Source organism: Leucoraja erinacea, chromosome 1 (assembly GCF_028641065.1).
Source record: "Leucoraja erinacea ecotype New England chromosome 1, Leri_hhj_1, whole genome shotgun sequence".
Classification (NCBI taxonomy): Eukaryota; Metazoa; Chordata; class Chondrichthyes; order Rajiformes; family Rajidae; genus Leucoraja; species Leucoraja erinaceus.
The window spans coordinates 10,725,645-10,849,384 of NC_073377.1; the positions used below are offsets into that span (position 1 = coordinate 10,725,645).

Here is a 123,740-nt window from a genome sequence, read left to right on the forward strand (position 1 = left end):
ACAAAACACACAATAAACACAAATTAACATCCACCCCAGTGAGTTCACCAGGCACCTCCTCACTGTGCTGGAGGCAAAAGGTTAACATTTCCCTGTCTCTTCCCTCCTTATTCTCCCTCTGCGCTGAGGCGATCCAGGCTTCCGATGTTGTTACCCCACCGGGCGATGGTAAGTCAATCCCGCGGCTCAACCGAGCTCCGCCAATGGGCCGGTTCAGCTCAGCGGCCCAGGGTGGTCGAAGCTGCCGAAGATGCCGCCCTCCAGTCCAGCGGACGCAGCTGTGGCCGCGAGAGCTCCGTAAAAACAGGTCACCAACCTGTGACCTGCGAGCTCCCGACGATGTCATCCACTGGCCCGCGGCCCGGGCCCCGGATTCTGGTCGCCGCCGCCGGAACGCCGCCTCAGCCCCGAGTTGGGCCGCCGCCACCGGAACGCCGGAACGCTGCCGCAGCTCCCGAATTCAGCCCGCCTTGCGTTGGTAAGTCCTGGCTGGCTCTGCTTCCGGAGCCTCGAGGTCAGTCGCAGTTGGAGGCCTCAGCCATTAGGCCTCAGCACAGACAGAGGCAGAGAAGGGGGATACGACAAAAAGAGTCGCATTCCCCCGAAGGAAGAGACAAAAAAAAACATGTTTCAGCCCCCCCACCCCACCCCCACACATAACACAACCTAATAAACTAAAATTTTACTAAGACAAAAAAAAACAACAAAAAAAGTAAAAACAGACGGACTGCATGCGAGCCGCAGCTGTTCAACAGCGCCACCACTTCCGGAGATCATCTTTATAGAAACATAGAAGCATAGAAATTAGGTGCAGGAGTAGGCCATTCGGCCCTTCGAGCCTGCACCGCCATTCAATATGATCATGGCTGATGCCTTATGGCATTTAATCTAGCTATAAGGAAGATAGGAAGTGTTTTCCAAAAATGTGTTTTCCTAAAAAAAAAAATAGTTTTTTCTAAAATCAATATACAGCGTAGACAGGAAGTGGTCAAGATGAGACTTTTAGTTATATAGATATTGCATGGATGAGTGCACTGAAGGACCTTTCAGTGCTCTATAATTCTTTGACTCTAACCAATTAAACTGGAGCAATTCAAAAGGCCAAAAGGACACAAGTGCTGTAGTAACTCAGCGGGTCAAGCCATATCTCTGGGGAAAATTGATAGGTCAAGAGCCTTCTTCAGACTGGGGACCAGCTAACTACCCAATCTTTAAAAGCATTTAGGAAAGGCAATAAATGTTGGCGTTGCCCATTATGCTCACTCCCCACAAATGAACAAAACCACGCTATTTTTCAAGCTTCGTAGATTTGAAAGATTCAATAACTTTATTAGAAGTTGATGATTCAACTGTTTAATTCAGGCATCTATCTTCAGTTTCTTCACTTTTAGAGATACAAGATTCAAAGATTCAAGATTCAAAGATTCAATTTTAATTGTCATTGTCAGTGTACAGCACAGAGACAACGAAATGCATTTAGCATCTCCCTTGAAGAGCGACATAGCAAACTGGTGATTGGCAGTCACCGAGGTACCTACAGCAAAGAAGCTGTTCCTCGACCTGCTGGTTCGGCAACGGAGAGACCTGTAGCGCCTCCCGGATGGTAGGTACACTAGCACAATCCTACACACTAGGGACAAGTTAACCAAGGACAATTAACCATTAGGAGCTGTCCCACTGCGGCAACCTAATCCCCGAGTTCAGAAGAGTTTCCCTCGACTCATACTAGCAGCATGGTCGACACGAGGTCCTAGGAAGTCTTTGTAACTCTCCTTCATGCTCGAGAGTAGTCTCCGCATACTCGGGGCCTCAGCTAGGTCGCTGCGTATTTTTCAACATGGTGAAAAATGCCCGCGAGTAAAAAAAGGTCGCCATGGAAAAAAATCGATATTTTATTACTCGTAGGTTTAGTCGAGGTAGGTCGTTGTTGGTCGGCATGTTATTCGTAGGTAATTGAAGGTAGTCATAGATAGTCTTCAACATAGTCAAAGGGAGGTCGAAGGAGATCGAAGGAGGTCGTCTTCACTCTCCACTATTCGGTGTCCAATTTTCCCTAAGCTAGTCGAAGCTAGTCTTCCACATAGTCGAAGCTAGTCTTCCACATAGTCGAAGGAGGTCTTCCACATAGTCGAAGGAGGTCTTCCACATATTCAAAGGAGGTCTTCAACATTTAAACTCTCCTCCTAAACTCTTCTGAACTTGCCAATTAGGTCGCCGCAGTGGGACAGCCCCTTGAGGAGTATGAGAGGAAACCGGAGCACCCGGTAAACTTACTCGGTCACAAGTAGAATGTACAAATTCTGTGCAGAAGCACTCGTAATCAGGATCAAACTCGGATCTCTGGTGCTGTACTGCAGCAACTCTACTGCTGCACCACTGTGCCATGCCACATAAGACTATATTCACATTGTTCCTATGAAATAAGAATAGTTTAAAGGCAGCTTCTCCTTTTCTCTTATGAACTATTCCAGATCCAAATTCTAATTCTTCTCATTTCAAACCACTGCCAGATTTACAATTCAAGAGATTCCCAAATTTCACATGTCCTGTAATTTATTTCCCAGTTTTCCACTGCCTTCTCCAAACACTACCTATTTGTGAAACCCAACTTTGGCACCCTCAAGCCCCCAATGACCCAATTCCTTTTTCTTATGCCAATGCTAACAAATATTGTTTTCTATTTCTCATTATACTAGCATCTTAATGTTTCTCCACACCCCCAAAATTCACCCTTTAACAGATAATGCATTAAAAAATATATAACCCTGGTATAGCCCTCAGGGTGGCACAATGATGCAGCTGTAGAACTGCTGCCTCAAAGCATCAGAAACCTAGGTTTTGATTACATAGAAATCATAGAAAAGCTAGGTGCAATGAGTACAAGCCATTCGGCCCTGGAGATGCCTACAATTTTGGTCGCCATTATAGATATGATCATGACTGAGGAGATTTACTAGAATCCAACTCAGTAAGTTACCATCCCTACCTTCTCTATTCTCTGGACCAGAAGGTTAAGGGGGGACCTGATAGAGGTCTTTAAAATGATGAAGGGATAGACATTTAACTCCCTTGAGAATAGGGAAGATTCAAACAAGAGGACATGACTTCAGCCAGAAGTTTAGGGGTAATATGAGGGGGGAACTGGCCGGTGTGGAAAAGCTCCCACCAGGTTCATTGTTTAAAAATAAATTGGATAGGCATATGGAGAATTTATGGTACGACAGGCATGGGACTAAGGGGAAAAAAAAAAAATTTGTTCATGGACTTGTAGGGCCGAGATGGCCTGTTTCCGTGCTAATTGTTAAATATGGTTATTTATTCGGCCCTTCGAGCCTCTTGGGCTGATCATCCAACTAAACCCATCCCTACCTTCTCCCTACGTATCCCTTAAGCCACTGGGCCCCCTAGTTATAGCCAATGGACTTTTTGTGGCAGAGAATTCTTCCCACTCCCTGTGATTTTCATCTTGGTCCTAAAAAGACTTCCCTCGTATCCTTAAACTGTGCCCCTTAGTTCTGGACTTAATCTTCCTGCATCTAGTCTGTCCAACCCCTTAAGAATTTTGTAAGTTTCTATAAGAAATGCATTACGAATGCAGGTGCTGTCTCTGTGGAATTTATACATTCTCCCTGTGACCACGTGGGCTTGTTCTGGGTGCTCCGGTTTCTCCCCACATTCCAAAGACGTGCTGGTTTGTAGGTTAATTGGTTTCTGTAAATTGCCCCTAGTATGTAGGATGCAAAAGTGGGATAACCAAAGAGCTAGTCTGTGGGTCAGTGTGGGCCGAATGGTCTATATCTATGCTGTATCTCTAAACTAAAAATAAAACATTATTGCATTTTTACCATTATTGCATTAAGACCATTCTTACTCATTATGGTTCAAAGCTTTAGTTATAAGTCATGAATGAATGAGCTGTAGTTGGTCGCAATGTTGGAGTGTAGCTTCTGATACTATCCAGTGACTTCTTGTGGGAATGCTATGCATGTATGTCTGATGATTATACACTATAGTTGGAATTGGTGCTTCATCTAGCCAAATGGGCTACGACCATACAATTTCTTGCTTCATACGGGGATCTGAAGTACTGCTACCAAGCATCCAGATGTATCTCTCTAATATTTAGTAGGGTTTAAATTTTACGGGGTTAAATAGTCTGCTGCCGTAACTCTGTTTAGAGACTGGCGGACGCCCAGTAAAATAACTGAAAAGAAACAGATTTTAAGAAAAGGATAATTTCTTCAACAACATTTTAAATGCCAACTCCTTTATGTGTGAGCGTGTTATGGACACACTTAGAGGCACTTAGTTGCATTCTTTCAGTTAATTGCACAAAATACCATCTGTATAATTTTTTTAAAAAGTATGGTTATTTGTGAACTGATATCATTTTTGGCGCAACAGTTTGTAACAAATCCATTATTAAAAAGGATATAAATACAGATTAAACTGTCATAAAAATGCCAGAACGTGCCAAAAATAGCATACAATCAAACAATAGGAGATGCTAACACTCAAAGTACAAGTACTGCTTTGTACTGACATTTCCGGCTGACAAATAGCTATGGCCATAATAAAGTACCTTTTAGCAAGAAACATTTTGATGGATACGTTTCAAAGTTATAAAATATTTAGGAACAAAATAGTAACCAAATATTTTGTACATTTGGAAATAGAAAGGATTATTAACGAGCAGTGAGATTTTTCACTTTCCCCAAAAAGTAATTTAAGAAGGTTTCTCTCTTCTTGAAATTCTTCTCAAGAGATTAATATCAACAAAATAAAAACATGGCATGCAGTGACATCACCACAAAATCAGAACCCTCTTATTCATTTTCTGGCATAGGTAAAGTCATCATTTTATATTGTTTCCTTTTTCCACTCCAGAGCTTTTCTTGTGGCAGCAATAAACTCACGAGAAATGTTAGAATAATAAAGACGTAACATTAATTTACATTGGAATTACCAATGCTCGTTTCAGCATACCAAAGAAAAGCAATGACAATATCTTTGGGTTATGTTCGCGATTTATGCTGGTAATGCTGGAACTCAAACACGAGGCCCTACATGCTGAATGAAAATATATATAAATATATAACAATTTTCTTCTGTGTTACAGGGACAGGTTCGTTCAAAATTTCCATACGGACTCTAATCATTCAATTGTAGTGCACCTTCGCCACTTGCCATATTGCAGTGTGCTGATAACATGCATGGCATAAGAATGCATATTTGGCGGCACAGTAACGATATCAGCATCAGCGACCCGGGTTAAATCCTTACGATGGGTGCTGTTTGTTCTCCCTGTGACTGCGTGGGCTTTCTCTGGGCACTTCAGTTTCCTCCCACGTACCAAAGACATGCAGTTTTGTGGGTTAATTGGCTTCTATAAATTGTGTCAAATAGAACTAGTGTCCGAGTGACTGCTGGTTAGCATGGACTCTGTGGGCCGAAGAGTCTGTTTCCACTCTATCTCTTTAAACTAACCCTGCTAAAAAGGTGCCCTTTTGATTCAGCTTGGCCTTCCCAAAGACGTGTCCCTGCACAAAACCTACAGCCTACTCAATCCACTTGCATCAGTTACAGGAATCACCACTGATTTACGAAAGATTATTTAGAGGAATTGTGCAGTATATTTTTTCAGCAAAAGGTAGCAGATGTTAGATGCAAACATACACTTTGCGCATCAAATATTGTAGGTTTGTCTTTAGTCCTACCAGGCCAACAGCATGAAAAGGGGAAGCGAGGCCCCAAGGTAAATGAGGTCCTTGCCAGAAGAGGCCAAAGGGAAGGATTCTGTCCAACAGGACTACCTTCAACACTATTTATATGTTCATCTATATACAAATATGACAAAAGACTAAGAATGCCCAAGGAAACAGATACTGAAATCTGCTACCTGCTTCAGGTAGACTTCTATGTACAGAGCTGTGCCCGGCTCACTCTATTGTGGCAGTGAAGGTCTCAATGGCCATCAATTACTTTGTTTCTGATCATTAAAAGAAACTGCTGTAGACATCAGCCATGAGTCAAGTTTGCAGTACAACTTTGCATTTGGGAACGTAGAGGTTAGCTAGGTAATAGAAAACATAAACTTTGCTCCCCATAGGCAGAGTTATACATGGAAACAGGCCCTACTCTTCAATTCGTCCATGATAACAGAGGTGTCTTCCTGAGGTGGTCAAATTTGCCTCCATTTGGTCCATAACCCGCACGTGAAATCTAGGGTGAGAGCTAATTGAATACAACAGACTTGAAGGTACGAAATAAATGGATATTTTTCATAAACAGGCCTATAACAAGTGGAGGGAACCACAGGGATAAGTGCTACATCCATTGTGGTTCATTATTTAAATTAACAATTTGGGTGAGAATGTTAGTGGCATTATTTGCATGTTTGTGGCTGACACTAAAATTAGGGGCAAAGTGGACAGTGAAGAAAGTTATGTAAGATTACAACAGGGTCATGATCAGCTGGGCCAATGTATGGCAGATTTATTTTCACTTAAATATGAGCTATTCCATTTTGGTAAGACAAACCAGGGTAGCACTTACATAATAAATTGTAGAGCCCAGGGGGTTAGCTGTAGAACAGGGAAACCTCGAGGTGCAGGAATATTGTCCCTTGACAGTGGTGGCACAAGGACACAGGGTGTGAAGAAGGTACAGTATTTAACATGTTTGCCTTCAACGGTCAGCGTAATTAATATAGGAGGTAGGACAGTTGTAATTTTACAGTTGTACACGATGTTGGTAAGGCAGCATTTGGAGTAGACACATACGGCATGGAGATAGGCCCTTCGGCCCAACTTGCCCAGGCCGACCAAGCTGTCTCATCTTCACGTCCCACCTGCCAGCATTTGGCCCATATCCCTCTGAACCTTTCCTGTCCATGTAGCTGTCCAATTGTCTTCTAAATGTTGTAGTAGTATCTGACTCAATTACCTCCTCTGGCAACTCATTACATATATTCACCATCTTATAAAAACATATAAAATTCTTAAAGGATTGGACAGGCAAGATGCAGGAAAAATGTTCCCGATGTTGGGGGAGTCCAGAACCAGGGGTCACAGTTTAAGAATAAGGGCAGGCCATTTAGGACTGAGATGAGGAAAAACCATTTTCACCCAGGGAGTTGTGAATCTGTGGAATTCTCTGCCACCGAAGGCAGTGGAGGCCAATTCACTGAATGTTTTCAAGAGGGAGTTAGATTTAGCTCTTAGTGCTAAAGGAATCAAGGAATATGGGGAAAAAGCAGGAATGGGATATTGAATTTAGATGATCAGCTATGATCGAACGGCCAAATGGCCTAGTCCTGCACCTATGTTTCTATCCTCTGGCAAAAAGATGCCCCTCAGATTCCTATTAAATCCTTCCCCTCTCAGCTTAAACCTATTTTCCCTGGGTAAAATTCCCTCATCCCCAGAGGGAAATTGGTTTGCCGACAGTCACAACTCACAAGGTACACAAAAACTTGAAATTAAAAGTGAAAACAAGAAGAAAAAGACAAGCGACTGTTGACTGGCTGCCATGGGCACAGCGCCTTCACCGGAACAAATGTACAAACAAACAAACAAGCAGACTTATCCCCTGGGCAGAGGATTCTAAACTAGAGTGTCCCTGCCCCGCACACCGGGTCCCACTTTGTTCTCACACCGTCCCTCACGGCTGTCCCTCCAAGCCGGGTCCACATTGTCTTCCCCTCCCCCCTCACGCTCATCGACCACAAGGCCCCACTGCTGCCGATGCTCCCGCTGCTGCCGCGGGCTCCCCGGGACATCTTATACCCTATAAGATGTCCCGTTTGTACATTTGTTCCGGTGAAGGCGCTGTGCAGCCAGACAACAGTCGCTTGTCTTTTTCTTCTTGTTTTCACTTTTAATTTCAAGTTTTTGTGTACTTTGTTCCCGATGTTTGGGAAGTCCAGAACAAGGGGTCACAGTTTAAGGATAAGGGGGAAATCTTTTAGGACCGAGATGAGGAAAACATTTTTCACATAGAGAGTGGTGAATCTCTGGAATTCTCTCCCGCAGAAGGTAGTTGAGGCCAGTTCATTGGCTATATTTAAGAGGGAGTTAGATGTGGCCCTTGTGGCTAAAGGGATCAGGGAGTATGGAGAGAAGGCAGGTACAGGATACTGAGTTGGATGATCAGCCATGATCATATTAAATGGCAGTGCAGGCTCGAAGGGCCGAATGGCCTACTCCAGCACCTATTTTCTATGTTTCTATACCCCTCGTTCTCCTGTGCCCCAAGGAATAAAGTCCTAGCCTGCCCAAACTCTGCCATAGCTCAGGCTCTCAAGTCTTGGCAAAATCCTCGTCAACCTTCTCTGCACTCTTTTCAGCTTCACAATTTCTTCCAAAAAGCAGGGTGGACAAAACTGAACATGATACCCCAAATGCGGCCTCACAAATCTTTTGTACAACTATTGCATAATATCCCAACTTTTTTACTCAATATCCTGTTGATGAAGGCAATGTGTTGAAAGACGTCTTGACCAATCCAAAAAACAACCTTCCACCATCACCCTCTCCTTCCATGAAGCCAATTTGCTAACCAGTCAGCTAATTCTCCCTGAATCCCATACAATCTAACGTTCTAGAGCAGCCTACCATGCGGAACCTTATCAAATGCCTTGCTGAAATCCATATAAACAATGTCTACAGCTCAGCCCTCATCAACCTTTTTGGTTACATCTTCAAAACCTCACATTTGCGAGATATAATGTCCCATACAAAATCATGCTGTCTATCCCTAATAAGCCTCTGAATAACCAAATGAATATACATCTTATTCCTCACTGGTCTATAGTTTCCTGACTTTCCTTGCAGCCGTTCTTAAATAGAGGCACAGCATTAGCCATCCTCAAATTTGCTTGCAATTTCTTTTCTAGCTTCCCAGTGTTCTTGGATATATCTGATCAGACCCTGGAGATTTGTCTACCTTCATACGCCTTAGGACTTTCAGCACCTCCACGACCATAACACTGACTGTCCTGAAGACACTTCCATGGACTATCTCAAGTTCTGAGTCTTCATGTCTTTCTCCACAGTAAAAAAAAAATATGCATTGAGGAATTCTCCCATCTCCTGAAATTCCACAGAGATGACCACTTTGGTTTCCGAAGGTGCCCTATTCTCTCTCTCGTTACCCTCTTTCCCTTAATGTGCATAAAATCGCTTGGTTTTCATTAATATTACCTGCCAGAGCTAACTCTTATCCCAGTTTTGCCCTCCTGATTTTAGAAACATAGAAACATAGAACATAGAAAGTAGGTGCGAGAGCAGACCACCAGGTCCATCGAGCCCGCACCGCCATTCGCTCATGGCTGAACACTAAACAGACACACTTACCCACAAACAGTAGACACAAGACACAGAACACAAGACACTACCCTCCCCTTTATACCGCTAAACCCCTCTCCACCCCAAGAACCTCGTGATCTCCTGGGGGAGGCAAAAAACCGGATAAAAACCCAGGTCCAATTCGGGAAAAAAAACCGGGAAATTCCTCTCCGACCCCAATCTAGGCGATCGACACTTGTCCAGGAGATCACTCAGGTCTTACTATACTAAACTTACTATATTTTCTTCTCAAGTATGCTTCTCAGTTCTCCAAACTCCTCCAGGTTTACACAATTCCAGCTGCCTATATCTGTCCCATGCCTCCTTCTCGTCATCCAAGCTTCCATACACAATCTGACTTACCTTTCACTCTAACATGCATGCCCTGAACTCTAGTCATCACACCTTTAAAGCACCCCTCTTTCCAGACGTTCCTTTGCCTGCAAACAACCAACTCCAAACACATTGGGCAAGTTCCTGTCTAATACCATCAACATTGATCTTGACCCAATTCAAAATTTTAACTTATGGGCCTGCCCTGTCTTTATCCATCCTATGTTAACCAAGAGACCCGGGTTCAATCCAGACTATGGGTGCTGTCTGCACGGAGTTTGGACGTACTCCCCGAGACCACTTGGGTTTTCTCTGAGATCTTCAGTTTCCTCCCACACTCGAAAGACACACAGATTTGTAGGTTAATTGGCTTGGTATAAATGTAAAATTGTCCCTAACGTGTGTTAATGTGTGTGGATTGCTGGTCAGTGCAGGCTTGGTGGGCCGAATGGCCTGTTTCTGTGCTGTATCTCTCAACTAAACTAAATAAATAAGGCGAATCGCAACAATCTTTATCCTCACGTAGGTAAGTCTGAAACTAGAGGGCATAGGTTTAATGTGCGAGGTGAAAGGTTTTAAAATAAAATGACGGGGAAACCTTTTCCCACAGAGGGCGTGTGTATGTGAAACAAGCTGTCAGAAGATGTGATAAAAGCAGTTACAATTACAACATTGAAAATACACCTGGACAGGTACATGGATAGGAAGAGTTTGGAGAAATATAGGCCAAGCACAGGTAAGTAAATCTCACTCGGTTAGGCAGCTTGGTCAGTGTGGATAAGTTGGGCAGATGGGCCAGTTTATCTGCTGCATATGTAGCTCTTTAGCTTCTCCCATCCATGTATGAGTACAAATATCTTTAAAATGTTATAATTGTGTCCACCTCTACCACTTCCTCTGCAAAAAGCGTGATAGAATACTTTCCTTTTGCTGAAAAGGATGCAACATCAGCGACTCTCATTTTGACAGCATCCATGACAAGTGACTGTGAATAATCTAAAGCAATATTCCTTCCTTCAATTACACAGTACCATAGTGAGAGTATGTAACATCTCCAAAATGCTTTACAGCATATTTTCAGGGCTTCTTCAATGTTACTTCCTGAACCTACAACTTCCACTACCTAGAATGACAAGGATAGCAAGTATATGTGAAGATCATAAAATCCCCACCAAGATACACAGCATCCTGAATTGGAAATCATTTCCTGTTTTTTTGGAAAGGTGAAGAGTCTAAAAATAAGACATGCCATATTAAACACTGGAACTCCATATCTAACATAATTATGGCAGTATATTAACCTTATGGAATAGAACAGCGAACATAAAAATGTACAACACAGGAAGAAGCCTTTCGGCCCATAGTGTCCATACCAAACATAATGCCAAGATAACTAGACTGATCTAGCTACACATGATTCATATCGCTCTATTCCCAACATTTCCACGTGCCTATCTAAACGCTTCTGAAACTCCACTTTCATATCTGAATCCACCACCACCTCTGGCAATGCATTCCAGGCACCCATCACATTCTTCACAAAAACCTTGCCCCATCCATCTCCTTTAAACTTTGCCCCTCTCTTCTAACGCATCTCTCTATCTTTTAACATTTCCATCCTGGGAAAAAGGGTTCTGACTGTCTACCCTGTCTATGCCACTCATAGTTTTATATACTTCTATTAAGTCTCCCCTTAACCTCCGGCATTCTAGAGAAAACAAACCAAGTTCATCCAACCTCTCCTCCTAACTAATCTCCTCTAATTCTGGTAAACCGAGATAACTAATTATCAGCTTACCAAAGGAAATTGGAGATTCGTGTTCACCATGCCAGCAACACCATAAACTGCAAATTAATTAAAATTAAAGAAGGGTGGAGTTCTATTTTTATTTGTGTACATTTGCAACGTGCAATGTCATAAATATTACATCTCATCATACGTTTAAACAAAAGTGAGAAAAATAAAGAATTTATTAAATTTGTTTCATATATCTTAAAGAACTGTACAGCATTACACTATCAATTGAGGATGATAAAGCAGATTTGGTAAAGGAGTTGCAGTAGAATTAGATATTGAGCAGGTCCATGGATAAATGTTCCATTCTTTGCAGGCGCCTTCTTGATACAAATCTTCAAATTTCTGTAATGCATAAAATGTAATGATTTCACTGTTTAAGTTGGAATGTATTATGTAACTTAATAGTATACGAAGAAATATAATGTTCTAAATCCTCAAAATATCTGTCTGTATCAATGGTGACCAATGGGAAGGATGCATCTACCCTGCAATTTCTTGCTGTTCCCATGGCCTGTTTGATCATCTTCCACTTGGTCTAACTGCTTGCTATGTTCGATACTCCAGCATTGGGTTTGCCAACAGTGATCACCAGGTAAATCTGAATTCCTCGAATTGAGTGGCGGCGGACGTCATCCATCAGTACATATGGGAACTGAAAGGAGCACTATGAAGTACTCCTATTAAGCAAAAAGAAGAAAACTTACCACAGTAAATCTCTGGTACCGTGGCAGGTTTTAGTGGGGCTGGATGGATTGATTGATTTTCCAGACTATTGGGTGTTATTTCTTGTAATACCACAACTCTCTTTAAATTCATTTTTTAAATATTACACAGTATGATAGATAGATTCTTGATTAGTACAGGTATCAGAGGTTATGGGGAGAAGGCAGGAAAATGGGGTTAGAAGGGAGAGATAGGTCAGCCATGATTAAATAGCGGAGTAGACATGATGGGCCAAATAGCCTAATTCTATGCCTATTCCTTATGACCATATGATAAGTTTTCCAGTGAACTAGGTCAATTGAATGGGAGCAGTGGAACCAAGGTCTTAGCAATTTCAAGGGATTTGCAGGATCCGGGGCACAACAGGTGAAAGCTTGTGGAAAAGTGAAAAAGCTTGCGGAGTGAATATCTTCTAATTTATGAGCAAACATAAAGGGCGATTAAAAAGAGATGAGGGACTGGGTATCCCTCAGGGTATGTTTCGCCTCCTGATTCCCCTAGGCCTTATATATAGAATATACAAATTACAAACATTGTGGAATAAATTCCATTAGCCTGGTGAACTGCTCCAACCGTGCAAGAGTTTCAACATCATGCATAACCAACTTACTTAAATGACACCCTCTTGATCCATCTAGTCATTCCCTCTGCCACCAGCACACAGTGACTGCAGGGTGTACCTTCTCCAAGCTGCACTGCCAATACTCAACCAGGCTGATTTGATTGCACCTCCCAAATTTGTGACCTCTACCATCCAGAAGGACGAGGACACAAGGCACAGATCTCAAAAATGAAATATTAAAACAAAACTCGACAAGTCTGTTCTGAGGCTAATAACTCATGCAAAATAGTATATGACAAAATAATCTTTGATGGTCTGCATTAATTAATTAGTGGAATGACAATTGGCTAGTCAAGTAAGGCCTTTGATAGAGTATTACGTATATACATAAGAATCAGCTCTTCAAGATAGGATGTGAAGAGAGATCCCTGTACACAAACAGCAACCGTGCAATCCAAATCAACAGACGAGAAATAGAAGTCCTTCTAACCAAATGTGGAGTCAATGGGGCGGCACAGTAGCGCAGCGGTAGAGTTGGAGGGCCAGAGACCCGGGTTCGATCACGTCTACGGTTGCTGGCTGTACGGAGTTCTCTCTGTGACCGTGTGGGTTTTCGTCGAGATTCTTCGGTTTCCCCCCACACTCCAAAGACATGGAGATTTGCAGGTTAATTGGCTTGGTATGTGTAAATTGTCCACGGTATGTGTAGGATAGTGTTAATGTGCGGGGATCTTTGGTTGGTGCGGATTCGGTGGGCTGAAGGGCCTGTTTCCACGCTGTATCTCTAAACAAAAAGTATGGCTATCCTCTGTTCCGTTCTACTGAGCCATTTTACCAAACTCATCAAGAAAAATAAGGTGGTAAGATGGGTTGGCAGTGTTGGCACACAGAAGGAAGCATCCCTGAAAATGGATAACTTCATCATCTTCTGCTTCAACCCAATGTTGATCCGCAGACTGATGAGCATCTGCCCATATGAGCTGGCCTTGGGGGGGGTGGGGGGGGCAGGAAAAACTGTAGCAAAAGCTAAGCATGTTCTTTAGCAAATGGAACCTGTTGATCCTTGATTCGGTTTGGTTAACTGAATGTGTTGAGCATAACCAGAGGGGCCAGAGCATGCACCAATAACAGGGTAGAGGGCACAGCTAAATAGAAATAGAAACTAGGAACGTAGAAACATGAAAAATAACTTGTTCCTCAACTGTGAGATGGTGTGGTTATCTCTGATATAACAGTGTCCTTGGGTCAATTCTTGCCCTGCTGCAGTCACCTGTGCCTACTTCAACTTTGTCTAGAGATCCAAGATAGATATGGAAATCCCATACATCATGATGTGCGGTGGTTCTACCTGTACCTGATGTTGCAAGGCATGATGTCTCAGAATGTTCCATTCATTTGGACTATGCAATATCACCAACCCATTGCAGAGGAATTTGTGATGAACACCTCTGATAATGATGTCACTCTAATGTCCTGTGGGGAAAGTTGACAATGGATCCTTCTCTGTATATACAGGTACTTTGCTTAGTTATCCCAAAAAGTGCTGATCCTATACTTCCTTGGCTTGTAGAAAAAGTAGGTTTTACCAAAAAATATAAACAAAAGCAACAAAAATTGTCAGATTGTTTGAAAATTTACCACATGCAAGAAACTGCAGATTTAAAATCTCGAGCAAAAATCATAGTGCTGGACCAGTCTGAAGAAAGGACAATTCACAGAACATTGTCCATTCCCTTTGCTGCTTGACCCTCTGAGTTCTAGAACTTTGTGCTTAATAATTTAGCAACTTGCCAAGTGATCCAGCCTACTGTTTAAATCATTCGATTTGTTAACATTCAGTTTGCCACTGCAACTCCAAAACATCATTGGCACTTGACCCATGAGGGCACTGAATGTATCTTGACCCTTTGCCAACAAGAATGGATGTGCAGTTTAAACCTCAGGTAATTCTTGGTCCAACGTGTTTATGGTGGAAGAATTGGTGTTGCAATAACATTTTGTTACTGATATGTATTAAGGCCCTTGGTGCCATGTATTAAAGCATTACTTTATCCTAGATGGAAATTATCTGATAAACGCGACATAATATTACTTGCTTTGATACTTTTCTAGATATCTACATATTAGCATGAACTATTCTATTCTTCCAGAGATGTGAATGATGATAAATCATGAGATGCAAAACTCTGCTTTGGATCTTATGACTGATTGGTATTTCCGGCAATGAGGAAGTTATTCAAGTTAGTTGCTCAAGGGCATTTCCTTGAAGAATTCCTGCAGTATTGTCCTGGGATTTGGATCATTGACTTCCAATAACCACAGCTATTTTTATAGGGTATATAATTTAAACTACTGGATATTTATCATTTGATATCCTTGTTGTCAAGGATGGTAACTATTACTTCTGTTAGTATTTGTGCCCATTTCTAAGCTTGAGCTGCAGTCAGGAACCAAGTGTTTCTGGAAGATGGCAAACTGAGTTTTGATGAATAGATATCAAATGATTGCTTTACGATTACTTATTTATGACTAATTGAGAGGAGGTTGATGGCTGTTAATATTTTAGTTTAGTTTGTAAACTAACCAACTTTTTAAAATGTGATTATTTGCAAAGAAAAAGGTTTGATAGAAATCTTAATACCTCAGAGTCAAAAACAGGGTATCAATACTGACAAGATAGTAAATAATGTTCTTTAACATTGGCAAGAAAATAAGTTGCAGAACTTGAAAAATAGCTCTGTTCTGCTGAAACCAATTTAACCTGGAGTAGAGCAATCGTGTGCATATTTTAAGTGTTTTAGTGCCCAACAAGAAATTAATCTATTCCTTTTTCAGCAAGAATTTTGGTCTCTTGAAACTTTTATGCTGCCAAAAATCTCTCTGAAATGTCATCAACAGTGTAGCAACATACAAAATTGGATGCATGTTTACTCAAAGAGCAATGAGGTTTGGCTAACCCTTTTCCCCCTGAAACTGTCCCAAACAAACCACATACTCAAAATTAATTCCTTATCCTCACTAAGATTTATCTTGCTCTAAAAGTTATTCCATTATCATGTATCTCTACTCTGTAAATGGCTTGATGGTAAACATGTATTGTCTTTCCGCTGACTGGATTGCATGCAATAAAAGCTTTTCACTGTACCTCGGTACACGTGACGATAAAGTAAATTGAACCGAAGGTTTGTGACCTCTATCACTATTCAGCCGAACGCACTATGGGAACTTCACTCGCCCCCCCTGCAGGAACTATACATCAGGAGGTGCAATTCCAGAGCCAATAAAATCATGGGAGACCCCTTCCACCCCTGCAACGGACTGTTCCAGCTGCTACGGTCAGGCAAACGCCTCTGTTGCCATGCTGTGAGAACGGAGAGGTTGAGAAAGTTTCTTCCCAGAGGCCATTTGGACTGTAAATTCCTATCTCACCAGGGACTAACTTTACTGAATGTTTTTCCTTCTGCCCACAATATTCAATATGTAAAATATGTGATTCTGTTTGTAGTTTGTTTGGTTGTTTGTTTGTTTGTCTTTTTGCACAGTCCGCGAGCATTGCCACTTTTCATTTCACTGCACATCTTGTATGTGTATGTGACGAACAAACTTGACTTGACTCAAAGACAATATTACAAATGCTCCTTAATTGTTTTACCCACAGTGGTTTGGGTCACAGTCACTCTCAGAATCTTGGTCAAAGGATCAATCCAGGTTGCTGCTGCTGATGATGATCATTGCCACAACTCACAGTTTGTTGCTGCTCTGCCGCATTAGGAAGTCACTCCATATTAGATTCACAATCACACAGCACAGAAAAAGGCCCTTTGTCCCAACTGACGATCAGGATGCCCCATCTAAGCTGGTCCCATTTGCTCGTGTTTGGCCCACATCTTCTATACTATTATTAAAACCCTCATCGTGACCACTTCCGGTTTGCATTTTTTTTAAATTTGTGCAAAAATGGTACCCTTTATTGATAGGATTTTTTTTTTTGCCACCTTACTCCCGTTCTCCTACTCCAGCCCACCAAGTTTTGTTCCGATCAGTGGAATAATACAAAGGTTATGAAGGATTAAAAAATTGTGAGATCAGCAGATTGGTCTTCTCGCCTGTCAGTCACCATGAAGGTCACGCCCCCTTCCGGCACCCGCTGGAGAATAAAGCCCCAGAGGCGGGGCTGAGTCCGCAAGTAGTCCTGATTGAGTCCGCAAGAGTGGAGTCGGAAAAGCCGGCTGTGGAGTCGGAAAAGCCGGCCATGTGGAGTTGTAAAAGTTGTTTGATGTCGGAAAAGCCGGCTGTGTGGAGTCGGGTAAGCCGCTGTGTGGGGTCGGGTAAGCCGCTGTGTGGGGTCGGGTAAACCGCTGTGTGGTTGGGAGGTGCTGAGTAGAGTCCCTCCACCCCCCCTCCCCCACACCCATCCCCTTCCCCCCTCCTCCCCACACCCACACCCCCCATCTTTAACCCTCCCCTGATCCTCCCACCCCCCCCCCCACACCACCCCAGTTCACTTGCCAACCGATCTGATTCTTGCTGTAATATATGATAACTACAGTGCCCTCCATAATGTTTGTGATAAAGCCACATAATTTATTTATTTGTCTCCGTACTTCACAATTTGAGATTTGTAATAGAAACAAATCACATGTGGTTAAAGTGCACATTGTCAGATTTTAATAAAGGCCATTTTTATACATTTTGGTTTCATCATTGGTTGTACAGTTTTATTCTTGTTTCTCAGTCTCATAATGGCTTCATTGACTTTCATTGGCACAACTTTGGTCCTCATGTTGGCAAACAGCAATATAAGTTTCCAAAGGTGATAGAAAGACTGGAGGAAAGACTAGGTGCTGGGAACTCTCTTATACCTGCATTAAGGAGGCAATTAAACACACCTGTGAAGCCAGGTGTACCAAATATTATGGTGCCCTGAAATGGGGGGACTATGTATAAACACAGCTGTAATTTATACATGGTGAAACAAAATGTATAAAAATTGCCTTTAATAAAATCGGACAATGTGCAGTTTTAACACATGTGATTTTTTCTATTACAATTCAAAAATTCTGGAGTATAGAGGCAAATAAATAAATGACGGGTCTTTGTCTCAAAGAATATGGAGGGAATGTATGTTCACAGTCTACGAGACCACCTATCCAAGAAAAAAATACTTTGGTTTTGACACATTTCTGTGTGGAATTTTGAAGTAAGACATTTTTAAATGCGTCACTGACCTCTACTGAAGACACAACATTATTGCAGTTTAAAATGTTCACAAAACTCATGGACAAATATTTCATTTAAAAAAGTTTCCAGTTTTTAAAATGAGTAAGGAGTAAAAAGAAGGAATTTCCTTCCGAAGAAGGGTCCCGTTCTGAAATGTCACCTATCCATGTACTCCAGAAATGATGCCTGGCCCACTGCGTTACTCCAGCACTTTGTGTATTTTTTTTAAAATCAGCATCTGCAGCTCTTTGTTTCTACAAGGCCCAATGTAAGCTTGACGAACAACACCTCATCTTGCATCAGTTTGAGGAGGGGCCCAAACTCGAAACATCACCTGTCCGTGTTCTCCAGAGATGCTCCCTGATCTGCTGAGTTACTCCAGCATTTTTAGTCTTTTTTTGCAAACCAGCATCTGCAGTTCCTTGTTATAACTTTTTGCATTTGGGCTCATTGCAGCCAGCTTGGTTGTTATATAATTCAACATAAAACACAGAACAGCACAGGAACAGGCTCTTCGACCCATAATGACTGCGCTGAACATGATGCCAAGACCAAATCTCATCTGCCTGTGCATGATCCTCATCCATTCTCTGCATATCCGTATGCCTACCCAAAACTCTCTTAATCTGCCTCAAACACCACCCCCAGCAGCGCGTTCCAGGCACTCACACTCTGTGCAAAAATATTTGTTCTGTACATCTCCTTTAAATTCGGATTAAACTCCATCTGCCATTTCTGTAGTTGATCTCTTTCCCACTGCAGCTTCTGACAGCCTTTCTCACAGTCTGCAACTCCTCAAATGTTGGTGTTGCGTTATACATACGCACATTATATACATAAACATACACACATATCTATATATAAAACGTATGAACATACACACATATCCAGGGCTCGAAATAAATGGTTACCCAGGTGCCACTGACCACTCAAAGTGCGGCCGAGCAACCTAAACCGCTAGTCATTTTGCCCGGCTTGGCAACTTAGTTTATACCGAAGATAGACACAAAAAACAGGAGTAACTCCACGGATCCGGCAGCATCTCTGGAGAAAAGGAACGTGACGTTTTGTGTCGGCGACGGTTGTGGGAAAGATCCTAAGTGTGGTGTGACGGAGGGTCGGAGCGAATGACGGGCCTCGCCCAGCCGCAGTGGCGACAGCTCCATGTCCTCCCGCTCCCCTCCCCGCCCGGCCTGATAACGCTATAGGATTTTTGCTGATAGTGGCCGCTGCTGCCACTCCGCCAACGGTTCTTTCAAAACAAACCCTTGGAGGAGGGAGGTGTCGGTCAGAGGCGGAAGTAGAGTTAGGGGGGGGGGACTGAGGATAGAGCGCGGTGATTGGAGGAGAGAGACGTACCAAAACACTCTCGGCAGACCTGTACCGCAGCCAGGACCGATCCCGGTCTCCGGCGCTGCAATCGCTGCTGAACCGCCACTGGACCATCCCCGTCCCCACCCGAGAGCCCCCCCCCCCCCGTGGGTGGCCAGAGACGTTGGGAGTCAGACGGGCGCGGTGCCCCCAGGCCCACAGCCAGCGCAAGCAGCGCTGCTCAACTCTGCCTGTCCCTGTCTGGATTGAGACAGGGCTGTAGGCGAGACCAGAGATTATAGAGGAGCTCCTCTAGTATCTTTGGGCGAGACATGCAGCTGAGCTGAAATTACCGTTCACAGAAGCCTCCGAAGCCTCCCGCGTGTGTGTGTGTGCGCACATGCACAATCACACACGGTCTGTCTGCGGTCCCCTCCATATTTTGATTGCGATTCCCGTGCCTGACAGGTGTTGTCCGAGGAGTGCTGGCCTTCCTTCCCACATCCTCTGCCCCTTCCTCTCTCTCTCTCTCTCTCTCTCTCTCTCTCTCTCTCTCTCTCGTACGCCCCCCCCCCCTATCTATTCATCCTGCACCGATCTCCCTATTCACCTCGTATTGATTTTCCTGCCACTCCCCATCAATCCTACACTGGTCCCCCAATTCATCCTGTACTGACCCCCCTTTCCATCCATCCTGCACTGCTCCCTCCATCCATCCTTCACAGATCCCCCCATTCAACCCCACTGACATCCCCATGCTCTCCCCTCATAATTTTACCTACTCCAACCAACACGCACTAATTCCCCTGCCTCAATCCATCCAATCCGCACCAATTGCCTTCTCAAGGTTTATCCAGGTTTTACTTCTACAGTCAGTCATACACATCACAAATCTGGTCAGGAGATATTTCAGTTGAAATTTTAATGTTAATTCTGAAGAGGGAATGATGGAAAAAGCATTTATCACCAATTTAAAAAAAAATTGTTGCTTACAAACTAGGTATCTTCATTGCCACATACATCTAATCTGAATGTCTGGTAATGTGGCGTCTTGACAACATATAAATATATTACCAAAAGAACATTTGCTGCATTTATGTCCTTTGGCCATCTTTTGTCAGTTAGTGTAATGTTTAACCTGTCAGATGGGTATAGTCAGTTTTAACAGCTATTATCATAAAATGCCTTTAGAAAATTCCTTGCAACCTGTATATTTTGTTGTGGATAAATTATGTGGGAAGCGAGAGTGTTTCTGTACCAATAGCAATGACGACCCATGCTATGGCCATGTCATGATAATTTTCGGTCCTTCACAGAAAACATGCTTGCATCAATCTGTAGTGTGCATGGTTAAGCATATATGTTATCATGGTCCAGGATTTATTGAGACAGGTTGATCATACGCTGAATAATCCAACCACATTTTTGTTTGGAAGTGGAAAGAAATAATAAAAATTGTATTAACTGCAATGTGTAAAAAGAGTTGAGATACCGTATTATAATTTTGCTGCATGTCATTGTGGTATATATCATGGCTTGATTGGTGAATATGTTAGTTTGTGACTTTATTTGAAGCAGAAATATGTGAATGCTACATTGAGCATAATTCCGACTAGTAACTACGCACTTCGTCCGAGCACGCGTCATGCAAGCCATCTTAAATGACCACCTAAACTTTCATTTGGCAACCTAAGCTCCCAAGGTTGCCCAGCTGGCAACAGGGAAAAAAAGTTAAGCAAGAGCCCTGATATCTATATATAAAACATATATATAAAACATATGAACATAAATATACACACATATATATATATATATATATATATATATATATATATATATATACACATACATATATGCACACACATATATATACACAAACACACATATATATATACACACACACATACATATACACACATACGTATATACACACAGGTAGATAGATAGATAGATATATAGATAGAGATAGATAGATATATAGATAGATAGATACACACACATATATATATATATATATATATATATATATATATACACATACATATATATATATATACACACACACACACATATATATATATATACACACATACACATACACACACACACATAGACATATATATATATATATATATATATATATATATATATATATATATATATATATATCTATATAGATATCTATATATCTATATATCTATATATCTATATCTATATCTATATCTAGATATATAGATATAGACAGAGCCGGCATCTCCAAAATCAGTACCCAGTTCATGCTTTTTCCCCCATATCCCTTGATTCTGTTAAGAGCTAAATCTAACTCTAACTCTCCCTTGAAATCGTTGGATGATTAAGATCTACTTTATGGTAAATGACTGCACATCCGATTGACATTTGAAACACGAATTACGTGGTATGAACAGGATGCTGATTCACAATGAATGCAATGTGAATGGTGAATGCTCTTTAATGCCATGAAGGATTAATTAACAGTTACTTTAGTAAAGCTACGTGTTGACTCAAACATCAAAAGCAGAATTTTAAATTAATTTGTTGCACAAATCCATTTAGCCTTACCTGCATTTCATTTTTGCTATCCAAGTAATTTATGGTCCTGAAAAATAGAAAGGTTTTGGATGAGAGAAACCAGCCTCAAAAAAGTACAATGTTAGAATGGGTAAATGAACATCTGTCACATGTTTTATTCATAATACCTCAGTGGTGTTAATTCTGGATCACACTTTTCTCATTGCTGCACAATTTTGGGTGTTCAACTTGCTCGTTACTGAGGAGCCAATGTAAACTGTTCCTTGGCCATGAAATGACAGGCAAGTTGGCTTTGAAACTATACTGTGCAAACTATACCATAGACCAGGAGTCTGCTCCGACATTCGATCTTGGCTGATCTATTATTCCCACTCGACCCCATTTCCTGCCTTCTCGCCGTAACCCTTGACACCCTTATTAATCAAGAATCTATCAATTTCTGCTCTCAAAACTTTGAGGATTATAGGAAATAATACAACTACTTTTATATTTTCATGAGTGCATGTTCCTGCAGTAATAAACTTGTATCATTGTGAAACCTTTGATCCCATGGATGGATTGTCAAATGGTCAACCATGCTTCTCCTGACTCAGGGAATTGTTTCAATTCTTTACGAATGGGAGAATGCATACAAGATAGATGATAACTTTTGTGTTAAAAAAAAACCCTGAGCAATGTAAATTTATTAAGTTTATTAATTCATGTTTAGAATAAATGAATATATAGGCTCCTGATTTTAGTGCCTGTGCACGTGTGTCTATATAAGTGTGCATGTGTGTATATTAGGTTATAGAGTTGAAGCCTACAATCACATTGCTGGTGTCAGACAGATTGTGAGAAGAGTGCCCTGTGTGACACAGTGCAAGGGAACGCAATTGTCCAGAGGAAGTGCAGTAGGTCTGGTGCTTCCGTGATCAATAGATACAAATCTAAGAGGTAAAAGGGGTGTGATGGTGTAGGAGAAGCACACGGCAGTAGAGCAGATGATAATCGGGGCATCGGGCATCAGTCAATGGCACTCTAAGGAATAGATGTTGTTAATGCATCCAATCATGGACATAAACATCTGCTGACATTCAGACAGAGCAGATTGTGGTTGAAAGAGACGGACCTGGAGAGAAATGCTCGTAGTCCACCATTCCAAAAACTGTGTTTTGAAATCATGGTTTAATCACTGTTTACATCCTTTCAAACACCAGATTTCCCAAAGCCTAAGAAACCAATCTGCATATGATTAAAATAAAATGACATTTAAACGATCTCCCTTTCAATAAGATTATGGGCGATTCTCTACCTCACCCCTATATTTCTATGTGATCTACATATTCTTCAATTCCCTATATATTGACATTGATTTCAGCATTGAATATACTCAATGGATACCTTTTGAAAGTCAGAATAGACTTTAAATTTCTATTTTACATGTCTAGTAAAAAGAATCACCACAGGCTACATAAGATCATGAATCGTTAACCCCACGCCTCTAGTTCTGAAATTGTATCTTTCTCAGGATTGTGTCTCACCTTGTCTCCTGCTTTCTTCCAGCACACGTTGTCTATGAGGATCCCTTCTTGTTCACTTGATCCTAATATTCCCAAATACAACTTCACTTTGAGACATATTGTAATCAGTTCTCTCTTTTCAAATATTTTTCTGCTTCTTCTTTTCATCATCAACTTCACCTGAATGGTGGCCGATTAGGAAAAGGGGAGATGCAACGAGACCTGGGTGTCATGGTACACCAGTCATTGAAAGTCGGCATGCAGGTGCAGCAGGCATTGAAGAAAGCGAATGGTATGTTGGCATTCATAGCAAAAGGATTTGAGTATAGGAGCAGGGACGTTCTACTGCAGCTGTACATGGTCTTGGTGAGACCACACCTGGAGTATTGCGTACAGTTTTGGTCTCCTAATCTGAGGAAGGACATTCTTGCCATAGAGGGAGTACAGAGAAGGTTCACCAGACTGATTCCTGGGATGTCAGGACTTCCATATGAAGAAAGACTGGATAGACTCGGCTTGTACTCGCTAGAATTTAGAAGATTGAGGGGGGGGATCTTATAGAAACTTACAAAATTCTTAAGGGGTTGGACAGGCTAGATGCAGGAAGATTGTTCCCAATGTTGGGGAAGTCCAGAACAAAGGGTCACAGTTTAAGGATAAAGGGGAAATCTTTTAGGACTGAGATGAGAATTTTTTTTTACACAGAGAGTGGTGAATCTCTGGAATTCTCTGCCACAGAATGTAGTTGAGGCCAGTTCATTGGCTATGGGGTTAGATGTGGGCCTTGTGGCTAAAGGGATCAGGGGGTATGGAGAGAAAGCAGGTACAGGATACTGAGTTGGATGATCAGCCATGATCATATTGAATGGCGGTGCAGGCTCGAAGGGCCGAATGGCCTACTCCTGCACCTATTTTCCATGTTTCTATGTTTCACCTTTGAATTACAAATAGTCACTTCATCTACAATCTCCTTTTTCCTTCCAAAGTTCTTGAATGTGTTACAACATCCTAATGGGCCTGTCCCACTTAGGCAAATTTTTGGGTGACTGTCATAGTCGCGGCAGGTCGCCGAAAAATTGGCGACTGAACCCCCCAAAGGACAATGTCTACGACAATGTCTACAACAACCTGCCACCTAGTCGACGTCCAGCTATGGCATGCTACCGACAACCGGCGACCCTTTAGGATGTCCGCCTATGACCACACCTACATCCACCCACGACAAGCTACGACAAGGTAAGACAATTCAGTCGTCGGTACCTGTCGCTGGTTGACGTAGGTGGCCGACAATGGAATTCACCGAAGTCAGCACCAGCGACAACCTACGTCACCCGACGATAGCCTACGTCAACCTGGCGGCAACCTATGACAGCACCTACGTCTGGAGAAGACAAGCTACGATCATTGGCGTCAAGCCCACTGTCGCCAAAACGTTTTGAACATTTCAAAATCCAGCAGCAACCAGAAAAACGCTACGACTCATTGGGCGACTTGAGGAGACTACTAACAACCATATATGCGTTACCCTGCGACCATGTGGCAATAGCCTAGTCGTCTGTAGTCGCCTAAATAATCGCTTAAGTTGGACAGGGGCATAACTTCATGCCAATCTTTCCAGAATTATATGCTTAAATCTCTCAGATTTAGCTACCAACCAGCCTCTTCTAACTTGGCCCCGTTTTAAAATTATTGGTATACACTCCCTGTCTAAGTAGATCTTTGATAATCTATTCTGATATTTTTCCATGCTGTGTCAAATTGTATTTTATTATACCCTTGTATCTATTTCAGTTCATTAGTCTAGCTTTATAAATTCAGTTTGTTGTTATAGTCCCACATGTGTTTCAGACCAATGCAACTGTGGTTGATACCTAAAACCTTTTTGAGAGGAAGATGGTTCATAAAAAGAGTCCTATTTGGAATAACTGCAAATTAAGTAAAATCTCAGCCAACTGCAGTTACGTTAAAAAATGCACTGCCATTGTCATAACAGTGGAAAACTAACACTAATCTCAAGCATTTCTCCAGCATTTTTGTGTACCTTCGATTTTCCTGCATCTGCAGTTCCATCTTGAACACTAATCTCAATACTGATTAATAGCAAAAAAATTGTCAAAGGACATGGAATTAAATCTAATCTTTAAATTTTAGCAATATGGCATAATGGCTGGGTTACAAATAATTTGGCATTATGTGGTATCTAAACTAATGTTCTTAAATGTTTTTATGACTTTGCACCTGTCATATAACTCAAGAGGAATTGAAAAAAAAGATACTTGCTCATTAGGAGATTTGAAATGCTGATGGGAGTCCTCGAGACAGATGTCTGTGGTGAAGATGGTGTTGAAGGACAAGATAGCATGGTTCTGTAGTTCGAAGAGTCCCAAGATCCTCCTCTGTGACTCAAAGTACCAGATGATAGATAACCTGAAAGTCCGATCTGCTGCACTGGTGTTGAGTGAGCTGAAGCCCTTTTTCAGAAAAAAAAGAAAAACACAAAAATGAAGGCAAATGTTAACTGTAAAATGTCAACATTTCTTAGAAAGTGCATCCACAATGGGCCTATCTGGCTTTCACATGTTTTTAATAATAGCAATATACTTGTAAAAAATATAGGTTTGTTTTATCTCCAAGCCAAGGTTATTTGTTGAAATTGGTCTTTGCCAATTGTGGGAAATGGTACCCGCCTGCATGTTCCTTTCCATTGAAATGAGATCATATCAAGTAAAATGGCCTGCCAGTATCATCTTGTAAATATTTCCATTTAAATCTCTGTGAGTTTTGCATCTGTAGGGCCGAATGACCTACTCCTTGAAGGGCCGAATGGCCTACTCCTGCACCTATTTTCTATGTTTCTATGTAAGACCCCCTCCCATGTCATTGAACCTTCTAATTTAGATGGAGACACAGGTGATTGCAGATGATGGAATCTTGAGCAAAAAACAATGTGCTGGAGGAACATGGCAGATCAGGCAGCATCTGTGGAGGGAAATGAACACATGAAGTTTCGGGTCAAAACCCTTCTTCAAGCTGGACCACGGTTAGGATTTTCTGTCAACCCAAATGTACCTATTCCTTTTCTCCAGAAATGCTGCCTGACCGCTGAGTTACTCCAGCTTTTTGGGGTCTATCTTCATTTTAAACCAGCATCTGCAGTTCCTTCTTGCACATGTCGACTGCCCATTTCCCTCCCCAATGCTGACACAAGTAACTGCAGATGCTGGTTTACAAAACAACTCTCCAGGAACTCTTGATTATTTAGCCACCTTCTCTGGAGAACATGGATACATGATGTTTTAAGCTGTGACTTTCCTTCAGACCGAATGTGGTAGAAAGCTGGAAGAGAGGAGGGGCAGGATAAAGCCTGGCGAGTAATAGGTGGATAGAGGTGAAGAGGGGGTTTGATAGGCAGATGGTTCAACAAAGGGAAAAGATAGAGTCATAGAGTGATACAGCATGGAAATAGGTCCTTCGGCCCAACTTTCCCACACTGGGCAACATGTCCCAGCTACACTCGTCCCATCTGCCTGTGCTTGGTCCATAACCCTCCAAACCTGTCCTATCCATGTACCTGTCTATTTCTTAAACATTGGGACAGCCTCAACTGCCTCCTCTGGCACCTTGTTCCATACACCCACCACCCTTTGTGGGAAAAAGTTACCCCTCCTATTAAATCTTTTCCCCTTCACCTTGAACCTATGTCCTCTGGTCCTCGATTCCCCTACTGGGCAAGTGACTCTGCATCTCAGATGAAAACACAAAAGGTCTGAGATAAGAATAGAAGAGGTGAGAATTGAAAAGCCAGAGGAAAGCATATGTGGAAGGGGAGGGGAGGGGAAAGGAGGGAAATGTTGCGAGTCCAAGTGAGGCACGGGGAAAGGGGGAAGGTTAAATTGAGGGAGTATAACACCAGGCTGATTCCTGGGGTGTCAGGACTTTCATATGACAAAAGACTGGATAGACTCGGCTTGTACTCGTTAGAATTTAGAAGATTGAGGGGGGATCTTATAGAAACTTACAAAACTCTTAAGGGGTTGGACAGGCTAGATGCAGGAAGATTGTTCCCGATGTTGGGGAAGTCCCAAACAAGGGGTCACAGTTTAAGGATAAGGGGGAAGTCTATTAGGACCGAGATGAGAAAAACATTTTTCACACAGAGAGTGATGAATCTCTGGAATTCTCTACCACAGAAGGTAGTTGAGGCCAGTTCATTGGCTATATTTAAGATGTGGCCCTTGTGGCTAAGGGGATCAGGGGGTATGGAGAGAAGGCAGGTTCGGGATACTGAGTTGGATGATCAGCCATGATCATATTGAATGGCGGTGCAGGCTCGAAGAGCCGAATGGCCTACTCCTGCACCTATTTTCTATGTTTCTATGATTGGTTGTGTTAGTTACCTAAAATTGGAAAATTCAATGTTCATACCGTTAGCTTGCAACAGAATACGAGGTGCATTCCTCCAGTTTGCACATGGACTCACTCTGGCAATAGGGGAGGTCCAGGACACAAAAGTCAGTATGGGAAGGGGAGTTAACATGGTTGGCAACCAGGAGATCACGCAGGCTTTGGTGAACTAATCAAAAGAGTTTGGCAAAAAAGTATTTTTCCCCTTCACAATGCTGCCTGACCCACTGAGTTCCACCAACTGCTCTCCTTACTTTACATGCCAAAATATATCCAACCCAAGCAAAACAGCCAGATCACCAATTCCCCATACCCTTTGTTTACATCCTTTCTGCTATTAAATGGGCACTTCAATTTCCATGCGGAAATTACATAAGCATGGGAAATAAATCAACGTTGTGTGAACTTCAGCAATTGTTCTTGAGACCCCTCCCCCTTCCCATATAACCATAATAACAATTACAGCACGGAAACAGGCCATCTCGACCCTTCTAGTCCGTGCCAAACACATAATCTCCCCTAGTCCCATATACCTGCGCTCAGACCATAACCCTCCATTCCCTTCCCATCCATATAACTATCCAATTTATTTTTAAATGATAAAAACGAACCTGCCTCCACCACCTTCACTGGAAGCTCATTCCACACAGCTACCACTCTGAGTAAAGAAGTTCCCCCTCATGTTACCCCTAAACTTCAGTCCCTTAATTCTCATGTCATGTCCCCTTGTTTGAATCTTCCCTACTCTCAGTGGGAAAAGCTTTTCCACGTCAACTCTGTCTATCCCTCTCATCATTTTAAAAACCTTTATCAAGTCCCCCCTTAACCTTCTGCGCTCCAAAGAATAAAGCCCTAACTTGTTCAACCTTTCTCTGTAACTTAGTTGCTGAAACACAGGCAACATTCTAGTAAATCTCCTCTGTACTCTCTCTATTTTGTTGACATCCTTCCTATAATTAGGCGACCAAAATTGTACACCATCCTCCAGAATTGGCCTCACCAATGCCTTGTACAATTTTAACATTACATCCCAACTTCTATACTCAATGCTCTGATTTATAAAGGCCAGCACACCAAAAGCTTTCTTTACCACCCTATCTACATGAGATTCCACTTTCAGGGAACTGTGCACAGTTATTCCCAGATCCCTCTGTTCACCTACATTCTTCAATTCCCTACCATCTACCATGTACGTCCTATTTTGATTTGTCCTGCCAAGATGTAGCACCTCACACTTATCAGCATTAAACTCCATCTGCCATCTTTCAGCCCACTCTTCCAACTGGCATAAATCTCTCTGTAGACTTTGAAACTCTACTTCATTACCCGCAACCCCACCTATCTTAGTATCATCTGCATACTTACTAATCCAATTTACCACACATCATCCAGATCATTGATGTACATGACAAAAACAACAGTGGACCCAACACAGATCCCTGTGGCACCCCACTCGTCACTGGCCTCCAACCTGACAAACAACCATCCACCATTACTCTCTGGCATCTCCCATTCAGCCACTGTTGAATCCATCTTGCTACTCCACCATTAATACCCAACCATTGAACCTTCTTAACCAACCTTCCATGAGGAACCTTGTCAAAGGCCTTACTGAAGTCCATATACACAACATCCACTGCTTTACCCTCATCAATTTCCCGAGTAACATCTTCAAAAAATTCAAGAAGATTAGTTAAACATGACCTTCCAGGCACAAATCCATGTTGACTGTTCCTAATCAGACCCTGTTTATCCAGATGCTTATATATATTATCTCTAAGTATTCTTTCCATTAATTTGCCCACCACTGACGTCAAACTAACAGGTCTATAATTGCTAGGGTCACTGACGTCAAACTAACAGGTCTGTAATTGCTATGTTAATTGCACGCTAATGCTTCCCCCAGAAGCATTAGCCTGAATCGTTTAGTATCTCAGGACACATTTAAACGAACCCTTCCAAAACTGCAAATAACAGTGTAAATGGGGCAGAATCTGACAATTCATTAGAATGGCCATGGAAATACCTATCACTGCTCAGAGAAGGAAGAATTCTCTCACAGTCTGAAGACGCATTTAATAGACAATAGGTGCAGTAGGCCATTTGGCCCTTCGAGCCAGCACCGCCATTCAATGTGATCATGGCTGATCATCTCCAATCAGTACCCCGTTCCTGCCTTCCCCCCATATCCCCTGACTCCACTATCTTTAAGAGCCCTATCTAACTCTCTCTTGAAAGTATCCAGAGAACCGGCCTCCACCGCCCTCTGAGGTGGAGAATTCCACAGACTCACAACTCTCTGTGAGAAAAGGTGTTTCCTCATCTCTGTTCTAAATGGCTTACCCTTTATTCTTTAACTGTGGCCCCTGGTTCTGGATGCCCCCAACATCAGGATCATGTTTCCTGCCTCTAGCATGTCCAAACCCTTAACAATTTTATATTTTTCAATTAGATCCCTTCTCATCCTTCTAACCTCCAGAGTGTACAAGCCCAGCCACTCCATTCTCTCAGCATATGACAGTCCCGCCATAGAGTTGCTGCTTTACAGCGCTTGCAGTGCCAGAGACATGGGTTCGAACCCGACTAGGGGTGCTGTCTGTACAGAGTTTCTACGTTCTCTCTGTAACCGTGTGAGTGTTCGCCAAGATCTTTGGCTTCCTCCCACACTCCAGGCGTACAGATTTGTAGGTTAATTGGCTTGGCATAAGTGTAAATTGGCCCTAGTAGTTTGTAGGATAGTGTTAATGTGCGGATATCGCTGGGCGGTGCGGCCCCCCGATGCAGCCTGTTTCTGCGCTGTATCTCGAAACTAAACTAAAAATTACAAAACATTGATCTAGTGTTAGACTATGATAACAAACCAAGTCCGAGAAGTAAAAGAAAATTGTAAGTGCAAAAGGGTAAGGTGGCAGAAGAATGGAAGGCATTACTTGTAACTCCAGAATCCCAAATAAATTTGATCCTTCAGCGGTGCTGAAATATTTTCCAACAGGTTACATTCACCAAATGTTCAATTTCACTGCAGCTCATCACTCTCGTACCAATCGTGTGACATTAATGTTTTCCATCACTCCAGTTTATACTTGGCAGAATTTATACTGTAAATGCTACTTTAGTTATGTAAAAAAAAAACCCGCAAGCAAGATGTCACAGCTTACATAAATCATGACTAACACATACTTATTTAAGATTAGATAACTTCTGGCGAATCTGTCAAAGAAAATAATGCCTGTTGAATTAATAGTGGTACGTATTTCTTCAAAATCAAAACAATCATTTAAGACCAGACAAAAATGGATCACATGCATGCTCAGAAATTTTATAAGCAGCTTATCAGTCCAACTCCATATATGTTTTTTTTGCACGTACCTAAAAGATCCTAGTTTGCCAGCTACCCTCTGAGGCACGGTACCTAGAACAAACAGTAACATTTCATTTTTATGAACAACCTATTTACACATAAAATGTCATACAAGCAGTACCTATTCTGGTAGCTACATATAATGGGTTCATACTTAGATAGATCCACAACAAGAATAAATGTACTACTAAAGGGAGCAGGAAAATGGCAACTATTAGAAATTATATCTATTGATTAGCTAAGTGCAAATGCAGTTTCTATACAGTTGTCAGCACAAGGAAAAAATAGGGTACAGGAACAAAATATGTGAAACTTTCTCAAAAGCGAGTACAAAATGGAGTCTACACTCCAAAAGATTTGATCTAAGACAAATAAAGTGCTTAACTAAACAAGCCATTCCTTACTAATTACAAAAGGAACTATTAAACTCAGCAATACCTATGGGATATTAAATGCCCTATAGAACACTTTGTAAAGAAAGATTGGGACCTCAGAGCACTAAAGCATAAATATTTTTCTTCTTCTGATGAGCTGTGGCTTAATTGACAAGCTCTGTACTTAATGAACATCCATAACTCTTATTGAGAAGGTAGTAATGAACAGCTTTCTTGATGGATTGCAGCTCACCAGCTGGAGGTACAACAGCAATTCTGCCGAGTGATGAGGTTCACATTTTCAACCGAGTTAGGATGCTGTACGACAAGGCAGAATGCCTACAAATATCGGTGTTTTTATGCACTTACTGACCATCTAGATAGAGGGCATGGGTGCAGAGGTTCTCAAGTGTTGCGGTCACTTTTGTAGGCAGTACTGACTGCCACATTGCATAGGTAATGGGGGGAAATAAATGAATAGCCTCCAGCACTGGGTGGATTGTGAACCAGTATAGCTTCCATGCTCTATGACTTCAGGGCTGATAACTCTCACGCTTTGAGAGTGACACTCACGCATTTCAGCCAATTCTCACGCCCTCACGCTGAAGCCAGAATTCTCACGCTGTCTTCAGTCCCTGCACATGCAGTTTGTCTCTTTGCACCACGACAGCGATCTGCACGGATTGGGGAAGCGCGTCGGTCCCGGGAAGCGGGTGTCAGCGCTTTTGTGCGCCGTCTGCGAGCGCTGCGCTTCTGGCTGCTGCGGCAACCTCGCTCCCTCCCTCCCTCCTGCCCTTCAACTCACACGGTAGCGCCAATGCCGCCAATCCACGCTACACCGTGCCCGCCATTGGGCGGCCGGGGAAAGAGAGGGAGGGGAGAAAAAGAGAGAGAGAAAGAAAAAAGGGAGGGATGGAGGCAAAGAGAGACAGGGGGAGGGAATGTAGAAAGGGGATGAAGGAAGGGAAGGAGAAAGGGGAGAAAGAGGATGCGTGAGGAAAAAGAGGAAGGGTGAGGAAAGGGTGGGAGGGAAGGAAAGAAGGATGGGGGGAGGAAAGAGGGAGGAGGGAGGAAGGGGAGGAAAGAGGGAGGGAGGGTAGGATGGAGGGGGGGGGAGGACAGGTGTGTGTGTGTGTGTCTGTTTCCCTGTGTGTGTCTCCTTGTGTGTGTGTGTGCCTCCCTGTGTGTGTCTCCGTGTGTGTGTGTGTGTCTCCCCGTGTGTGTGTGTGTCTCCCTGTGTCTGTGTGTGTGTGTGTCTCCCCGTGTGTGTGTGTCTCGCTGTGTCCCCTGTGTGTGTGTGTGCATCTGTGTCTTCCTGTGTGTGTGTGTGTGTCCCCCTGTGTGTGTGTTTGTGTGTGTGTGTGTGTGTGTGTGTGTCTCCCTGTGTGTGTCTGTGTGTCTCCCCGTGTGTGTGTGTGTGTCTCCCCGTGTGTGTCTGTCTGTCTCCCCGTGTGTGTCTGTCTGTCTCCCTGTGTGTGTCTGTCTCCGTGTGTGTGTGTGTGTGTGTGTGTGTGTGTGTGTGTGTGTGTCTTCCTTTGTGTATCCCTGTGTGTCTGTTGTCACATCCTGGCCTTAGACAGGGCTGCCAGCTCTCACGCTTTGAGCGTGAGAGTCACGCATTTCAGCCAATTCTCACGCTGATGACAGAATTCTCACGCTGTCTTCAGTCCCTGCAGTTTGTCTTTTTGCGCCATATCACAACGATCTGTGCGGTCTGGGGAAGCGCGTCAGTTGGCGGCTGTGAGTGACGTTGCATCTCTCTCTTCTCTTCTTTCTTGGTTGGATGTGCAGTCGCTGACAACATGAAGCAACCGGAGATAAAACTAACCAGGTGAATCAGTTGTAAAACATGGGGGGGACCACAATGAGGCCAAACATCAAGGACAGGGTTCGGCAACCTACGGCACACGGGCTGAATCCGGCCCGTAACCCGAAAGCCCACGTTTTTTTACAATTTGTTTTTGCAGGGTCGGGGCAGGCGAGCCGACCTGAGAACTGCAGCCAGTCCCTGGTACGCGAGCTGATCTGGGAACGGCAGCCACTCCCTGGGCACGCAGAATGCCAACTTGATCATATTGGACAAATTGGGCCAGCCATGTACATGTTGTATAACTCTGACTCTATGAAGATCTGAATGGGCTTAGAATGACCATTTAAGCAAAATTGCCCTCACTTTCCCCATTTTGATTCTTGAGATTAATATCCCTTTGCTCTGTTACAGCGTTAAAGTACTTATGAGGTTGAGTCAGGAAAGGGAACATGTTATTTCTTTTTAGTTTGCTTTAATCTGTTAGTTGATTGTTTGTTGAGTGCCATCTTAAATTTTTGTCCAAACAATTGGAACTTGCATAAAATGTTTGCATTATTAGCAGGACTGCCAACTCTCACACAGAGCGTGAGACTCACGCATTTCACAAAATTCTCGTGCTCTCACGCTGATCACAAAATTTCTCACACTCAAATATCTGCGGGTGCTGAAAGTTCAAAATAAAGCAAAAATTGTTTTAGATGCGAGTAAAAACCATGAGGGAAATATCAGGTGAATGCATAGTCTTTTTCCCAGGATATGTGATTCAAGCACCAGAGGGGATTGATTTAAAGCAGGGCTATCTAACTACAGGCCTGTGGGATGATTTGGGGGGGAAAAAAAGTAGTTTAGTTTCTCCCATGCTGATGGTGTGATAGGTGAGACACGGCGACGGTGGTCCCAGCACCAACCCCTCTCCTCCTTCCCCCCTGAGGCACGGCACACACCTCCCACACTCACCTCCGGCGGCTCTATGTCCGTCGACCGCTCTGTCTACACCCCATGGAGTTTTAACCCTGGCCCGGAGCCAAGAGTTGGTGCCGCCTCCAGAGCCTACTATGAGAGGGGGAACACCCCCTCCCCCCCTCGGTCGATACGCTCCCTTGCTCACTCTCACTCTCAACTCTCACCCAATGTTGGCAGCCCTGTGACTTTGTGACGCCACTTTCAGGGAACCATTTCACATAGATAACTACTTTGGTTTCTGAGGTACACAAAAAAGCTGGAGAAACTCAGCGGTTGCAGCAGCATCTATGGAGCTGAAGGGCTCTACTCTCTCTCTCTCTCTTCTCTTTCACTTAATGTAATGTAAAATCTCTCTGGATTCTCTTCAGTATTATCTGCCAGAGCTATCTCTTGCCCCCTTTTTCGCACTCCAGATTTGCTCAGGTCTGTCCTAGAGTGGAAAGCCTCATCTTAAGAGCTGATGCAGTGGAGACGGAGACATGAAGAGTAAGGGTTGACATCCTTGCAAGAGGCAAGGTGGGAATAGGTGTAGGCAAGGTAACTGTGGGAGTCAGTAGACATAGGAGTCACCAGACAACACTGGTGTACAGATAAATTTGGATTTGCTCATGTTTGAAACACTGAAAGCTAGTGTGCAGCACAAAAACTAATTAGGAAGATTGTACAGGGAATTGTCTACTGAAGTGGGAAATGTAAAAAATCTGCAGATACTAAAAAAATGAAATCAAATGTTGCAGATTGGGTGGGAATTTATGCTAAAATCATACTGAATGGCAAACAGGAACTCAATTGTTTCATCCTACTCATTTCTTATATTGTACTATACCTCCAAACTTGGTACTGGCTGCAAGTTACACAATTTACCCCGCACCCCCATTTTTAAATCAATTTAGACCAAAAAGCAATGAGCCTGTACCGCTGTACCATCCTCCAATTCGCATTCTCTGATTTCTGTCATTAAGCCAATTTTTAATCCCCACTCCAACTCACAAAATTTTATTCAACTGGCCTCAGTTTTGCACTTTTATGTGGGCCTGCCAAACACCTAATGAAACCCTTATGGCCAATATCAAGTGTGTTCCTTTCATCAGCTGTTACTAGTTATTTTTTTTTAACAAAATCAGGATAATCAAGCATGACTTGCCTTTAATAGATGCAGTTTGATTCTCCCATATTAATTCATTTTTCTCAATTACAATTGGTAACGATGGATTTTTAACTAGTGATATCCAACCTCGTGATTTTTTTTCTTTACACAGTGATTCTCATTTGATTAATTCACTCAATTGAATCTAATGCCCTTTTTAGTTTACTTGTTATCCCTGTTATCAGGCAGCTCTGGCTTTAATCCCCAACCCCTTTCTCCGTTTGGGAAAGTATCTTTTAGTTGGGATTACTCTGGCCAGATGCCCTCCCATCTGGCAAAATATTGTTCTTCTCCAATTAAGGAGTTCTACTTTAAATTGATCCTTGTTCATTTCCAAAAGACAATCCATTTGGCCAACCTTATTAGGCAGAAGAAGATTCAACAATGTCACTGTGTGTGTGTGTGTGTGTGTGTGTGTGTGTGTGTGTGTGTGTGTGTGTGTGTGTGTGTGTGTGTGTGTGTGTGTGTGTGTGTGTGTGTGTGTGTGTGTGTGTGTGTGTGTGTGTGTGTGTGTGTGTGTGTGTATGTATGTATGTATTCCTTGAAATTCCATTTCAAGCTGGGTGCAAGGCCACCAAAATCGTGCAGTTTCTTACAACTTCAAGCAGGGTGCAAGGCCACCAAATTCGAGTGCAGTTTCATACTATTTCAAGCAGTGTGATAGGCTACTAAAGACAGCGAGTCATGACATCTCCCTCCTCCATCTAGCAGAGACTGAGCCACGCCCACACTTCTGGGTTTTATAGTCCCTCCTGCCCTTCCCACCAGAAGGGGCATGGCCTTCATGGCGTGATTGACAGGAGAAAGAATCTCAACATTTTTTAAACACTAATAACTCTTTTATTTTTCATCGATGGGAAAAATCCTCGGCACCTGATGAGCGGAAGGGGTCTCTGAGTACGATGGCTAAAAATCACAGCCGTACGTGGTAACGTTTTTTTCTAAAATCAATATAAAGCGCTAACAGGAAGTGGTCAAGATTAGACTTTTAATTATATAGAAGGCAAGTCAACTTTAATTAGGCAAGGCAATTTTAATTAGGCAAGGCAATTTTAATTAGGCAAGGCAACTTTAATTAGGCAAGGCAACTTTAATTAGGCAAGGCAACTTTAATTAGGCAAGGCAACTTTAATTAGGCAAGGCAACTTTAATTAGGCAAGGCAACTTTAATTAGGCAAGGCAACTTTAATTAGGCAAGGCAGCTTTGGCAGTTCCAAAGCTTAGGCAACACAGCTTTGGTATTTCCAAACCTTAGGCAACACAGCTTTAGCATTTCCAAACCAAAGACAACACAGCTTCAGCATTTCCAAACCAAAGGCAACACAGCTTTAGCATTTCCAAACCAAAGGCAACACAGCTTTAGCATTTCCAAACTATATTTTCAAACGACATTAAGGGCACTGACAGGTCAGTGAAACCACTCACAGTTTAGTAGACGTTCAGTGTTATTCACAGCTCAGACTGAGAGACATGACCCTCTCGCTCCCCCATCTTGCAGAGACTGACTGAACACTTCCGGGTTTTATAGTCCCTCCGGAAAGGGCGTGGCCTTCAGGAGAGAGAATCTCAACATTTTTTAAACACTAATAACTTTTATTTTTCACCGATGGGTAAAATCATCTTGTCCTGCGCAGCGGAGGGGGACTATAAATATAGATAGATATATAGATAGACAGATATATAGATATAGATAGATATATAGATATTTATAGAGATACTAGACTAAGTGGGACCCGTTGGGTCCCAGCATCACACAGGAGGGCTGGTCATCCAACGCAATATTCCACCTCTCCACCAATTCTAATATTGGTGGCCAGTTGCGGGGGGGGGGGCTTTCTGGAGTGCTAGTATGGGTGTTGTGGGCTGAAGGGACTGGTTTCCAGAGGGCTAGTATGCAAATTGTGCGCCAAATGGATTCTTGGGCTGGCGTCTCAGTCAATCAAGCCTGTTGTGCTAGCAACTCACTCACGGCTGGTGGGCTGGTAGTTGACTCACGGCTAATCCTTGAAATTCTATTTCAAGCAAGGTATAAGGCCAACAAATTCAAGTGCAGTTTCTTACCACTTCTAGCAGGGTGCAAGGCCACCAAATTCAAGTGCAGTTTCATACCATTTGAAGTAGTGTGCAAAGCCACTAAAGACAGCGAGTCGTGGCCTCTCCCTCCTCCATCTTGCAGAGACTGAGCCACACCCACATTTCCGGGTTTTATAACCCCTCCCCCCCCACCGGAAAAGGTGTGGCTTTCATGGAATGATTGACAGGAGAGAGATTCTCAACATTTTAAACTGATAACACTTTTATTTTTCATTGATGGGAAGAATTCTCTGCACCTGCTCATCGGAGGGGGACTGAGTAAGATGGCCAAAAATCACAGCCGTAAGTGGTAGCGTTTTATCTAAAATCAATATACAGTGCAAACAGGAAGTAAGTGCATTTACAGTAGTGCCTTTTAACATCCAGCCAAAGCACCCAAGCCACCATTTGCAGTAAGTAATGTCTTTCAACTTCAAACCACACCCAAACCACCATTTGCAGTAAGTAGTGCCTTTCAACTTCAAGCCAAAGCAACCAAGCCGCCATTTGCAGTAAGTAGTGTCTTTCAACTTCATGCCACACCCAAGCTACCATTTGCAGTAAGTAGTGCCTTTCAACTTCATGCCACCATTTGCAGTAAGTAGTGCCTTTCAACTTCATGCTAATGCACCCATGCCTCCCATTTGCAGTAAGTAGTGCCTTTCAACTTCAAGCCACACCCAAGCCATCATTTGCAGGAAGTAGTGCCTTTCAACTTCAAGTCATAGCTCCCAAGCCACCATTTGCAGTAATTAGTGCCTTTCAACTTCAAGCCAAAGCAACCAAGCCACCATTTGCAAAAGGAGTGCCTTTCAACTTCAAGCCAAAGCAACCAAGCCACCACTTGCAGTAATAGTGCCTTTCAACTTCAAGCCAATGCACCCAAGCCAGCATTTGCAATAAGTAATGTATTTTACCTTCAAGCCATTGCATCCGCCACCATTTGCAGTAAGTGGTGTATTTCAACTTCAAACCACACCCAAGCCACCATTTGCAGTAAGTAGTGCCTTTCAACTTCAAGCCAAAGCTCCCAAAGGAGGGAGGGAGGGAGGAAGGCTTTCTGGAGTGCAAGTATGAACCATTTTAGAACCAATAGACATTTTTTTCTGCAAGCTTTAGAACCAATAGACATTTGTTTGCAAGCTTTAGAACCAATAGCCATTTTTTTTGCAAGCTTTAGAACCAATAGACATTTTTTTGCAAGCTTTAGAACTAATAGACATTTTTTTTGCAAGCTTTAGAACCAATAGACATTTTTTCAAGCTTTAGAACCAATAGACTTTCTTTGCAAGCTTTAGAACCAATAGACATTTTTTGCAAGCTTTAGAACCAATAGACATTTTTTGCAAGCTTTAGAACCAATAGACATTTTTTGCAAGCTTTAGAACCAATAGACATTTTTTGCAAGCTTTAGAACCAATAGAGACATTTTTTGCAAGCTTTAGAGTCAATAGAAATTTTTTGCAAGCTTTAGAACCAATAAACACATTCTGCAAGCATTTTAGAACCACTAAGGGCACTTACATTTGAGTAGACATGTGTTCAGTGTTATTCACAGCTCAGAGAAACGTGACCCTCTGCCTTCCTCCATCTTGAAGAGACTGTGTGGCACACCACTTCCTGGTTTTATAGTCCCTCCCCCCTACCACCAGCGGGGGCAGCAGAGAGAATGGGAAATTTTGTAAAAACATTAATATCTCTGTCATTTTTAATCAACGGGAAAAATCCTTGGCACACCTGCGGCGGAGGGGGGCTCTGAGCAAGGTGGCCAAAAATGACGGCCGTAGGTGGCGGCGTTATCTCGGAAATTGCAGCACAGATGGGCAAAACCGGTCAAGAACAGACTTTTAGTAATATAGATATGTATGTGTGTGTATATATATATATATATATATATATATATATATATATGTGTGTGTGTGTGTGTGTGTGTGTGTGTGTGTGTGTGTGTGTGTGTGTGTGTGTGTGTGTGTGTGTGTGTGTGTGTGTGTGTGTGTGTGTGTGTGTGTGTGTGTGTGTGTGTGTAGTAAGGCCCTTGAGAAATTAATTCAGGTTTTTTGACAGAAACTTTGATGGAAACTGGAGCCCAAAAAAGGCTCTGGATGATGGTAAAATGCAACATCCAAGATAATGCACGACAAAGAGTTGAGGAAAATAACAATCATTATCTAATCAAATGACAGAAGAAACTATGGGAGCTAAATGGCTTAGCGCTGTTCCAATGTTCATCCTTAATTAATAGAATATCTTAACTTATTCAAACAGATGTTACTAGACATGCTAAACTCTTAACAAAACTACCAAAAAGTAGGAAAAATAAATTAGTCCCTGTCATTTTAAAAACAAATAGTGTTTGGAGGCATCCAGTTTAGTTGTTTGCTCAAACTCCAATTTATCAAAATTCAAGCAGGTTAGATCCGTGTGGTGAATAAAATAATTTTCTCACGTCCAATTAGTCTTGCTGGATTTTTGAAAAAATCTGAAACCCATACCACATATGTCGCATTCTTTATTTTAGTGCTGTTCCATGGAAATAAACAATTCCTTTGATTTTCTGAAACTAATCCCTGGACTAGGAGATCAAAGGAATAGCTAAATTTCAATAATTTCAAGTAATAAAGATGAGATAGTACTTTATTTGGGAACTTTATAATGAGTGTCTCTTCCTATTAATGCCTTTACTCTTAGAATTGTGTTTAAAAGATTGTGGACCTAGGAGTCAAGTCTGAAATTTAAAAAGAGGCCTCTTGAATAGGAGTTGCCATTTAACGAAACTCTTCCAACCTTAAAGCATCCCGTCTTCAATATCTGCATCAAATGAAGATTTAAACAAAATCTGGTACAGGTTTATCTTTGAAAATATGCAGTGATACTTTAATTACGTTTCTATGTGAGTGGCTGACAAGAAATTAATTTTATACACAATCAGGAAGGCTCTGGGTTATACAAAAAATTTAATTGTTAGGCCTTTAAATATGCCCTGCAGTTCTCAAGTATTTACTTACTCAGGGTGCATGTACAGTAAAGGGTGGCTATGAATCCAATGGAGAAGCAGGAAACTGTGCATCAGGAACAAACTTCAAAAGATGACATTTGATCCTCTCAGCTAAAACATTGATTTTGATGATGAATAACATTAATCACAGCCTGCCAACCTAAGAAAGATCCACTTATTACTACTATTCGCTTCCTGCTCAATAACCATTTCTCATTTAATGTCAGAGTGTTTTGTAACATGGTGTCAGGAGAACAACCTCTGCTGCAGTGTCAGAAAAATTAAGGAGCCAGTCATAGACTTCAGGGAGCAGGGCACCGTGCATGCCCCAGTCTGCCTCAATGGTGCTTAAATGGGGATACTTGATAGCTTCAGATTCGTAGGTGTAAACTTCACCATCAATTTTCCCTGGCACAACGACATTTGCGTCAAGGCCATGGAAACTTACCATCACCCCTACTTCATAGAAACATAGAAACATAGAAATTAGGTGCAGGAGTAGGCCATTCGGCCCTTCGAGCCTGCACCGCCATTTAATATGATCATGGCTGATCATCCAACTCAGTATCCCGTACCTGCCTTTTCTCCATACCCTCTGATCCCCTTGGCCACAAGGGCCACATCTAACTCCCTCTTAAATATAGCCAATGAACTGGCCTCAACTACCCTCTGTGGCAGAGAGTTCCAGAGATTCACCACTCTCTGTGTGAAAAAAGTTCTCCTCATCTCGGTTTTAAAGGATTTCCCCCTTATCCTTAAGCTGTGACCCCTTGTCCTGGACTTCCCCAACATCGGAAACAATCTTCCTGCATCTAGCCTGTCCAACCCTTTAAGAATTTTGTAAGTTTCTATAAGATCCCCTCTCAATCTCCTAAACTCTAGAGAGTATAAACCAAGTCTATCCAGTCTTTCTTCATAAGACAGTCCTGACATCCCAGGAATCAGTCTGGTGAACCTTCTCTGCACTCCCTCTATGGCAATAATGTCCTTCCTCAGATTTGGAGACCAAAACTGCACGCAATACTCCAGGTGTGGTCTCACCAAGACCCTATACAACTGCAGTAGAACCTCCCTGCTCCTATACTCAAATCCTCTTGCTATGAAAGCCAACATGCCATTCGCTTTCTTTACTGCCTGCTGCACCTGCATGCCTACCTTCAATGACTGGTGTACCATGACACCCAGGTCTCGCTGCATCTCCCCCTTTCCCAATCGGCCACCGTTTAGATAATAATCTGCTTTCCCGTTTTTTGACACCAAAATGGATAACCTCACATTTATCCACATTAAACTGCATCTGCCAAACATTTGCCCACTCACCCAGCCTATCCAAGTCACCTTGCAGTCTCCTAGCATCCTCCTCACACCTAACACTGCCCCCCAGCTTAGTGTCATCCGCAAACTTGGAGATATTGCCTTCAATTCCCTCATCCAGATCATTAATATATATTGTAAATAGCTGGGGTCCCAGTACTGAGCCTTGCGGTACCCCACTAGTCACTGCCTGCCATTGTGAAAAGGACCCGTTTACTCCTACTCTTTGCTTCCTGTTTGCCAGCCAGTTCTCTATCCACATCAATACTGAACCCCCAATGCCATGTGCTTTAAGTTTGTATACTATACAGAGAACTGAAGAAATTTAGGATATTTCAGATGACTTAGTGTAGGTATGTTACAAAACCTACCTGAATCGTCATTAGGAATCTGCCCTCAGCCATGTCGGCGATTTTGGCGCTGTTTGGAGGGGGCGGGTTTAAAACGCGATTTTTACTAGGCTGTACTAATCGCACATGTTCAGCCTAGTAAATCATTAACGAAAAATCGCTGCAAGACCCGGTCGCAAAAGGTATTATTAGTTTTATAGGCCTCGATAATATAGTTATAATAGTTTTAAAATTACTCTCTGATTCCGCAACCTCTCGCAGCCCCAGGGTTTTATAAAGCAAACAATTAAAGGTATGTACCTTATTTTTACATTAAATGGGGCATATATATAACCCTATATATCAAGTTATCTATAGCGAGTAGTTTATTTTGGGCTTTTTATATCCCGCAGTATTTTTCTCGGCATTTGAGGGCACTAATCCAGCGCTATGTCAACATTCTAAACCAGCGCGCGTTCACATGAACCCACTAGAAAGCCGATTTAAATGGGCATTTATTTACAGCAATTGAACACTAAATTCCTTCCATTTGGCCTATAAATTAATGTAAATTAGATATAAAAATCATGTTATATTGTGAATTATTTGTGAATAATCTTTGGACACTTAGGCTATTTAAAAATGTTAATCTTTCCTTAAGAAATGGGCGTTTGACTATCCAAGATCACAGCTTTTTTGTAATGTCCATTGAAAATCAATAGGGAACAAGATGCTAATTTCCGAGTATGAAAATGGTCATAACTTTTTTAATACTTGAGATATGAAAGTGAATTTGGTGTCAAATTAAACTTATTGTTATGCTTTATCTGATGGGATAAATTGCAGACTTGATTTTTTAAATCTCAAAATTTTGTAACATTGCTACTTAGTGATTTATTTAGATGTGCCATAAAAAGCATTCGATCCGGCTACAACGCACCTTGGGTTCAGCCCAAGACCACAAAGAAATTGCAGAAAGACATGGATTCAACTAGTAGATCACTCAAACCAGCCTTCCTGCAATTTAATCCATTTACACTTCACAATGCCTCAGGAGAGCAGCTAATTCTTTTCCTTTTCCCTTTGAGAATAGGGAAGATTCAAACAAGAGGACTTGACTTCAGAATTAAGGGACAGAAGTTTAGGGGTAATATGAGGGGGAACTTCTTTACTCAGAGAGTGGTAGCGGTGTGGAATGAGCTTCCAGTGGAAGTGGTGGAGGCAGGTTCATTGGTATCATTTAAAAATAAATTGGATAGGCGTATGGATGAGAAGGGAATGGAGGGTTATGGTATGAGTGCAGGCAGGTGGGACTAAGGGGAAAAAAAAATTTGTTCGGCACGGACTTGTAGGACCGAGATGGCCTGTTTCCGTGCTGTAATTGTTATATGGTTATATGGTTATATGGTAATATAATCAAGGATTGCTCACACACTTGGCCTTACATTTCCTCACCTCTCCTGTCAGGAAAAATTTGCTAAAGCTTGAAAATACCGCCAGATTCAAGAACAGCCTTTTTCCCTGTTGCTACCAGATGCTCAAACAGGACTCTCACTGGAATATATTCCCAATCTCCTGAACTACCTTGTTGCAGACCGTACACTTTTTTTAACCTGCACTTTGTCTGTATCTGGACGACCATGTTCTGCACTCTATTCCCTTTCTCTTTTTGCGCTACCTGTAGAACTCATGCAATGGTTTGTTTGTCCTCGTGCACGGTTTGATTTGTCTGGATTGCACACAAAACAAAGATTTCCACTGTGTCTCAGTGTAGGTGACAATAATAAACCAATAATTCCATCTATTATCCTTGACCTTATTTATCAAGTGCATTTGTGGAAATTTATCAAAAGCCTTCAGAAAATTCAAATACCATATTCATAGGGTCTCCCTTATCAATTCCACTGATTATATCCTCAAAGAACCCTAGTACATTAGTAAAACCAGGGCTCAAAATTAGCGGTTGCCCGGTTGTCAATGGCAAACTAAAAGCCATGCTATTTTGCCCGGCTTGGCAAGCACCCGGGACACCTCACGTTTAATTCTGAGCGTGCCCCATCTCTATCTTTCTCTCTCTCTCTGTCACTCTCCGTCTCCGCCCGCTGTCCGTGTCTCGGGTCTCCGCCCGCTCCTCATCCGCTGGCACGGCCGGCCTCCTTACACATGCGCACAACCATGGCCTGCACCAAAGATCCTATAGCGAGGATCTTTGGCCAGCACATCACCGCCCTGCACATGCGCACTGCAACTGGTCGGCACGGCCACTTTCTCCCTCCCTTTGCATGGTGGGAAATCTGGCTGTGATTGCTGTCCACTCGCCGCAACCGCTGAAAACCATCGCCAAGCCTGCGCTTGGTCTCACTGAGGTTGATCATACGCTGAATAATCCAACCAGAATTTTATTTGGAAGTGGAAAGAAATAATAGAAGTTGCATTCTTTGCAACGTGCTAAAGGAGATGAGATACTGTATTGTAATTTTGCTGCATGTCGTTGTGGTATATATCATGTCTTGGTTGGTGAATATGTTTAGTTTGTGACTTTATTTGAAGCAGAAATAATATGTGAATGCTTCATTGACCATAATTCCGATTGGTAACTACGCACTTCGTCCGAGCACATTATCTCACGTGTCATGCAAGCCATCTTAAATGACCACCTAAACTGTCATTTGGCAACCTAAAAAGCTGCCTAGGTTGCCCGGCTGGCAACAGGGAAAAAAGGTTAAGCGAGAGCCCTGAAAACATGATTTTCCTTTCATAAATTAATTGGCAAGAGAGACTGATTACTGCTGCCTTCCTCCAATCATTCCCCCGTCTTCTGGCATGCACTCAAATGTTTTCGATAGTATCATCAAGGCCGAGCACTGATAATGTAATATGACGGTTCCCTGTGGTTTCAGTTACTATCATTAATGTTAGTGCCCTGGGCTAAATATTTCCAAGCGGTTCTGCTCTGCATAGCTAACCAGTAATGTAAATTTTAAAACAACAGTTTATGAGTTGACTTTGGCAGTCAGGCTCTCCATGTCCATGAAGCCCACTGCCTAGGAATACACAAGGAAGAACCATTTCAGCAAGCAATCAGAGTCTTGTTCGTGCCGGTGGAGCAGAGAAACGGGAAACCTAAATTAACTGACTCGTGACTACACAATTATTATCCTTGGAAAGCTCTAGTCTGTTGCAATGCATTACCTTTAAGGTTCACTTTGTATACCTTTAAATTCAAATGAAGTTAGCAATCAACTCAAATCTCCTTGAACTTAACCTAAGTTTATATTTTTTTAAAGTGCCACTTACCCATTCTTCCATCCTTGGGGGGACTTAATAATGACAATCTGGGTGGACCCATAGATGAATCAGACTGTATACATGGCAAAAAGATCAAAAGTAAGGGAAATGCAGAAATGTAATAAATTGTTCTTCCTCAAAACAAAATCATAATTGCCCTTGAAAACAACAGCTCAAGGCAGTAATTAGAATCGAGGTCTATTTGTTTTAAGTTTTTCAACCAAAGATCTCAAATTAATATAAATATAATGGAAAAACACAGTAAACATGGGTAAATGAAGTGGAAAGGGAAATCACACTGTCCCTATTACTTCCTTAGCAGATGCTAGTCCTCAAATCTAAATTCTTCAACACTGCTACTAAACTAAAGAGAAACTATACACAATTTTAATTATATTCAGCACACATTTTTCATGATACGCATCATTATATATCTTCTATATGGAAATCCTATGATTGCCTTTACCCTGCCATTTACAAGAAACAGATTCCAAAATGAGAACTGTGTAGGAAGGAACTGCAGGTGCTGGTTTATATCGAAGATAGACACATAATGCTGGAGTAATTCAGCGGGACAGAAAGCATCTCTGGATAGAAGGAACGGGTGACATTTCCGGTCGAGACCTATTCCTTCTATCAAGAGTTGCTGTCTGTTCCACTAAGTTACTGCAGCATTTTGTGTCCATCTCCAAAACTAGAAGGCCACGTTCATGGTACAAATGGTATTGCATCCCATGTTCCAGACTATCTCTTGTGCACACTTACCTTCCCTGAAGAACTTGGTCTTCCATCAATCTCCATCTTGTGAGCCCTGAGAGGGAAAATATATTTAGCTGTTTTACTACATGATTTAATGCATGTTTTACTACATGCATTAAAGAATGAGATCTCATTGTCAAAGGAAACCGCCAAAATTCAAATTCTAACAGTATTTAACAACAAAATGTTTATCAACAATAATGGGCTGCATCACATCGCGACAAAGCGGAAAGTCACCCGGCCCTGACGGCTTCACTGTAGAATATTACAAAGGTTTCTCTGCTCTCCTCGCACCAGTCCTGAGAGATATGTACAATGGGGCGTTTTTACATCGTCGCCTACCGCCCACCTTGTCGTGGGCTACTATCTCCCTAATTCTTAAAAAGGAGAAAGATCCCCTGCTTTGTAGTAGCTATAGACCAATTTCACTCCTGAATGTGGATCTCAAAATCCTCTCTAAAGCCCTTGCGCTCAGTCTTCAACGAGTGATGCCCTCTATTATCTCGTTAGACCAAACAGGGTTCATACCAGGCCGACAGTCTTCCCACAATACTAGGCGTCTCCTTAACATCATCCATTCACCGAGTAGTGAGACCCCGGAGATAGTGGTCTCCCTCGACACTGAAAAAGCTTTTGACAGGGTCGAGTGGAGGTACCTATATGAGGCGATGGACAGGTTTGGCCTCGGTAACAGTTTTATTCTTTGGGTCAGTCTATTATACTCGTCCCCGGTGGCCTCAGTACAAACAAATGACACACTGTCGCCCCACTTCCCCCTTCAGAGAGGTACCAGACAGGGTTGCCCGTTATCACCACTTCTGTTTGTTGTCGCGATAGAGCCCTTGGCGGTCTGGTTACGCTCAGAGAAGGGCTTTAACGGTATTACACGGTTCGACACAACTCATAAAGTCTCATTGTATGTGGATGACCTGCTCCTGTACATCTCGAACCCAGTCAGCTCTCTCCCTGTGATTACGAATATTTTAGAATGGTTTGGCGCCTATTCTGGTTATAAACGTAACTACCAAAAGAGTGAGCTATTACCGATTAACTCATTGGCTAAGCAGCTCCCTCGCTCTTTAACCTCATTCAAATGGGCAGAGGACGGGTTTCGCTACCTCGGCGTCTTTATCACAACACCCTTATCTGATATGTTCCGCACAAACTTTCTGCCTCTGGTTGAGAAAGCTGAAAGAGATTTTGACCGCTGGTCAGTTTTACCGCTATCCCTCGTGGGCCGGATAAATCAGGTCAAGATGGTCGTCCTACCCAAATTCCTGTATCTTTTCCAGCACGTCCCTATACTTATCACTAAATCTTTTTTTGATAAATTAGAAAGGACAATATCTAAAATTTATGGAGTAGCAAACCGGCTAGAATCCGAAAGGCGATACTGCAGTCTCCTAAGAGTGACGGCGGTTTGGCACTTCCTGACTTTAGGCGATACTATTGGGCAGCTAACTTGCAAAAACTCCTGTATTGGATGAATGATGATTGCGACCACCTACCGACCTGGGTACACATCGAAAAGGCGAGTTCACATCTCCCGTTGCGGTCTGTCCTATGCTCCCAACTCCCCCTTCCTATAACATCTGTGGGTGCTGGCCCAATTGTGTCCCTCTCGCTCAAGATATGGAGTCAACTCTGGAAATACATCTTTAAACCTTCAAGTACAGACCACGCATTCAAAACCAGGCATAACAACGGTATTAGTAGTATCAAATACCTATACAAGGGTGGCATCTTTTCGTCTTTTGCGGAGCTCTCGTCCAACTATAGCCTCCCAAACTCCCACCTTTTTCGTTTTTTCCAGATTAGGGATTTTGTGAAGAAGACATTCCCCCATTTCCCAAATCGCCCCCCTGAAACCCTGACCGATACCATCTTAGCTCTAGATCCCAACCGGAAGAAATGCATCTCTGTTTTGTATAACTTGTTAGGGTCGGTTATATTGAAACCTCATACCTCATTAAAAGCTGCGTGGGAGGGTGAGCTGAATACGAAACTAACAGACCAGCAATGGGACTCTGCCTTGGACTTGACCCATTCTTCCTCCATATGTGCCCGTCATGGCCTAATCCAATGCAAAGTCCTTCACAAAGTCCACTACACAAATGCAAGATTATCTAGAATTTACCCCGCTGTTAGGGACACCTGCAACAGATGTAATCAATCTCCTGCCAACCATAGCCATATGTTTTGGTCTTGCCCTAAGCTAGCAGCCTTTTGGAGGAGTGCTTTCGACTTGATAAGCAGAGCCTACGGCCAGACTATTCCTCCAAACCCACTGTCAGCCATTTTCGGTACCCCTCCCAACACCAACCTCTCTGTTGCGGTGAAACGGGTTCTAGCTTTTACAACCTTGTTAGCCCGGAGACTGATCTTGCTTAACTGGAGGCTCACCTGTCCCCCGACACACACCCGCTGGATTAAGGAGGTGCTTTACAATTTAAAGCTTGAAAAACTTAGGTTCTCTCTCAAAGGCTCTACCAAGACATTCCTAGATACATGGAACCCTTTCTTGGAACTTGTTAACTCTCTCAACTTGTCCCCGGACTCGGAAGAGGACGGAGTGCTCTCCACCATTGTTCTGCTCTACTGCTTACTGTTATTAGTGACCCCCTTTTTTTTTCTTTTTAATACTTTTTGTTTAGTTTATCTTACCATATTTGTGTGGATGTGTATGTATGTGAGTGTTGTTTGTCCCCATTTGGTTCCGACCTGATTCGGGTGGGTTGAAGGTGGGTAAGGTTAAGGGCTTTGAGGGTCGCTTACATACTGTTGCACAATTATGCCTTGACTGTCACTGTCTGTTATCATTGTATGTATGCAAACTGCTGTGAAATTCAAATAAAAAGATTTAAATCAACAATAATGGGCTATTTTAATCAGGGGCTGTGTTGCAAAGTCAACATTTATTCTGTCTCCCTGAATACCCATAAACACAGTAGATTTTCACTGGGCATTTAATGAGGGAAGCACATTGGCACAGCAGTAACGTTGCTGCATTATTGTGTCAGAAACCTGGGTTCGATCCTGACTACAGATGCCATCTGCACGGAGTTCGTACGTTCTCCCTGTGTCGTGGGTTTTCTCCGGGTGCCCCTGTTTCCTCCCACACTCCAAAAACATACAGGTTTGTAGGTCAATTGGCTTTGGTAAAATTGGAAAGTGTCCCACGTATGTATGATAGACAATTGGTGCAGGAGTAGGCCATTCGGCTCTTCGAGCCAGCACCGCCATTCAATGCGATCATGGCTGATCATACACAATCAGTACCCTGTTCCTGCCTTCTCCCCATATAACGTCTGACTCGGCTATTTTTAAGATAGTGCTATTGTACGTGGTGATCATTAGTCGGCGGGGACTCAGTGGGCCGAAGGGCCAGTTTCCGCACTGATTAACCCCATTTCCATTTCTCACATGGTTACATGTATGACAGTTAAGAACAAGAAACTTTCTTCCTTGAAAGACACCAGTCACCATTCAACAGAAATATTTTTTAAAGTTAACTTAATTTTCCCCACACGTGGATTTGAACACAGGATACCAGATCAAGTATCCAGTCCCTGGAACATCAGTCTGGTAAATTAACCATTGTAAAATCCTATCTCTGAATATTTATGCATTTGAATGTTGTTAAAAATAATTTCAATGTAAATGTTTTACTTTCCATTCCAAAATTATTTAGTGGGTTCCCTTTGCAGTCTAGTTATTTATTTCCATTAAAGCCCACCAGCCTAAACATTCAGGTGGGTTGTTTTTTTCTTCCTTTTTATCTACATGCGAAAATCAATTTCTCCCACAGTGGAATGCGATTGTGGTGGTTTTCAGGTTGAATCATGCTATTACAGAAATACAACTAAATATTTGCGATCATGAATCATAAAATTTGTATCTGCATATTTCCAGTACAAGTCACAAACCTAATGGCATCATTCCCAGAGCAACTGTGGAATCAGTTCATGATTGCTGTCTGACTTTGTGAAACCTCAGCTCAAATGGAAAAGTGATTACTCAAATACATTCCTTTGGAACTCTCAAACATTCCAACATTGTTCCTACCTCCCCTTCACCCACCACCTTCAGCCAACTCCACCTTGCTAACAATGTTAAATTCACATGATCGCAATCTGATGACTTCCCCCTTTCTCTCTCATCAGGCAATATTCTAACTTCTATCTTGACCACTAGTCCCGATTGTATACCTGATATATAATATATCATATGTCCTGCCGCTCAAAACATCATCCCCAGTCCTGACCTATCTCCTGGATTTTATTGTTATTTTCTTTAAAATGGAGTGCTCATTCAGTAACGTTCATACCCCGGCCTTCAAGCACTTATGGATTTTTAAAAACACAGGCCCATGACCTAAATAATCATCAGACGGCTGCATGATGACCTGCTGGTAAAGATTTAGCATCCGCACAATTGCTCAGGATGCTTGGTGCTACTGAAAGGACATGTATGTTTCACATTGCAGGCCGCACCATGGTAGACTGCACAACATAAAATTGCGGGTCTATTCCAGGCATGGATCTGGGGGTATATCTGGTCCAGTTATGGTGGGATAAAAGGCACAGCATCAGTGGTCAAGTTGGGTTAGAGCATGTTAAAGGCTGATCTTGGCTTGGAGAACAGCAAGGGTCATCTGACTGGGAACCTAGAGAGTGAAGAGCGATTAAGGCCACCATTTTAAGATAACATACATTTCAGTGGAGGATGGTCTTGACAGTGGAACGGAAGAATACATCGCTGATTTCAAGGAAGGTGCTAAAAAGTAATCAAAATAATTATTTTAACATTTGAAGATACATTATGCATTGTCATTTTTCAGAATAAAACCAGTATACAAAATATAACCATATAACAATTATAGCACGGAAACAGGCCATCTCGGCCCTTCTAGTCCGTGCCGAACACTTATTCTCACATAGTCCCATCTACCTGCACTCAGACCATAACCCTCCATTCCTTTCCTGTCCATATACCTATCCAATTTATTTTAAATGATAAAATCGAACCTGCCTCCACCACTTCCACTGGAAGCTCATTTCACACAACTACCACTCTCTGAGTAAAGAAGTCCCCCCTCATGTTACCCCTAAACTTCTGTCCCTTAATTCTCAAATCATATATGTACAGAATAAATTAATAAATGTCATAATTAATACAAATTAATATTTTCTTATTAAATAACCCTGTTTCTTGCCAGTAAAAATAAATGATTCTTTCATTTTTACACAAAAGGGAAATTATATTGATGTCTTGGTTTATTAAAACTAGTCTCCACAATGAGATGAAGAATAATTACTTAATATTGCAATTCCAGTTACCCGAGAAATGTTTTCTTACATATACATTTAGCTTTGGCCCAATTATAACCAAAACATCAAACTCGATTTAATAGTTCAGAAATGGACATTTTCCAGTTTCTCCTGCTCAACTCATCCTAAAGTCTGCGGCTCATTTCCCATGTTAAAATAAAAAAGTGTTCTGAAATAATGCATGATTCACTCCATACTTTGTTAACACTGGCTCAATTGGTAGCACTCTCACTTCAGAGCCCAAGGAGTATGTGTTTAATTTCATCTAATGTTTATATTTAAAGAAATAACAGAATATAACCATAATATTCAACTAATGAGATTGTAACCATCTATGCTTGACATGCAATGGCATTAACCACCTTCAACAACATCCTGGAGGGCAACCAGAAACTCAATGGGAACAAGCACTTAGATACAGTAGCTACAAGGACAGATCAATGCAGTGTACCCTGCAATACTCACTGCCTGCTTCTCCGTGGATTGTCACCTTGACGTGCTGGAGAAGCTTCTATGGTCCTGAGATCCTGAGAGCAATGCCGTCTGGAGCTATGCTCCTGGTAGGGTCATCCATGGCGGTAAAGTCGAGGGGGAAGTCTCTGACAAAGAGCAATCCAACCAAGACCTCAACGATGGAACAGGCGGAGGATGATGACTGACTTTAGTGGAGCTGGGAAGGTGGACGAAGGCTGCAGCAGAAAAGCGTCCCTGGTCGTCTTCGATGCCATGCCACTGGATCCTGGCCCAGATCTGTCAGGGACCGTGTGGTTGCTGTCTGTGCACCAGTCTCCTCACGTTAAACAAAGTCACGCACAGGCGTCCTCCATGAGTGGACAGTCATAGTGACCGCCGATGATGACTCACTGCCTGATTTTTAAAAGCCTTTAAACCATTTGTGAGGCTCTAATTGGGAATGCAATGGCATAATATCCAACTGCCTGGATGAGTGTTGATCCAACACACATCATTTTTCAGCCTGCTTGAAGGCACCTCATCCACACAATAAACATTTAAGGGCCTGTCCCACGAGTATGCGACTCCATGCGGCAAGCGCAACCTAACGTGGTCGATTGAGCCGCACGGCCTCGCAGGCCCGGTCCCACTTCGCTCGCCGGAGCCGTATGGAGTTGTGTGGCGCTGGTCCCGATGTCGCGCAGGGCTCCGAAAAACTGACCAGGTTCAAAAATTCCGCACGGGAGCGGCCTGCCGGCCCTCAGCCACCTCGACGCCGTACGCACCACCTCGACGGGCATACACAGCATCTCAACGGCGTACGCACGTCTTGACGCCGTACGTCACACGCGAACTTCCAGCGAACTTCGCTCGAACTTCATGTCACTCACTCGACCTCCGCGTGGCCCCCGCTTCTGGATTGGTCGCGCTCGCCGCATGCAGGCGCATGCTGGTGGGACTGGCCCTGTACGGGGATCACTCGACCTCCGCGCGGCCCCCGCTTCCTGTTTGGTCGTGCTTGCCGCATCCAGGTCACATGCTCGTGGGACAGGCCCTTAATTCCCTCCACAGGCCCTTAATTCCATGTACTATGCATGTCATCTAAACGAAAGGACGCTACTGTGTTTCTGTTAAACTAGATGTTATGCATATGTGCTTTCTTATCTTCAAAAGTAGTATTAATTGTGGGTCTGTGAAATGTTGTTGAAGCTGACTTTTCAAATTGCTGGAGTGCATTTTGTAGATCATACACAATCTATGTGACAATTAAATACTCTTGACTCTTTTGAACTGTATTCTATTGGGCAACTGGAGTGTATTCCATCACAATCCTGATTTGCCTTGAAGATCGTGGAAAGGTTTCAGGAGTCAGGAGATGAATCATTCTATGTTGAAAATGTAATGATTCTGGCAATTACAGGGTTGATTCATTTGGCATCAAGACTGGAAAATGTTGGAGTGAGAAATGCACTTAAAGAACACCCAGTAGTATTAGGGAAAATATAAAAACCACTGTGTAACGTGTCTTAATCCAAGCCAACATGCAATAAATTATGAAGATTTGTTGGATAATGGGATTTTGGAAATTGTGCAACTTGATTATAAGTCAAAAATCACACACAATTCATGTGGTAACAGCCAGGTCTCAGGATCAAAAACGTATTTGTAAATTGAAAACAGGGAACTTTAAAACCGAGAGCAAGCATCAATGGTTGTACAAACTGAAGAGTGGTACTGTCTACAATGATAAGGAAAACTGAGTCAGGTGAATAATGCATAATCAATCTAATACTTTCCATTTTGGTCAATAAAAATAGCGTGCAAGCTTGCATCCAGTTGGGTATTTCCAATTTTAGGAAGGAAGAGGGCAGTGCATTGAACACACAAATGATAGAGCATCATCTGCTTTGCACAGCGCCAATGTTAGAGTTTAGATTTTCTGATTGGCAACCATCATATGTATTCAATCTTCTTGAAATTAATTTGAGGACCATAACTCAGTTGTGTACTTAATGATAAAGATGGTTGAAAGCGTCAAGTAAAAGTCATATCATATATTGTCATATCATATCATATATAGTCTTTTCTTTGACAAAAGCTTTTCACTGTACCTTAGTAGACATGACAGTAATAAACAACTCTTTGTAAACTTACCAGAAGAAAGAAGTGACCAATATTAAATCTATTATGAAACTTATTAATACCGTATAGTTCTCGTGAGATTTAAAAATAAAATATAATTTTGGTACAAGGTGGGAACCAAATTCTTTCACAATAGTGAACCTGCAGTACAAACAGGTCATTGTGCAGTATATAGATCAGTAATAATATTAGAAGGGTCTGGAGTCGAAACAGAAATCAGGTCATTCGGCCCTGAGCCTCTCCGCCATTTATGATCATGCCTGTCCAACGCAGTATCCCGTACCTGCTTCCAGCATTTTGTGTCCCCTATCCCATCTAACTCCCTCTTACATATAGATGGTGCCAAAGTAAAGAGGGTTGAAAGCACCACTCTGTGTGAAAAAAGTTCTCCTCATCTCGGTTTTAAAGGATTTCCCCCTTATCCTTATGTGACCCCTTGTCCTGGACTTCCCCAACATATATTCTTTCATCTAGCCTATAAGAATTTTGTCATATCCCCTCTCAATCTCCTATCTAGAGAGTATAAACCAAGTTCTTATTTAAGACAGTCCTGACAAAATCAGTCTGGTGAACACTGTCTCTGCACTCCCTCTAGGCAATAATGTCCTTCCTCAGATGACCAAAACTACGCAATACTCCAGGTGTGGTCTCACCAAGACCCTTGTAAACCTTGCTCCTACCAAATCCTCTTGCTATGAAAGCCAACATGCCATTCGACCACCTGCATGCCTACCTTCAATCTATTATGAACCCAGGTCTCGCTGCATCTCCCCCTTTCCCATCGGCCACGATATAATTCTCGTTTTTGACCAAAAATGGATTTTAAAAATCTGCCAAACATTTGCCCACTCACCCAGCCTTTCCAAGTCACCTTGCAGTCTCCTACAACACCTAACACTGGTAGGATCCGCAAACTTGGAGATTTGCTTCAATTCCCTCACACATTATTATATTGAAATAGCTGGGGTGTCAGCCTGACCCCAAAGTCACAGGTCAGTTGTGCAGTTCTCTACCACATCAATGCCCCAATGCACTGCTTTAAGTTTGTATACTAATCTCTTATATTACCTTCTGTAAGTCCAGATATATTAGTGGGAAAAATTCTATAAGATTCGTGGGGATTTCACCATTTTCTAAATGTGCTGCTATCTATCCATCTTTAATAACCGCAATCTTGGTGATTCGATCCTAACTACATGTGCTGCCTGTGCGGAGCTTGGATGTTCTCTTCCCTGTAAGTGTGTGGCTTTTTTTCCATGTGTTCACCAGTTCATTAGTGATAGGAGCAGAATTAGGCCAGTGGGCCCATCAAGTCTACTCTGCCATTCAATCGTGGCTGATGGGTTGAATCTGCCATTCAATCATGGCTGAAACATGTTCCCGATGTTGGGGGAGTCCAGAACCAGGGGCCACAGTTTAAGGATAAGGAGTAAGCCATTTAGAATGGAGACAAGGAAACACTTTTTCTCACAGAATGGTGAGTTTGTGGAATTCTCTGCCTCAGAGGGTGGTGAAGGCAGGTTCTCTGGGTGCTTTCAAGAGAGAGCTAGATAGGGCTCTTAAAAATAGCGGAGTCAGGGGATAAGGAGAGAGGCAGGAACGAGGTACTGATTGCGGATGATCAGCCATGATCACATTGATTGATAGATGTAATTTATTGCCACACAACCAGGGTCGGTGGAATTTTGGGTTTTTGTGGAATTGAATGGCGGTGCTGGCTCGAAGGGCTGAATGGCCTACTCCTGCACCTACTGTCTATTTTCCCTCTTAGCCCCATTAGAGTCAGTCATAGAGTGATACAGTGGGAAAAAGGCCCTTTGGCCCAACTCGCCCACACCGGCCAACAATGTCCCAGCTACCCTAGTCCCACTTGCCTGCGCTTGGTCCCTAACCCTCCAAACCTGTCCTATCCATGTACCTATCCACCTGTTTCTTAAACGATGGGATAGTCCCAGACTCAACTACCTCCTCTGGCAGCTTGTTCCATACACCCACCGCCCTTGGTGTGAAAAAGTCACCCCTCGGATTCCTATTAAATCTTTTCCCCTTCACCTTGAACTATGTCCTCTGGTCCTCGATTCCCCTGCTCTGGGTGAAAGACTCCGTGCATCTACCCGATCTATTCCTCTCATGATTTTGTACACCTCTATAAGATTTCCCCTCATTCTCCTACGCTCCATGGAATAGAGACGCAGCCTACTTAACCTCTCCCGATACATCACACCCTCTAGTCCTGGCAACAACCTCGTAAATCTTTTCTGAACTCTTTCAAGCTTGACAATTTATTTGCTATAACATGGTGTCCAGAACTGAACACAATATTCTAAATGCAGTCTCACCAACGTCTTATACAATTGTAATAAGTTCACACAGAGAGTGGTGAATCTCTGGAACTCTCTGCCACAGAGCGTAGTTGAGGCCAGTTCATTGGCTATATTTAAAAGGGAGTTAGATGTGGCCCTTGGGCTAAGGGGATCAGGGGGTATGGAGAGAAGGCAGGTATGGGATACTGAGTTGGATGATCAGCCATGATCATATTGAATGGCGGTGCAGGCTCGAAGGGCCGAATGGCCTCTACTCCTGCACCTAATTTCTATGTTTCTATGTTTCTATGTAACATGTCCTCCCAACTTCTATAATCCTGCCTTCTCCCCATAACCCCTGACACCCGTACAAATCAAGAACCTATCTATCTCTGCCATAAAAATATCCATTGACTTGGCCTCCCCAGCCTTCTGTGGCAATGAATTCCACAGTGTTCTGGTTTCCTCACACATTCCAAAGACATGCAAGTTTGTAGGTTTTTACATACTTGGCTAATAAATGAATTACAATTATAATCTCTAAAACTATATCAAGGTGTAATGGTTAGGATTCAAAGAAAGCTTGTATTGATTGTTCATGCTTTTAGATCATTGAACTATAGAGACAATAACTGTAATTGGACCAAGGAAGTTAAATGATTTTCACATAAATATGAAAATGCTCAACGTGGTATCTGCAATGTAAGTTTTCAGTGACCCTCAAAGATACCCAACAAAACCAATGTTCTTTTTGCTATCTGGTTGCACTGCAGAGGAGACATAAGTCTGGGCATTACCCTTATACAACCAAACACACTGTTTTTATAGTATTTGCGGATATAATCCAAGTTTTAAAACTTCAAATGAATCTACCGGATAAAAGCAGAAATAGTTTATGGGAAGCAGGAATATAATTATGAGCTCAGGAAGTCATAAAAAAGTTAACTGAAAATGCAAAAACTTCTGAAACAGTCGACTCCAATGCAAAAATATTCGAGTTTAACAAGTAATGGTATATGTGTTTGAGCCAGGACTGGCAGGGATAAAGAATTGAATAACAAGAAATTTGGAAAGACTGAATGTTTTTCTATTCTCATTTTCAGTTATTTTTTTTTAAGCTCCAACAGAAATGCCATTCAAATTTAAATCACAGCTGCAAAATTCATTTGCTGCCCAAATGCACAGAAAATAATAATTCATATCATAAGGCACTGAAAGCTGATTTTCCCCCAATCCACCTCCATCCAGAATGGATTATTTTAAAAACAAGTAATCACATTTCAAACAGGTTATCTCTGCTTCAAGGTCAAGCGGCAATAAGGTTAAAACAAGTAGTTAAAGTTAGTCAGGAGGTAGTGATTAGGTAAAACTTAGTCTGGATTGTAAAAGCTTGATAATTATAGAAGGAAGAAAATAATAAAATACATTCATTTATAGTCTTGCGAAAAGAAAGGTTCCAAGTAAAATGGTATACAAATGCCCTTGATTTCAATGGTGCGTAAGTAAGTGGAAGAAATATGAATATGGTACAATTGCAGTTAAGAATATTTGCATGTATGTAGCGTCATGCGACAAAGTAACTCAGAAAGAAAACAAAAACTTAATAAAGTGCACTTCATGACTGCATTTTGCAATGTAATCTACAAGCCAGATGCTTACTTGTATCTTGTCTCTATGCCAAGAAGGATAAGAAAGCTAGTGTTAGAGTGGCATAGTTTGCCCTACATATTATTGTTTCTACGGAGCTTTTAAAATGGCCAACACAGGGGTAATGATGGTTTATCCCACAACATGCAGAAACATTGGTTTAGTGCCTTCTTGGTAGAAGAATTGAAGGATACAAAAGGAGCAGCATCTCCAATGATCATTAAGATTTTGATTGACAATTAGGTTGCCCAAACATTTACGGTGTCATTAAAGGGGCTACACAACACAACATATTAACACTGTGCTCTTGCTCCCCCTCCCCCTATTCGTAACAAGGACAGAGTCCCCCTTGTCCTCACCTTCCATCCCATCAGCTGTCGCATACAGCATATAATCCTCCAACATTTTCTCACCTCCAACTGGATCCCACTACTGACCACATCTTCCCATCTCTACCCTTTTCTGCTTCCCTGGTCAACTCGTCCCATCCCACCCAACACACCACCTCCCCTGGTACTTTCCCCTGCAACCGCAGGAGACGCAACACCTGTCCCTTTAATCCCCCGTCGACTCTATCCAAGGACGCCAACACTCTTTTCAAATGAGGAAGAGGTTCACTTGCACCTCCTCCAACCTCATCTTCTGCATCCGCTGTTCCACGTGTCAACTCCTGTACATCGGCGAGACCAAGCGCAGGCTCGGCGATTGTTTCGCTGAACACCTACACCACACAGTCCGTCTTAACCTACCTGATCTCCCAGTTGCTCGGCACTTTAAGTCCTCCTCCCATTCCCACATTGATCTTTCTGTTCTGGGCGTTCTCCACTGTCAGAGTGAGGCACATGCAAATTGGAGGAACAGCACCTCATATTTCGCTTGGGTAGCTTACACCCCAGCGGTATGAACATTGACTTCTCCAACTTCAAATACCCGTTGCTTTTCCTCTCTCTCCATTCCCTCTCCCTTCCCAGTTCTCCCACCCGTCTCACTGTCTCCGACTATATTCTATCTCTGTCCCGACCACTCCCCTGACTTCAGTCTGAAGAAGGGTGTTGACCCGAAACGTCACCCATTCCTTCTCTCCAGAAATGCTGCCGGTCCCGCTGAGTTACACCAGCATTTTGTGTCCACCTAAACAACATAATGCTGGTTAACACTGCAATTAACAACCTCAACAAACAGCATTAAACATGTGGTTAGAAAGAATTTCAAGTGCTACTTGCAACCATGCTCAGATTTCATCGTTGACTTCCTTCTGAAGACAGACCGATACCCCGTGCCCCACATCCAGGACTTCAATGCCCATTTGGCAGGGGCTTCTATTTTCTCTAAAGTGGATTTGGTTCGGGGCTATAACCAGATCCCGGTCCACCCGGAGGATGTGCCCAAGACGGCAATCATTACGCCGTTTGGGCTGTATGAGTTTGTGCGGATGCCGTTCGGCCTTAAGAATGCACCGCAGGCATTTCAACGGTTATTGGACGGGGTGTGTCGTGGTCTCGAGTTTGCGTTCGTCTACCTCGACGGCATCCTGGTGGCCTGCCGCTCGCGGCAGGAGCACTGTGCCCACCTCCGGCAGCTCTGTCAGCGGCTCAGCGAGCATGGTTTGGCTGTCAACCTCGCCAAGTGCCGGTTTGGGGTGACCACCATCGACTTCCTCGGCTACCGCGTAACTTCACAAGGCGCGGTTCCCCTGCCGGACAGGGTCGACACCATCTGCCGGATTCCCCTTCCATACACGGTGCGCAACCTGAAGGAGTTCGTCAGCATGGTGGCCTTTTATCACCATTTCGTGCCATCATACATCTTGTGGCCGCTGTATCATCTTCTGGTGGGTAGGCGTAAGGACGTTGAATGGACCAACAAGGCGGTGGCGGCATTTGACGGTATGAAGGAGGCCCTTGTTCGGGCTGCGCTGCTGGTGCACCCACAGGAAGATGCCCCCACTGCTCTCAAGGTGGAAGTCTCGGAGTCGGCGGTTGGTGCTGTGCTGGAACAACCGACGGACGGGGGTTGGTGACCCCTGGCCTTCTTCAGCCGGCACCTCAACCACACCCAAATGAAGTACAGCGTAATCGACCGCGAGCTCCTGGCTCTGTACCTCGCGGTGCGCCACTTCCGCTACTTCCTAGACGGCCGCCCATTTATGCTTACACGGACCACAAGCCGCTCACGTTCGCCCTGGCAAAGGTTTCCGACCCCTGGTCAGCACGGCAGCTGGCGTACATCTCAGAGTACACCACCTCCATCCGCTTCATCGAGGTGAAGAAGAACCGGGGGGCCAACATGTTGTCCCGCCCCGCCGTCTATGCCGTTTTCGAGGTGGCTCCCGGCATTGAGTATTCTGCCCTGGCGGAGGCTCAGTTCACAGACGGTGAGATGCCCGCCTACCAATCTGCCATCTCCAGCCTGCAGCTTGTGGATGTCCCTCTCAGCACTGGAGGAACAATACTGTGCGATGTGTCGTCCGGTCAACCGCGCCCCATCGTCCCTGCCGCCGGAGGGTTCTTGACGTGATCCACGGGCTGGCTCACCCATCCATCTGGGCGACGACGGCACTTGTGGCTGCTCGATTCATGTGACACGGTCTGCGCAAGCAGGTTGGCCACTGGGCCCACACCTGCATTCAGTGCCAGACGGCAAGAATCCAGCGCCATGTCCGGGCGCGCCTCCAGGAGTTCGGTATACCACGCCGGTGGTTCGACCACCTCCACGTGGACATTGTGGGGCCTCTCCCGCCGTCCCGGGGCATCACCCACCTCCTCACGATGGTGGACCGCTTCACACGGTGGCCGGAGGCCATAACACTGGCCGATACTTGCACTCGTGCATTGTCCGCGCACTGGTTTGCTCGCTTTGGGGTGCTGGTGGACATCTTCTTGGACCGGGAGCCATAGTTCACCTTTGAGCTGTGGTTGGCCATGGCTCACCTGTTGGCTTTAACATTTGCCCAGCCTCGGCCACGAGGTCGCCCCTCTTCGCGGCTCCCTCCACCTGTGCCTCCGCAGGCCCCTCTGTAGGCCGACTTCCGTATGCGGTCCGGTCGGGTGCGCTTCGTGCCTCCTGTTCTGGAGAGGGGGGTCCTGTGGCGGGTCCCAAGGGTCAGGCCATTCCACTATCGAACCCCTCGGCACGAGAATGGACTAGTTCGGGGGCGGCCCTTAACTACAGGGATAAAGGGCAGGGGTTTAGGCGCGATTGTTCTCTTGCAGACCCGACTGGATAAGAGAACAACGCCTAATAAAAGTCCTCCCGAAATACCTGGCACCTGGCCTTCATTTCAGGCTTATCGCCGCGCCACAATCAATTCATAGAAAACGTATGTCAGTAACTCATGGAGTATTTTATTTTTGACTGATTATTTTAGTCTTGTAAGTCCTGTTTCAGCCTCTAGGTGGTATTATGCAGACATACAGGGTCAGTACTGCACAGTGCCCCCAGCAGCTAAAACTAAGAACAATGTTGCATTTATTTGTGCTGATGTAAAGGCACTGCTGAAAAACACGCACGGAGCTCATTGCACAAGTCAATCAAGAAAGTAAACCTATTAAGTAGACAAACTTGCAGGATTAATATAACATTTGTAATAAATTGCAACTACAGAGCCCTCCATAATGTGTGGGACAAAGACCCATCATTTATTTATTTTCCTCTGTACTCCATAATTTGAGATTTGCAAAAATCACATGTGGTTAAAGTGCACAGTGTCAGATGTTAATAAAGTCCATTTTTATACATTTTGGTTTCACCATGTAGAAATTACAGCTGTGCTTATACATAGTCCTTCCATTTCAGGGCACCATAATGTTTGGGACACAGCAATGTCATGCAAATGAAAGTAGTCATGTTTAGTATTTTGTTGCATATCCTTTGCATGCAATGACTGCTTGAAGTCTGCGATTCATGGACATCACCAGTTGCTGGGTGTCTTCTCTGATGGTACTCTGCCAGGCCTGTATTGCAGCCATCTTTAGCTTATGCATGTTTTGGGGGGCAGTCCCCTTCAGTTTTCTCTTCAGCATATAAAATGCATGCCCAATAGACAATGGGTGCAGGAGGAGGCCATTCGGCCCTTCGAGTCAGCACCGCCATTCAATGTGATCATGGCTGATCAACCCCAATCAGTACCCCGTTCCTGCCTTCTTCCCATAACCCCTAACTCTGCTATCTTTACGAGCCCTATCTAGCTCTCTCCAGAGATCCGGCCTCCACCGGTCATGAGGCAGAGAATTCCACAGACTCACAATTCTCTGTGGGAAGAAGTGTTTCCATGTCTCCGTTCTAAATGGCTTACCACTTATTCTTAAACTGTTGTCCCTGGTTCTGGAATCCCCCAACATCGGGAACATGTTTCCTGCCTCTAGCGTGTCCAAACCCTTAATAATCTTATATGTTTCAATAAGATTCCCTCTCATCCTTCTAAACTCCAGAGTATACAAGCCGAGCCGCTCCATTCCCTCAGCATATGACAGTCCCACCATCCCAAGAATTAACCTTATAAACCTACGCTGTACTCTCTCAATTGCAAGAATGTTCTTCCTCAAATTAAGGGACCAAAACTGCACTCAATACTCCAGGTGTAGTCTCACTAGGGTCCTATATAACTGCAGAAGAACCTCTTTGCTCCTATACTCAAATCCTCTTGTTATGAAGGCCAACATGCCATTCGCTTTCTTCACTGCCTGCTGTACCTGCATGCTAACTTTCATTGACTGATGAACAAGGACCCCCATATCCCAATTGGGTTCTGATCGGGTGATTAACTTGGTCACTCAAGAATGGACTCTTTTGAAAAACTCTTGTTGCTTTAGCAGTATGTTTGGGATCACTGTCTTGTGTAGAATGAAGTGCCACCCAATGAGTTTTGAGACTAAACTGTATAAAAATGGCCATTATTAAAATCTGACAATGAGCACTTTAACCACAAGTGATTGTTTCTATTACAAATTTTAAATTGTTAAGTACAGGGGCAAATAAATAAATGATGGGTCTCTATCCCAAACATTATGGAGGGCACTGTAAGTTAATCTTCATCTCATCTGCCCACAAGACCTTTTTCCAGACTGTGTTTGCTCTTTTACGTACATCTTGGCAAACTGTAACCTGGCCATCCCTTTTTTGCGGCTAACCAGTGGTTTGGATCTTGCAGTGTAGCCTCTGTATTTCTGTTCATGAAATATTTTGCAGACAGTGGTCATTAACAAATCCACACTCGAATAGTGTTTCTGATGTCGGACAGGTGTTTGTTTGTTTTTTAAATTATAGAGAGAATTCTTCTGTCATCAGCTGTGGAGGTCTTCTTTGGCCTGCCAGTCCCTTTACGATTAGTAAGGTCACGAGTGCTCTCTTTCATCTTAATGATGTTCCAAACAGTTGATTTTGGTAAGCCTAAGGTTTGGCTGATATCGGTAACAGTTTATGTTTCTTTTTTCTCAGTATAATAAGGCCTTCTTTGACTTTCATTGGCACAACTTTGGTCCTCATATTGATAAACAGCAATAAAAGTTTCCAAAGGTGATGGAAAGACTGGAGGAAAGACTAGGTGCTGAGAGCTCTCTTATACTGCATTAAGGAGCCAATTAAACACATCTGAGCAATTACAAACACCTGTAAAGCCATGTGTCCCAAACATTATGGTGCCCTGAACTGGGGGGGGGACTATATATATATATATATAAACACACCTACTTGGTGAAACCAAAATGTCTAAACATGGCCTTTATTAAAATCTGACGATGTGCAATTTAACCACATGTGATTTTTTTCTATTACATATCTTAAATCGTGGAGTACAGAGGCAAATAAATATATGGGTCTTTGCCCCAAACATTATTGAGGACACTGTAAAACTTGTACTAAAACTAGCACTTTGTAACTACTGCAAACATTTAATAAATGCAGATAGTGGACATGGTTTTGTATTTTCATCGCTACTGCAGATTGCAGAAACTTACACATAATATTTATTAATATTTTTTCTACATTAAAAATTTCTCTAAAAGCATCACTTTGGTGTGTTTTTTTTGTTTGACACAATGACCCAAATTCTTAAAAGGACATAAATTGCTGGAGTAACTCAGCAGATCAGGCAGCATCCCTGGAGAACATAGCTAGGTGACAACTTGGGTCTGGATCCTTTTTCAGACTGAAGTCAGATAGAATCGGAAGAAAGGTCCCGACCTGAAACATCATCTATCCATGTTATGCAGGGATGCTGCTTGCTGTGCGGAGTTACTCCCAGTACTTTGTTTCTTTGTTTGTAAACCAGAATCTGCAGTTCCTTGTTTCTGCGACCCAAATTCTTATGCACACTGATTTTGGATAAACAGAATAATCTAACCCCGTAAAAAAAAGCAGAATATTTTGTTGGGTTGCTCTACAAAATTAGAGAAGAACATACTTGAAAGAAAGTCCCTTGATCCGGAAGGGGTAGACAACCGTGATGTTTGCTGTCTGTGACCAGAAAGAAAGACGTTATTAATACTCATCTCCATTCCCTACTATTGTATTTTACAAATAAGCATATTCAATTAAGTAACCCAAAAGACATTTCTGAAAGTTCCACGGGATTCTCCTAGAATGGCAAAATAACTTACTGTGTATAAATTTGGTCCTTTAAATACCCTTTTGAAATTTATCTCTGATGAATGGCTCAAGTCATGAACCTGCCCCTCAGAATTCTTCACTTCAGAACCACCACCACCCCCCACCCCACACTTAAACCAGTGAGAAAGGGTTGTAAGTTACCCAAGCGAGATACAAGGTGCTGTTCCTTCAGTTTGCACATGGCTTCACTCCGGTAATGAAGTAAGCTCAGCACAGAAATGGCAGTATGGAAATGAGGAGTTAAAACGGTTCGCAACCGGGATATCCAGTCGGCCTTGGCAGACCAAGAGCAAGTTTTTGGCAAAATGGCCATTGAGTCTTGGACTTGTCGATGCCCAGGAGGCCACATCAGGAACATGGGATGGAGTAGATAAGGTTAGAGGAGGTGCACGTGAAGCTCTGTCTCACTCAGAAAAACTGCTGGGGTCCGTGGATGGAGGTGAGGAAGGTTGTATTGGGGCAAGTGTCATGTCTTTTGCTGTTTTCAGGGTTAAGTATTGGGGAAGGGATGGTTTGGATGAGTGAACCAAGAAGTTGCTGACAAAGTGGTCTCCGCGGAAGGCGGAATGGGGTGTGGTGGGGTGGTAGATGTGACTGGCGATGGGATCGTGTTGGAGGTAAAGAAATGTCAGAGATAATGCGTTGGGTGCAGAGGCTGGTAGGTGAAAGGTGAGGACCAGAGGAAGTCTATCCTTGTTCCATCTGGGGGGGTGGGGGGCAGGAGGGGGAAGGAGGAGTGAGAGCAGAACACTTAACAGGGACACAGAGGAGACACGGGTGAGGGATCTATCTAAGAGAGCGGGGGAGAAATCACGTTTTCTAAAGAACAAAGATATCTCAGATATCCTAGAATGGAAAGCCTAATCTTGGGAGCAGCAGAGATGAAGAAATTGAGAGTAGGAGATAGCATCTTTGCAAAAGGCTGAGTGGGATGTATAGTCAAGATAAGTTAGATTTACTAGATTTGGAGTAGACATCAGTCAATAGTCTATCCAGTACTGGGCTCCTCCGAAGCCAGAGGGAAGCAACATGCAAACAGGAGGAACAACACCTCATATTCCTCAGGCAACATAACTCAATAGTATGAACTCTGAATTCTCCAATTTTAGGTAACTACAAAATTCTCCCCTCCCTTACCAGCCCTCCTTTCTTTTCTCCCCTCACTCCCCTTTGCCCACACCTATTTCTCCCCTCCCCCTCTCACCTACATTCCTTCCTCTATCTAAACAATTTTCAATTCTCAATCCTTTGATGTCACACCTTCTGTTTTTTTCATCTCTGGTCGTTGTCCATCGATCAAAACTCCCCTCATCTATTACCTGTCAAGCTTTATCCTGCCTCTCCCCTCTTCCAGTTTTCTTCCCTTCTCACCACCGCGTCTCTCCCCTCCCCCAATCAGTCTGAAGAAGGGTCCGAAACTGAAACATGACCTGGATCCACATCATTCGCCAGGATTTCTCCCCACCTAGCTTTCTCCCTCCCCACCCACCTCACACTGCAATCAGCCTGAAAAATGGTCCCTTCCCAAAACAAGGCCTATCCATTCCCACCACAGATGCTGCCTGGCCCGCTGTGTCACTCTAGCACTGATAACAGAGGAGGAGATTTTAAACCTATTTTTATGTAGGTTTTTTTTTTTTTTGCAGCTTTCTGGTTCCTTCCTTATATCAGTTATTTTAGTCTAAAAAAAGAACACAAAATGCTGAAATGACTCAGCGGGTCAGGCAGTATCCCTGGAGAATATGGACCTATCCATGTTCTCCAGAGATGCTGCCTGGCTCGCTGAGTAACTCCAGCACTTTATGTCTTTTTTTGTAAACTAGCATCTGCAGTTCCTTGTATCCACATCTCCACATTATATTCTGTCCTCCCTTTGTCAAATGTCACTGCAACTTTTTTTTCACTGGGTCAATATACTGGTACGTTTTAACTATCACCACATGCGGCCCCTTCACTGCAAGGATTGCAGAGGTTGTAACATGCAGTCCAACAGCCCCTTTTCAAGAGGAATTACGAATGGGAAATAAATCTTAATCTTGACAGCAATGCCTATGCTGCGCCTCTACAAAAATAGAAGTTCCCTCATTCCCAAATTAAATATTATTACATCGCAGACTTCACAGTTGAACAGTGGAAATTTGTATAACAATCCCTCCCAGAAAACATGTAGGAAGGAACTGCAGATGCTGTTTTATATTTAAGATAGACACAAAGTACTGGAGGAACTCAACAGGTCAGGAAGCATCTCTGGATCAAAAGGAACAGGTCATGTTTCGGGTCGGAACCCATCATCAGACTGAAAGTAGAGGGGTGGAACTAGAGGTAAGAAAATAATTGTCCTACCCCCAGTACCACCTTCGGTGCCCCCCCCCCCCCCCCCCCCCCCCGCCCCCCCCCCCCACCCCCACCCCTTACTTTTTCATCGTGAAGAAGAGTTCAACCCAAAATATCACCTGGTCCTTTTGGTCCAGAGATGCTGCCTGACCCGCCGAGCTGTTCCAGCACTTTGTGTCTATCGTGCCAGAAAATACTCAGCTGCGATAAACTTTACCTTTGTTGAAAAGTGCTTTCTAATTTTGTTATGTAGTTCTTACTTTCTGCAAGTTCACTGAAAAATAAAAAAAATCAGATTGCAACTTGTAACATGGTGTTAACTCCAATATCAGAGTCATATGTGTTAAATTACATCTTTCTTACACAATTCTGCTGTGGTTGTTCCAAATCTCTCACAATTGCTTTGTTTATGATAGGTATCAGCTTTCTGTCTTAATTGTCAACACTTCATTTTATAATGAAGGCTCTCAAGTATCGTCATCAATTAATACCTGCACAATTTTTGTAATTGCCTTTAAAGCATTAATTACACGCCTCAAGCAAAAGGAATGCAGTTATCTTTTAAAAAATGATAATAGTTTTGTATAATGTTTAAGAAGGAACTGCAGTTGCTGGAAAATCGAAGATAGACAAAAATGCTGGAGAAACTGAAGAAGAATCTCGACCCAAAACTTTGTCTATTTCCTTCGCTCCATAGATGCTGCCTCACCCGCTGAGTTTCTCCAGCATTTTTGTCTACCTAAGATTTTGTATAAGACCAGTTGTGTAGTGTCAAATCCAACTAGCCACGGTTTAGAGGCAACTTAGCCATCATCTTGGTCTGATCACTGGTTGCCACGATTTGGAGAACCTTCCCTCGCCTGGGGTGTCATTGATTTTGCATCTGAAATTTGAGGTTTATTGAAGCATCTTACTTCGTTTTGTGACTCGGAATGGTACTTAATGGAATAAAAAGTAAACTGAAATTTTTTTTACTGCGTGGTGACAACAAAAAAAGATAAAATACACTCCAAATACATACGGGTTTGTAGGTTAATTGGCTTCGGTAAAGTTGTAAAATTGTCCCCAATGTGTAGGATAGTGCTGGTTCACGGGGTGATCGCTGGTCAGCGCGCACTCAGTGGGCCAAAGGGCCTGTTTCCGCATTGTATCTCTAAAGTCCCGCCCTTCTGATCTGCCTGAGCAACTGGTTGAGGCAGGTACAATAACACCATTTAAAAGACATTTGGACAGGTATATAGATAGGAAAGGCTTTGAAGGACATAGATCAAACATAGGCAATTGGCAATAGTTTAGATGGCATCTTAATCAATATGGTCAAATTGCACTAAAAATACTGTTTCTGTGCTGTATGACTGATAGCTCCCCCATGTCCAGTGCAGATTTATATATCTCCTTTATGACCCTAGTGATCATTATGACACTCCATTGAGGATAAATGGGGATCCTGTGGATAGGGTGAACTGTTTTAAATATCTGGGAGCACATCTCTGAGGATATGACATGGGCATCACACGCCTCAGCACTCATAAGGCAAGGCAGCGCCTTTACCACCTCAGGCAATTGAGGAAATTCAGTGTCTCCGAGGATCCTCCAGTGCTTCTACGCAGCGGCGGTGGAAAGCATCTTGTCCGGGAACATTACCATCTGGTTTGGGAATTGCTCTGCCAAGGACAAGAAGGCTCTGCAGAGAGTAGTGCGTTCGGCCGAACGCACTATGGGAACTTCACTCACCCCCCTGCAGGAACTATACAACAGGAGGTGCAACTCCAGAGCAAATAAAATCATGGGAGACCCCTTCCACCCCTGCAACGGACTGTTCCAGCTGCTACGGTCAGGCAAACGCCTCCGTTGCCATGCGGTGAGAACGGAGAGGTTGAGACGAGTTTCTTCCCAGAGGCAATTCGGACTGTAAACGCCTATCTCACCAGGGACTAACTCTACAGAACGTTTTTCCTTCCATTATTTATTATGTAAAAGAATATGTGTGTTATGATTGTGTTTATCATTTGTTTGGTTGTTTTGTTGTTTGTCTTTTGCACAAAGGTCCGCGAGCATTGCCACTTTCATTTCACTGCACATCTCGTATGTGTATGTGACAAATAAACTTGACTTGACGACTTGACTTGATCTCCACCCCTACTCCCTGTATTTTCTCCATCACTGAGTAGCAAGACTCATTTCTGGCTTGCAGGGTATATGTTGACATAACACACCTTCAGCACTGAGCTGGACTCTGGGGCAGAAATCACATTTTATAATAGTCAGCATATTCATGGTAAAAGTGATGTGTTGCACAGCTCTCAATTGAGGTAGAATGGAAATTGTCTATAGTTTGGTTTCTATTCCGAGTCCTGTGAATTTTTCTGCAATTGTCTCTCCCATGCAATTCCATGGCTGCATTGAGTTCCAGGGTAGGATGGCGTGGCGGAGAGGTATCAGGTATCCATTTGTGATGTTTCAGGGATCATGACTGTGAGACATATTGCTTCACATCTGCCATTTTTGTTTGATATTAAATAATTAGGTAACGTGCTGTTTAAAAAAAAGTTTGTACATGAAGTTAGCATATTGGAGTAAATTCATGTCTATAGACATTAGAATCCATAAATTGTCCCTTGAGCCCAAAATATTATGCTGAACATAATCCCAAGTTAAACTCTCCTTTGCCTGCATGTGATTTCCTATACCCTGCATATCCACGTGCCTATGTAGTCTCTTAAACAGCACTATCATATTTGCTTCCACCACCACCCCATTGGCAGCATGTTCCAAGTACACCCCATTCTCTGTGCAAAACCACTTGCCCCACACACCTTCTTCAAACTTTCCACCTTTCAACTTAAAGCTATGCCTTCGTCTTTTAACGGGTGGCACGGTGGCGAAGACTTGCTGCCTAATAGTGCATGCAGCACCTGAGACCCGGGTTCGATCCCGACTACGGGTGTTACCTGTACGGAGTTTGTATGTTCTCCCCGTGACCGTGTGGGTTTTCTCCAAGATCTTTGGTTTCCTCGCACACTCCAAAGACGTACAGGTTTGTAGGATAATTGCCTTGGTATAGTGTAAAAATAGTGCCTAATGTGTGGAGGGCAGTGTTAATGTGCAGGGATCGCTGGTCGCTGTGGGCCTGTTTCCGCGCTGTATCTCTAAACTAAACTAACATTTCCAATTAAGAAAAATATTCTGGCTCTCTAATCTAATCTACGCCTCTCATCAACGCTGTTAAGGGTTCTTGCCGTGAACGTAATCTACACCTGTCCTTTCTTTATCACTTACTGGCCATAAACCCTTTCCATTAGTCCTTCTATTTACTGACTTGCTACTCTAATTTAAACCCTCCCGAATCGCACTAGCAAACCTGCCTTGAAAGCTATTGATTCACCTCCAGTTTATGTACAACCTGTCCCTCTTGTACACCTGCCCAGGATGAGAGCCCAAAGATCCATATATATGAAGCCATTCCTTCTAGCCATGTATTCAACTGCATTAGCATACTATTCCTTGCCTCATTAGTACATGAAACAGGTAGTGGAATCCTGACATTAAAACTTGAAGAAGGGTTTCGGCCCGAAACGTTACCTATTTCCTTCGCTGCATAGATGCTGCTGCACCCGCTGAGTTTCTCCAGCATTTTTGTGTACCATTAAAACTTGAGGTCCTGTTTTTTTAACCTATTAAACAACTCCCTGAATTTTCTTTGAAAAACCTCTTCTCCCTTCCTACCTATGCCATTGGTACCAATGTGGGCCACGTCCTCTGGCTGTTCACCCTCCCCTCTCAGAATATCCTGTGCTCACTTCGAGACATCCTTGACCCTCGCACCCAGGAGGCAACAAACCATCTTGGAGTCTTGCTTGCAGCCACAAAGATTCCTGTGTGTACTCCTGCATATAGAGCCCCCCCTATGGGTCGCCTAGTCTGAGCCCTACCTTGTTGTCCTACAGAGCCAGTTTCCGGTGCCACTGTCCTGCTGCTGCTGCTATTATTTGCCCCTGAGAGGTCATCACCCCTCACAGTATCCAAATTAGTATATGTTTAAAAAGGAGCTAGCAAATGGAGAATCCAGCTCTACTTGCCTGCCTCTCTTGACAATCACCCATCTATCTGGCTGAACCTTTGCAGTGAATACCTCCCTGAATCTACTGCCTATAAACCTCTCTTTTTAATCTTTATTCCCTAACGTTAATCTGGTGAACAAACACAACATGCTGGAGTAATTTAGTTGGTAAGGCAGCATCTCTGGAAAACCCGAAATGTCACCTACCCATGTCCTCCCAGAGATGCTGACTGACTAGCTGAGTTACTCCAGTGTTTTGTGGGGGTTTTTTTGGTAAACCAGCATCTGCAGACCTTTCTTTCTCTCTTAATCAGGTGAAGCAGACTGGCTGCCTTTATTGAGTCCATTCAATTTTCATTGTATTAAGAGTTGTTAGGATTTAGCATAGCCCCAGATATTTAAAAGACATGGCCAATTACGTTAAAAAGAGAAAATGTGCCTCTCTCATTTATGACGAGAAGCATAACCAAATCAGTTATTTGTAGCTCAGAAATGAAATACAGTTAGATAGCATCAAATAACTCATTAACGGGGTGGCACAGTGGTGCTGCCTGTAGAGCTGTTGCCTCACAGCATGTTCGCCCAGTGACTGCGTGGGTTTCCTCCGGGAACTTCAGTTTCCTCCCACATCCCAAGAACGCGTTGGTGTATAGATTAATTGGGTCTTGTAAATGGCCTTTAGTGTGTAGCGTGATCGACGGCCAGAGTGGACTCAGTGAGCTGCACCCTTAAATCAATCAATTTAATTAGTGCATAGATGGCGAGGATTGTGTGGTGATGACAAAAGGAGAAAAAAAATTAAAGAAAACAATCTCCCTCAGCTTTGAGGAAATACACCAGAGGCATTGAATCAATGCTGCGATCAACTTAGGAGGCTTACAAATGTAATCCATCTTTCAAGGTCTAGTCCAAAACCTCCGGAAGTGGCGGCGCTGCCCTGGCAGCAGCGGCTCGCCTGCAGTCCGTTTGATTTTTACTTTTTTGTGTTGTTTTTTTCGTTTTGTCTAGTTAAGTTTTTGGTTTTTAGGTTGTGTTTATGTGGGGGGGGGGGGTTGAAACGGGGCTTGCTGTCTCTCCCTTTTTTGTCATATCCCCCTTCTCTGCCTCCGTCTGCGCTGAGGCCTAATGGCGGAGCTGGCGACCTCGAGACTCCGGAGGCAGAGCCAGTCAGGACTTGCCCTGGGCTCGCTCCCGTGAGGGCGGTCCGGCTCGGGGCTGGAACGGCGCTCCCGTGAGGGGCTGTGACGCTCCCGTGAGGGCAGCCTGGAGCGGGGCTGAGACTCTCCCGTGAGGGGCTGTGGCGCTCCCGTTGGAGCGGCCCAGCTCGAGGTGGAATGGCGCTCCCGTCGGAGCGGCCCAGCTCGAGGGAGGAACGGCACTCACGTGAGGGCGATCCGGCTAGGGGCTGGAACGATGCTCCGGTGGCTGGCTCGGCGTTCTGGCGGCGGTGACCTGAGTCCGGGGTTCAGCCGCGGGCCAGCGGCTGCGTCCGCTGGACTGGAGGGCGGCAGCTTCGACCACCCCGGGCCGCGGTGTTTGAGCCGGCCCGTTTGCGGGGTTCGGTGAGCCGCGGGACTGTTTGTGCCATCGCCCGGTGGGGTATTGCCTCAGCGCAGAGGGAGAAGAGGAGGGAAGAGACTGCAGCCCTAAGATTTTTGCCTCCACCACAGTGAGGAGGTGCTTGGAGGACTCACTGTGGTGGATGTTAATTTGTGTTTATTGTTGTTTATTATTGTATTATTGTATGTATGACTGCAGGCACGAAATTTTGTTCAGACCGTAAGGTCTGAATGACAATAAAGGTAATTCTAATTCTAATTCTAATTCTAACATGACTTAAATGCCACCGCTAAGATGAAGAAATGCTTACCATTGTAATTGTTCTTTCCTCTGTGTGATGTGTTCGACATAGACTTTCAATTTTGCTTTCTAGAAAAAGGAAATATGTAAACATATTGCTGGTAAACTTCAGTGACCACTGACTCTTTAAATCTTTATTTTTATCTTCCCAAGAATAACAATGTAGAAGTAATTTGAGGTATAGATCTTAGATTGACCTGAAAAATCAATGTATTTCAAATTGTACCATTTTATATTCCATGGGTCAAATATTGTATTCGTCATTTATTTACTTTTAGTTACTTTGTCATTGCATTGAAAACAACAAATAATTATGTCCCCAAGATTGCAAGTTATTTTTCTTGCTTAATGTTGGGTAAAACTCCATGGAATTAGATTAGATTCAATTTATTTGTCATTTGGACCCCTTGAGGTCCAAACGAATTGACGTTTCTGCAGCCATACATTACAAACAAATAGACCCAAGACACAACATAATTTACATAAACATCCATCACATTGCTGTGATGGAAGGCCAAAAAACTTATCTCTCCACTGCACTCCCCCCCCCCCCACCCCCCCGATGTCAGGGTCAAAGTCAAAGCCCCCGGCTGGCGATGGCGATTGTCCCCGCGGCCATTAAAGCCACGCCGGGTGGTGCGAGGTCGCACACCGGGTCTTGATGTTGGAGCCCCCGGCGTGCGCTCGCAGAGTCCCGCGGCCATTCCGAGCCGCGCGGGGCGGTGCTGTCAGGCCCCGCTCCAGGAGCTCTTCAACCCCGCAACTCGGGCGGGAGAAGTCGCCGTTGCGGGAGCCCTGAAAAGCGGTCTCCCTCCAGGGACCCGCGGGCTCCCGGCCGCCGTCCGCCGTCCGCCAGACCCGCAGTTGCAACCTCCGAATCTCCGGAGGTCGGCCCGCAGCAGCGCTCCACCACCGCTCCACCCGCTCTAGACTCGGCCAGCTCCGCGACGGTGAGGTGAGTCGTCGGCACCAGAGCCCCCGGTCTTCTCCTGTTGGAGGCCACTCCCCGTTGCAGCCCCAACGACAACGGAGACCCGACAAAGAAAAGGTCGGGTCTCCCGTGCAGGGAGATTTAAAAGTTACCCCCTAACTCCCACCCCCCCCCCACCCCCCACACACATACCCCAACAAAAAATAACAAAAACTACATAGAAACATAGACAAAAAATAATAAAAAAGCAGACGGGCTGCAGAGGCCGCTGCTGACGAGAGTCGCGCCGCCTACCGGAATAGCAGGAGAATCCTCCCAGTTAAACAACATTGCTTTCTTCTCCTTGTGATCAAAAATATTATTCGTAATAAGGTGGATGAGTTGAATGTGCAGATAGTTATGATGCTATGATATAGTTGGGAGACATGGCTCCAGGGTGACCAAGGCTGGGAGCTGAACATCCAGGGATATTCAATATTCAGGAGTGATAGACAGAAAGGAAAAGGAGGTGGGGTAGCATTGCTGGTTAGAGAGGAGATTAACGCAATAGAAAGGAAGGACATTAGCTTGGAGGATGTGGAATCGATATGGGTAGAGCTGCAAAACACTAAGGGGCAGAAAACGCTAGTGGGAGTTGTGTACAGGCCACCTAACAGTAGTAGTGGAGTTGGGGATGGCATCAAACAGGAAATTAGAAATGCGTGCAACAAAGGTAAAACAGTTATAATGGGTGACTTCAATCTACATATATATATTTTTTTTTATTAATGTTTTTTTCGAACGATTAAAAAAAAGAAGAAAAGAAAAGATGAAAATGAATAAATAAAAGGACAATTATATATATACATATATATATATATAAATACATACACACATACATATACATGTACATATATACATACATACATATACACATATACATATAACATATATGTACATACATAAATTTAAAAAATCAAAAGCCAATTTCAACATAATACACATTAGACTCGTTGGAAAAGGGATAGGAAGAAGCCTATGCTTGTCAAGTCCTACCCCCATTCTTCACCTTTAATAAATGCAAAATTCAATAAAATAAACTAAACAGACAATTCAAATAAAACTACTCCAATCAAGCTATTAAGAACAAAAAGAACAAAAAAAGAAAAGAACAAAAAGAACAAGCACCATTAACATCTGTGAGATTTACATTCTCCTTCATCATTACTGTACTTTTCAAATATATATCTTATGTACATTTTTTTAAATTGCATTATATTCATACTTTGTTTAATCGTTTCGTCAAGACCATTCCACAAAACCACCTCACAAATGGAAATACACATACTTTTTAAATTGGTCCGAGCATAATGCTGTTTCAAGTTTAGTTTCCCTCTAAAGTTATAACCCCCTTCTCTGTCTTTGAACAGTTTTTGTATGTTTACAGGTAGCAGCTTATTTTTTGATTTATAAATTATTTGTGCAGTCTTAAATTCTACCAGATCCTTAATCTTTAAGGTGTGTAATTTTAAATACAGTATATTGGTGTGTTCATGATATCCTACATTATTTACTATACGAATAGCTCTTTTTTGTAGTGTGTTTAGTGATTGTAATTCGGTGAATCAAATTGGCAGGGGTGCTGAGGAAGAGGATTTCTTGGAATGTATGCGGGATAGTTTTCTAAACCAACATGTAGAGGAACCAACGAGAGAGCAAGCTATTCTAGACTGGGTATTGAGTAATGAGGAAGGGTTAGTTAGCAGTCTTGTTCTGCGTGGCCCCTTGTGGGGGCCCCTTATGTTCCCTGCCAGTCAGAAACAGGCCAATTGATCATGGGGAACAAGGACATGGCAGACCAATTGAATAATTACTTTGGTTCTGTCTTCACTAAGGAAGACATAAATAATCTGACGGAAATAGCAAGGGACCGGGGGTTAAATGAGATGGAGGAACTGAGTGAAATCCAGGTTGGCTGAGAAGTGGTGTTAGGTAAATTGAATGGATTAAAGGCCAATAAATCCCCAGGGCCGGAAAAGTTGCATCCCAGAGTACTTAAGGAAGTAGCCGCAGAAATAGTGGATGCATTAGTGATAATTTTTCAAAACTCTTCAGATTCTGGAATAGTTCCTGAGGACTGGAGGGTAGCTAATGTAACCCCACTTTTTAAAAAGGGAGGGAGAGAGAAAACGGGGAATTACAGACCAGTTAGTCTAACATCGGTGGTGGGGAAAATTCTGGAGTGAGTTATTAAAGATGGGATAGCAGCACATTTGGAAAGTGGTGAGTTCATTGGGCAAAGTCAGCATGGATTTATGAAAGGTAAATCATGTCTGACGAATCTTATAGAATTTTTCGAGGATGTAACTAGCAGAGTGGATAAGGGAGAACCAGAGGATGTGTTATATCTGGACTTTCAGAAGGCTTTCGACAAGATCCCACATAAGAGATTAGCATACAAACTTAAAGCACATGTTATTGGGGGTTCAGTATTGATGTGGATAGAGAACTGGCTGGCAGACAGGAAGCAAAGAGTAGGAGTAAACTGGTCCTTTTCAGAATGGCAGGCAGTGATGAGAGGGGTACCGCAAGGCTCAGTGCAGGGACCCCAGCTATTTACAATATATATTAATGATTTGGACAAGGGAATTGAATGCAACATCTCCATGTTTGCGGATGCCACAAAGCTGGGGGGCAGTGTTAGCTGTGAGGAGAATGCTGGGAGGCTGCAAGGTGACTTGGATAGGTTGGGTGAGTGGGCAAATGCATGGCAGATGCGGTATAATGTGGATAAATGTGAGGTTATCCACTTTGGCGGAAAGAACAGGAAAGTAGACTATTATTTGAATGGTGGCCGATTAGGAAAAGGGGAGATGCAACGAGACCTGGGTGTCATCATACACCAGTCATTGAAAGTAGGCATGCAGATGCAGCAGGCAGTGAAGAAAGCAAATGGTATGTTAGCATTCATAGCAAAAGGATTTGAATATAGGAGCAGGGAGGTTCTACTGTTGTACCATACCTGGAGTATTGCGTACAGTTTTGGTCTCCTAATCTGAGGAAAGACATTCTTGCCATAGAGGGAGTACAGAGAAGGTTCACCAGACTGATTCGTGGGATGGCAGGACTTTCATATGAGGAAAGACTGGATACACATTGGAATTCAGAAGACTGAGGGGGGATCTTATAGAAACTTACAAAATTCTTAAGGGGTTGGAAAGGCTAGATGCAGGAAGATTGTTCCCGATGTTGGGGAAGTCCAGAACAAGGGGTCACAGTTTAAGGATAAGGGGGAAGTCTATTGGGACCGAGATGAAAAAGACATTTTTCACACAGAGAGTGGTGAATCTGTGGACTTCTCTGCCACAGAAAGTAGTTGAGGACAGTTCATTGGCTATATTTAAGAGGGAATTAGATGTGGCCCTTGTGGCTAAAGGGATCAGGGGGTATGGAGAGGAGGCAGGTATAGGATACCGAGTTGGAAGATCAGCCATGATCATATTGAATGGCGGTGCAGGCTCGAAGGGCCGAATGGCCTACTCCTGCACCTATTTTCTATGTTTCTATATGCCAAAACCCGATGTCAGCTGGCACGCTATCACTATAATCTTAAATTCAAGAAATCGGTGGTATCTATGCAAATATATTAGTCATATACTCCAACCCTCCTCTGACTCATTGACTTACTCAAGGTTGTCAAGAAATATTCTGCAATAAACATGTAGTACTACAATTTAGAAAAGTCGCCTTATGGATATGTCATTGAATAAATGTCATTAGGTAGCAATGATACAAAATTTTGAGATTTTAAAAATCAAGTCTGCAATTTATCCCATCAGATAAAGCATAAAAAGAAGTTTAATTTGACACCTAATTCACTTTCATATCTTCAGTATTAAAAACGTTATGGCCATTTTCATACTCGGAAATTTCCATCTTGTTCCCTATTGATTTTCCATTGACTTAACACAAAAGTTGTGATCAAGGACAGTCAAATGGCCATAACTTTATTAAAAATTAAGAGAACTGAAAGAAATTTTCAGTTATTATAGATTGAAGCATTCTGAAACAAATATTAAACAATCCAAAACAATCTTACTTGGATGACCTGAAATTAAAGCATATCATTAGTTAGTTACCCAATTGTAGCTAATTCCAAAATTCAATTACTAGATCTAAACATCTATACATTTCTTAAGAAAAGATTAACATTTTTAAATAGCTTAAGTGTACAAAGAACATTCACACAAGAATTCACAATAAAACATGATTTTTAAATCTCATTGACATTAATTTATAGGCCAAATGGAAGGAATTTAGTGTTCAATTGCTGTAAATTAATGGCAATTTAAATCAGCTTGCGAGTGGGTTTTTCTGGAACGCGATGGTTTATAAACGTTGCCATTGCGGTGGATTTGAAGCCCATGTCGGCATGAAAGATACTGCGGGTTTGAATGGGCCCCCAAGTCACGTACTCGCAACTTAAAATTTTGAATAAAGGGATCTTAAGAAGCACTTTTTAATGTAAAAATAAACAACCTGCCTTGCCTTGTCCCCTACATAAGATCCATCCCGTTGTCGGTGTTCGCGGCTTTAGAGGATGATTTTTAATCTACTATAACAATTAAATAACCCAATTTAGTTTAGAAATAGCTGCAGCGAACTAATGTCGCAGCGATTTGTCGTCAGCAACTAGGCAGGCTGAACAACCTCGATTTCAATAGCCTAGAGAAAATCGCGTTTTAAGCCCGCCCCCCTCTCAAAGGCGTCAAAGTCGTGCACACTGGCAGTGACAGAACTTCAGCGCCGCTGAAGGTAAGTTTTGCAACATACCTACATTAGGTTCTCATTTTTTGCATTGAGGTTCATTTATAGCAACAGCACATTCAGAGTACTTCAATTAAGAGTGCACATTACCTCTTCTGTTTCTTTTGCACACAAATGTCGTCTGTGTTTTTCCTGGAAGTCCATAATCTACGAGTGCAATTAAAATCACAATTATGACTGTGCAGTTAGACCTAATCAAAATTCTACATTCTGTGATAACATTAGATATTATTACTGACCTGCATAAACTCTTTTAAGTACATCTCACAAACTTTCTCTGGCTGTGTAAAAAGTGCCTTAAGATTTGGATCCATCTGAAAGAAAAAATTGGAACTATATTATGGATAAACAAAAAGATTCCTTTAAAGATATGTACCGAAGAAAGGCGACTGACCATATGTGCTTTTTGATACAGTTTGGTGTAGAATCATAAAGTGATACAGTGAATCCTTCGGCCCAACTTGCTCAAATCAGCCAACAATGTCCCAGCTACACGAGTCCCACTTGCCTGCGCTTGGTCCATATCCCTCCAAACCTGTCCTATCCATGTACCTGTCTAACTAACTGTTTCTTAAACAATGGGATAGTCCAGTCCCAGCCTCAACCACCTCTCACAGCTTGTTCCATACATCCACCACCTTTTGTGTGAAAAAGTTACCCCTCTGATTCCTATTACATCTTTTCCCCTTCACCTTGAGCCTATGTCCTCTGGCCCTCGATTCCCTTACTCTACGCAAGAGACTCTGCATCTACCCGATCTATTCCTCTCATGATCTTGTTTACCTCTATAAGAACACCCTTCATCCTCCTGGGCTTCATGGAATAGAGACCCAGCCTACTCAACCTCTCCCTATAGCTCACACCCTCTAGTCCTGGCAACATCCTCGTAAATCTTTTCTGAACCCTTTCAAGCTTGACAATATCTTTCCTATAACATGGTGCCCAGAACAGAACACAATATTCTAAATGCGCTCTCACCAACGTCTTATACAACTGCAACATGACCTCCCAACTTCTATACTCAATACTCTGACTGATGAAGGCCAAAGTGTCAAAAGCCTTTTGACCACCTTATCAACCTGCGACTCGACCTTCAAGGAACCATGTACCTGTACTCCTAGATCCCTCTGCTCTACAACACTACCCAGAGGCCTACCATTTACTGTGTAGGTCCTGCCCTTGTTCGACAACCATTTCTCCACTCACCTGGCCAACCGTTCCAGATCCTGCTACAATCATCATATCTGCAAAACCACTAACTTTAGTATCATCAGCAAGCTTGCTAATCTTGCCATATATGTTTTCATCCAAATCATTAATGTAGATGACAAACAGTAACGGGCCCAACACCGAACCCTGAGGCGCACCACTAGTCACGGTCCTCCAGTCCGAGAAGCAAAAGTAATGAAACTATTTCAGTTCATCCGTCACTGAAACCCTATGTCTCTGCCTCTTATTAACTTTTGATTGATTGAGGGAATGTAGTGAACCTTAGTAGACAGTTCCAGAGATGGAGGGTGTGACGTATCAGGAGTTTTTGAGCCGGCCAGGCCAATGTTCTCCAGTGTGTAGGAAGGAACTGCAGATGCTGGTTTAAATCGAAGATAGAAACAAAAAGCTGGAGTCACTCAGCGGGTCAGACAGCATCTCTGAAGAAATGGAATAGGTCATATTTCGGGTTGAGATCCTTCTTCAGACCCTCTGGTGTTTAGAAAAAAGAGAGGAATTTCATTATTTTTTTTTTAATCACAAAATTCCAACAGGACTCAAAAGGCTTGATGAAGGCATCATCCATCCTCTGACTAACCAGTCTAGAACCAAGGGATAAAATCTCTGAATAGAACAAGGCTATTTAGGAGTGAATTGAGAGGAAATTCTTTTTCACAGGAGGTAGTGAATCTTTGAAATTCTCAAGCATTTTCATTCAAAATCAGCAATCAAACAATTTATGACTGCTAATTAAAGGTATAGTTCAGGAAAATGGCATGCAGACAGAAAATCAGCCATTATCTTGATGAATGGCATAACAGGCTCCAAGGGAACAAATGGCTTACGACTAAAGGTCGACATAAATGCTGGAGAAACTCAGCGGGTGAGGCAGCATCTATGGAGCGAAGGAAATAGGCACCGTTTCGACCCGAAACGTTGCCTATTTCCTTTGCTCCATAGATGCTGCCTCACCTGCTGAGTTTCTCCAGTATTTTTGTCTACCTTCGATTTTCCAGCATCTGCAGTTCCTTCTTAAACAGCTTACGACTAAAGCTCCTGTTCTTACAATGTTTATTTCTCAACAAACAGATGACCTGCTAAATTAACTTCATTGGTTTTGTGGGACAATGCTGTACTCAAATTGGCTGCTGTTTTTCCTGTATTAAAATGTTATCCACCTTCCAAAAGTATTTCATTGGCTCTAAAGTTTATGGGAGTGTTTTGAGATCATAAAAGGCACGATACAAGTTCACATATTCTTTCTTTATGGTGTATTAGTTTTTAAATACCAGCAAGGAATCTTGGTCACCTTAAACGTGACTACTAAATAATCAGATGCACAAAACCCGCAATGCAATAAAAAATTATAATTTCTCGCACTGTTAATGTAGGTATGTTACAAAACCTACCTGAATCTTCGTTGAGAATCTGCCCCACCCCGTGTGCGCGATTTTGGCGCTGTTTAGAGGGGGCGGGTTTAAAACGCGATTTTTACTAGGCTGTTGCAATCGAAAATGTTCAGCCTAGTAAATCATTAACGGAAAATCGCTGAAAGACCCCGTCGCAAAAGGTATTATTAGTTTTTATGGCCTTGTATAATAGTTATAGTAGTTTAAAAATCACTCTCTAAACCCGCGACCTCTCGCAGCCCCAGGGTTTTATAAAGCAAACAATTAAAGGTATGTACCTTATTTTTACATTAAAAGGGGCTTCTTAAGAACCCTGTATATAAAGTTTACTATAGCGAGTAGCTCATTTTGGGCTCTTTATATCCCGCAGTATTTTTCTGGGCATTTGAGGGCACAAATCCAGCGCAATGTGAACGTTCTAAACCAGCGCGTTCGCAGGAACCCACTAGAAATTTAAAATGATTTAAAAGCAATGACTAATTTATTTGGCCAAAATTGAACACTAAATTTTAAAAATCATGTTTTATTTGGCCTATAAATTTGATGGCTAATTTAAAAATGATTTTATAAAAATGGATCATGTTTTATCTGTGAATTATTTGTGAAATAGCTACAATTGGTACTACTTAGGCTATTTAAAAGAAACTCAGTTAATCATTTATGGAGCGAAGAAATGGCAACGTAGATGGCCGAAACCCTTCTTCAGATCTAGTAATTGAAAAGGGAAATTAGCTACAATTGGGGAACTAGCAGGGACTAATTAAGGGGAGGAGACAGCAAGGACTAACAGAATTGGGAGAATTCGATGTTCATGCCCCGGGGGTGTAGACATATAACTAATTATATGTTTTGATTTCAGGTCATCCAAGTAAGATTATTTTATATTTGTTTCAGAATGGTTCAATCTATGATAACTGAAAATTTCATTCAGTTCTTTTAATTTTTAAGAAGGTAATGGGCTTTTGACTGTCCATGATCACAGCTTTTTTGTTATGTCCATAGAAAATCAATAGGGAACAAGATGCTAATTTCCGAGTATGAAAATGGCCATAACGTTTTTATTACTTGAGATATGAAAGTGAATTAGGTGTCAAATTAAACTTATTGCTATGCTTTATCTGATGGGATAAATTGCAGACTTGATTTTTTAAATTTCAAAATTTTGTAACATTGCTAGTTAATGCTGGAAAGAACTCACCCAATCAAGATAACAGATAGATGCAGAGCAAAAACAGTTTATCTAACAGAACTAATAATTCCAATATTGTTGGAAACCTTGGTCATTAATATATTTGTTTAATTAATTTGATTACAGCTTTTGATACTACAAACTACAATATTAAAATGCTGGTGGCAGGAAGGTGCCAGCTATAGCCTGAAGTAACAGTGGTAGAAGCATGTTTTGCTAGTATTGGGAGGTTAACACATCTTGAAATAATGAACCATGCCATAATGAAAGTGGTTTTGTCAGAGACAAGCACAAGACCTCATACAATACCCCCATCCACGCCTTGGCACGAGTTAGATGATGTCATAATTCAAGCAAGAGCACATCAGCAATGCCAAGAAAGGTACCAATGACTATCGGATTGACTACAGCACAATCATCTCTTTACCTGACATATTTTTGTCTCTTTTTCATCTCTAGCTTTCGTTCACCTGTCTGCCAATCCAACCCGTCTCACCTGTATTCACCTATCACTCCCCAGGCTTTCTCCCCACCTCTTTTCCAGCTTTCTCCCTCACACCCCCCCCCCTCCCCCACTATAATCAGCCTCAAAATGTTCCCAACCCAAAACGACACCCAAATGCTGTCTCTCAGAATTACTCCAGTACTTTGTGTTTTGCTCAAGATTCTTTGGTTTTCTGTGTCCTACTCTGCTTCTCTTTGTCTCTATTTATTTTTAGGTTTGGGTTTAATATTGTCACGTGTACCTATGTACAGTGAAAAGCTTTGTTTTGCATGCTATTCAATCTGATCATATAATACTGCACATTAGTAAAATCAACTCAAAATACAATAGGTAGAGCAAAGCAGAAGATACAGAGTGCAGAGAATAGTTCTCAGCATTGTAGTGTATCAGTTCCATAGACAAAGCCCAATGTCCACCATGGGCTAGTTCTCTAGCCTTTGGAAGGACCGTTCAGAAACCCAATACACAGAGGGGGGGTTTTAAGTGCATTTTATGTGGTTCTTTGTTATTTGCTCCTTTCAGTTTCCTTCCACCTATCAGTTATTTTACAATAAAATACAATACAATACAATTTATTTGTCATTTGAAACCTCATTGAGGTTCAAACGAAATGTTGTTTCTGCAGTCATACACACAAGAAAAAGAACCAAGACACAACACAATTTACCCAAACACCCATCACAGCACATCTCCTCCTCGCTGTGATGGAAGGCAAAGTCTTATCTCTCCCCTGCACTCCTCATTCTCCTCCCGATGTCAGACTTAAAGCCCCCGGCGGGCGATGGTAAGTGTCCTGCGGACATTTAAGGCCGCGCCGGGCGATGATGTAAGCCCCCGCTCCAGGCACTCTTCAACTCCGCAACTCGGGCGGGAGAAGTCGACATTGCGGAAGCCCCGAAAAACAGTCTCCCAGCAGGGCTCCCGGTGTCACCGTGCACCAGAACTGCGGTAAGCCTCCGAATCTCCGGGGTCTGGTCACAGCAGCGCGCCACCACAGCTCCACCCGCTCCGAACTCGGCCAGCTCCGCGATGGTGGGTAAGTCCGCAGCTCCGCGACTGGAGACCCAGGTCGTTCCGGTTGGAGGCCGCTCCACGGTGCTAGGCCCCAACGACATCGGAGACCCGACAGAGAAAAGGTCGGGTTCTCCATGCAGGGGAAAGATTTTTAAAGTTTCCCCCACCCACCGCCCCCCACACACATACCCACACAAACACACAAAAATGAAAATAATAAAAACTACATTCAAACGAGACAAAAAAAGAATAAAAAGACAGAGGCTAAAACAAAACCCACAAATGCTCAGCAGATCTGGCAGCATTACTGGCTATCCATGTTCTTCAGAGATGTTACCCGACCTACTGAGTTGCATAAAAAGGCATAGTGTCTTTTTTTGTAAACCAGCATCCAGTTTCTTCTTTCTAGCCATGATAGGCTTTCAGTAAATGCAAGCTCGAAAATGTATTGATATATGCCTAGAGATATTGATATGTGCCTCGTGGTCACATACTAGAGAAGAGGTCTGTGTCAGGTCACAATTGAAACTGTGGTTAAGGGGTGGAATGTATTTAGGACAGTAAGCTAGTATCTAGGAGAGGGCAAGTCTGTAAACAGACACCTACTGGTGCCAAAGCCAAGTGTCAGGCAGATGGCTACATCACAATTTGAAACTTGGCAAGAGTATAAGATTAGGTATTAAATGTAATGTAAATACACCAGCTTGGCTTAATAGCTCTGTGTAAGGGAAGTACTACAAAGTACAGGAAACACAATTGTGTAAATTGTTTTATTTGTTTTACACTTATATTTGACTAGCTATATTAGCTTTAGAGAGAACCCCAAATGGATTTATTTATTCATTGAGATTTTATTTATGGGGCAATGGATGATTTGTGGTAATCATATGTTTCTTAACAGTCCCATTTAAAAAAGAATCATCTGAATGAACAAAAAGGGAACAGTTTCATCAAACAGTTCTCGTTTATTCAAATTAATTTGTGGCTATTCATATTATGAAATCCACTCAAAGATCAAACTATATAAATATCCACTCAAACCTTATGTTTCAATGCCAAGTTCATTGTCGAGATAACTGACTAATTCAACATCAAATGGAAGTTAACTGAGGTAAATTAATGTTATTTATAAATAACTGCATTGAAAAGTTGTAAAAACAGATAAACAATTGAATCATTAATTAAATAACTAAAGAAATTATACGACTTAGTTAAAATGTACTACTTCGATGAAATTACTACCTCCGTAATCATCCAACTGACAGTAAGAGTGGGATAAATAAGATGAACATTGGGAAGAAGATTACGATATGATAGAACTTTCCCAGGAGGTAAATTGATAGAAATGCCAACAGTCATAAAAATACAAAATACATGAAACATGAAATTAAAGTGACGAGTGGAAAGGATTTGGAATGTGCAAAGGTTGGGGGGGGGGGGGGGGGGGTGTTCAGCCTAAGTCTACCCCACGACAGAGGGGGGAAGGAATTGTACAATATCAGAATCAAACAAGTAGCAAAGCGATATTAGTTCTTGGAATACCTTATCTGAAAGGAATATAGTGTGACATCGTGCTTTGCATACACAGCATGCATCCATACCTCCTAGAAAAAAAGAATAAATGATTATAAATATTGTTCATTCTTCCCAAAGCATATTTGAAACAAAGAATTTGAAAGACAACTCAACAAAGAATAAATATGTTTTAGGATAGTAAAGTATAAAACTTTATTTAAAAATGGACTGCAGGGATAATCCTGATAATCAGTATTGAAACACACAAAATATTGGCGTAACTCAGCAGGTCAGTCCTGACCCCAAACGTCACATATCCATGTCTTCCACAAACGCTGAGTTATTCCAGCACTTTGTGTTTTGCTCAAGATTCCAGGATCTGCAGTTCCTTCTTGTAAACATGAGCCAGAGACAGTATATGATTTAAACACATCTTTAATGAGCACTAAAAACTTAACAGCATTGAGGACGGCAGCTTGTCAGTACATCCCAGCTGCTCGAACTGGCAGTGCCAGGAACGAGTGTTAGTATAAGTGTTATAGAGGGGGTGGAGTTAGTGATGCTGGTTACGTGTGATTGGTTCACATGCATCATCAATCTACATCCTTCCCCCTTAGGATTAAGCGTGGAAAGGGCACCCATGCCATGGAGTTAAACATACTCGCCATATCTGTCTGCTAACACGGCCCGAGCGATTCCGGACCCAACCCTCCCCTCCCTCTCCTGAAAGATGGGACGGAGAGCCTGGAGGCGAGAATGGCACGGGAGAGGCTTGTGGGGACCGAAAGGGGAAACATGCGGTAGGTGAGGCCCCATGGTTAGTGGAGACCGAGGGACGTGGAGGGGTGTAAGGCATGCGGGGACGGGTGGGAGACATTGCAGGAGGCAGCTGGAACTGGAGCGGTGGAGCATAGGGACCAGCAGGCGGTGGTCGGGGCTCCCTCACCGCAAGCAGGTGTTGTCGACTTCTCCGGTATACCGCTCCCTCACAGTTCACCAGGTAGGATCGTGGCTCGTCAGTCGGGCTGACAACAGTGCCCAGACGGGAATGTCCAGTTGGAGCTTCTAGACGGACGACCTGGCCCGGCAGTAGAGGCTTGAGTGGTCTGCTGGAACTGTCGTATGATCGTTTCTGGATGTCTGCTTCTCTTGGAGATGTTTCTGGATTGTGGCAGACATCAACACCCGAGGAACCAGCTGCTGTTGTGCGGTGGGGACTGGAGACCTCGTCAATCTCGACATTAGGCGCTGTGACGGCGATCCCAGGGTTCCGTCTCTGGCAATGTTTCTGAGATTCTGGAGATCGAGATAGACGTCTGACTTTGAAATGCGCGCTCCATCCAGCAAGTGCTTGGCACTTCTGACAGCACGCTCAGCGAGTCCATTACTCTGTGGATACTCGGGACTGCTCGTGACGTGCTGGAAGTTCCATCGGTCTACGAAAAGCTTGAACATGTGGCTAGTGAACTGTCGACCATTCTCGGTTCTCAGGCTGACGGGAGCGCCAAAGGCGGAGAAGTGTCTCATCAGCTTCTTGATGACCATCTCAGACATGAGGTAGGTCGGTTGGTCTAGTTCAAACCAGTTAGAAAAGGAATCGACCAGAACAAGGTAGTGCTTTCCGCACCATTCGAAAATGTCTGCCGCCAGTGACGTCCAGGGCAGTGCTGGTGGTGGTTGTTGCAGAAGGGGCTGCTGCTGCTGATGAGGCGCAAGGTTGTTGCAAGTGGGGCAGGAGGCTATGCGTTCCCGGATGTACTTGGCCATCCCCGGCCAGTAGAACAGACCACGAGCGCGTGCCAGTGTGGAGTCGGTTCCTGGGTGAGCACTGTGTGCCACTTTGAAGTATTCGTCTTGTAGTGATGAGGATATCACCACCTTGTGATCCTTAACCACAACACCATCCTGAACCACCAGTTCATCACGTACCAGGAAGAACGGCAGCACCTCTGTAGGCATGTCAAATTGTTTGTCTGGCCAGCTTGTTTTGATGATGGAGGAGAGGGTTTGAAGCGTATCGTCAGTGGCAGTGTGCGCGGCCAGGGTGCGCAGTTGCTTACTGGAGACGAGGTCGACACCGAGGACCATGAAATCATCCTGTTCATGGGGGTGTTGTTCGCAAGATGCCCGTGGTGCACGAGAGAGAATGTCAGCGACATGCATGTCCTTGCCCTTTTTGTAGGTAATGGTGAAGTCGTACCGCTGCAGCATCATGCGCTGCAAACGAGCTGGCGCGGCATGGATGGGCTTGTTCAGGATCGTCACCAGTGGTTGGTGGTCCGTCTCGACCGTGAATGTGTTGCCAAGGACGATGTCGCGGAATTTGGTGCAGGAAAAAACGACAGCCAGCAGTTCCTTTTCGATTTGCGCATAGTGCAGCTCCATGTCGGTCATGGTGCGGGAGGCATACGCGACAGGTAGTAGGGTGCCAGCGGCAGAAGGTTGCAAGCAGGCTGCGCCGAGCCCGAATTTTGAGGCATCGCAGGTGATCATCACCGGACGTTTCAGGTCGAAAAAAGTCAGGGTCATTGCACTGGTCAGTCTGGATTTTAAAACATCAAAGACAACCTGATGTTGCGGGAACCATGGCCATGCGGTGTCCTTTTTGGTCAGCTGCAGCAGTGTGGAGCTTAGTTCGCTGAGGTTCGGTATGAACATTCCGAGATAATTTACCATGCCCAGAAAACGTTGCAGGCCTTTCACTGGGCTGGCATTTCTGTGATGGCAGTAGCTTTCTTCGGATTGGGTTTAAGGCCATCAGGAGTAAGGATGTGGCCGACGTGGAAGACCACTGGAACCCGGAACTTGCACTTGTCAGGATTGAGCTTGAGGTTGATTTTACGAACGAGCTCCAAGATGAGCCTGAGATTGTGATCGTGTTCCGCTGCGTCTTTGCCATATACAAGGATATCGTCGACAATGATAGCACAAGGTAGGTCCTCGAATAATTGCTCCATAGTTCTCTGGAAGACTTCGCTGGCGGAGTTGATTCCGAATAGCATTCTCAGAAACATATCTGCCGAATGGGGTGGCAAATGTGGTGAGGCTTGATGACTTCTTGTCTAGCGGTATCTGCCAGAAAACCATGTGAACCAATCACACATAAGCCAGCATCACTAACTCCACCCCACTATAACACTTATACTAACACTCGTTCCTGGCACTGCCAGTTCGAGCAGCTAGGATGTACTGACAACTTGCCGTCCTCAATGCTGTTAAGTTTTTAGTGCTCATTAAAGATGTGTTTAAATCATATACTGTCTCTGGCACATGTTTACATGGCGTCGGATGTGGTCTGACCCACTCCTTCTGTATAATGGTTTTTATTTTATTTTTGTGGTGAGTTTTGTTTTACTTTACGATGGCCTCTTCTTGTCGAAAGCTTGACCCTCTTGTCTTTGATGCGGACATCAGCGAACGCTGGGCTACGTTTGAAATTGATTACCAGCACTACATGAACATTGCACACCGAAATGAACCAGATGCTGTCAAGGCCTCTCTCCTGCTCAACCTTGCGGGCCCAGATGCCCTTCGTCGACCAAGAACATTCCGTTATGCTCCGGCAATCCGCGATGCCAACAACCAAGTAATAACCCCAGCTGAATCTCCTGACGACCCCAATGTTCTGATGCGTAAACTGAGCCAGATCTGTGACCTGCCCTCAAATCACATTTTGGATAGGGCAAGGTTTTTCTCTCGTCGTCAGTTCCCTGGCAAACGAGTAGACTCGTTTATCTCTGACTTGATGTATTTAGCCCAACGTAGCCGATTCCAAGATATGCCAATTGATCAGCTGACTGATCAGCTAACGAGGGACATTTTAGTGAATGGCATTAGCGATTTAAAGCTCAGATCAGAGCTTCTGAGACTGCCAGATTTGACACTTGACGAAGCTGTGCATGAATGCAGAACTGCCGAATTAATCGATCCCATAGACGGTTCGCATGAAACAAAAACCATCAATCCACACTTCTGTTTCCATTAATCCGTAGAGAAAGACAGTAGAAAAAAAATCTGCAAGAGAGGATTAATCTACACTTGGGTAATAAAAGGGATTCACGATTTGGATACGAACATGGGAGGCAAGATTGGTAAATATGCAGATTACTTGAAATCATTGGTGTTGCTGATAGTGAGGACAGTAGTCATAGGCTCCTCAGGATAACAGAAATCATTTTATAAAATGGGTAGATGGAATTTAATCCTGGTAAGTGCTTGGTAATGTACTTTGACAGGACTAATAAGGATTGGACAGACACAATGAATAATAGGGCTAAGGGAGTATTAAGGAGCAGTGGAAACACAGTGCACGTCCAAGCAACTCTGAAGATCAGTAAAAAAAATGGTAAGGAAAGCATCTTGGATATTTGCCTTCATTTGCTGGCGCACAAAATACAAGAGTAGGGAGGTAACTGTCTATAACATAATTCACACCACTTCTGCAGTACTGTGCACTGTAGTATTCTGATCACCACAAAATACAAAGTACAGATAGGAAGACTGTATTTAGTCCCCTGCTTTGCTCACTCTATATCATCACTTCTTCCATACAAGAATGATTCGAGGAATGAGTGGGTTAGCATATGATGAGCGTTTGGCAGCACTGGGCTTCTACTTGCTGGAGTTTAGAAGGTTGAGGGGTGACCTCATTGAAACTTACAGAATAATGAAAGCCATAGAATTGATGTGGAAAGGATGTTTCCACTGGAGGGAGAGTCTAGGACCAGAGGTCATAGCCTCAGAATTAAAGGGTGCTCTTTTAGAAAGGAGGCGAGGAGGAACTTCTTTAGTAAGAGGTAAACAAAAATGCTGGAGAAACTCATCGGGTGAGGCAGCATCTATGGAGCGAAGGAATAGGTGACGTTTCGGGTCGAGATCCTTCTAGTCAGAGGGTCATTAATCTGTGGAACCCATTGCCACAGAAAGCTATGGAGGCCAAGTCAATGGTTATTTTTAAGGCCGAGATAGATAAATTCTTGATTAGAATGGGTGTCAAGAGTTATGGGGAGAAGGCAGGAAAATGGGATTAGGAGGCATAGATAAGGCATGATTGAATGGTGGAGTAGACTCGATGGGCCGAATAGCCTAATTCTACTCCTATAACTTGTGAACACTGTGCATCCAGACACAGTTCCAAAGCCATCTTTAAATTCACAGATAAGACCACCATTGTTAGACGAATAATGGGTAATATGTCAGAGTATAGGAGATTGAAAATCTATTGGAATGGGTCCAGAACAAAAAGTTTCCTTGTAATGTCAGTGAGACCAAGGACCAGGTGGTTGAATTACAATACAATACAATACAATACAGTTTATTTGTCACATTGCACATAAGTGCAAGTGAAATTAATATGTCAGCAGCGGTACAATCATAAAGAACACACACAAAAACACAATAAAAGTTTAACATAAACATCCACCATCGCATTCATCACTGTGGTGGAAGGTACACAATTTGGCCAGTCCTCCTCCATTTTCCCCCGTGGTCGGGACCTCAACCCTCCGCAGCCGTTGCTGCGGGGGCCCAGATGGTAAAAGGACAAGGTATAAGTCCAGAGTCGGCTCTTCCCCACCGGAGACCGTGGCTTTAAGTTGGTGTAGGCCGCAGGCCGGCGGTCGAAGATTTAAAGTTTAAAGTTCCCGCCGCGCCGCAGCCAGAAGCACCGCAGACCGCAGGGCCGGCGGTCGAAGCTCCCCTGCAGGGGTGATAGTAAGTCGCCACCGCGCCCGCGGTAGAAGTCGGCCGCGGGCCAGCAGTGATGGCTTCTTCTTCCACCAGGTCACCCACGAGGGATCCCGGGCTGTAGACGCCGCGCCAGCTGGAGCTTCAGGCTGCCGGTTGCCGCGGGCCAGCGAAACGGAGCGCTCCCCTCCAGTGAGGGCTCGGCCCGCTCCACGCCGAGAGTCCACGCTGCGCCCGCCGCTGAAGCCCCGGGCGCGTCTCCGGGAAAGGCCGCGCCGATCCTTGCTGTTAGGCCACGGGGAGGCGACCTGGAAAATGTCGCCTCTCCATGGAGGAGGAGGACAAAACGGTTTCCCCCTCACACCCCCCCCCCCCCCCCCCCCCCCCCCCCCCCAAAACACACACACACAAAACATTAAAAATACATACTTTAAAACATACTAAAAAAATAAAATGTGGAATTCATGTGGAAAGTATAGGATCCACAAACCTGGCCTCATCAATGGGTTTCAGTGGAGAGAATAAACAATTTGCAATTCCTTCGACGTGCATACCTCTGAAGATCTAGTAGTTTACAGCTAGCATTGACAGTGGGCAAAAGGGCCTGTTTCAATGCAGTTTAACAATGACTCCCACCATTCCGTTGCCCACAATAGTCTGTGTCTCTCACGTTCAAGTAATAAAATGGAACAGACTATGAGTAGGGCAAACATTTTTTTCCCCCATGTGAAATGTGGAATTCCTGGGATGTAGATTTCACTGGAATAATTGTTTCGATTTTAGGAGTGGCACAGTGGCGCAGCGATAAGAGTTGCTGTCTTACAGTGCTTGCAGCACTGGAGACCCGGGTTCGATCCCGACAACTGGTGCTCTGTAGGGAGTTTGTACGTTCTCTCTGTGACCGCGTGGGTTTTCTCCGAGATCTTTGGTTTCCTCCCACACTCCAAAGATATGATATATGATATTCTTTTAATGACCACACAGCCAGACTGGTGGAATTTGTTATGCCAATGCAGCACATAAAAAAAAGAATACAAACATGACAATACTAAAGAACTTTAACATGAAAACATCCCCCCCACAATGGTTCCCATTATGAGGGAAGGCACAAAGTCCAGTCCCCGACCCCAGTTCCCCCATAGTCGGGCCAATTGAGGCCTCCACAGTTGCCTCTACGGAGGCCCGATGTTCCAGGCCGCTCTTGCTGGGTGATGTTGTTCCGGGACAGTCCTCTCAGCGGCATGGGAACCCTGGAAACGGCCGCCTCCTTACTCGAGACCGTGGCTTCCGGAGCCGACAAGGCCGCGCCGAATGGAGCTCAACTGGCAATCTCATCGAGAGATTCCAGGCTCCCGATGGAAAGTTCAGCGCCGCCGCCCGCAGCCGCTCCACAGACCCGCAGCTCTGCAACGGACCCAGCTCACCGCAGTTCCAGCTCAGCTACCCAGGCAAGGCACCGCCCGCCCCGCAATGGCACTCCAGCGCTGCACCGCCGTCCTCAGACCCGCAGCTCCGCCGATGCCGATGCCGATGCCGGTGCCACCGATGCCGCTGCCGATGCCGCCGCCGCCGATGCCGAGGTTCTGGGCGGTCCCCTCAGGAACGCCGCCCCAGGCCCGCTGTTAGGCCGCGAGGACGGGTCGAGAGTGCAGCCCGGAGAAAAGCTGCATCTCCGACCAGGTAGGGACCCTGAAAATTAGTTTCCCCACTCCCCCCCCCCCCTCCCCCACACATAAAAAAAGCTAGAACTCCTAAAACAAAACACTAAACTAACTAGACGTACAGGTATGCAAGTAAATTGGCTTAGTACATGTGTAAATTGTCCCTAGTGTGTGTAGGATTGTTAATGTGCGGACTCACTCAGTGGACCAAAGGGCCTGTTTCCGCGCTGTATCTCGAAACTAAACTATAATTTCCTTCCAAGTTTTGGACAACGGCCTTTCTGAACCACCAGTCTCGAAAAGGTGAACAAATCTGAAAAAGCTACCCACATATGTAGTTTGAGAATGTTAATCCAGTGAGGATAAAGCTCTGGCAATTGACATCCAAATCAGAATGGTGTGTTACTGGGAGAGAAACTGGAGGTATTGGGTTCTCATGCATCTGCTGCCTTAACCCTTGTTGCTGAATTAGGTCATGGATTTAAGAATCATCCCAAAGTAAATCTTTTTATGATGCAATATCGTCTTCAGATACATAATCATAATGCACCAATGATGAAAAAACTAGTTTTAAACTAGATGTTTAAACAAGCAGGGCTCGGTCTTTGCTAAAGTTGACTTATGAGCATTTTTAGATCCAGGAAAGTAGAGAATATTGTCAGATTTCCGATGAGTCTTGTAGATAATTGGAGAGGTTTTTGGCTGTCAGAAGATTCACCACAGCTTTTGGCCACAACACGTCCAGTTCAGTTTCTGCTCAATGGTGACCATAGCACATTGACCCAGGAGGGACATGGTACTGGTAGTGGCTCTAAAAAGGTAGAGGAGGTGTACACTAATGTTCTTTTGACCTCCAGAACTCTTACAAATGTCTTTATGGAAAGCACAGGCCAACTATTTTATTCCTTCCCGTTATTTCCCCCACAACCTGCTGCAAACCAAATCTGGTAGCTGTATCCTTCAAAACATGGGAAATGTTGGGACAAGCAAGTTATTCTAGTGATTATTCCTCAGCTCAATGTTGGGACAAGCAAGTTATTCTAGTAGTTATTCCTCAGCTGCCGCAGGAAGTACATCCTCTGTTGTGCCTTTTTGACTGTGGAGACGATGGTGGCTCCCATTTAAGGTCCTTGGAGATGATGGTTCCCAGGAACTCAAAAGACTCCACAGATGTGACTGTGGTGTTGTTGATGGTGAGTGGGGTGAGGGGAGAGGGAGCTCTCCTAAAGTCTACAATCATTTCCACTGCCTTAAGAGCATTGAGCGCCAGGTTGTTGCAATTGCACCAGGACTCCAGCTGTGTCACTGCCTGTCTGTAGACAGATTCCTCCTCATCCTGGATCAGTCCAATCAGGGTTGTGTCATCCGCAAGCTTGATAAGCTTCACAGAGGAGTCAGTGGACTTGCCGTCATTGGTGTAGAGAGTAGAGGAGAGAGGATAGTACGCAGCCTTGCAGTGCTCCTATGCTGAGGGTCTGCGGGTCCAAGATGTGCTTTCCCAGCCTCACAAGCTGCTTCCTGTCTATCAGGAAGCTGATGATCCACCGATAGAGAGGTTCAGGCACAGTCAACTTGGTCAACTAGTACTCATAAATACATAATAAACAAAAAGTTTGTGCTCATAAGTGATAGGAGCAGATTTAGACCATTCAGCCCATCAAGTCTACTGCGCCATTCAATCATGGGTGATCTCTCTCCCTCCTAATCCCATTCTCCTGCCTTCTCCCCATAACCTCTGATATCTGTACTAATCAGGAATCTATCTATCTCTGCCTTAAAAATATCCACTGACTTGGCCTCCACAGCCTGTGGCAATGAATTCCACAGATTCAACACCCAAAGAAATTTAATAAATTTATAACACCAATATTAGTGCCTAAAAAGCCCAAAGTCCTTAGTACAATGACAAGAGTTTGTAGTTCCTAGTTCAATTGATGTCTGTAATGTTCAAGAGCCTGACAGCTACTAGGAAAAAGCTGGCCTTATCCTGGCAGTCATGGTTTTCAAACTCGTATAACTTAATCTCACAGGCAGGATTGCATTGAGAGTGTGATCAGAGTATTCTGGGTCTTTGATGCTGGCAATTTTTTTTGAGGCAGCGCCTCGCCTCCTATAGAAGTTTAAGAAAGTATTCCTCAACATACTGAATGTAATTACTGTAGGATTAGTGTAGTACACTGTAGGTTAAAAGGCCTGTTTCCATGTTGTATGGCACTATGATTCTCAAGGAGCCACTTTCCTCCAGCTGTACGCAACTACACACTGACTTCTAATAGGTTTATCCTGGTGGTGGAATGCTGTTGAGGAAAACCTTTCTCGGCTGATATGTTAAGGATGGGATGCTTAAATAACATTTAGAACATCCTTTTTAAACCATAACTCTTGTTATTGGCTGTTCTATTAAACTATTGAAATGGTTCATAGAGTAAACTCAAAATTATCAGTGCTGAAGTTGTACTCAAGAGGATATAGAGGCGAAGTATAGCATTCAGTTGTGATACAAATTCCATTTGGTAAATAGGAACACAGGATTGCAAATTCAGTTATAAAGATAAACCGTTTCCTTTTCAGAGCCTAATTTTGATCACAAATACAATAAATTCTGACCAGATGACAAAGATTGTTCCAAAGTTAGGGAAAATTCCTGTTGTTTCTGCATGAAAGTTTTAACGAGCAGTTAACAAGCTCCTTTTATTTTCCTTGCCACTATATTTATAAATAAACAGGAGACATCTATTTTTAGCTGCAAAGATTTAAGAGCCAGACTTTCTCAGAATAAGGACTACAATTTTTGTAATGGATCATACAGAGAAATTATTAACTTAAAAGTTCCGAGTTGCTTGACATCTCCTCCTCTTGCCACATCTCACCAATTATCACCATGGCATCAGTTCAACGCTACTGGCACAGTTACAAAATCTATTTACATCCTCAATACTGAAGAAAGTTTCAAACTTTCATCTTGTTCATAGAACGTAGACCAGTTCAGCACAGAAACGGGCCATTCTGCCCACAATGTTTGTGCCGAACATAATGCCAGGTTAATCGGATCTCATCTGCCTGTATCTGATCCATATCCCTCTGTTGCCTGCCTTATCTAACAGCCTCTTAAACGGCACATGTATGTGCTTTGACCATCATCCCTGGTGGTACATTCCAGGCTCCAACCACCCTGTTTAGAGAAAACACTTTTGTCCATTCACCTTATAGCAATGCCCTCTAGTGATGAACATTTCCACCCTGGGAAAAAGTTCTTGTGTCTACCCGAAAAGCTTTATATACATCAAGTCTCCCCACTCAACCTTCGACGTTCCAGAGAAAACAATCCAAGTCTATTTAACCTCTCCCTGTAGTTGAAACCCTCTAATCCAAACATCACTCTGGTAAACCTCCTCTAAACCCTCTCCAAAGCCTCCACATCCTTCCTGTAATGGGGTGACCAGAACTGCAGGCAATACTCCAAATGCGGCCTAACCAAAGTCCTATAGAGTTGCCTCATGACTTCCTGACTCTAATATTCAAAGCCCCTAACAATGAAAGCAAGCATACCATCTGCTTACCTATTTATTTGCTGCCACCTTCAGTGAGTTAAGAAATTGGATCTCTCTCTGCACATCAATGCTGTTCAGGGTCTTGCTTGCCATTACCTCACACTTGCTCAGGTTATTCAGGGAACGGGGGTTCCCCTCCTCCACCATAAATGAGGCTCGCACCAGAGTCTCTTCCATACCCCGCAACACTGCTCTCTCTCCCCATCCCCCCACTCGCAACAAGGGCCGAGTCCCCCTAGTCCTCACCTTTCACCCCACCAGCCGTCACATACAAAAAGTAATCCTCCGTCAGTTTCGCCACCTCCAACGTGACCCCACCACTCGTCACATCTTCCCATCTCCCCCCATATCTGCCTTCCGCAAAGACCGCTCCCTCCATAACTCGTCAATTCTTCCCTTCCCTCTCGTACCACCCCCTCCCCGGGCACTTTCCCTTGCAACCGCAAGAGATGCAACACTTGTCCCTTTACCTCCCCCCTCGACTCCGTTCAAGGACCCAAGCAATCGTTCCAGGTGCGACAGAGGTTTACCTGCATCTCTTCCAACCTCATCTATTGCGTCCACTGCTCTAGATGTCAGCAGATCTATATCGGTGAGACCAAGCGGAGGTTGGGCGATCGTTTCGCCGAACACCTCTGCTCGGTCCGCAATAACCAAGCTGACCTCCCGGTGGCTCAGCACTTCAACTCTCCCTCCCACTCGGTCTCCGACCTCTCTGTCCTGGGTCTCCTCCATGGCCACAGCGAGCAGCACCGGAAATTGGAGGAACAGCACCTCATATTCCGTTTGGGGAGTCTGCATCCTGGGGGCATGAACATCGAATTCTCCCAATTTTGTTAGTCCTTGCTGTCTCCTCCCCTTCCTCAGTCCCCCTGCTGTCTCCTCCCATCCCCCAGCCTTCGGGCTCCTCCTCCTTTTTTCCTTTCTTGTCCCCGCCCACCCCCGCCCCCGATCAGTCTGAAGAAGGGTTTCGGCCCGAAACGTTGCCTATTTCCTTCGCTCCATAGATGCTGCTGCACCCGCCGAGTTTCTCCAGCTTTTTTGTGTAACCTGCGCGGGTTAAACGTTTGTTTTCAGAGTGGGAGTTTAAGTTGTTCATTGAGATTAACACTTCAAAAGCAAGAAACGCAACAAATTTACATGGAATGTGCTTTATTCATATACTTTATGATGTGTTAATCACTATTTTTTTTCATTGATATTTTATTTTTGTGATTATAAGGTTTGAAATTGTTTTTTTAGGAATTTTCCAATTCCAACATATTTTCTTAATTTCAAAAGATATATTCCAAAAACTTCAGTTTGTCTTCAAAATCAATCCATCTGTAATTAAAATACTTGGCAGCATGACAGGCGATTGTCCTCTTTGTGTGCATTGAGCCATTTGTTTCGCAAACGGTTAATTTAAATGTTGTGCTGCAAGGAACTATATCTGCATTTTGAACTTTTTGTCTGCATTCTGAATTAACCAACAGCCGTCAATTTACAACTTGTAAAATGACCACATAATCAATAGGTATTTCAAACATAGCGTAAACTGGCAGTTATAAAATGTAAATGAATTAGGGTGCCACTAGTGCAATGTTAAGGGCCTGTCCCACTTACACGACTTTTTCGGCGACTGCCGGCACCCGTCATAGGTCGTTACAGTTCGCCGAAAATGTTCAACATGTTGAAAATCCAGCGGCGACCAGAACAAGGTACAGCTCTTTGGGCGACTACTCACGACCATACAGACCTCACCCGGGTGTCGCCAAGGTGTCGCCTGCATGGTCGTGAGTAGGCTCCTAGTCACCCAGAGTCATAGCTTCTTTCTGTTCGCCGGTGAATTTTCAACATGTTCAAAATTTTTGACGACCTATGACACGTGCTAAGGCTGTATGTTGTAGTGTAACAAGAATAAAATAGTTGTGTCGACCCTTGGATCTCAATTCCCACCCCCTCCAGTCCTAGGTGCGCCCATACCAATGGTTACTGAGGCAGATGCAAGATCGCCATTCCTGAGTGATGGAGTACCTGGCCATGTCCTCGGGAGCTGTGCGGATCAGCTGGCAGAGGTATTCACAGATATCTTTAACCTCACAGTTCTCCATTCCAAAGTTCCACCTGCTTCTAAAAGACCACTAGCATCCTGGTGTCGAGGAAAGGTCAGGTTGCTTGCCTTAATGTCTAGTCAAAGTCAACTTTATTTGTCACATGCACATACAAAATGTGCAGTGAAATGAAAGTGGCAATGTCTGCGGATTGTGCAAAAAAACTACAGAACAGAATCAGTATTTACATAATAGAAAAAAAACTGCAATTTTAAAAAGGCACAACACAACAGTAAATTAGTACAGTAAATTAGTCCCTGGTGAGATAAGAGTTTACAGTCCTAATGGCCTGTGGGAAGAAACTCCGTCTCATCCTCTCTGTTTTCACAGCATGATAGCAGAGGCATTTGCCTGGCCGTAACACCTGGAACAGTCCGTTGCTGGGGTGGTAGGGGTCCGCATAATGTTGCTGGCTCTGGATCTGCACCTTCAGATATATAGTTCCTGCAGGGGGCGAGTGTAGTTCCCATAGTGCGTTTGGCCGAACGCACTACTCTCTGCAGTGCCTTCTTGTCCTGGGCAGAGCAGTTCCCAAACCAGATTGTGATGTTGCCAGACAAGATGCTTTCTACAGCCCCAGAGTAGAAGCACTGAAAGATCCTCAGACTCTGAATTTCCTCAGCTGCCCGAGGTGGTAAAGGCGCTGCCTTGCCGTACTCACCACTGCGGCAGCGTGTGACGTCCACGTCAAATCCTTTGTGATGTGGACTCCCAGGTATTTAAAGCAGCTCACCCTATCCACAGTAGCCCCATTTATCTCTAGTGGCATATATCTCCTCGGATGTTGTGCCCTTCTAAAGTCCACGATCAGCTCCTTAGTTTTTATGACATTCAAGAGGAGGCTGTTGTCCTGACACGAGTGCCAGATCAGCCACCTCCTCCCAGTAGGCCTTCTCATTGTTATCGGAGATCAGGCCCACCACCACTGTGTCATCAGCAAACTTGATTATGAAGTGTCTGAGATCCACCAGCGGGAAGTGTTTTGAAAGACTGGTGATTCCAGTCGCCTCCCCCGTGGCCTAACAGCAAGGATCGGCGCGGCTTTTCCCGGAGACGTGCGCGGGGCTTCAGCCGTGGGCACAGCGTGGACTGTCAGCGTGGAGCGGGCGAGCCCTTGCTGGGGCTCGCTGGAGGGGAGCGCTCCGTTTCGCTGGCCCGCGGCAGCCGGCAGCCTGAAGCCGCAGTCTGCAGAGCTCCAGCTGGCGCGGCGTCTACAGCCCGGGATCTCACGTTGGGGACCCGGGGGGAAGAAGCTCCGAATGCCGACCCGCGGCCAACTTCTACCGCGGGCGCGGCGTGAACTTACCATCACCCCTGGAGGGGAGCTTCGACCGCCGGCCCTGCAGTCTGCGGTGCTTCTGGCTGCGGTGCAAACTCTAAATCTTCGACTGCCGGCCTACACCAGCCTGAAGCCGCGGTCTCCGTTGGGGAAGAGCCGATCCTGGACTTACCTTGACTTTACTTTGTCCTTTACCATCTGGACGCCCGCAGCGGCGGCTGCGGAGGGTGGAGGTCCTGACCACGGGGGAAAATGGAGGAGGACTGGGCAATTTCTGTGCTTTCCACCACAGTGATGAATGCTGTGGTGGATGTTTGTGTAAAATTTTTATTGTGTTTGTGTGTTCTTTATTATTGTACCGCTACTGAAAATTCATTTCACTTGCACTTTATGTGCAATGTGACGAATAAAACTGATTGATTGATTGATTGATTGATTGAGATCTGTCGGACAGATGTTTGGGGATTTTTATTTATTATAGAGAGAATTCTTCAATCTGCTGTGGAAGTCTTCCTTAACCTGCCAGTCCCTTTGCAATTAGTAAGCTAACCAGTGCTCTTTTTCTTCTTAACGATGTTCCAAACAGTTGATTTTGGTAAACCCAAGGTTTGGCTGATGTCTCCAACAGTTTTATTCTTGTTTATCAGTCTCATAATGGCTTCTTTGACTTTCATTGGGACAACTTTTGTCATCATGTTGATAAACAGCAATAAAAGTTTCCAAAGGTGATGGAAAGATTGGAGGAAAGACTCGGTGCTGAGAGCTCTCTTATATCTTGATTAAGGAAGCAATTAAACATACCTGAGCAATTACAAACACCTGTGAAGCCATGTGTCCCAAAAATTATGGTGCCATGAAATGGGGGGGGGGGGGGGAACTATGTATAAACACAGCTGTAATTTCTACATGGTGAAACCAAAATGTATAAACATGGCCTTTTATAAAATCTGACAATGTGCACTTTAACCACATGTGAATTTTTTTTTCTATTACAAATCTCAAATTGTGGAGTACAGAAGCAAACAAATAAATGATGGGTCTTTGTCCCAAATATTATGGAGGGCACGGTATCAACTATAGCCCCACCTTCAAAACCATAATCCCATCCAAACTCTGCTCCATACTCTGAGACCTTAGAATCAGGTCCTCCCTTTGCCACTCTATCCTCAACTTTCTGACCCATAGGCCTCAATCAGTGAAGATAGGCGACATCTCCTCCTCAGATTCAGATTCAGATTCAATTTTAATTGTCATTGTCAGTGTACAGTACAGAGACAACGAAATGCATTATGCATAATAACTCTCGACATCAGAGCTCTCAGTCCTCCACCAGACTCCCTTTAAACTAATTTGGCTGTACAGCCAAATTGGGAAATAATTCCATCTACAAATTTGCAGAAGACACCACAATAATGAGAAGGAGTACAGGAAGGAGATAGAGAACCTAGTGACATGGTGTCAGGACAACAACATCTCCTTTAATTTCAATGACAAAGGAGCTAATTATTGACTTTTGGAAGCATGGATGCGTCCATGCCCCAATCAGCATCAATTGTGTAGAAGTAGAAATGGTTGAGAGCTTCAGGTTTCTTGGCGTTAATATTATCATTGATCTGTCGTGGAACAACCACATTGATGCGACAGTCACCGAAGCAACACAGAGGTCTCTAGTTCCTGAGGATGCAGGAAATTCAGTGTCTCCAGTGAATCTTACATACTTCTACAGTAGTACAATAGAAAGTCTATTGTCAGGTTACATCGCAGCTTGGGTTTGCGAATAGCTCTGGCCAAGACCACAAGAAATTGCAGACAGTTGTAGGTATAGCCCAGTCCAACACACAGACTAGATCTACCACCATTGACTCCATCGACACCATGCTGCCTCAGAAAAACAACCAATATAATCACAGCCTTGTCGTACCGCAGTCATTCCTTCCTCTCTGTGCTCTAGGCGGGCAGAAGGTACAGACTCAGGAACAGCGTCTTACCCTCCATTATCAGACTTCTGAATGGTCCTTCTGTAAGCTAAGGTACTGTTTGAAACGTCTCTCTCTACCCCATTGAAGACATTGTACTTTGTCTGTGGAACTGATGTGCGACAATGCTGAGAACTGTATTTTGCACTCTGTATCTTCCCCTTTTCTCTATCTATTGTCCTTGAGTTTAATCGAATTGTAGCTATGTATGGAATATCTGATCTGTTTGGATAGCATGCAATACAAGGAAATTCACAGGACCTCAGTACATGTAACAATAATAACCCTAAAGGCACTGATTCTATACAATCCCATCGCCATACCCACTCATTCTTAAATTCCTGTTGATCAAAACACCCGGGATTACTCAATATTGCATAGGCTTGATGCCAAGCTTCAGCTGGGCATCTAAGGAATACTACACTTTTCAGGAGTGTCGTAATGGAGATACAAGGAACTGCAGATGCTGGTTGATGAAAAAAGGCACAAAACGTTGATTCGCTCAACCCTTCCCACACAAACCACCCTCTCGCCAGGTACTTTCCCCTGCAACAGCCGTCCCTATATCTCCTCCCTCACATCCACCCCAGTAGTCCTTCCTGGTGAGACTGAAGTTCATATGAATCTCCTCTAACCTCAGCTAATGCATTCGGTGTTCCTGGTGTGACTTCCTTTGCATGCGCAAGACCAAGTGTAGACTAGGCGACCAATTTGTCAAGCAATTGCACGTGGTGCACAAATGTCTGCTAGATCTCCAAGTTGCTAATCATTTTAACTCCCCTTCCCACATCAACCTTTCTGTCCTGGGCTTCTACCATTGCCAGAGTGAGACTGCAAGCAAACTGGAGGATCAGCATCTTGTATTCTGTTGGGGTATTACAACCAACCATAACAATGAATTCCCAATAAAGCTACAAACAACCCCCTTTCCCACCCCATTTCACCTGGATTGACACTCATTTTTCCCCTCCCATCTCAGCTTCACAAAAAACGGGAAAGCTCCGATTGGGAAAGGGGGAGATGCCCTGGGTCTCATTGTACACCAGTCAAGGTAGGCCCATTGCAAAAGGATTTGAGTATAGGAGCAGGGAGGTTCTACTGCAGTTGTACAGGGTCTTGGTGAGACCACACCTGGAGTATTGCGTACAGTTTTGGTCTCCAAATCCCTGCCATAGAGGGAGTGCAGAGACCACCAGGACTGTGGACTGGATTTTATACTCTCTAGAATTTACACTAATTTTCTTCCCCTCCCATCTCATTGCATCTTAGTTATAAGGGAGCAAGGTCTTAAGAGTATGCGTACAGTTTTGGGTCAGAGGAAGGGTCATTCCACTTATATTCCCTCCTCTGTCTTTTCACAATAGAGAGTGGTGAATTTGGATCTCTCTGCCACAGAGGGTAGTCCAGCGCTTTTTAAGTCTGTGGCTACATCAGGGGGTCTGGAGAGAAGGCCGGGATTTTGACAGCCAACATATTGAATGGCGGTGCAAAACTCCTCACGTTTCTATATTTCTATGTTTCATTTGCCAGGCTTTTTGTCTCTACATCTGCCCCAAGAAAAAACACTCACGTGTATCCACATCATTTGCCAGGCTTTCTCCTGCCCCCACCTCTCTTCCAGCTTTTGCACACCCCTCTCACACCCCCCACAATGAGTCTAATGAAGGGTACCAACCCCAAACGTCATCTATCCATGTTCTCCTGAGATGCTGCCTGACCCGCTGAGTTACTCCAGGACTTTGTCGCTCCTTTTGTGGTAATGAGATTGGTCATGAAAATGGACTGCATCAGTTTGTTAGCCAGACTTTTGATTTTAAATCTCCCTCTTTGAGCACAGTACAAATCAATGAGAGGTGCTGATTGATAGTAAATGAAAATCAATAAAATAATGCAGATGCTGGAAATCTCAAGTAAAAACACAAAATTCTGGGAAAACTCAGCAATCACAGAGCATCTGCGAAAAGAGAAAAAAAAAATTAGTTTACGATCGTTCATCAGAACTGGGAAAGACAGATAAATGGGTTTGTTTGAGCAAGAGAGAAAGTGGGGGGGGGGGGGGCTGCATAGCACAAAAGGGATGCCTTTGAGAGGGTAAGTCAAGATGGCTTAACAGCTGCATTTATCAGCACATTTTGCTTGGTCTGAACACAATAATGTGCAGGAGGAACTCAGCGGTCAGGATTAATTTTTAATTTTTGGGTTGGAACTCTTCCTCAGACCCAAAATCTCATTCCTCCACAGTTGCTGTGGAGTTCCTCCAGTGCGAGAGTAAGTTAATGGCAAGACCCTACAGTACTGATATGCAGAGGGATCTTGGAGTCTGTTCATGGCATACTAAAGGGCCTGTCCCACTTATACGAGTTTACCCATGAGCTCTCCCGAATTTTAAAACAAATCAAACTCGTGGTAAGTACTAGAATGAACGTAGCAGGTACGTCGGAGCTCGGGACGTCTCTTAGCAGCTCGTAACGCTAACGGCAGGTACTCGGGAAACGCGGTAAGCTCATTAAGTTTTTTCAACATGTTGAAAAATGTCCACGAGAGCCCCGAGTACCTACGAGCAGCTATTACCGTAATTCTCCGAGTTCGAATCAGTGGAAACTCGGAAGAACTCTTGAATTACCTCGTATAATGGGACAGGCCCTTAACAATGACAGCAGAAGTAGATAAGGGGGTAAATGCGGCATATGGTATGCTTGCCTTCATTGGAGTGTTAGGAGTGTTGTGTGCAGTTCTGGTCATGATATAGCTCTACAGGACTGTGGATTGCCCACATTTGGACTATTGCATGCAGTTCTGGTTGCCCCATTACAGGAAAGATATGGATGTTTTGGAGAGGTGCATAGGAGATTTACCAGAATGCTGCCTGGTTTAGAGGGTTTCAGCTACAGGAGAGGTTGGATAGCCTTAGATTGTTTTCTCTGGAACATCAGAGGTAGAGGGGACACTTGATAGAAATATATAAAATTATGAGGCATAGGTAGGGTAAACCGTCAAATCTTTATCCCAGCGTGAAAATGTCCATGACTAGAGGGCATAGCTATAATGCGAGAAGGGAAAAGTTTAATGGAGATGTGCGGAGTGTGTTGATGTCCTGGAATACATTGCCAGGTGCATTGGTGGAGACATATATGATAGTGGTATTTAAGAGGCTTTTAGATAGGCACATGGAAATGCAGAGAACAGAGAGATATAGATCCTGTGCAGGTAGATGAGATCAGTTTAGCTAGGCATCATGTTTGGCACAAACAGTGTGAGCCAATGAACCTGTACCTGTGCTCTACTGTTCTTTGTCTGTAAGTTCTACCAATGGCATTACCCTTATTGCCCAGTTCTACAATACCAAATTGAGTCGTTGGTTCAATTACTTAGGGAGCACTTAAGATGCAACCTCTTTGGTGGGTAACTGAAATCACCTGCAGAACAGTCTAAATGGGACAGAGATAACACCCTTCCTTCCCTCCCCCCCTAAAATGAGTTCCTGATCAGTATTATTAATCTGCGTTTCCGCATCATTGGCCCAATCACCAGTACACTGTTGCACAACGGGGATTCAAACACATGTTCTCATCAGTTCTTTAACCAATGTTTATCATTTTACCAACATAATTCTAATTACCTATTTTTTAGTCTCAGGGACAGATTTTGCTTTTTACTCTAGTCTCCTGCATCAATAGTTTTAAAGATGACATTGAAGTGTATTAGATGTCTAGCAGTAGTTAAAAATACTAAAATATTGCAAGTTCTGCAGGCAAAAAAATATTGACAGGATTTACAATATAATTAATTGGATGCTAGAATACTACAAATTTTCTGAAATATGCAACTGTACAAATTCATGCTCACGTCTGAAGAGTTCCAACCTGAAACATTACCTATCCATATCCTCCACATATGCTACCTGACTTGCTGAACTTACTCCAGTACTGCGTTGAACTTCTGCCTACACTTAACAAAGAATAAATTTCAAATTTAAATAAAATTATGATTAAACTTTCCTGTACCCAGACCTGCATTGTAATTGGTCACCTATTGAACAATATCTTCCTCTTAAAATCACAGTATGGTGGTGGTATTCTATTCCTACCTTTTTTCAGACACATTTCACAGACAACATGTCCGCAATTTGTCAGAGCAAATCTGTAACCGTTTGCTTTGGGCTGTTGAAAACAGTTGTTACAGAAAACCCAGAGAGCCATATCACTCAGATAATCTGAAAAATAAAATTTAAATTAACTTTTTCAGTTCGTATACTTCATAAAGTATTATACCATTTTCTTAAGGAGACCAATACTACAGATGAAAAAAAAATCATAACCTAAAAGAACAAATCTCACATCCTCCAACAAAAGATATTACTCTCGGATTAAAAGTTTCAATAATAAATATAGCAAACCCTCGTTTTAACAGACCCCTTTATAACAGATTAAAGTTATAGCAGACGGACCTGCCAACACCATCCCGGTCGCACCTGCACACCGCCCGGATTTCAACGCAATCCCCACTCGCAAGGTGCAGCAGTGAGCCGTTTGATGCACTCAGTCACTGCGTGGTTCCCTCCACTCTCACCGGCTGTTTCTTCTTCCCTCACTATGTCCACTCCCGTCACCTCCTTCCATCGCTTTGCTAACTCGCCTCTACTGCTAAATATATTCCATCTACAGGGTTTCTCTAACAACCATTCCTACCACATCAAAAAAATTGTGTAAATTTGTCAAATATAATTTACCTTTCATAAAACCACGTTGACCAAGTTTAATTATATTTTAAGAAAAACAAAATGCTGGAGTAACTCAGAAAAACAGGCAGCATCCCAGGAGAACATGGATTGGCGACATTTCAGGACAGGAACCTTCTTCAGACAGAAGAATTTAGTCTAAATTATATTCATTTTTTCTAATTGATTAGTTATTTCCTCTGATTATTGACTCCAGCATCTTGCCAACAACACATGTTAAACTAACTGGCCTGTTGTTCCCTCCTTTCTGACCTCCTCCCTTGAACAATTAAGTCATATTTGGCTGCTTTGCAATCTTCTGGTAACCTCCCGTAATTTAACAAGTTTTGAAAAAATGTGCCTATTGGGTCAAAGAGTCATATAGCATGGAAACAGGCCCTTTGGCCCTACTTTCCCACACCTGCCAACATATCCCAGCTACACTAGTCCCACCTGCCTGCGTTTGGTCCATATCCCTCAAAACCTGTCCTATCCACATAGCTGTATAACAATTTCTTGGAAGGTTGGATCGTCCCAACCTCAACTACCTCCTCTGGAGCTTGTTCCATACACCCACAACCCTTTGTGTGAAAGCATTTGGATCAGTACATTCACATGCAGGGAACAGAAGGATACAGATCATGTTCAGGCAGATGGGGTTAGTTTAATTTGGCATCACAGTCAGCACAAACATCGTGGCTGAAGGACCTGTTCATCAGCTACACCTTATCCCAACCAAGCTCATCTCCAAACTAGTGGAAATTAAGTCAGAACTCCACTGCAACTGGATCCTCAGCTTCTTGATTAGAACGGGTGTCAAGGATTATGGGGAGAAGGCAGGAAAATTGGATTTGGAGGCTGATATCAGCCATCACTGAATGGCAGTGGATCGATGGGCTTAATTGCCTAATTCTACTACCATAACTTGTGAACTTCCTGACCCACAGATCACAATCAGTGAGGATAGGTGACAAATCTATCAACAATAATTCTCAAGGTTGCTCCCCAATGACAGGTTCTCAACCCCTTGCTATACTCTTTATACACTCATGACTGCACCAAAAACGAATCCAACTCAATCTACAAGTTCGCAGATGACACCAGCATAGTGGGCCAGACATCAAAAAATGACAAGATGGAATATAGAAACGAGACTGAGAAGCCTGTAACTTGGTGCCAAGTCAGCCACCTCTTCCGTAATGTCAGTAAGATCAAGGGGATTGTGATTAACTTCAGGAAGCGAAGCAGTGTATGACATTGATGGTTCCAAAGTAGTGATGATCAAAAGCTCTCAAGTTCATAGGAATAAATATCACCACTAATTTGTCCTGGACCAGCCACATCCTAGGAAGTTTGGCATATCCCAACAACCTTCACCAACTTCTACAGATGGACCATAGAAAGCATTTTATCGGGATGCATCACAGCCTGGTTTAGGAACAGCGCCATCCAAAATTGCAAGAGATTGCAGAAAGTTGGGGAAGTAGCTCAGACCATCAGGTAAACCAACCTCCCTTCTATTGACTTCATGGTGCATCGGCAAAGCCGCCAGCATAATCAAGGATCAGTCACTCCCTCTTCTCCCCTCTCCCACCAGGCATGAGGTATAGAAGTTTGACAATGCATACTGCCAGATTCAGGGACAGTTTTGCACTACCTGTCACAAAGCAACTGAATGGTCCTCTCATCATCTAGAGTATGGTCCTGACCTCCTATCAGCCTGATTGGAGATTTCTGAAACTATCTTTAATATAAGACTGGAGGTTGGCAAAAGTTGTGCCTCTAAGCAAGAAGGGCTGCAGAGGAATCTGGGAATTATAGGCCAGTGAGCTTAACATCTGTAGTTGTAAAGTTACTAGAGTATTCTAAGGGATAGGATATACAAGCATTTAGATGGACAAGGGCTGATTAGGGATGGTCTGCATGGTTTTGAAGGTGGGAGGTTGTATCTCACAAATCAGAGTGACTTTTTTTTTTAACAATGTGACCAAAATGATTGGAGAGGGCAGAGCTGTTGTATATATGGACTTCAGCAAAGAATTCGTCAAGATTCCACATGGTAGGCTGCTCTGGAAGGTTAGATCTCATGGGATCCAGGGAGAGATAGCCGAACATATAGAAAATTGGCATCAGGGAAGGAAGCAGGGGATGATGGAGGAATGCTGCTTCTCAGACTGGAGGCCTGTGACTTGTGGTGTGCCTCCAGGTTCAGTGCTGGGCCCATTACTGTTTGCCATCTATCTCAATAATAATAATAATAATAATTATTTATAGAGCACTTTAAAAACAAACATAGCTGCAACAAAGTGCTGTACATCACTAATGATTGACAAAAAAGTTAATACACACCAAAAAGAACAATCAAAAGAAATAGTAGGAAAAGACATGTAAAATAAAGAAACATCAAAAACACCACAAACAGAAGCAAAGCCTCAGGCATGGTCAAAAGCCAGGGAGTACAAATGTGTTTTAACACTGGATTTGAAGATGGACAGTGAGGGTGCCTGTCTGATGTGCAATGGCAGGGTGTTCCAGAGTGCCGGAGCAGCAACAGAGAAGGCTCTATCCCCTCTGAGCCTCCGACTAGACCTCGGTACCTCCAGGAGCAGCTGACCAGCTGACCTGAGGGACCGGGCAGGAGCGTATGGGTGGAGCAGCTCAGAGAGGTAAGGCGGGGCGAGCCCATTCAGAGATTTAAAAACAAATAACAGTATCTTAAAATGAACTCGAAAGTGCACCGGGAGCAAGTGTAGGGAGGCCAGAATTGGCGATATGTGCGATATGGATTACTGTCTCAAAATGCTGCCGCTCGAGAATGGGCTTCACCTTCGCCAGCTTCCTTAGGTGAAAGAAGCTGGACTTAACCACCGCGCATATTTGGCGATCTAATTTAAAGTCACTGTCCATCCTAAAACCCAGGTTCACAACTGTTGGCTTCATAAGGTTAAATGATAAGGTTAACCTTATTCAAGTGAGCAGGAGGGGCATGGTTAAAGTGAACACTAAATCTTTTTCCCAGATAGAGGAATATAAAACTAAACTAGACTAAGTGGGACCCGTTGGGTCCCATGTTCCCACGGGATAGCTGGTCCCCCAACGCAATATTCCACCTCTCCGCCAATTCCAATATTGGTGGCCAGTGGGGGGGGGGGGGGGGGGGGGGGCCTTTCAAATTCAAGGGCACCCAAGTACCATTTATGGAGTGCTTGTATGGGTTTCTTGGGGTGGCAGCTCAGTCCCTCAAGCCATTTGTAGTTTGCCATAGTGCCTTTCAACTTTACACGAAAGCTGCCCAAGCCACCTGATCTGCTGGCAGCTCACTCACGGCTGGCGGGCTGGCAGTTGACTCATGACTATTCCTTGAAATTCCATTTTGCAGAGAGTGAGTGAGGAACACCACTTCCTGGTTTTATAGTCCCTCCCCCTCCCTCCAACATGGGCAGCAGAGAGAATGGTGAATTTTTTTAAAACATTAATATCTCTCTGATTTGTCATCGATGGGAAAAATCCTCCGCACCCGTTAGGCGGAGGGGGGCTCTGAGCGAGGTGGCCAAAAATGAAAATCGCAGCACAGTGGGCCAAAAGCGGTCAAGATCAGAGATTTAATAATATAGATGGCACAGGCAGTGAGAGGGGAAAGATTTAAGAGGGACCTCACAAGCAACTTTTTCTAGAGGCAATCTGCATTACGATACGACAGAAACTTTATTCATCCCCGGAGGGAAATTGGTCTGCCAACAGTCATAACAAACAACAAGGTACATAAAAACTTGAAATTGAGTTTCAAGGAATGAGCTGTCAGAGGAAGCTATAGAAGCAGGTACAAATAAAGCCGAATAATCTGAAACCCATTTCTTTTCTCCTTGTTCATCAGTCCATGAAAGTAAGTATGCAGGTACAGCTGGCATGTTGGCCTTTATAACAAAACGAGTCAAGTACAGGAGCAAAGAGAACTGCCCTTCTGCAGTTGTAGAGGGCCCTAGTGAGACCACACCTGGAGTATCGTGTGCAGTTTTGGTCCCCTAATTCGAGGAAGAACATTCTTGCTATTGTTTGTAAACTAACGTGCAGCGTTGGTTTACAAGGTTAATTCCCGGGATGGCGGGACTGTCATATGCTGAGAGATTGGAGCGGCTGGGCATGTACACTCTGGAGCTTAGAAGGATGTGAGGAGATCTTATCCTCTTAATGTATAAGATTGTTAAGGGTTTGGACACGCTAGAGGCAGGAAACATGTTCCCGATGTTGGAGTTCAGAACCAGGGGCCACAGTTTAAGAATAAGGATTAAGCCATTTAGAATGGAGATGAAGAAACACTTTTTCTCACAGAGTGTTCTGAGTCTGTGGAATTCTCTGCCTCAGAGAGCAGTGGAGTCCAGTTCTCTGGATACTTTTCAGAAAGAGCTAGATAGGGCTCTTAAAGATAGCGGAATCAGGGGATATGGGGAGAAGGCAGGAACGGGGTACTGATTGGGGATGATCAGTCATGATCACATTGAACGGCGGTGCTGGCTCGAAGGGCCGAATGGCCTACTCCTGCACCTATTGTCTATTGTCCAGAGATGCTGCCTGTCCCGCTGAGTATTTAAGACTTTTAAAAGACGTTTGGCCAAATCTATGGCTAGGAAGGGTTTAGACGGTCAAATGCAGACAAATTAGACTAGCCAAATATGTGATAATGGTCACAATGAACAAGGTAGGCCAAAGACCCCGTTTCTGTTCTATGAAACCGATTTGGATATGACTTTCGTCTTGGTGTAACCTCAAGATTGTCACCTTTTTTTTGCTGTAACTTTGCTTTATAATTTGGACCCAAGAGTCCACTCTAATTGGAACTTTCCCCAACCACTTCAGATTCCTCTCCAGCCCGTGGAGATGTCATTAACGGCACAATCGGCGACAACGCAGGCTTTGGGTCACGCACACAAGTGAATGTAGTGATCAGTACCCTCACCCTTCAACGCCACACACCAACATGTCCTGCTTTACTGCAGATTTAAACATCAGCAGTACTTCGTTTCTAACTCTACTGTCCCTCGAGGTTTAGGTCTCATTGCACATCCCTGACACAGACTCACCTTTCCCAAACGTTTCCTCGCACTCCGCTCCTCCAGAATGAGTAGGGATTACCCTTTAGTGCAGCGGCGTTGGTTCAAGCTGCTGGGTCAACAGGTGACCGGACAGCTCCCGTTTCCCAGGGAGACCACGACCTTCCACCTTCGCCGAACCCCTCCCCTCCCCCCACATGGTCCTCGCAGCGCATGCGCATCGCTCCCGCCCCCATCATTGAGCGGTAGGAGCCGTCTGCGCGTGCGCACTTTCTTCCTCGCCAACAAGGCTGCGGCGGTAAAGCGCATGCGTTATCGGCTCGGCGGGCGGGAAACTCGCCCCGCCCCCTCAACCGTCGGTGAAACCCGCATGCGCAGTCGGGCGCCCTGCTCGGGCTTTGCCCCAAACTGCCGCCCGCAGGCGCCTGAGGTCGCATGCGCAGAAGACATTATAGAGCCGCCTGCCTCGCCTGAGCAAAGTGACCACGACGGCATCTCATGTACCATCGAGGTATTGTGAAATTAATGTTTATTTCCAGTCCAGTATAGGTATCACTATACATGAGCACTGAGAAACATCTCAGGACCACTTGGATGAGAGCATATGTGTAGGAAGGAACTGGAGATGCGGGTTTAAACCGAAGATAGACACAAAAAGCTGGAGTAACTCAGCGGGACGGGCAGCATCTCTTGAGAGAAGAGATAATGGGCGACGTTTCGGGTCGAGACCCTTCTTCAGACGGAAGACCAGTGTTTCGTGTCTTCTTTGGATGAGAACAGACATGGTCTGAAGAAGGGTCTCGACCCGAAACGTCACCTATTCCTTCACTCCATAGGTGCTGCCTCAAACCCCTGTCTCACTGCGAGTCCATCCAGGAGTGGTCCCGAATTTATAACAAAGTAATCACGTAGAATTAACATAGCGGGAACGTCGGAACTCGTGGACGTAACTTAGCGACTGATAATGTAGCAATGTTACAAAATTTTGAGATTTAAAAAATCAAGTCTGCAATTTATCCCATCAGATAAAGCATAAAAAGAAGTTTAATTTGACACCTAATTCACTTTCATATCTTCAGTATTAAAAAAGTGGCCATTTTCATACTTGGAAATTAGCATCTTGTTCCCTATTGCTTTTCCATTGACTTAACACAAAAGCTGTGATCGAGAACAGTCAAAAGCCCATAACTTTCTTAAAAATTAGGAAAACTGAAAGAAATGTTCAGTTATTATAGATTGAAGCATTCTGAAACAAATATAAAACAATCGTACTTGGATGACCTGGAATTAAAGCATATAATTAGTTAGTTACCTAATTGTAGCTAATTACAAAATTAAATTACTAGACCTAAACATATATCCATTTCTTAAGAAAAGGTTAACATTTTTAAATAGTCTAAGTGTCCAAATAACATTCACACAAGAATTCACAATAAAACATGATATCTCATTGGGGTTGGGGTGACTTAGTGCGGGAGGCAAGTGTAGGAGAGGTGTACTGACTGTGTGGGCAGACACTGGTAGTGATTGTCCATGGTTTTCACTGTCGAAGACTTCATAATGCAGATAGCATTATAAACAGTGGAGCGATTAACCCTGGAAAGGGGGGAGAGTTTTCACTGAGTTGGACCAAGGAAACTGAAGCAGGCTCACATAGACTTAATATTTTCTTGAGGTTATTAACATAAATGGATGGGAAGGGTTTAGAGGTCTATGGGCTACATGCAGGCAAATAGGACAACCTGCTTGCGCAGACCGTGAAACGAGCGGCCACTAGTGCCGTTGTCGCCCGGATTAATGGGTGAGACAGTCCGTGGATAACCTCCAAACCCTCCGGCGCCAGGCGGCAGGGACGATGGGGCACAGCTGACCAGACGATACATCGCACAGGATCGTCGCTCCTCCAGGACCAAGAGGGACATCCTCGAGGCGGAGGCCGGAGATGGCAGTCCGGTAGGCGGGCATCTCACCGTCCGTGAGCTGTGCCTCCACCAGGGCAGAATAGTCAATTCCGGGCGCCACCTCAAACACGGCGTCAATAGCGGGGCGGGACAATGCGTCGGCCACCCGTTTCTCTTTACCCTCGACGTAGCGGATGGATGTGGTATATTCAGAAATGTAGGCCAATTGCCGCTGCTGTCGTGCGGACCAGAGGTCGGAAACCTTCGCCAGGGCGAAAGTGAGCGACTTGTGGTCCATGTAGGCGGTGAACGGGCGGCCCTCCAGGAAGTAGCGGAAGTGGTTCACTGCCAGGTACAGAGCCAGGAGCTCGCGATCGAACGCGCTGTATTTGGTCTGCATGCGGTTGAGGTGCCGGCTGAAGAAGGCCAGGGGCCGCCAACCTCCGTCCGTCAGTTGCTCCAGCACGGCAGCAACCGCCGACTCCGAGGCGTCTACCGGAAGAGCAGTCGGGACATCTTCCCGTGGGTGCACCAGCAGCACAGCCCGAGCAAGGGCCTCCTTCGCACCGCCAAATGCCACTGCCTCGTGGGTCCACTCGACGTTTATACTGCCCACCCGCCAGAAGTTGATACAGCGGCCGAATGATCTGGGCCGCGGATGGAACAAAACGATGATAAAATGCCACCATCCCGACAAACTCCTGCAGGCCGCGCACCGTGCGTGGGCGGGGAAACCGACGGATGGCGTTGACCCTGTCCGGTAGGGGAACTTGCCGAAGTCACGCGGTGGCCAAGGAAATCGATCTCAGTTACCCCAAAGCGGCACATGGTGAGGTTGATAGCCAAGCGAGGCTCGCTGAGCCGCTGACAGAGCTGCCGGAGGAGGGCGCAGTGCTCCTGCTGCGAGCGGCTGGCCACCAGGATGTCGTCTAGGTAAATAAACACAAAATTAAGTTCGCGACACACCCCGTCTATCAAGTGTTGAAAAGCCTGCGCAGCGTTCTTCAGGCCGAACGGCATCCGCGTGAATTCATACAGTCCGAACGGTGTGATGATTGCCGTCTTGGGTACATCCTCCGGGTGGACCGGGATCTGGTTATAACCCCATACCAGATCAACTTTGGAAAATATTGTAGCCCCAGCCAAATGGGCAGTGAAGTCCTGGATGTGGGGTACGGGGTATTGATCCGCGGTTGTTGCGGCACTCAGCCGCCGGTAATCCCAGCAAGGCCGCCAGCCCCCGCTTGCCTTAGGGACCATGTGGAGTGGGGATGCCCATAGGCTGCTTGAAGGGCGGACGATCCCCAAGGACTCCATCATGCGGAATTCCCGCCGTGCCAGACGCAGTTTATTTTTATTTTTATTTTTCGGCGTGCTCGTGCATGGATAGGTGGGACGGTAGTCTGTATAAAGTGTACCACTCCGTGACTGGGGATCGATGACCGAAACTGTGGGGTCAGGATATCCGGGAACGCGGCCAAGATCCCTGCGAAGCGGGAATCCACGGACGACAGGGGGCGTCCCACCGGTTGATCCAAACGTAACGTCATCGGCTCCATCGTAGCGGCGTTGACCAAGCGCTGACGCCTGACGTCCACCAGGAGGGAATGCACCCGGAGGAAGTCGGCCCCGAGCAACGGCTGGGAAACATCAGCAATGGTGAACCGCCACGAGAAATGGCAGGAGCCATTTTACAGGCCGTCGATCTTTCAGGCCGCCGGGCTGGAGCTGTCACTCCTTCCACAACTCCCCCGCCCCACCGGAGGAAATCGGGAGCTGCCGGGGTGATGTCATCAGGGCGCGTCGTCCTCAGCGCGTCCCCGTCTCTGCTGACGGCCAGCGCGTTGTCATCAGGGCGTGCCATCCACTGCGCGTCGGCGCGCCTACCAAGGGCCCTGATGTCGACGAAGGAGGCGTCCGTAAGCTGCAGACGAATGTAGGCTGGCAGCAGATGGAGGTAAGTATACCATGCTTTTGATCACCTTTTGGATAGTTAGAATTTTATTTTGTATCAAGCTTCAATAGGCACTACCTTTAACCAAGTAATGATGAGATCCACATCCGTATATTAGAGATAATATATATAATCATCTGGATAAACAGGGTCTGATTAGGAACAGTCAACATGGATTTGTGCCTGGAAGGTCATGTTTGACTAATCTTCTTGAATTTTTTGAAGAGGTTACTCGGGAAATTGATGAGGGTAAAACAGTGGATGTTGTATATATGGACTTCAGTAAGGCCTTTGGCAAGGTTCCTCACGGAAGGTTGGTTAAGAAGGTTCAATGGTTGGGTATTAATGGTGGAGTAGCAAGATGGATTCAACAGTGGCTGAATGGGAGATGTCAGAGAGTAATGGTGGATGGTTGTTTGTCAGGTTGGAGGCCAGTGACCAGTGGGGTGCCACGGGGATCTGTGTTGTGTCCACTGCTGTTTGTCATGTACATCAATGATCTGGATGATGGTGTGGTAAATTGGATTAGTAAGTATGCAGATGATACTAAGATAGGTGGGGTTGTGGGTAATGAAGTAGAGTTTCAAAGTCTACAGAGAGATTTATGCCAGTTGGAAGAGTGGGCTGAAAGATAGCAGATGGAGTTTAATGCTGATAAGTGTGAGGTGCTACATCTTGGCAGGACAAATCAAAATATTACGTACATGGTAAATGGTAGGGAATTGAAGAATGCAGGTGAACAGAGGGATCTGGGAATAACTGTGCACAGTTCCCTGAAAGTGGAATCTCATGTAGATAGAGTGGTAAAGAAAGCTATTGATGTGCTGGCCTTTATAAATCAGAGCATTGAGTATAGAAGTTGGGATGTAATGTTAAAATTGTCCAAGGCATTGGTGAGGCCAATTCTGGAGTATGGTGTACAATTTTGGTCGCCTAATTATAGGAAGGATGTCAACAAAATAGAGAGAGTGCAGAGGAGATTTACTAGAATGTTGCCTGGGTTTCAGCAACTAAGTTACAGAGAAAGGTTGAACAAGTTAGGGCTTTATACTTTGGAGCGCAGAAGGTTAAGGGGGGACTTGATGGAGGTCTTTAAAATGATGAGAGGGATAGACAGAGTTGACGGGGATAAGCTTTTCCCACTGAGAGTAGGGAAGATTCAAACAAGGGGACATGACTTGAGAATTAAGGGACAGAAGTTTAGGGGTAACATGAGGGGGAACTTCTTTACTCAGAGAGTGGTGGCTGTGTGGAATGAGCTTCCAGTGAAGGTGGTGGAGGCAGGTTTGTTTTTATCATTTAAAAATAAATTGGATAGTTATATGGACGGGAAAGGAATGGAGGGTTATGGTCTGAACGCAGGTGTATGGGACTAGGGGAGAATACGTGTTCGGCACGGACTAGGCGGGTCGAGATGGCCTGTTTCCGTGCTGTAAATTGTTATATGGTTATATCAGTAGCAGCAGTATTAATGACAGAAATGCACAACCTGATTGCAGTGTACAGTCATACTTCTGATAGCCCAAAGCTGAGTGATCAGTTATGGATTGATAACTCTGTTTTTGGTATGTCCCACCAAGCACAGTGTTACCGCTACACTGAACGATGAGGAAAATCCAAGTGAAGGCTTCATGTTTCGGGCAGTGCAGCAATCAATTCTGCAACTGGTAAATTGGTAAAAATATGATGATCCTTGTAATTTTCTGGAAACAAGGAATTGCAGATGCTGGTTTACCAAGGTAAAACACAAAATACTGGAGCAACTCAGCGGGTCATGCAGCATCCCTGGTGACGCTTTAGGTCGGGGTCGTTATTCAGATATTGAAGGGTGGAGGGGGAAGTTGTTTTCTGTTGTTTTAATCTGCCGTGGACAAGTCTATTAGAAACATAGAAATTAGGTGCAGGAGTAGGCCATTCGGCTCTTCGAGCCTGCACCGCCATTCAATATGATCATGGCTGATCATCCAACTCAGTATCCCGTACCTGCCTTCTCTCCATACCCCCTGATCCCCTTAGCCACAAGGGCCACATCTAACTCCCTCTTAAATATAGCCAATGAACTGGCCTCAACTACCCTCTGTGGCAGAGAGTTCCAGAGATTCACCACTCTCTGTGTGAAAAAGGTTCTTCTCATCTCGGTTTTAAAGGATTTCCCCCTTATCCTTAAGCTGTGACCCCTTGTCCTGGACTTCCCTAGCATCGGGAACAATCTTCCTGCATCTAGGCTGTCCAACCCCTTAAGAATTTTGTAAGTTTCTATAAGATCCCCTCTCAATCTCCTAAATTCTAGAGAGTATAAACCAAGTCTATCCAGTCTTTCTTCATAAGACAGTCCTGACATCCCAGGAATCAGTCTGGTGAACCGTCTCTGCACTCCCTCTATGGCAATAATGTCCTTCCTCAGATTTGGAGACCAAAACTGTACGCAATACTCCAGGTGTGGTCTCACCAAGACCCTGTACAACTGCAGTAGAACCTCCCTGCTCCTATACTCAAATCCTTTTGCAATGAAAGCTAACATACCATTCGCTTTCTTTACTGCCTGCTGCACCTGCATGCCTACCTTCAATGACTGGTGTACCATGACACCCAGGTCTCGCTGCATCTCCCCCTTTCCCAATTGACCACCATTTAGATAATAGTCTGCTTTCCCGTTTTTGCCACCAAAATGGATAACCTCACATTTATCCACATTATACTGCATCTGCCAAACATTTGCCCACTCACCCAGCCTATCCAAGTCACCTTGCATTCTCCTAGCTTCCACCTCACAGCTAACACTGCCCCCCAGCTTAGTGTCATCCGCAAACTTGGAGATATTGCCTTCAATTCCCTCATCCCGATCATTAATATATATTGTAAATAGCTGGGGTCCCAGAACTGATCCTTGCGGCAACCCACTAGTCACTGCCTGCCATTGTGAAAAGAACCCGTTTACTCCTACTCCTTGCTTCCTGTTTGCCAGCCAGTTCTCTATCCACATCAATACTGAACCCCCAATGCCGTGTGCTTTAAGTTTGTATACTAATCTCTTATGTGGGACCTTGTCGAAAGCCTTCTGGAAGTCCAGATACACCACATCCACTGGTTCTCCCCTATCCACGCTACTAGTTCATATTGTTCAGTCTCATTAGTAAGATTGCCACCACCTCAAAGTGCCGTACTCAACGATTAATCGAGGTTAAGAGTATAGGGGTAGTTTTTTCACCAGGCAGATGATCCCTTCCCTGATGAGTTTGTTTTGCTGTTAAGATGAATCCTTTGGAAGGCGATGGAATTTGAGATGTTAAGCAATAGGTGTGCAAATCATTGTGGCTTGGTTTCTTACATCACTACACATCAAAAGTAGTTCATCTCTATATAACTGGGGTGGGAGATTGCAACCATCACGTGGTCCACCCTGTTTCGACGAAGCCAATCAATCTGGTGTGCACAAATGGAAGATCAAACAGAACAAGTTATTTTACAATTTTAGGCTGTGCACTCCATATGCAAGAAGAAGAAGATCTATCTTCTATCTATATATATATAAAACTCAAATCAGTCCGCCTGCCGCCGTACGGCGTCCGCCGCGCGTTTCTTCCTTTGACGCTCCGCAACTCCGAAACCGGACGCTCAATCTCCGAGATATTTTCCATTTCGGTAGAGATTTCGCTTTTCTTTCTAAGTATCCGCTCCTCATTTCATTTCGTCGTGTTGAAGTACATGTTTTTAATCAAATCCTTCTCCTCCCCCCCCCCCCCCCCCCCCCCCCCTGCCCCCCCCCCCTATACCAAGTATTTCAAAAATAAACAGGCTTCTCCATGTACATCTGCTTCAAACACACTTCGAAACAAAGTTGCAAGAGAGGAACACTGAACTTTTCACTGCTGCAGCAGGCAGGGGAGGGCTGCAATCTTACATTTGGGAACGGGCTCAGTTCCAATGGAGGAGACGGGTGCATGGTGGAATTTTGGGTTGGGGGATCACACCATTGGGGGAGCAGACCCAACGGGTCTGCACTTGGTCTAGTATATATATAAAACTCAAATCAGTCCGCCTGCCGCCGTACGGCGTCCGCCGCGCGTTTCTTCCTTTGACGCTCCGCAACTCCGAAACCGGACGCACGATCTCCGAGATATTTACCATTTCGGTAGAGATTTCGCTTTTCTTTCTAAGTATCCGCTCCTCATTTCATTTCGTCGTGTTGAAGTACATGTTTTTAATCAAATCCTTCTCCCCCCCCCCCCCCAAGTATTTCAAAAATAAACAGGCTTCTCCATTTACATCAGCTTCCAACACACTTCGAAACAAAGTTGCAAGAGAGGAACACTGAACTTTTCACTGCTGCAGCAGGCAGGGGAGGGCTGCAATTGAGGGAGGCAGGGGAGTGCTGGAAACTTACGTTTGGCAACGGGCTCAGTTCCAATGGAGGAGACGGGTGCATGGTGGAATATTGGGTTGGGGGATCACACCATTGGGGGAGCAGACCCAACGGGTCTGCACTTGGTCTAGTATATAACTAAAAGTCTTTGTCTTGTTTGTGCCCACGATATGTCAATCTGCTTTTCCTATCTTCTTCCAAACGCTAGGCCACAGGCTTCCCATTTTCCCGTTGTGTGATAAACATCTTCCCGTTGCATTCTCACCTATTTTTCTGAAGTTATTAATCCTTTAAATTTGAAAAACAGCAACAAAAACACCCATTTCAGAAAAATGCACTCGCAAGGCAGGACGGGACACTCCGGGAGGGAGGGGCACTTCAGCGCTCGTGGTGAATGAGGAGTGGCGGCAGCTGCCGGCGCCTGACACCCGATTGCTTGGTGGGGAGGGTGGTGCCGCAGGCTGGAGCCGAGCCTGGTGTTGGAGCTGGAGTGAGGGCCGAGCCCGGGGCTTGGGATGGGACCGTGACCGGGGCCGAGAAAGCAGCCTCCGCTGGACTCAAGCACGAGTCTGGCTCCAGGGTCAGAGACGAGCCCGGAGATGAAGTCGGGCCTGCACTGGAGCCCTGGCGGTGGCCGAGCTAACGGCTGGCGTCTACAGCCAGGGCCGGGCCGTGTATGAGAACCGGGCCGAGTTCCAGGCCCTGGCGCTGCTCTATGACCTGGGTAGATCCTGGAGCATACCTGGAATGTGAGTGAGGGGAGGACAATGAGGTGACATGAGGAGGAGGGAGATGGGGAGGGGTGGAGGAGGGAGATGCGGCAGGGTGGAGGGAGATGCCCCCTCCATATCTACCCTCACTCCCACCATATCTACCTCCCCTCCCTCGCCCTCTCTCTCTACCCCACTCTCTCTCTCTCTCTCTACCCCCACTCTCTCTCCCTCTACCCCCTCCCTCTCTACCCCTCTCTCTCTCTACCCCGTCTCTATCCCTCTCTACGCCCCTCCCTCCCTACCCCCTCCCCCCCCCCTCTACCCCCTCCCTTTCTACCCCTCTCCCCCTACCTCGCTACCCCCTCCCTCTCCCTCTCTGCCACCCCTCCCTCTCTAACCCCCCCCCTATCTCTACCCCCCTCTAGGGATTGAAGAGGAAGGGTGAAAACATAGAAACATAGAAATTAGGTGCAGGAGTAGGCCATTCGGCCCTTCAAGCCCACCCCATTCAATATGATCATGGCTGATCATCCAACTCAGTATCCTGTACCTGCCTTCTCTCCATACCCCCTGATCCCTTAGCCACAAGGGCCCATCTAACCCCTCTAAATATAGCCAATGAACTGGCCTCGACTACCCTCTGTGGAGAGAGTTCCAGAGATTCACCACTCTCTGTGTGAAGAGGAGGAGGAGGGAGTGCTGGGGGATGAGGGGGATATGTGCGGTGCCTGCGCCGTTGGGGGCTATGTGTGAGTGGTGCAATATTGTGTTGGGGGAACGTCTTGCGTTGGGGGAATGGGTGAGTGGTGGAATCTTACATTGGGGGAGCAGACCCTGCACTTGGTCTAGTTGTCTATTAAAGGTGTTGGAATGCCCCCAAAACTTGGTTAGAGTCGTTTTTACATTGTGATACATGCGTACGAAGCATTTCTCTATGAAAAAAGAGAACACTAGAAATAAAAGTTAGAAAATGTCATGCAACCCATGAACATTCAATGGTACTTTTTGGCACGTGAACTTCGAGTGAAATTCTACGTTTTTCATACAATTCAGTAAAATCATACTTGTCATGAGTCTGTTCAAATTTATATTTGTTATTGGTTGCGAGGAGACCTGATAGAAGTTTATAAAATTATCAGAGGCATAGATAGGGTAGATTGTCAGAATATTTTTCCCTGGATGGAAAAATTAAATACCGGAGGGCATGACTATAAGGTGAGAGGGCAAAGTTTAAAGGAGATATGCAGGGCAGATTTTGTTTACTCAGAACCTGGTAAATGCCTGGAATGTGCTACCAGGGTTGGTGGTTGAGGGAGGCATGATAGTGGCATTTAAGCCCCTTTTGGATAGGCATATGGATATGGATTATGCACAGGTAGATAAGAGATTACCTTATTTGGCATCATATTTGACACAGACAATGTGGGCCGACAGCCTGTTCTTGTGCATAGAACAGTTCTGTGTTCTATGTTATTGTGTGAAACATCCTCCTTTTAGAAATACTTGTATCTTGTAGTCACTAAACAACTGTGCAAAAATTAAGTGATAGGTATCATGCCAAAATAAAATGGTATTACAGGTACACAACCTTTTATCCAAAATTCCGGAAACCGAAACGCTCCGAAAATCAGACATTTTCGGTCCTGGAAAAAAGGGAGGGTATATTGGCCGTGAGAGTAGGAATCCCTAGACCTAGTACAGTGAGCGTCTACCGAGGGTCGCCCGGAGAGGTTCCGCGGTCACCTCCCCGGGTGACCCTCGGTGAACGCTCACTGAACTAGGTCTAGGGATTCACAAAAATGCTGGAGAAACTCCGCGGGTGCAGCAGCATCTATGGAGCGAAGGAAATAGGTAACGCTTCGGGCCGAAACCCTTCCTCAGACTGCCCTATCAGTCCCCCCTATCAGTCTGAGGAAGGGTTTCGGCAAAGGGAGGGGAGAGAAGGGAAAAGAGAGAGGAAGGATCTGCCAGACATGCTGTGTGTGTGTGTTTGTTTGGCGGAGTCTGAGGAGAAGGAGAGAAGGGGGAGAAGAAGGGAAGGGAGAGAAGGGAGGGAGGGGTCCAGCGGCGGGAACGGATGCCTGGGTCCGGGCATGAGCTGAGTCCGAAGTTTGTAAACGTTGCTGCAACCCCCGGCCCGGCCCTCCGTGTATTGTTCACCGCGTCTTCCTGCAGAGAGGGGGGAGGGCGGGAGCGGGGGCTGTGTGCGTGAAGCATGGCGACCAGAGGGACGGGAGAGCTGCCCCGGGAGCGTGAGGGCGCCTCCCCCTTCTCCATTCCCCCTCACACCCCCCTCCCCATCTAGCCCTTTCCTCCCCCTCTACCTCTCTACTCTCTCTCGGCCCGCAGCGATCTGCCGGACATGCTGTGTGTGTGTGTGTGTTGTGTTTGGCGAAGTCTGAGGGGAGAAACGCCGGCACTAAGAGCGAGCGAACGCGCGGACAGAACGGACAAAAGCAACGATCATAGGTCGGAATAGGTGACCAAAGATCTTTGTAGGTGACATTTCGGGTCGAGACCCCTCTTCTGACTGACTCAGGGGAAAGAGGAGCAAGAGTTATGGACGGCACTAAGGACAAGTGAATGGAAGATATGCCGTTATCTCCCGTTTCCCTTTCCCTTGACTATCAGTCTGAAGAAGGGTCTCGACCCGAAATGTCTACCAACGCCGCTCTATGAACGTTGCTTTCGTCCGTCTGTCCACGCTTTCGCTCGCTCTTGGTGCCGACGCTTCTCCCCTCATGGCAGCTATTGAAAAAGTTGACCCGAAATATCACCTATTTCCTCCTATTATCACGTATTCCTCATCAGAGATGCAGCCTGATCCGCTGATTTACTCCAGCCTTTTGTGTCTTTCTTCGGTTTAATCAGCATCTGCAGTATGTGCCGTTTAAAATGAACAAGGCATGTGCCGTTTAAAAAGGAAGTGATAAAAAACATTTAAAACATTTAACAACACCTAAACTGTCCCCCGCAACGCTGCGAGAGGCATAACTGAAGTCGGGTCGGGGTTACTGAAATGACGGAGGTTACGCTCCGGTGCGGAATACGCGTCAGTTCATTGTATTTCGCAGGAGTGGACCATCTTGCGTGCTATAAGATCTTTGCTCCAATTGATTTGATTACTCTAGCGCGGGGCCCCCTTAGGCACGGGGCCCAACTGGGAGAAATAGGACCTATCGGCTAAACGCCGGCCCTGACCGGGTAACTGCCGGGATCAAGGCACAAACTCACGACCATGCGGCCACGAGCCGAGCACTCTACCACTGAGCCACATGTTAAAATCTACGCTAAAAACCTTCCGTTCGGAAAACCGAAAAATC

At 44.2% G+C, this 123,740-nt stretch overlaps 1 protein-coding gene across 3 annotated transcripts; it reads right to left on the minus strand.

Annotated features, from left to right (window-relative positions):
- Positions 1-10,244: 10,244 nt before the first annotated feature.
- LOC129706739 (probable E3 SUMO-protein ligase RNF212) lies at positions 10,245-111,668 on the minus strand. Of its 3 annotated transcripts, XM_055651304.1 has the most exons (15): positions 111,517-111,668; positions 105,809-105,934; positions 85,504-85,565; positions 78,875-78,949; positions 78,726-78,782; positions 72,909-72,967; positions 67,196-67,252; positions 64,439-64,491; positions 50,876-50,939; positions 46,170-46,215; positions 45,414-45,477; positions 31,120-31,162; positions 25,627-25,817; positions 21,875-21,911; positions 10,245-11,820 (listed from the first exon to the last, which is right to left on the minus strand). In XM_055651304.1, exons 2-14 carry the CDS (start codon positions 105,918-105,920, stop codon positions 21,904-21,906), a joined length of 891 nt encoding a protein of 296 aa, XP_055507279.1. In that variant the 5' UTR covers positions 105,921-105,934; positions 111,517-111,668; the 3' UTR covers positions 10,245-11,820; positions 21,875-21,903. The 3 variants fall into 3 exon arrangements, with proteins under 3 accessions (XP_055507279.1, XP_055507192.1, XP_055507369.1); XM_055651217.1 differs by lacking the exons at positions 10,245-11,820; positions 21,875-21,911; positions 25,627-25,817 and having other exon boundaries at positions 29,731-31,162; XM_055651394.1 differs by lacking the exons at positions 10,245-11,820; positions 21,875-21,911; positions 25,627-25,817; positions 85,504-85,565; positions 111,517-111,668 and having other exon boundaries at positions 29,731-31,162; positions 105,809-105,936.
- Between the last annotated feature and the right edge of the window lie 12,072 nt (positions 111,669-123,740).

Excerpts from the sequence above, each read along its gene's own strand:
- LOC129706739 (XM_055651217.1), bottom strand. The coding sequence starts at position 105,920 with ATGGCTCTCTGGGTTTTCTGTAACAACTGTTTTCAACAGCCCAAAGCA. Across the intron at positions 64,492-67,195 it reads GAAAGCACTTTTCAACAAAG|ACAGCAAACATCACGGTTGT; the intron begins GTAAAGTTTATC and ends TTCTGGTCACAG. Across the intron at positions 45,478-46,169 it reads GACCAAGTTCTTCAGGGAAG|TCTGATTCATCTATGGGTCC; the intron begins GTAAGTGTGCAC and ends CCATGTATACAG.